Raw genomic sequence first — 142,956 nt, 5'->3', positions numbered from 1 at the left:
CTCAGAACTTGATTCTGCTCCTGTTGATTAAAGCAGCAGAGGGTGAAGGTTTAAAACAGAATTCTCAAAGCAAAACTTTGCACCTAATGTAGGATGAGCTTCAGGAAACACAGATAGAGAGCCAGTAAAATTCTCAGACTAAAGGAAAAAAAACCCACATGCAGTGATCTTGTGGTGTAGAGCTGAACTGGGCTGCAAGAAATAAAGGTTAAAGGCTCTGATTTGGGTAAGACCCACAAGATTTGAACCATGATCCAGTGCCTACCCTAAACACAGGATTATTCTGGGATGATATTTTTAATTTTTCTCCACAAAGACAAAAGCAAGTAAAGATTTTTCCTTCTCAGTGAAGATCACCGACAATTAAGAAATCTCCAAAGGTTTTGTGGGGTCGGAGAAAAAACCAGGGCAGCACTCTGCTGCTTCTCCAACTGCTCTGGCTCTCTCACCTTGCCAAGGCAGACTATTTTGGCAACTCAGGATTTGCTGAAGACTGGGACTGATCTGCTCCAGTTAACTGCCAGGCTACATTCCCAGCACCAGGGAACACAAGGAGGGCTGTGCAGTCCCAAAGCTTAGCAAGGATCTTTCCATGCCAGTATAACTCTCTGGAAATCAGATCCACTGTTTTTGTGTTTTGCACCATCTGTACTTTTTTTTTTTTTTTTTTTTTCTAATAGAGTTGATATTTAAACCACATAGTAGATGAAGCTCAGCCAAAAATAAAATAAAACAAAATATGAGACTTTGGAAAGATATGAGAAAATTTGCAATATGCACTTAGAAACAAAAATCTAGCTTTCCAGTGCCCTGGACTGTTTAGAAATATAAACAGTGCAAAAGGAAAACAGCTTTGTTCTGGTTAAAATAAGCCAAAGATTGAAAAAAAATCCTTTTAGCGACTACAGACCAAAATTACAGCTCTCTTAACGCAGATAAGCATCACCTAATCTTCTGTTTCAGAAAATTGATTAAATTTGGGGAGTATTTCCCTACAGCTGCTCTGAACTCCAGGTTTTATGCATTATCCAGATTTGTCTTCCTCTGAAACTCTGGAGATGCAGTCATGACTCAGCCACTTGAGCAGAAGTGGAGTCCCCAGTTTCCTGCCCCTCTTCCCTCTCAGGTGACCCTCAAGCAGGGAGGGCAGAAGGAGGTAAAATGTGATCAGGAGCTGCAGATTACAGTTCTCAGTTCTAATTTAAGAAGGAAGTTAGTGACAGTTCAGTTTGACCTGCAGGTTGTCCCCTCTGTGGCCCTGCTGCAGGACACAGAGCTGGGGGATGAGCAGGAATCACTGAACCATCCATAAATCCAACATAACATCCCCTCACCAGTCAGAGCCACTGCTAGAGATGGGATTTTTACTCAGCTCTGTTAGCAAGGAAATTAGAGGAAAAATATTATCATAAATAGTCTTTCATAAATGCCTCCTCTGGCTGTTGTTTTGTTTTTATCAGGAGTATGCAGACTAAGATTTTCCACTTGGATTTCTTTACTGCTGAAGACTGAGTATTAGTGTTCACCATGGCAAAACTCACTTTTGCATGAGGATACCTGCAAGCATGGTTTTGTTTATAAGTCCATCTCCTGAAGGTTATTGTGCAAGTGAAGATTTGTGCTGACTTCTTGGCTGGTTCAAATTTCAGAGTGATACACTCCATTAAAGGAACCTGTGGGTTCTGTGCCACCGAGCAGTTTTAGTTTTAAGGTTTTAGTTTTACTTTTTCTCACTTGTTTGCACAATTGAGTGGATGTGTAAATGCCTACATGGATCAGATAGCTGATCCAGTGACAAGTAACACTGTCCAGAAAGCCTCTCCCTCACATCTGCCCATCCTGCTGATGGATTTCCTAGGTAGGCAAACACTAATAATGGCACTGCAGCTGTGGGATATCTTTGGAGGGGGCCTGGGGTGAGAGCTCAGCAGGAAAGAGCTCCAGGAGAAAGGAGGGGAGGCACTAATGCTTCTTCCAACACTTCTCAACTGCTCTTATCAGCGAGCCAGCCTTGAGCAGCCAACTACCCTGCTAAGAAGTGGAGGGGTTGCATTCCTGGCGTGGGCCCAAAGAGCTCTTTGTATGGCTAGGAAATGCTAGCACTTCCAAAGCTGAATTCTCAGGCAGACACTGCTCCAAGGAGAGCCAGAAGGAGCAGAGACTAAAGGACATGCATTTGTTTCTCTTTCCTTTCAGTCTGTTGCCTCCTTTGAGAATCCACTGTGCCAGGGAGAGAGCCAGAGATGCTATCAGCTCTGCATCTGCTTCTTCGATTGAAGGGAATAAAAATATTTGGAAGGGATGATTAGGGACAGAGCACCAATATAATTAAATCCACTGCAGTACCCACAGAAACTGGAGAAATACTTCTGCCTCAACATGTGCCACATTCTGCTCATAAAAGGATCAATTTGCTCATGAAAGAGGGTTTTTAAACTCCCTTTTCAGTTGTTTTTTCCAGACTCTCTATTATGTCTGCTATTGGGCACCATCAGCTCTGGAAATGATTTTGTTTTGGACAAAGATTTGCCAGCAAACTTTGGAAAAATAACCCAGATGTTCCAAAGCACATTTGGTTCATGGCAGCCTGGAGTACAGCAGGGCACATTATCCACTAGGTGGGAGCCTCTCAATTCTAACGGGTGCTGGCCACTGTGGCAATTCAAGCAGACAGCTCAGATTGACTCTCCTTCATCCTCCTGAGTTCTAAGGAAGACACAGTTCTGCTCCCTGGGTAGACCCAGACATCTAAACCAAAGAGTTGCCTCCTTAGGCTTCTGTCTGACTGACACAGGAAGAACAGGGAATGAGCAGCCAATAATGCCTATTTTGGAATTAACAATCTACCCTACATATGCCACTCATGACATACTAAGAGAGTGAGTAGCTCTAAACATTCAAGTTGTCTTCTGCTGCCTACGTTTGGACTTGAATTTTGCTTTTGCTGCATACAGATCACAGAAATTAAAGCTGGTTTTGCCATGTTCACAGCCAGATTTGCTCCCTGACTCATGACAAATTGCGTTCCAGGTGGAAATAAAAAGACAAAAGAAAATAAAAATTGTACTGGAATTAGCCCCCGCAATCTTTTTCAGGTTCAAGAAATCTGAAATTTTGAAATCTGAATATGTACTTTGTGAATGCCCAGCTTTAGTATAGTTGCAGTGTGATTGCAACACATACATTAAAAAGCTTTTCTCCATTTAAACAGTACACTTAGCACTCTATTTTCTTATTAATATTTTGAATTTCTATTAAAGTTCATAGGAAATATATTTATCTATCAAATGACTTGCCTGTTACTGTGACTCCAGTAAGCAGATGGCATGATCAAGCTCTAAGAGCTAAACAATATCTGCACCGTGCCGCAGTCAGAGTGAGATCAGAGCATTTGTGGATGGCTTCATCCACCTACTTCAGCTCTCTACTTCACCATCAGTTACACTAAATTATGTACCAAACACTGGAAATCAGGTCAAAAGTGGTCTGCAGCGTAAATGGCAGATCAGTAGAAGAGTATCAAACATTTTGCATTTTTAGCTTTGTGAAAGGCAGGCCCCAATTGTATCAGTGGCCCAACAAACAATTTCAGGATTCTGAACAAACAATGAAGCCAAACATCTGTCCAGCTCTGGTTATAGTAATTCATAGGTAAGATATTTTTGCTTTTAGCTGAAATGGTTCAAGCACCTGGAGCAGGATATTCAAAATACAAGTAGTGAAGACCTGAGTTATTCAGTAGCCATACTCCAGATTTGGATGAAACATCAAGTGATGGAAATCATGCTGGTCAAATTCACCATGTCTCTTGAATGAGAAGATCAAGAAAGTCTGTGTTTGCTGCATTTATTGACAGTGTTCATATGACTCAGCCTTAAATGCATCCAGCAGAGCACTTGGACTGGAGCCTGCTTTGGAATACAGCACTCGACACGTGCCAGACACAGCACTTAGCCAGGTTCATCAATGACAGCTCTCTGCAATACCTGCTCCAGAGAAAACATTTCAGTTCCCAGTCCTGATTAACAGAGCTTTTCCTGCTTAGGTGACCTGTAAAAGCGCTGCAGGTCCTCAGGAGGTAGAAAGCCAATTTAATCTTACTGCAAGAGGTGTTGTTTCCTGACACACCAGAGATATCTGCTTGATTAATACAGTGAATAACAATTCTATTACAACAGTGCTGCACTGCACAACCTGAGCTAGAGCTGTCCTGCAGCTGGGAGGGAGCTCTGTGCAGCCCATGCTCAAGACAAGGAGACATGGAAGACCCTGTTATCAACTCTGCCTTACTAATTACACAGTTTCTAGTTGCAGTGGAACACCGTAGAGCAAATATTTAGTTTGGTACTCCTGGGCATGGGAAGCACTGTGCAGATAGGAACCTGGACAAGTCAGGAGTGCTGTGTTTGCATTTACATGAAGAACACAAAAAGTAACAAATGCTTCTTGATTGCTTTCCCTTCTGAAATAGAACATACAGACCTTGAGCCTGGAGTCTCATCTGAGATCAGCTAAACACTACAGAGACTCACTTATCCTAATAACAGATTTTCCTGAAGCCAAGATTTTTGCTTGGCAGTATTCCCTACACTAACCTTTTCATAATTCATTCTAATCTGAAGGATGGCTAATGACAATATAAACTAGAAGCCACATTGCCTCAGGGTCACAGCTATGGCCCAGTGACATCCCACTACCAGGGAGCAAACAGTAAATCCCTGCAGACACCCTGTGTAACCTGCCTTGCTGGCAGTCCTTTCACCTGCTCAGGAAACCAGGCTAAATCCCACCTGTCAGGAAAGACAATTTAATTAACAGAAAAAACATGATGTCTTGCCAACTCAATTCAATCACGAAAAGGCTTTTCCTTGTCAGCCCAGACTGTTCTCTCTCCAGCTGGATGCTTGTCGACCCTGCAGCAGCTCAAGTGAATCCTGAATCACTCGCCCATGATAATGTCTGTGAAATGCAGTTCCCTCTGTTTCTTAGCAGGGTATGTCCCCACAAAAATGTCTAACTTTAGTTAGATATCCCTTTGAAATTCCGTTTTTTTTAATTTTTCACCTACTCACTGACCTTATCCATTACCTCTGCTGAGTATATGGTTTGCTGCCAGCTGCAGCAAAACAAAAGACCCCCCATTCTTCATGCCTCTGTTTACATTCTGTCAGCTACAAACCCCATCTGTATCACTTCCTCAACTTACAAGAGTAATTTTCCTGCAGGACCTTTTCAACATCTGTGTCCCCTGTGTCTGAATCAGCTGCTTTTGTTGATTTGGAAGAGACTCTGGCATATGCTGCAGGGAACATATGGTCTAAGTGTGCCTTTCTGTTGCAAAACAGAGTGAAATTCCTCTGCAGATAGAAAGCAGAATAAATCGCTGATATTTTGCCTTTTGAGGCTACTGCTGACATTGTTGAGGCTGAGCAGAGGTTTTATGCCACTGAGAGAGCATGATTGGCAGCAGAGCTAGGAAACCTGTTCAGGGACAGGCACCTGTCCAGAACTGATGTGAGATGAGCAAGGTATGGGATTTGTTGCTTAGAAAATAGGTGAGTCAGAAAAGGCGATGGCAATACAGATATCTGAAAGTAAATGCTCTGGGGAAAAAATGATCCATTTATAATACTTAGGAGTCTAAGGCACACAACAGTGAGGACAGAAAAATGGGTCTGTGATGGAGCAGAGTGTGGTTCTGACAGCGAGGGACATGCAGGATGGAAGAGCTGCAGGAATGAAGGAGCAAATGTCAGCAATTATTTGGTTTGTCAGTGTGATAAACAAAACCCCCTGTCAAAAGACGAATGACTATCAGTGTCAAGCAGGATCTGGAGATCTTTGATCCTGCCGCGAGCAGGAGGAGATCCTGGCTGTGCTCAGGGGTGTGAAGAGGCAGAGGTCTTTTTGAAATAAGAGATACTTCAGTAACGAGCACCTATCTCCGAGGAATTCACGCTTTGAATTCCTTGAAGCAAATAGCTTTGCAGAAGGTAACTTCTGCTTTTGAGGGACACCGTGCATTCACTCTTCTACTTAGAGTAACTATCAACAGGCATCTGTGGCTGCTCCTGTGACTGTCAGATGACTGCAAGTGGTGTAATTGTGAAGCACAGTTACCTCAAACCAAACCCACTGAGTGCATGACATGCTGATAGAGCACCCATGAGAAAGCCACTGTTGGAAACCTCACAGACACACTGTTTGCCTTCAGGTGTATTTCTAAGTGAAACCGACGACTGAGACAGCATTTGCAAAGTGCTGAGAAAGTTCAAGCCAGTTGAATCTGAAGAGCAACGCCTGCCCACACCCTTATTGAGAAGCATTATTTTTGTTGTTTATCAACTCTAACCTCGAATTACCAGTCACGGGGCAGGGAGTTCTGGGGAGGAGCTCTGAGCTTTCTCTCCCTGCACGGGGCAGTCGGTCGGAGTTGCTTTAGCAGAGTGCCGAGGGCTGCGCGCTGCCCAAGGACGGGCTCGGGGTGCGGCAGGGACCGGCCGGGGCAGGAGGCAGCTCGGCTGCTCCACTCGCCCCGCGCTGCCCGTGGCGAGCAGCCCTGCACACAGAGCCGCCCGCGCCGTCCCGGGGACGCCTGCAGCTCCCGGGGCGTTCCCAGCGAGCCCGTCCCGGTGCCCCGGGGGGCTGCCGAGCAGCGCTGGACACAGCCAGAAGTTTCCAGCCGGCGGCTCCTCGACCGTCCCCCGCCCTCCTCCTCCGCGTCCCGCCCCTCGTCCCTCCCCCGCCACCGCCCCCCGCGCCGCCGTTTCCAGACAGTTCCAGCCCCGCGCCCCCGCCCCCCGGCCCCGCGGCGGATAAAGCGCCCGGCGCCGCTCCCCGCCCGCACTGCCCCGCTCTCGGCGCGCCCGGCCCGCCATGAGCGCCGCTGCGCAAACCCCGCCGCCACCGCAGATGGAGGGCAGCGCCGAGCCGCTGCCCCCCGGCTGGGAGATCAAGATCGACCCGCAGACAGGCTGGCCCTTCTTCGTGGATCACAACAGCCGCACCACGACCTGGAGCGACCCGCGGCTGCGGGCCGCGCCGCAGGTAGGGCGGGCGGGCTGCCCGGGCTGAGGGGGGTCGGGGGCCGCGCTCCCCCCGCGCGTGGCGATGCGGTGAGGGCAGGAGCTGCCTTTTGTCTCTGACGCACTGCAGTCCCTTTTTTGTGCATTAAATCATTTGATACCTCGGCCCTGTGATGTTTATTTAAAGTTGGATAAGTCCGCCCGGCCTGCCAGGGGAGAGGCGAACCTGATTTATTTTTCAGCTGTGAACTGTCCAGACGGTGAATGCCTTTAAAAAAGGAGAGATCTAGCCCAGATTCCGACTTTTTTTTTTCTTGCTCTTTTTCCTTTTCCGTGGTCCCAAACTCTCGGGGCAGCTGCCGCTCCGGTTTTGTTCCTTAGCACGCTCGGGAAAAGCCGCATTCAGTCCAAATATGTCCATGGAAGGCGAGGCGCGGCCGGGAGCGTGGCCGGGGTTTCACCGGAGCCCTCAGCAGTGACCCTTTCGGGCCAGCCCGCCGGGGTTTGGGGAATACAGCTCATTCCTTGCGGGAATGCAGCCCTCTGACCCGACAGCGCGGCGGCTGTGGGCAGAAAGTGCTGGAAACTTGAGCGAAGTAGGAGCTGCCTGGTGGGAAAGCGATTCCCCCGGGGTCTCGGCGCGCTTCGCTGCGCGGAGCACCGCGGAACGCCGAGCAAGCCGGGCTGCCCCGAGCTGCCCCGAGCTGCCGGGATGTTCCTCCTGGCCAGGGGCTCGGGCACGTCCCGGGCACGGAGCTCCGCGAGGCTGGACCGGGCACGGAGCTCCGCGGGGCTGGACCGGAGCCCGGAGCCGGGGAGGGGCCGCGCCGGGGAGCAGCGGCTGCTGAGGGGCGGCCTGGGGGAGCCGGGCAGCGGCGGGGACGGAGCCGAGGGAGCTCCGGGGAACTCAGGGACGGCAGGGCTGGAGCCGCGGGAGCTCCGGGGAGCTGAGGGACGGCAGGGATGGAGTCGCGGGAGCTCCGGGATGGAGCCCCGGCTCCGTTTCACTGCGGGAAACGGGATGCGGCTGTAGCAGACCTGTTGGAACTTTTTCTCCCATTGCCTTACGTGCAGCGTAAGGAGCGAAGCGCTCGAGAAGTGTTAATTATTTTAAGAACTTACGGTTTCTTAAAATAGTAGTTGCCCGGTTTGCGAGCGCAGACCGTGACTGAAAGCTCGGTGTCAGAGCAGCTGGCGTTGAAAAGGAAGGGACGAACTTCTCAATCACGAATTAACCCCCTTTGGAGCTCTTTGAGTGCTAGTTCGTTTGATCTCGAAATAAATTCTAGTAACAATACACAGAGGTCTTAGAAAAATGTTATTTGATAATACGAATAGTGAGACTAGCATAGGAAAAAGTGTTTTGTCTCCTTTTTGGAGGCACCTGTTAACAGTGGCTGTGATGGTAGTAAAAATAAGTACTGTGGCTTTTGTAACCATAGGATGTACTTGAGAAGAAAAGTGTGCTGTTTATTTAAAGGCTTTTGTTCCAGGAGTATCACTTGAGACTAACCCATTTAGCAGAACAGTCAGATTCAAGCTGCTTTCAATAATAGTGTGAAGAGAGTTGGAAATTCTCTGATGGATCAGTCCTCTGCTCGACTGAGTGCCTGAAACAAAACAAATTTTCACCCCTACCTCGTGTGAAATCTCTGGTAATGAAAAGTGCTTCTGTGCCGTTTCTGCCAGTTCACAGGGGTTATCACAGGTACAAAAAGTTGCACCTGCTTTTGAACAGCTCTCGTGGGATACACTTTTTTCCAAACAGGAAAATCTGTTACTGTTGGCTGTAAGCAGGAATGTGTGCTTTGGGTTTGTTCACTGAGAGAAATGACTCCAGAGATGAATTGTTGATTTTTTGGGAGTTCCTATCTAAAAAACTGCTCCAGTTTGTGGTGATAAAATTGTGTGTAACTGCTTTCGTAGAGCCATTCGTCAGAGCCTTGAGCTAAGTGTATCTGCTGGAATTCATGGACAGCTGCTGAAATCATCAGTTTGAGTATTTCAACAAAATGTTGTTGTATTTCACAAGGACAGGTACTAGTCAGCAAAATAATCTTAGAATCAGGCCCAAGGAAAATATGTCTCTTCCTAAATAATATTTTTCTTAGCTAGGCAATGCCAAGGAAGGCAAATTAGCCACTGACATTGAATTTCAAATCCAGCAAGGATTTTTGAAGACACCAGACTTCTGTTAATACCTAAACAGGTAGGAAGGACATAATCACACATGAGAGCAGAAAAAGAGACTTGATGGTGAGAGCTTTCTGATTTCCTTCATTCTCAGTCTAGTTCAAAAGAGAACTTGGGATTTTAGAAGTGATCTGAGAATGACAAAAGCTGACTGCATGTGTCAGACTTCATGCATCTTCTCAAGGGTGATTATGCAAAGATCAAACTTGTGCTGACTCCGTCACTTCATTGCTTTTGCTGAATTGTGACAGTGAGATTAGCAATTTTTACCACCTTTAAGGTGGTCTTGCCCTGTATCTGCCAATATTCTCTGTGTGTGTGTTTCCTTTCTGAAGAGATTAGGCAATGAAACAAGGTATTACACTGTAAGTGGACAATGAGTGGAGCACAGATCTAGGGCTGACTGAGCTTTTCTAGCTAAGTAATAATATAGCTGAGACAGTGTCATAGTAAAGTCCTGTTGTTCCCAAGTGCTTGATCTTGGTCTTCTCACTTACCCTGGGCTTAACATCAGTGTAGCCATGCTGACTGCAGTGCTCTGTGCCAGATACATAATCAGGTAAAAGTTGAAGTGGCTCTTCTGAAATTTTAACCCATGACAAAGCCATTTTAAAGCAACAAAACCAGACCTTGATTTTGCATTTTACTCTGTCTTTTAGATGCATTTGTGAATTCAGATGGCTCTCTGTTATTTCCTCATTCTGTCTGGCGTGTTTTTTTTTTTTACCCACATGAAGGATAGGAGTTCTTCCTCTGCATGTTTGTCTCTGGTACGTGTAAAAAATCACTGCAGCATAAGGATGGATTAGAGAGCCCTTCATGAGAATGAGGAGAAAAATCTCTTGTTGTTTCAGTGAGAAATAAGGGATGACTTTGCAAATGACAGAAAAATATTTATTAATGAGACTTCCGGGTAGACTCATGATTTTTTTTCAAGGGTCTGATTAGGTAACAGTAAGACATTCAAGGAGTAAAGTACAGTCAATACTTTGAAGATGTGTATACCTCCTTTTACTAAAAATGTATTTACTAGCAGTGTCACTCTTTTTTTTTTCTTTGGTAGAATTACTCATTTCCAATGCTTATTTATTGTAGTTATTTTCTGTGCTGAAGGCATCACAGCTCCACATACTTCCTGCAGGATTGTCTTATGACATTAAATTGTTAATTTGGCATTCCCCAAAGTGTTGATAAAACCAGATTGCATTTAAAGAAGAAAACAAAGAAGGTATAGGTGTTCATCAATGCCCCTTCTATCTGTTGTTTCCACATGCAGTAAACCCCCTGGGAAATAATGCAGCTAAAAACAAACCAAAGGAATTGGCTGTGCTGGGCTTCACTGAAGGGATATTGAAGTGATCAATAGCTCACTGGTGCCTTGGGTTGGAGCTGAAAGCTGCAGCAGCCAGGCTCGAGTCAGGGAGCAGCCATAAAAGTGATCTATGATAAGTATTGGCTGCAGCAATGACTGCACAGGCCTAAACAAAGGAAGAAGAAGCCATCTCACCCTCCTGCAGATGCTTCTTTGGGGAACAGCTAACTACACCTAAGTTTGCATCCTCTCCCTTCATGACTGGTGCATCTCTTTTCTCTCTGCTTCCCCAAATAAGTCTTAAGTCACTCAATTCGCATCTCTCTAGCAGTGGACTTATTTTTGAGCACTGACTGCTCACGGTCAAGTTGGCTGAAAAATCCTTGGTAGACCAAATTAGAAATGGCACTGAGAGGTCAGAACAGCCTCTCTGAAGCTGCACTTCTCACAGTGGTTCTCCTCAGGGGAAGGGAATGTGAGGTCAGCTTAGCTAACAATTAAGGTCTCTTCCACCTGCAGTGTTTTTACATTCCTAATGCTGATGTGCATTCTGTCAGGCTAATAAGGCAGTTACTGGATTAAAAAGGTACTGCCCAGAGAAGGCATAATAGGTAGGAGTGGTAAAATCATCAGTAGGGGATTTTTGGAAGGTTGTGTCCTGGCTTTGTCCAGATTCCCTGCAGCTGCTTTGTGTAGTTATTTAAAGCCCCCTTTGACAGAACAGGGTGAGCAGGGAGTTAAGTTGAGATATCAATTAACCTGAAAACAAGGGGTGGAGCTAATTGGAAATAAGAGACAGGAGCATGAAGAAGTGATACTGGAGATAAAGCAAGAGGAAAAGCAGAGAAGGTGTTGCAGGGCTCTGTGTAACTCCTGGCGCCATGTACCTCTTATCTAAAGGACAAAGGAGGAATACTTGTGCCAGGTGGCAGCATTCTTACCTAGGAATTGTATTTTTAACACTTGTATGCACAGGCAGAACTTTTCCATGACTACGTGGCAAAAATAGCATTGTTCCCACTTGAGCCATGATAAGGCAGGTAACAATCCAATGTGCTTTGGGGTGTGCAGACAGTATCACTCTCTAGGTAAGATGTGGCCTCTCTTCATGCCAAGGTAAAGGTAAATGTAAATTAGAAATGGCTTGTTCACACAGATCACATTACTTAATTACAGACAAAAAGTGCTGTGTCTTAGATATGTTGTAGAAACTGTTGGTTTGATTTTTATTTTTCTTCTTGGTTTTACAGACAGGAAAATCACGCATGGGGCGGGGAAGCAACTTGTCAGACATCACCCAGTAGGCTGGGTAGCATGAAAATGTGTTTTTGATGGCTGATGGCAAAGCCTTATAATTAATAAATGGGGTGCAATCTAGCAAGTGCTTTTATAGTGTTGGAAAATTGCTCTTTAAGGAAGTGAAGTCAGAAAACTGCTGTATGTAAAATGAAATTTTAGGTGAAAATGTGGAGCCTGACTATAAACAGTGAAATTCACAGCCCACTCTTCAACCATTATCAGCTTATTCTCCTTTTTTTATGAGGCATTGTTTTGCTAATTCTTGAGGCTTGTGCTTTCTGATGTATTTCAGATTCCTGGGTCATAACTAATAGGAAAGCAACAGGTTGACCACCTGCTTCTTAGGTGAACAGGCAGTGAACAGAAATAACTGAATAAAGTTTCATTCTCTTTGCCCTTGACAAGGATATTTCTGTTAGTGCTCTAAAGGGCTTTTCTCTAACTCCATCCCCTAAAGCTGGTGGGGTGGGTGGTGATTCCAGCTCTCCTAAGAGTGCTCTGGTCCTGGTAGCAGTCATTGTTTCTTTCTCCAACATGTTCAGTTTGGCCCATCGGGTGTTTTTGGTGCCAACTTCCACTCATGGGCACACAGGGCAGGTGTTGTCATGTCTGCACCAAGGCATTTTAGCTGAAGAAACATTCCTCTTAGTGATTAAAACAGGACAGGTTTTGTTCTGGAACAAGATGGATCTGCAAGATAACAAATATATCTGTTCCAGTAAGACTCTGTTCTGAAGAGCTTAGGATTAGTTTTCACGTTCAGTTTTTAGTAGTGTTTATTTATTTCTAATGGCATCAGTTAGAGCAAATGTTAATGTAATGCTTGTATAATACAACTTGGTAATTACAAGAGAGAACAAAAGGCCTGTTTGCCTACACATGTGTATGTTGGGAAATAAAACTCAGCACTCAGCAAGGAGAACATCAAAAGCAGCTTGGCCTGTAATTGGGTTACATGATGCGACTGACACGAAGTTCTACTGAGACAGCTCATGCAACTAAGCTTATTCATGGTTTCCTTCAGTCATTAGCTAATGATATCTTGCTAAATGCCTATGTGCTCAGTGCATATATTTAAGCACAAATTGTGAGTAAAAGGGTGAGAATGCAAATGTCTGCAGCAGCTGAGGCAGGGCTGCAAGAAGTTTGGAGTCAGCACTGAGAGTAAATCACTGGGTACCTTCCAACTCGTGTAGTTCTCTGGGAAGTGTTAGTAAAGCCCAGCTCATGCTGATGCTGTGCTATTAATATGTTCAAACACAAAGCACTGGTGAAGAACTTCTTCTTGGAAATACTTGGGATATGCTGATTTATGTTGGTAGCAAAGGTAGTCTACTTTTGTAGTTGATGTAACAGAAGAAAAAAAGGTCTGGCCTAAAGTAAAGTACAAGTGGATGTGGAATCTGGTTCCAGTGGTTAAAGTTTTGCCTTTCTATGACAAAAAATGGTATTTTCTTTAATAAACAGAGTAGTGATTTCATTCTTAGTTTTGAATACTGGCTACCACTTGCTTTTTTGGTTATTCATGGCAATTTCAGATAAAATACGCATGTGTGCGAAGAAACCTTGGTTGTTACATGCCACTCAGTTATATTGCTGTATTTGATTGTGAAAGAACAGAACCATTCTATTCCCTTCTTCCTAAACATAAAGGATCTGGGCTTAAAATCATGGAAGGTATATTCTCAAGTCAGATTTTGTCAGGTACTGGCATTTTCTCAGTCATTTGAGCAACCAGAATAATTCTGTTTGCATGGTGCTCCTTACAGCAGCAGCTTACAAGTTCAGAATGACACTGAAGTTAGTGCAGTGGACCATCTGTTAGCATACAGAAAGATGTTTAATCTCTTGGCAGTGTTGGTAAATTATGTTTTCTCTTTCTAGAGAATATTTACAAAGCAGGTACAATTTAAATACTTGCACTGCTGCTCTGGGAGAGCTACAGAGGTGCTGTAATACGTGCTTTAGAGACCTGAATTGCCTGTACTGCAAATAACATCAGTACAGGTTAAGAAAAATGCAAGAATGCAATGGCAGCAAAGCTGGCTTTTAAACTTTATTCTGTAGAGCATTTTAGTATTTGTGGAATGAAAAATGTATTATGTAAGGAGTCTCTAAAGGGAGATTCTGAGTTTGATACAGCTATTCAAGTCATCTGACATCCATACAGAATATTTTGACAAATTTAATATGAATGGTACAACCATCTGGAAAACTCCAATGGCAATTTGCTGGCATCAGCAGTGACTGAATTTGCAGGTTTCTGTGTTTGAGTCTGGAATAACACTTGAGCACACTTGGGGCACACTAGGAGTTATGCCATTATCCACTCCAGATAGTCCAGCTGTGCTGGGAATCCTGGTGCAAGGTTGTGTTTTTTCTCTTGCTGTTGCTTTTTCCATTCCACCGGCTCATGACTTCAGAACTCACTTAAAATGGGAGCAAGTTGGAGATTTCAGTGTCAGTCCTGACAGTGCCCTTCCCATGGGAAGCCAGAAGTAGGATGTGGGGGTATGAAGTGTTTTTTCCAGTTGCACAACTCGTGCTGGCTGCACCTTTATTTATCCTGGTGATGGCCTCACAACAGAAACGCTCACCCTCATCCCGAGAGGTGTGAGTGCTGTCCCTGCTCCTGAGCAGATCTCCAGGCACAGCTCCACTGTCCCTCCTGCAGCTGGGCCAAAACTCTCATTTGCCTGGATGTCATGGCTTGTCTCAGCACCTCCTGAAATGCTGCATTGGGTTTGAGTTCCTGTGGGTGTTTCAGGCTACCTGAAGTGTAGTCTAGGACTGTTGTCAAAATTTCTGAGCTGCTCTTGAGTTTTTGCGCTCCCTTCTCTTGAGGGTTTCTGGCTCATAAAGGTAAATGGTGTGATCACAGGTGGGGTTGCTGCAGTGCTGAAAGTCAGTCCTGCTACTTACTAAAAATGAATTGATATTCTGCTTGTAGCTGCTCTCAATTTTAAGCAACTTGTTGTTTCTGTCAGTGAGGGCAGGAGAAGTTTGCTTCAGTTTGGTTTAATATGGAAAACTGAGTTGGGTTCCTGTTTTTATACTTAAACCAGGCAGAATGATGAACCAAGACTTGTCATTCATTTGTTGGTCACTTCTCTTTGTGCAGATTTGTGTTAAATGTGAGCTCTGGGCCTTTTCCAGGTAACAGGTTTGTTATATAATGACAATGAACTGTGTGTGATAGAAGGCAAATGAAAACAAAAAACAGCTATTTTTTTGTTGTGCTGGCTGTGCTGTGAAACAGGGAATTAAAGCATTAGGAGGGAATCCAATCCATGAATTTATTCTCTGTAGTGTTACGATGAGAGTTTTCCAGAGTTTGATTCCATTCCTCCCCCTTGCCACAGTGTCCCCAGGCACACCTGAGCCTCTCCTGAAGTCTCCCAGAACCTGTCTGCCCAGGCTGGAAACACAGGCTCCCCTGCACAGAGCTGCTTTGGCCAGAAGTCTGGAGATGGGGACATTGAAATCTGCACGCACTCACTGTTGTGTTGGATTCTCACTAAATACAGACCCAAACCACTGGCAGCATCTCCCTGAACCCAGGACCTCCTTAGTCTTTGGCTGTGGTGTCATTCCCCAGCCATGGGAGTTTCAGAATATGTGGGTTGTCCATGCTTGTGATTGTGGGACAGTGAGAAGAAAAGAAGCAGGAAAGAAAAAAGGTTAGAGATGTGGTGATAGAAACTGGCTAATGTAAGCAACTGTGTGTGGAGTTAAGTATTAATTAGTGTTGAGGGGAACAGTGTAGATCAGGAAGTGCAGTTGTGATGAGAGCACCTTTCCTAAACCTGATCTCTGCCTCGGAGGCATTGATGGTGGGAAAAACAAGGACGCTGCGTTTGTTCTTTTACCGAAGGCTGTTCCAGTATGACTGCACAGTTCAGAGGCCTCTGTGGTTAGACCTGACTACAGGGGAAAAAAGCCTGCAACAAAGGACCAACTTGAAATAGTAACTTTCCACAGGAGCAGCACAGGTTGTCTGAAGCTGTAAGAATACGTGAGAAATCATGGGAGTATAGTCTATTAAAAAAACCAAACAGAAAACAACAAAACAAAAACCCCCAAAGTATTGACAGAAGCTTTACTTCATTTATGAACTGGATGGTTTGAAAAAGCAGTCCAACCTGATTTGGCTTTGGGTTTGGGCTGCTTCTTTTGTATTTCTTAGCAGGGCTTAAGTTGTGGTGGCAGATTTCTCAGATTGCTGAGAAGGTTCAAAACAAGGGCAGCCTCGTGGGTCTGAGCATGATGATGAGGGGAAGCCCAGGGCTGGATTCCCAGGGGGCTCCTGCAGGGTGGGGGCGAGTGGGACACTGTCCATGTTGAATGATTTATAATTGTGGGCTACTCCAGAAGATTGGAGGTCTTATCCCCAAATGGAGGCATTAAAGACAATGCAGACCCCAAAACTATTCCCTTCAGGCAGTTCTGTACACTTGCTTTGTACAGCAAAGCAAGTTTGGCTGATGAGCTCCTCAAGCCAGGGCATCTGTAGGTGCTGCTGTCCCACCCAGCTCCTAAACCCTTCCCAGCACCGACCCTTCCCTCAGAGCCGCTGCAAGTGAGAGAATCTCCTTTTTATAGCGGTGGGAGCTGTGGCTGTAGGTGGGGTGGCCGCTCGGGTTACTCCGGCAGGGACACTGCCGAGCAGCTGGCGCTCACAGAATGGCCCCAGTCAGTCAGCACAGCACCAAGGTGCTCCTTCCCTCTGGGAATCATCACTGCCCTCCCAGCCCGGCTCTGGAGCATGCTTGGCTCCAGCACGGCCCTGCATTGTTGTCAGCTGAGCACACCTCAGGGTTATTTTCCAGCAAATACAGTTTGCTGACGTAAGGCTGCATCCCTGCAGATCCTGGGGGGCCTGTGGGGTCAGGGTTATGGTGGTGGAAGGTGAAAGAGCAAGTGCTGGTTGGTGTGGGGGGTTCTGAAACCCACAGCCAGGCTGCGTGCGGCAGAGGAATATGTGGTTTCCTGGTAGGGTGAATTTCAAGTGACTCATCTGTGGATCCTGGTGCAGACCTTGGCATGAGATCATCCTTGTTCTGCAGCTGGGAAAGCCAACTTCACATTGCTTCTCTCTGCGAACTTTCTAGGCCTGGCTCTCCTCTGTGCCTCTTCCAGAATTCTTCCTTTGTGGAGGTTTTTTTTTTAATGAGTAAAAGGAAATGGAACACTAGGGCTCAGACTTTGAACTTGTTCCTTTCTGTGTGTTTTGTCCTCTTTAGCTTACGTAAATAACAGCCTTTATTCAGTGCAGTTTCATTGTTAAGAGGAATTCTCAAAAATCACTTTTGAGGTTATACTGTCGTATAGGAAGAACACTGATAATCTGGTTGGTAAAACAGTAAATTCCTAATGAATTAGTATGTTAATGTGTACAGGAGCAACATGAAATATTTTTGCAGCTTAAACACCCCTTTAAAAATAGGGTTTCCAACACTTGCACCATATGTCCCCTTATTAAATTCTCCTCTTACTGAATAATGACATTACCCTCTGAATGACAGAGGTGCTTGTTATATGATCTGACTTAGAGATACATCTGGAACTTGGCCCTTGCGGGGTCTCAAAATAGAATGACCGATGCAGGAAGAACTTACTAGAGGACTTGTGAGGGCTCTTAGTACAAACCACTTCCACCCTTGCCAGGGCTTTGACATTGTCCAGGGAAAGTACTCAGACAACGCAGGGATTTTTAAATCTTGATTTTCAGTGTTTTCCTCTTTGTTAAACTATCATGTCTTCCCCTTCCCTCTCCCTCAATATTTACTGAACCAGATCCTCCTTAGCTGGAAGTGAATATATTTTCAGTGTGCAGTGTCAGTATTTCTTCAAATAGCCAGTGGGAAGAACAATACCAACAAAATTTGTGCTTCTACTGGGATTAGTCTTCCTTGCAAGTGTCTTTTCAGATGTAGCACAGATGTGTTCTGCGAGGTGCTGAGAAATGGCTCTTGTCCCATGGGCATTTGTTTGAATTGGATGAGATCCCTCTGAAGAGGGTGGGCTGCTGGCTAAATGCTAGTGATACATGATAAACACTCACTTGTGCTTTGAAATACCTGCCTAAGTCCAACTGAATTTCTTACTTATGAGAAGTGGAGGTAAAAGCCCCACACATAAGCAGATTTTTTAGCTTCCTCCCCTTGCCTGCAGTGTCAGCACCTGCTGTTGGCTGCCCTGCACAGGCCTGAGAGGGTCTGAGCTCCTCACACGCAGCTGATGCTGCTTTTAGGACAGCCCTTTAGGGCAGCTTTCCCCTACCGTGTTTGTTGAGCTACCAACAAGCGCCCTGTGATGTTTTTCCCTTCAGGAAGGCCAGTCCTCAGCCAACGGCCCATCTCGCGACAGCCCCAAGCAGCCGGCGGCCCGAGAAGGACACATGGGCTACCCAAAGCTCCGGGCTGGCTACATCCCCATCCCCGTCATCCACGAGGGCATCGACGGCCGGCAGCAGCACCCCTGCTTCTCTGCCCAGCAGCCAGCGCCGCAGAGGTACAAGACAGAGGCCGTGCCCGGCCCGGGGCAGGCACAGGCACCGCCCAGGGGGGCCTATGGTGGCCCCGAGTCCCCGGGCAGGGGCCCGGCGGAGGCGGCCGCGGCCGACAAGCAATGTGGACAGACACCGGCAGCTGCGGCGGCCCCGGCGCCGGCCACGCTCGGACCCGAGGTGAGTGTCGGCATTGCTGGGCTCTGCTTGCAGTGGGCTCTGCAGCTTTTATGGCCTGAACGTCACACGGGGAGCTTAGCCCTCGGAGAGCCCGGCTCGCCGCAGGATTGCGTTTTCCCAGTGCTCCCAGGGTGTTGGAAGTGCACAGTCATGGCGGTATAAATATGTATGGGTTTATTCTAGCGTCGCCCACTTTGGTTCTGGGATGATTCTGATGAGATAAATGCAGAGCTGAGCAGGCCCTGTGGCAGGGGAGGGTTGTTTTAGGGTTTAGGCAGGTTCCCCCACAAGTGGAGTGTGCAGACAAGCCTCTTGTGTTCTGCACCATGAGTCAAACTGGGTGAGCAAAGTGGGAGAGACAAGTGTCCAGTCAGGTAACAACCCAGGCCACTTCAGAAGTCCTTTGCTTCCTAATTTCATATTTCAGTTGTATAAACTGTATGGATTTACATATGCACAGATCTGAAAGTGAATTGTGAAGTATTTTTGTCCTTCAGTGGCATGTGAAAATATTTTCAGTCTATGAACTTCTTTGGAAAAAAGTCACCCTGCTTGTTTTGTGTTTCAGAAGGTGGGATTTTTGGCCTGCTCTCTGTAGAGAATTAGCAAATTGGTATTTTTATAATATATGGAAAACATAAGCCTCATTTTTATTCAAAGTAAGATGAGCAGGAAATTCAGCTTTCACCAAGCTGAAAACATATCAGGTCTGTAATTCAGCAGTGGTGACATCTTTGAAACCCATTTGGAGCTTGAAGAATGTAATTAAAATCCTGTTGGCAGGTTTCTCAGCTGTCTTGACTAACCATGCCTGTCCATGCAGTACCTGGACAAGAGGCTCAGCTTTTCCTTTTTCCCACTCTACACAGTTTTGCCTTGTTTGCAGAGTGGCTTTAGGAATGTGTCTCCTGAGCCACTTACTTGGAGCTAACCAGGGAGGACCTCAGGACCTGCTGCTGCGCATTTGGGCAGTGTAGGTGCCAAGTGACCAGAGCCTGTGTTGGTGACTCTAAACTCCCTGCCAGCAGTGCCACTGATGCTGCTCTAGTGCAAACCAGCATTTATTTATTCAAGATTGCTGTTCCATGGGCAGTGGAGCAGTTTATCAGCACCAAAAGAGGGATCTTGTTCCCCCTTCTCTGATGCTTTGCCTGCCTTCTCCTCATCCAGCTCCAGTCTGACCTTTCACAGGAGAGGGAGGAAAGGGGAATTGGCTCAATCTGCATTGCCATAGCCTGCTACCAAATTAATGACATGCTCTAAAAAGCTCAACAAAACATACAGACTCTGTTAGTGTGGCCAGGATCAGAAGTCAGTGTTGTGTGCTTTCAGGGTTTTGGGGTTGTCTCCAGCACGTAATTTGTTTGCTTAGCTTCAGTTTACCTCAAATTTAACAGGTTTAGACAGGAACAGCCATGCAAAAGTAGCAAACATTGTGACTGAGCATCCACTCCCTGCTCATTTCAGGGCTGGGAATGCTGTAGCTCAAGTTCCTGCTTGTTATAATGATGCTCTCACAACTTCTGTGGTTTGTCTAGTGAGGCCCTTGGCCAAAAGAACAGAGAAATGGAGTCCTTGCATGCTGGAAACACGAGTTCAGTTTCTGTCATGACTGCCTCCTTTTCTCTTTGGAGATAGAGTACTGTGAGCCCAAAATGGTTAAAATTTAATAATGGATTTTTGTTTTCATGGCAGCCTCAACCTCCTGGAGCATCTGACTCTCCAACAGCTCCCCCTCAGACCTCTGGCAGACCCAACGCAGGGAGCCATCCTCTCCCTCGCGGTTACATCCCAATCCCAGTGATCCACGAGAACATGCCTCGCCAGCCAGCACAAGCCTACCACCAGGCACAGAAGACCCACTACCCTGCCCAGCAGAGCGAGTTCCAAGCCCACCAGCCGGTGTTCCACAAAATCCAGCCTGAGGAGAGGGAGCCCAAGGCGGCGCGGGCGCAGTCTCCGTTCAGAGTGGCTCAGAGAGGCTCCTCCAGTCGGGAGAGCTCCCCGGCCAGAGTCAGCAGCCAGATGCAGCCCCAAACTCCCATCCGAGTGCAGACAGTAGTAGACAGACCCCAGGTATGTAGAGTGGGGAAATGAATCACCTGCCAGGGCCTTGAGTGTGGCTAGAGCTGAAAAATGAGCTTGTACTAACACATACATGAAAGCACTTAAAGCAGTCTCCATTTCTAGATTTAAGCAGACTGGAAGACTCTGAGATAAGCAGCAAGTTGCCTTTCCACCTGTCAGGACTGTGGTGGATCACTGAAATGTGATTTAACACACGATTTGATCTTCTCTTGTCAGAGTATAATTTGGTGTAATTACACTGAGGTCACTGGTGTTGCATTATGTTTATGAGAAGAAAACCAGGTGTGTGGGATTTGTGACATCTATGTAAATATACTTCACTGATGTCTCAGAGCCATTTAGGGATAGCATCAGATGCACAAAGTAATTTTGGCTGTGAAGAAGGAGGATAAGCAAAATCTAGTGCTTTTTCTTCTTCTGACTTGAAGCATGCTCTTGGTCATAGAACCTGCTGCTCATTGAATATTTTTTCCATGTTAAAATTCTTCCTAAAACTGCAATTAAAAGTCTACTGAGAATTAGAGAACTATGATGGAATGGGGTATGTACAGAAACAAACCTTGATTTCCTCTCTGGAGATGTTTCACATTAAAAATGACAGGAGGAGAATTAGGTTAATATTTTTAAAAACCCAGGTGCTAGGAAAAAGCAAGGAAGACTTGCGATTTAATAGCATATTCTAGGTCAGGGCTCATTTATTTTTGTGGGTGAGAGTTTGCACTCCCTAATCAAATTTTGTGTTAAACGGGCAAAGCAGTAACAGATTGTCAGTGCAGGCCATTTACTTTATTTGTTTTAAATAAAATAGAGATATTTTACTCCAGCTATTTATATCCATGAGAGCTGGATTTAGTATCTTTCAAAATCACTCTATATGGGCACAAGTAATTAAAAAGGGTGCCGGGGGAGGAAAATGCAGATATCACAAGTTTCAGTTTTCTTCTAAGATTACAAAACTAATCTCAATTTCAAGAGATTTCTGATTTAATGACAGATCTGGAGTAATCCCAAGGAGAGTCTCTAATCACTACAGTATAATAAGATTGACACAGTAACCTCTGTGTGTAAATAGGTTAAAGATCTAAAATAAGCACTAATAAAAAAAGGAATGTCCTGAAAACAGGAACAGGATGAGAATAGCCCAAAATGTGATTAAAACTCAGCAAAGTAGTTGGATTTTCAGGAAAGATGTGCCTTTAATAAATAACACAGGGGAATGAAATTTTGACTCTGTTGCAGTCAGCTGCAAGAAATCTCACTGTCTTAAGCAGGTGAAGGCTTTGCTCAAAGGTCCTGTCTTAAACTGCTCATGGGGCTGATTGTATTGAGCATGGGCATGATTTGGTGGGTTGAAATTTAATACTGTTTTTTTTATTGAAATTTAATATTGGCTGAAAATAATAGCTGTTCAGCACAGTGCTATTTTTCAGTTTAAAGCAGTAAAAATTCAGCAATGCTCAGGGAAGATAAATCATCTCGTGTGTGTGAAATTGCAGTGCTCAGAGTACAGAAAATTAGATGTTAGATTCCTTGTTCTTTAGAGGAAAATGAGGAGCATTGTGTCTCAACACAAAACTTGCCTTGCTCACCAGGTTTCTCAGCAACAAGTCCCAGCTCAGGAGCCACCAAGACCAGCCCCTCCTCCTGAAGTCAAGCCTGACAACAAGGCAGCCCCGCCGCCCGAAACGGAGGCACCCTCCACATATATCCCAATTCAGGTCACCCACCAAGAGCCAGAGCCTAAAGTACCACCCCAGAAGCCTCCAGCCACGGCAGACAAAGCTGATAAAAAGGCTCCTTCCCCAGCTAAGGTTGCTCCTCCCCAGGAAAAGCCTCCTCCTGAAGAAGTGGCACCGCCGAAGACGATGGAAACAGGAGAGCCTCAAAAGCATCCTGGTGTTTTGAAAGTGGAAGCAATCCTGGAGAAAGTACAAATGCTTGAGCAGGCAGTCAACTCCTTTGAAGGCAAGAAAACTGACAAAAAGTACTTGATGATTGAAGAGTATTTGACCAAAGAGTTGCTAGCCCTAGACTCAGTGGACCCTGAGGGTCGTGCGGATGTGCGCCAGGCCAGGAGAGATGGGGTAAGGAAGGTCCAGACCATTTTGGAAAAACTTGAACAGAAAGCAGAAGATGTCCCAGAACCTGTTCAAGTTGATGGACTTCAGCCAAATTTGCCAGAGCCTAAGCCACCACAGGAAATCATGGAGATTGAACCTGTGGTAGTCAAGAGCAAGGGAGATGCCAGTAATAAAAATGGTAAAGAGGAAAGCAAAATGGAAAGACATCAGCCTGAAACTAAGGAAGAAGTGTTTACCAATCTTGCCACCACGACAAACACATCCAGTAACCCAACTGAACCGTAGCCACGTGCTGAAATTCAAATCTCTCAGACTTTTATAACTTAAAGTGTGTTTAAGTGAATTTTAAGTTGCATGCATTTCCGGAGCTCTTTTCAACTGGTTTTAATCAACATAGCAGCTTGGGACACAGTAAACACTTTGTGGGGAAAGGAGGGATCTAGAAAGAAAGTAATGCATTTATCCTTTATTCTTACACTATGTAAAAGACGTTTCAGAAATAAACCCTGTACATTAATTGCTTTTAGACCAGCTGAGTGGGAAGAAAAAAGACTTCAGGGTTAATATTGATGCGTGTTGTTTAAGGTGTATTCTTTTGCAGGTGATTTTTGTAAAATCATTGGCCTGCATCATCAGAATACCAGTCCTCCTACAAGTATAGCCACTCTTAACAGTAATGTTTTTACTTTTAATGTTCACAGTTGGGCACTTTAATGATGGATAGAAAGTGTGTAAGAAACTGTAGGGATATTTATATGTGTGCAGGACTTCAATGCTATATTTTAAGAGGGAAATAAAATAATATGGAAGCCTAATTTAGTCTTGTGATTTTATAAGCTGGAAATGTAAAGGCAGTAATTAGTTTTAAGTACTCCTGTAAACACAGATTTGTCAGTGCAGCATCATAGTTGAAGTCTTGACAGCTGTTTTCTCATTAAGACCAAAATGTGCCTTTCTCCATTCACATCCTCCCTTCTGATGTTGTTGCTGTGTCACATCCTTGAGAAAGGAATTTGGCTTAGCATTTTCCCTCCCTCACCCTGGGGGAGTCACCATTCAACAGAAATGTTTATAACATTGAGATCTGTGTCTGCTGAGGTTGTCTTACAGGAATTTCCATATCTTAACTTCTGCAAAGTCATTTTTTTTTATTAACAGTTACTGAATTTTGTTTGCAGAAGCACACTTTTTTTTGTATTTAGAAATACATTTTGTATTCGTAGAGTCAGTAGGATTCCTCTCACTTTGTGAACAGATAAGCAATACTTTGTTCTAGGTGATTAGCAATTTACACGTAAACAAGGGACATAAACCATTCCTCAGCTACATCCATGTAAAATGAAAGCAGCAGTCAATGCAGAGTGAGTGCAAGGGAGGAAGGGGTCCTAACTAAGCTCCAGAAGTTAAACTTCACTTGCTAATTTTACAAATGCAAATCTTCTTTTACCTGATAGCACGTTTACAGCATAGAACCCCAAATTTATGAATATTGAAATAAATCTGCTCCAGGCAATTGATCACTTACTGTACTACACTTTGAACCAGGAGTATGGATGGGAGATTGGGTTTAAACCCATCTGAAAATGTGTAGTTTTTTAAGAGGCAGGGTGAGAGTGGTCATTGAGAACTGTCACTCTTCATTCTAAAGGAACAATATAAGAAGTAAATTGTACTGCAGCATGTGTAACATGTGGAGTGTTTTCTTGGTTGTAGGCAGAAGGTTGATGCTTCTTTTAGTTTCATTTTCATAGTCAACAGCACCATGTAAGAATGTACAATGTCTGGTAACCTTTTGGCTCCTCCAGCTTTGGGAGCAGTGTTTTAGGCATTCTGGAAGAAGAGGTGTGAAAGTTCAGCTGCCTGCATAATTCTTGCATGAACTCACTTCAGTGGCACATTGCTCATGCAGGGTTACATTTCAGCTGAGGACACATCTGACATCATGTAACAAAAATACTTAAATTGAAGAAAATCAGCTGTGGATTTTTTGAACTGAACTCTCTTTAAGTGAGGTCTGTGGGAGGTAAAAGGCCCTATCTCTTCATGGTTTCTCTGAGGAGTTCACTAAAATATTCCTGATCAAAACCACCTCATTAACTGAGGTGGCACAAGGGAAATTTAGTCTTAAAATTGTAGCATTTACAGGAAGTTAAACAGGTGCTAGATTTTTAATACATGTCATCTGCTGCTAATGGAGCCTGATTCATGTTACACTCTGCAGTGTTGGTCAGAGGAGGTGGAGTCAAAGCTAATCACAACTGCCAGAGTTCCTTTAAGAAGCAAAGCTGGAGGTAGAGCTGCACTCTGCCCAGTGGTGCTTTAAAAGTTAATTCCTAAAGTCGGTGCTACTACTGCAGAATTAGGTACAACTCAAAACAGAGTGAGGTTTCATGATGTGGCCTAATAAGGGAAAGTACATTTGGCTGCCCTGGAGCTGCCTAGCTGGGAGACTGGTGCTCTGAGTCATAGTCTCTTTGTTTCCTCTCTTGCTCAAGACTAAACTGTGCCCAGTCCAGTTTATACGTCTTGACACATCAGCATAGCTACAAATCCTGCATATGGGCTGGGAGGAGGAGTAGCCAAGGAGGAAGCAGCTGAAGATTCCCACCCATTCCCTGTAAGCTCCTGACCTACTCTTTGCTGAGCCTGTTTGCTGCCTTGCCTTGGTGCCAGTGATGTGTAGAGCTGGCAGAGGAGAGAAGGAGGTTGTTCATTCGCTTGGCTTTCTGCAGGCTGGGGGTACCTGCTCTGTGCCCTGACCATGAGTAACAACTGCAAACTGGGCTTTGAAACTCAGGTAGAAAGGAATTAGGAGCTTAAAACCATAAGAATTACGTTGCATTACTTTTCAAGTACAGCCCTGCACAACAAACAGCAAATGTTTTCCAATAGGCAGTGCGTTTGCAGTAGCCATTTAAAAAAATCGAATAAATGTCAAGCAGTGTAATTTATTCAAAAGCAAAGGATCCCTGTCAGTGCAAGGCACTATGTCAGCTCATTTGAAAGTAGCAGGAGGGATATAAAAAGCCTGTACATGGAACCACAGTAAAAGCTTAGGCTATTTTCTGATTGCACTATCTTGTCCAGCTAGTGCTATTTTAAATGCCATAGTGGCCTGTTCTCTATATTTAAACCCTCACAGCAGCAAGGCATTGTGTTTCCTGTAAATATAGCATTTTGACTATTTATTTACACGTGGCCAATCCCTGAGGAAGGGGCAGCACTTCCACTGCCCCCAGGAGCATGGTGAGACAGGCCTGCTATCCAGTTCCTCCCTGGCTCCAGAGGGAGGGACACAAACCCTTTATCTGGGACATGTTTTACTTTCAGCTTTATTGGCTCAGCTGTGTTTGCAGGCAAGGTGGGAAGGAAAGGGGTGCAAATCACACTCCACCCAGAAGGCAGGAAAGCAGCACAGCAGTTTGTAGAGGCAGGTTGTGCCTCAGGATCAAGGTAAGGCAGCTTAGAAAAGCCCCAGACTGTGTCCTCAGTGAGGGTATTGCTTTTAAAAATTATTATAATAATGAAAAAATAGCTTTTGGTGGCTGGCACATAGCTGCTGAAGAGGTCAAATCTCAGTCAAGGTAGGCTTATGAGAAGGTTTTAATTTGCCAGGTTTTCAGTCTCCCTCCTTAGATGTGCATGTGTTGATCTTTTAAATACTCAGGTAACCAAATTGAAGGCACTACTTCACCATGAACTTAAATAAAATGTACACAAACCTGAGGGGAAAATGGGACTGGTAATGGGTAGTAATTTCTGTACTTTTTTGGTGTCTTGCTTGGTCCAAGAAATAAAATGCAGACATCTTAGAAACAACTTTAAATGCTGTTAAAGTTTAATAGTATGAAATTTCAGGGTTGTTACCAAAGCTATCATTAACAGTTTTATCTGACAGACAAACCCAGCCCTTCTGGGCCACTTGGGTAAAGGAGGCTTTTAGGAGAAACTAATCTGAGCTCAGCACTTGCTGTGGAGTACAGATTGAAGCCAGAAGTTAACCATACAAAATACCATTTCCTGGAGCCTTAATGTAAATATTAAAACCCCAAAGCCAAACTTCTCTGGACAGATACAGTACTGCCATTAATGAAGTATGACCATCATTTTAGCAATGGATACAGTGGTTTTGTTGGCACTTTCACCTATTTATGTGCAATAGTACAGGAGAACCAAATCACACAAATGAACAAGTGTGTTTGAAGTATTTTTTTCTTAAGATAAATCATTTGCTTAAAGATAAAAAGGTGGCACTGGCCTGGTTGCACAAGGAAACAGCCTTTTACAGTGGATAATTTGGGTTCCTGAGCTCTGCCCAAACAACACATTCACAGGATTATGCATGGGATCATCCCTGTGCCTGTGAACCACGAAGGGACCATGGATGGTCTGTCCACGCTGTGTAACACTAGAGACCAATGTAACTGAATGCCAGCCCTGTAATCCAGAGCTGGAGTTATTTTAGGATGGGCAAAAAGCTGGTTACAAAGCAGGGGAACACACCAATTCTCAGTCAAACACCTTGCCAGGATTTATAAATAAGAACTTAAAAAAAAATTAAGAGGGTAATTCAGTTGTTTCCTGCTGGAATTTCCACTGCAGAAGCTGGAAAGCTTAATGACAGGAAGGAACAGGTCCAGCCAGCCTTTAGTTTCCATATGTCCCTGCACCAGCAAGTTGCAGGACAGGCTGAAGTGGTGGATCTTACATTAAATTTCAGGTTATAAGAAGAAAAACACATTTGCCACATGTATTTCAGAAAGTAATTCCAAAGGGCATTGATCTGTAAACATATTTAACGTTTCAGAATTAAACACAGACTCTCAAGTTCTTCACTCCTGGTTCTTTACATTTGACATCTATTCAAGGACGGTGCAATGTTCTCTGACGTGTTCCACAACAAACACAGAAATCACTGATAGGGTTTGCACTAAAGGATAATGTTGGAAGTCTCGATAAAAAGGCTGGAGGTAGAACAGAGATGAAAATAATTAACTCAATGAAATATGGTACCTGTTTTAGTAATGAGGTAGGCAGGTAAGAAAATGTAACAAACCTTGAAGTATTGCTACTTATATCTACTCAGTGGATAGATGATCTGTCTGCTCTTCATCTGACTTCACAAATATAATTTTTAAAAATGGGGCTTATATTGAGTTTTAAAACAGTAAAAGAAATACCCTGAATTTAGCAACAAAGTGGGTATGGAACTTAGCCTGGTTTTACTGCATTTCTACAGCCCCTGACAGTGAACAGGTAAGATTTGAAAAATCATCCACATGGGTTACTTGAAGCCCTGATTTATTGCTTTTCATCATTTGGTGAACTTCGAGTTCTCATCCATTTCTGTCTCGTCAGGAAAGCTCTGCTCCTTCCATTTGCAGAAATGAGCAGTGTCTGGAATAATTCCCTTGTCTGTTTCCCAGAGGGTTGGCAGGCAGATAATGTGGTTTTTTTCTGCAGCCCATACTGATCTGTGGCAAAGAATAGGAGTTGTCAGCACTCTGTCTTGCCACTCCAAGTGCACAATCAGCTCAGACTGTAAAATCTGTTAGTAAGAACCACAATGTTAACCCAGTGTGAGCTTTCCTATTTTACTCAAATCGAGATGAAAGCAAGGCAACCCTAAAGCAGTTTTGCCCAGCGGCCAAACACACTGATTTTTACTTCCAAAGGACTGATGAAATGGTAACACATAGCTGTAGTCAGGCATTTCAGCAGGTGTTGGTGAGTATTTGGTCCCCAGGAGTTTCCCTCAGTGTCACCATTGATGATGAGCTCCTGTCTGGTCTCCATTCCTGCTCTTCCCACCTGCCTTTCCAACAACAATGAAGTACTTCCTTCCCTTGGCCTATTCCCACTTAGAAAAAAAGAGTGAGATAGAGCAGATTTGCATGTGAGGATTTCTCTTAAAAATTTAGAGAGTTGGGTAAAAAAAAAAAGGCTGAGAGTTCAACTCTAACCTATCTCATCAATTAAAGGTGATCTTGACCCTGAGCCAAAGTTTCTGCATGACTGCATAGCTAGTATAAAGCCAGGTCTTAAGATGGAACCTGCCTGGAAGCATGAAAACAAGGATGAAGGTAACTGTATATCAACCCAAATTGGGCTTCTCTCCTCCTAAAAGAGGGAATTCATCTGATTTATTTTAAAACTTGGGAAATTTGTACTGTACACCTATGGCAGATGTAAGCATCTGGTGGTGCTGTAAGTGTGCTGAGGCACTACCAAATTTTAAATGGCCTTTTTTAGTGTTTCATTTAGTTCCTAAGATTGTAACTAGCACCCTGACAAGGATTTAATCTTGTCCATCAAAGGTATATTTTATTCTTTTTACTCTGTGACAAATCAAAAGTGTCAGGACTGAAATTCAGCTGTATGGATAGATTAGATTACACTGAATAAAGGATATAAGGTAGGGTTGGATAACAATATCATAAACAAATATTGCTGCCTAGAAACAGCAGGCATAGACACATTAAAATATTTAAGGTACCTTTAATATTAACTACCTAGCAACAAGTCCCTGATTACTTCAAGGAAAATAGGCACTACTAGAGAAGGCAGGAATCATAGCAATTATTATTGCTATACTTTTTTCCCCCCCAGTAACAATTAGACACATAATTCTTATTATATAACATACCATTACCTGCGTAGGGAATCCCTGCCTTAAATAGTTTGTGCTTGACTACACTAAGAAACACTCTGTGGTTGTGCAATTAGAGGACATGGATTTGATAGAGCTGGGAAATTCACTCTCTGCCTCACTGAATTCTGTTCCTCCTCTGCCTGGGATTGATGGTGTGGCTGCAGCAGCTCCCCTGGGTGTGCACAGCCCTGCTTTGGTGCTTGCAGGGTGTTGGAGGCTTTGGGTTCCTGCAGTTCCAGTTAGAACAAACAACATTGACCTCTCCAGCATTTTAACAGGGGATACTTTCAGGTTTGGCTTCCAAACCATGTTTTGTAGAGCCCTATGTGCACATGACACTCTTGAGCTTCACGTAAAACCAATAAGTATTTCCAGTCTGGGATCCACATGAAGATAATAATCCTCTAGCACAGGCACTAAAGTTCGTTTGACAGTTTATAAACCCCCCAAAAAAAGCCATTGGCTCATTTCTGCACCTCCTTATTCCATAACCACAACTATAATCCTCATTCCAAATCTCAAAATTACCAACCATCCTAATCCATCAACCTCTAAAGGAATACAAGCCTGCAGATTCAGAAAGAGCAAACCCAATTTTTTTCCAGCAGCACTGCTGGACTGAACACAAGCAGCAGCTCTTAATTTCCTGCAGGCTTGAAACTGAGCATAAACCTAAGTGAGGGAAAGGATGGTAAATTGAAGTGGAAAAAACACTGAGGGAAGGTGTGGTTTCAAATACCTTGTTCTCAGTGACACCTACTTTTGAGATTAGTGAGCAGGTCAGCATTGGTGTGCTGGGCCTGGCCTTTCTGTAGGAGAGAATGAATCAGCCAGCTACAAAACCAGGCCCTATATAAATGCTTACCCAGAAAAAGTTCGCAAATTTTACTCATTCACTTGAGTTTGTGCTTTTATCAAATCAGGAATGTAGAATTAAGCCACATCTTTATTATTTGTGAATGTGTATTGAGCTTTTCTATGATAAATCTTATAAAAGTTTTTTATTTCTTTACCATAAGTGATGGTTTTTTGGGTTTAATTACATTAAAATTAAATATGTGTTCTCAGATTTTTACAGAGAGGCTTAAAGCATTTATCTTTATGATTGGTTCACATTTTGTACTGTCCAAGCAACATCATCAAGAGGGTGAAATTGTCCCAGTGTCTCATGGTGGTATTTTTGCTTTCTGTCCATAAGTTTTCCCCTGGGAACTCTGCATGAGTCTCCAGTAGTTGTTGATGAAGCCTGATCCATCAGTGCAATCCCCTCCTGCTGCTTCCTTTCCTGTAACTCTCCTCGCAGGGGCAGGAAATTCAAGGATCTTTTTGTGCTTACAATTTTCCTGTCCTCCCTGATGGATTTTCTCTCTCCAGGACTGCACAGCCAGAGACTTTTGCTCTCAGGAGTTGGAACAGAGCCTGAGTAAATGACAGAAGAAGAACAGACTCAATTTTTGTATTAGTTAAACAGACATTTCAAGTGTGACTCAAGCAGGTCATGTGCAGAAGGTGCATCTTGGCAAAACCAAGCTCTCTGACTCTGTCCAGTTTAAAATCTAAACCCCTGAAGTTTCTTAGGCTTGAGCTGAAAAACTGCTTCCTGACTAACTTGATTTGCTACATGGTGCTCTGATAAAGGCAAAATCCACTCTGTGGAAGAACTTATCGGTGCCAGTGAATGTTAATTTAGCATTCATCATACAGATTCTGAGATGGGGAAATTCAGATTAGATACTAGAAGAAAATTTTTTCCCTGTTTGGGTGCTCAGGCCCTGGACTAGGTTGCCCAGGGAGGCAGTGGGATCACCATCCCTGGAGGTGCTCATGAGGAGCTGGGCAGTGTGGTTTGTGGTTTAGGGATGGACAGTTGGATGCTCTTGAAGGTCTCTTCCAACCTTGACAATTCCGTGGTTCTCCACAGGTGCACCAAGAGAATGGTGCATTACAGCATTAGCATTAACCCCAAAATACTGGAACAGAATTCCCTTCCTCAGGGCCCCTGCAGCAGCCGCAGCTCTGTCTGAGAGCTGCACATCCATCCGGATCTGTCATCCCTGCCGATCGCAGCTGCACATCCATCCGGATCTCTCCTCCCTGCCGATCCATCCGGATCTCCCATCCCTGCCCATCCATCCGGATCTCCCATCCCTGCCCATCCATCCGGATCTCTCCTCCCTGCCCATCCATCCGGATCTCCCATCCCTGCAGGTCCATCCGGATCTCCCATCCCTGCCCATCCATCCGGATCTCCCATCCCTGCCCATCCATCCGGATCTCTCCTCCCTGCCGATCCATCCGGATCTCCCATCCCTGCCGATCCATCCGGATCTCCCATCCCTGCCCATCCATCCGGATCTCCCATCCCTGCCCATCCATCCGGATCTCTCCTCCCTGCCGATCCATCCGGATCTCCCATCCCTGCCGATCCATCCGGATCTCCCATCCCTGCCCATCCATCCGGATCTCCCATCCCTGCACATCCATCCGGATCTCCCATCTCTGCCCATCCATCCGGATCTCCCATCCCTGCAGGTCCATCCGGATCTCCCATCCCTGCACATCCATCCGGATCTCCCATCCCTGCAGGTCCATCCGGATCTCCCATCCCTGCCGATCCATCCGGATCTCCCATCCCTGCCCATCCATCCGGATCTCCCATCCCTGCCCATCGCAGCTCCCGCGCTCACTCTGACACCACAGCCCCGTGGCGCAGCGCGGCCGGCAGAGGGCAGCAGCGCCCCGCGGATGGCAGCCAAATACAGAGATTTTATAGAAAATATCGAAATACAGCAATGAATTGATCACCAATTGACGTGAAAACCCACCTGAGACCGGCACGAAGGGCAGGGACTGTCACTGAGCTCGGCACGTGTGACAGAGAAGGTAGTGCTTATGGCAGTCTTATGGCACATAGGCAACATTTTTGGCTCAGCACTTAAACATCATTTTTGGCTCAGGTGTTGTTCTTAGGGGTGGCTGAACCCTTCAAAACCTCAAAACTAAAAGTAAGAGCGGGATATAAGCAGTTCCAGTACACTGTATCGGTTGTTTTTCATTACAAAGACTGGGAAATGTACCGTGAGGCTTCTGGGGAACAGCAAAATAAAAAAAAAATCAGCCCTGCATTTTAACACAGTGCTGCTTCAAGTGAAAGGTTGGACTAAAAATCTGCAGACGTCCCATCTGACCAGCATTGGTAAAGCTACACTTTGATTTCTGAACGACCCATTTTGAAAGATATCAAAATCACAATCACTTTTTTCAGTAAAACTTTTTTGTTTGTTTGTTTGTTTGTTTTATTTGTTTTGTTGAAGGTGCTCTTGGTCAAAGCCAGGCCAGGCCAGAATTCATATAAACCACTTTTTCCCCGAGAGGAAGTGATTGCATATCCATTCAGGGTGACTTACGTCACCAATAAAAGCTGCCAAGGAGTCACAGCCATCTGACTCAAGGGTTGCTCCAATCTTTATGATGTGATAGCTGAGGCAGCCTGCCCTGGAGCAAACTGGTCTGTAAGAAGAGGACATTTAAAGCACAGAGCAAAAATTGGTCTTTGCATGATGAAGTACTGTCCACAGAAATTAATCCTTTTATCACAGTTTTGGGGGATTGTTTTTCACCTAATTTGCACCTGAGGGAACTTTGAATGCTTCTGTGTGTACTTAGGTAGTCTTTTAATTATCTGATTCCACAGTGCTTTCCAGTCATTGAATGCTCCATGGGCAAAGGTCATGTGCCCATTATTCCAGTTTTCAAGTAGTGAATTATTTGCAATATATTGTTGCATATTGTCACATATAAACTAGTGGTGTTGATTCCCTGTTCTTCCCAAATCCTTTCCCCCCTAGACATTATACTGCTGTGGCAGGGCATAAATTTTTTATTTTATCTTTCATAAATTGAATCCAAATATTTTAAACAAAACAGATATTTAGGATTACATACTCCAACTGAGAATCAAATCTATGACCATGGTTTTGTTAGTATTAAATTGTGTTTGCTTTTGGATGCTGTGTTTGATTAAGAGTAGGGCAGGACCACTTATTTTTAAGATTGTTAGCAAATTTAACTGGAGTCTGTGTTTATTTGCTTCATTGTAATTAACATTGCAGCTCGAGGCAAATCAAATCAGCCAAACAGAACAATTGCTTGTGTGATGCACCAGCTGGTCTCAGAAACCTTGTTTCAAACTGGTTTAGTTGAGCAGCAAAGTTATTTGGGGACTTGCTCTTGTTTGCTTTCTCACTTTTTGGGGTGGTTTCTTTGGGACAAATTCAGAGCTGCTGCTTCTGTAAACAGGTAAGTACGGCTGGGGGGGAAATGGAATGCCAGCCTTTTTTGTCTTTTTTTTCCTTTTTCCTTACATTGCTTACAACAGCTGCTGAGGAAAAACCATAAAAAACATTGGTAAATGTCACAGAAAGAAACAAAATTCTTATGAAGGAGGCTTTCTTTTCTTAATTAAAAACAATAAATTGGGAAGCTGGGGCCCAAACTTTCTCATGAAGTACCTACAGTCTTAGGGAAATGCTAGAATCCACTGTCCCAAAATGTGACAATCCTACCATTTCTCAGATGGATCTGGATGCCTAAGTTCAATTACTATGATATTTATAATTAGGCAGTGTCCAATTAAATGACCTCACAAGAGCTGCCCACAGCACATGACATTGAGACCATCCTTCAGAAGGCTCAGAACCCAACTGGAAGAGGCACAGAGAGCAAAGAGGGTTGAGTAGGATGAATGTTGCAATTTCTTGTAGCTGGCAAGTATTTGCAGTTCTGTGGGGCTGCTGCACCTTGGCAGAAGCGTCTCCTGCTGCTTGACAGATTCATGCATAAGACAAGAAAGACAGAATAGGGAATGGGTAAAAAGAAGGTTAAAGAAATGTAGAAATGGGCAAAGAGACTGAGATTCAAAAAAATTAGGGTGCAGCAAATTGTCGTAGGTTGTGAATAGGAAGAGATCACATTACCTCATTCCTGTCTTGCCTAACCTGTTCTTAAACAACACCAGTGGTGGATATTGCCCAGCCAATGTCACTGAGCAGTCTATTCCCAGGCTTGTTTAGCCAAATGCTTTGTTTCTAACTCATTCTTTGTTTGTCTAACCCATTCTTCCTGCACTTATGCTCAGTACTTATATTTTCTGGGATAAGACTTGGGATTGTTTAGTCTCAAAATGAAAAGACTCAGGGGGGGTCTTTTCAATGTGTATAAATGCCTGATGGGAAGAAGAAAAGAAGATGGGGTCAGACTCTTCTCATGAATATCCTGTGAAGGGACAAAAGGAAATGGTCACAAAATGAAATACAGGAAATTCCACTTAAAAATTAAGATTTTTTTCACTGTGAGTGTGGTCAAACGCTGGCACAGATTGCCCAGAGTGACTGTGGAGTCTTTGGAGATACTCACACCTCACTGGACATGAACCTGGACAACCTTCTCTAGCTGATCCTGCCATGAGCAGAGGGCTTGAACCACAGGTACTTTTCATCCTCAACCATTCTGTGGTTCAGTGGCACTGGGCAAAGGAACCAGTTATTCTTGTCCTCTTTCCAGCAATTCTTGTGTATTTCAAGACTGTTTTCCTGTTACCAGTGAGGAATGCGTGTAAAGAATCCTTATTCTTCAAATCATGAATCACAGCTTTTAAAGCTCAGATTACCCTTGATTTCCTTTGGCCTGTTTTTTATAGATAATTCTTTAAATGGTTGTATCAAACTGAATATAGAATTCCCACTGAGGTCTGACTCAGAGTAGAGTAAAAGGATTACTGCAAAGGTCTTATGTATAATGCTCCTGTGTATTCATTGTAGTATAAATGGATTTGGGTTTTTTTACCTTTTTGTTACTGGTTCCTTTATCAATTTATGATCTAGGATTACCCCAGAACTCCTGATTAACCAACTGTTCCTGAGCTTGTGTTTATATAGATGATGATTGCTCTTGAAAATTTTTCCTCTTTCCAGGGATTTCATTCATTTCAGGTAATTTATTCAACTGGCTACAATAATCTCATAATGGAATCCTGATACACAGTAGGCTTTCTGACCCTTCTAGCCTGAATGATTTAATAACTACACTTGTTATTCTGTTACTTGGTCCATTGGTAAAGGTACAGGATAATATCAAACTCATGCACTAACCATTAGTAACCACTCTCCAGGAGAAAATTCCCAAATGTTGTGGACATGACAGTGGAGGTGTTATAACTGGACCACATTTCCTTACAGAGTGATGAGAAAATCACAAGGAGCAGGATCAAAGGTCATATTAAGTGCAGACACACATTATTGCCCAGGACAGCTAGACTGTCATAAGAAGAAAGGATATTGACTCAATCTCATATTTATTATGTTAAATGTTCAGACTTCATTATCCTGCAGGTACTTGAAAACACACATTTTGATTTTTTTTTTCTGTTCCTTTTTTCATTGAAGAAAAGGGTCTGACATCTAATATTCTGTGAGTCTTCCTTCTTTCCCTTTGTTAAGGTCAGGATGGTAGCACAGATTCCTCAATACAGATGAAGTGTTGACCTCGTAGTGTTTTCACAGACAAACAATAGTGAATTAGAAGCTCAAATATTTTTCCCACTTTCTGTGTCCTCATCCTCTGTTAGTTTGCAAAGATCAGCACTCACATTCCCAGGCTGATCATGTCTCCACCTGGCCTTACCAGACTGATGACATAGTGCACACTCCTGCAACAACAACACATGCTTGTCATTTTCTCTGCAATAATTACTCAGGGATAGTTCTATTTCCTCCTACATTCTATATGGTGCAATGGTGTGTATAGTTTGGGATGCCTTAATAAATGAAAGAGTGCCTTGCAATTCTTTGTGTGTCTCTTCCCCTAAAGAGGCAATCGAGTATTTATAGGCAGTTTCTAGAATATTTAAAAATTTTGTTTAGGAATGCCTTTGACCTTTTCTCAGAAACATCAGGTAAAGCTGAGTCATCTGTGTAGCTCCATTTCTGTCACAGTGTTACAGCCCTCTGATTGATCACACATAGCCACAGAGCTAGGGTGTAAAGCTATTATAGAAATGCAATATATAAATTGTTCAGATAGAGACATAGATAGATGCTGTAATATAATTAAAATACCAAACAAAGTGAAAAGCACATTGCCAAGTTTTTCACGTGGCTCTGATTCTACCTTGCTCCACTCCAATCTTGCTTCTCACTGGCAGTCCCCTCCACAAATGCAGAACCTGACTGACTCCAACAAAAATATATAACTTCCCCAATTTGCCTGAGGTATGATCATACATATATTTCATTTTATTATTATTTTAATAAAAGATAGACCTTGCTTTCATTTATCTGCATATAAATATGAATGTAAACTCTGTTGCCATGGCAGTTTAAAACATTTTACACATTTCAATATAGTCAGGCTATAACACTTGTGCACAGTAGGGAACAAATGTTACCTTTAGTCATAAATGCAAAAGTGTGGTGCAAAGAACCTGCTATGTGTTCAAGGACAAGGACTGACACTTTCTGATTGTCAGCTCTCTGTTTCAGTCTGATGTCTATCTTCTTTCCCTAGGTTTGACAATGACCTACATACCATTGCACAAGAAATGCAAGGCCAGCAATAAACACTTTTAGCCTTTATATAGCAATGATCATCTATCCCAGTTACTCAAGTATAGAATATATAATCTCACAGGAAAATAAAGTTCTTTTAATCTTCTGGTTTAGCCCTTTGAGAGTCATAAGAATTCTAATTACCGGCACAGTACTTAACTGAGCATCAAGAGCTTGAGGATTGCAAGATCTGTGCAGGACTTTTTTATCCACATGCCACAGATGATGGAAAAGCTGATAAGTGTATTTTGACCTAAATTGTTGCTTGGCAGCTAAAGATTCTGCTTTTAGGAGGAGAGGGTTGAGTGTCACTTTTCAAACTTCATACATCCCTACTCCTCTCTTAAACACGGAGGTTTATCTGCAGTGTAAATGCAGCGTTATGTAGAGGCTGAGGTTCTGTAAATATGAGTTCTCTTGGAGGTCTGTGGGTAGGTGTGCCAATGAGGTTTTTTATGGCTCCAAATGTCTGCCAGAATAATTTCACTTACAGTGTTAAAAACAATAATCTCATCTGCGTGTTGGTGATTCTGGCTGAGATTCAGCAAGGCTTCCAGAAGACCATTCTTACTGTTCCAGCTCCTGACATTTGGGAAGGTGATGGTCACTGGAAAACCTCCTTTGGATGACACTGAGACTCATCACAGGGCTCTGCTGCTCTGAGTACGGGTGAACACGTGAACTGAGTTCCTTAAGAGTTCCAAAAACCAGGAGATGCACTGCAGGACTGCCTCTGTCAGGCTCCAGCTGCCAAGGGGTCTGTAAGACAAAACTAGTGACACTAAGGTAAGTCCTGACCCTACTAAATTAGGCTCCTTCTCTTCAGCAAGGCCAGGTAAATTTGTTCTTATTCCATTTATGGTGGTTTAGAGTCCAGTTTCATAAAGCATTTAATAGGTTTTTGTGCATCTGCAAATTCAGTTCACAATATGCTGCACAAGTGCTTGTGGCTATCCAGTGCAGGCAAGGACAGGAATAGAAACACACAGCTGGGAAGGAGGAAAGGATTATTTAAGCTGGCTTTAGCAGTATTCAGCATTGTTGCTGAATGTCACAGCATGTCAGACCTTACTCTGAAAAGTTCCCTCTGGAACAACTTCTGGGGTGAGGAAAGGAGAGTTTGACCCCAAGTTAATTTGTTGCATAGGATTTTGCTGTAGCTGTGCAAGTACAGGTGCTATTTTAAAAGCATGTTAGTCACAATATAGAGACTGAAGTCCACTAGAGTGATATAATGTAAATATTTTGTGTTAAAACTTGATTAACTGAATGGAGTACTAAAGTATGTTTTCCATCACAACTCGGCAATGCTTAAATCCTGGAATGCTGAGACAGGCTTCAGGCTGATGAAAAAAGCCTTATTATCTCATGTTCATTCCTTCAACATCTCATTCTGTCATTGACCTTGTCTTTTGTAGTGGTTCTAAATCCCTGGAATGGGAACAGACCTTGCTGGCTCTGCACAGCACCTCACACAGTGGGGGTCCTTATTCAGAACAGGGCATGACATGAATGTAAACAATGCAAAATAATTCATAACTATTGTATAAAATAATGAGTGCCAGGAGAACAGGGAGCAAGAGGAAAGTGATTCCACACCCCCTCCCCCCCACTTTTCCTGCATTTATTTCCATCACATATGACTGACAGATTTTTGCACTGAATAACTAATACATTTCCTTTTCCCAGGGCAGCCAAAACCTGGGAAAAGTGACAAAAATAAGTGTATAACACTTCAGCACTTGGCAACTACTGCTGTTCTTCAGAAGTCATTTGATGCTTGGCCTCAGCAGTATTCACAGGACATAAAGTTAGTTATGCAAATAATGGAATACATATATTTGGATATTTTTGCTATTTCACTGTCTAATCTACTGAAAAATCCCAAGGAAAAAGCTAGATTCAGTGAACACCAATAACATTATAAAGATAATGATGTTTTTTGCTTCTATAATATTAAAACAAACAAAAAAAACCCAAGCCAAAAATTCAGGAAAATTAAAGCAACTTCCAAGAAAGCTACATACAAAATTGATTCAAACTGGCTAAATGGTATGAGAAAAAAACCCAAACCAAACTCAATTTTTTTTTAAGACATATTAAATTCCTGTGATTCTGAATTTTTTCTTTTCATTCTTTCTAAAGGCGAAAGTCTTTTTCTTTTTTTGTAATATCAGTAATTTTGCTCTTTAAAGACCCCAACCTAAATTAAAAGTAAAGAAAGGGAGATAAGTTGTTCCAAAGGGTAATGAAACCAGTAACTTTCTCAGACTAAACAAAAACAAGTAGAATCTGTTTTAAATGAGATGCAAATTTTATTACAATGACCATGAAGAACAGCCTGCCATTTACTTTGAAAAAATTACAAACTAAATGTAGCCTTGGTATAGCATAAGTAATATTTTAACTGAAGAAGTCAGTCCAACAACACAGTAAGGAATCTTTTTATGTGCACTAGTTTGGTAGTCTGCAAAGTGCAATTTGCAATTCCAGAATAAAGGAATCGTAGGCAATCAAAACACTCTCATTTATTCTTGAAAATGGTGCCATTGATTTGCTCTTAACAGCAAGTGCAACAGAGGGAAATCAATACATTGTCCATAAGCCACAGAGTATACTGCAGATATTAACCACACACACATTGCTTTGAAGGGAAAAGGTTGTTCTTTTCCTAGTGCTCACTGAAGTGGGAATATTCCCATTGCTAGTAAGAAATTTTCATGGGGTAGGAGGAAATACTGGAGTAACTCATCCTTTAGAGATAACTACAGCTGCCACAAAAAGTTACTTCCGTGAAAAGAAAGCTAAAAATAAGTTCAGGCAAAAATTCTTATGCAGAACTGCTTTCCCTGGTTTTTGAGTTTTCATTTTCTTGCCAAAAAGCTAAAGTTCATGCCAGTAGTTTTGTATTTTTCTGTTATAAAACACAACATACAACTATTTTTCAGTAGTACATTTATAGGAACTTCAGAAATGTTCTAGTCCCAAATAAATCTTGTTTATCTGCTTTATTCCCTGTCAGGAGACCCTCTTGTGTAACTCCTGTTCTAAGGAGGTTCCTTCTTGAAGCAGACACATCAGTCTCTGTTTAATGCATAACAGACCCTCTCTAAAAATCAGACAAAATCCTTCTCAAAAACATATTTTGGAAGAGGGAAGTAACCTCACTAAGAGAACCTCCTTAAGTTCTAAAGGAAAACAGAAGCATGTGGAAGGTGTAGGTGGGTAGGGAATGCCAAGGAGGAATACAGATGTATTGCCTTGGACACACAGGGATGAAAATAGAAAGGACAAAGCACAGTTGGGCTAAAAACTGACAAGAAGTATGAAGGGTAACAAGAAAGGCTTCTATAGTTACTTTGGCATCAAAAAAGACGACCCAAGATTTTCCCTGGAAGCTACCAGGAGCATTGAAGCCAAACAAACAACAACAAAAAATCATTCCATAAGTTCTTAATGACCGACATTTAGAAATAAAGTTCCTCATGCTGCTCCAGTGCCGTTTCCAAATCTGGTACTCTTCACCTCAGGAAGAGTTGTATATTTGCCCAATCTCTCCAGTCAATTGTACTTCCAAGTGTGGAGTGGTACTAAATCACATCCCCTTCCGTTAATCAGCATTTAAACTTGAATTGAAGCTGCTGGCAATCAGGTAATACTGAGAGAGTGCATGACTAATTGTCAGCCTACGCATTTCCTTACCATTAGTTAGTGGCAATGAATTGCAAAAATGCAAAATTAATCTTCCAATTTTTTGCCCTATGCTAACTAAAGCTGACAGGCTCATAGAAACAGCACCCAGCTGTGAATCTATGGAAAACACACTGAATGCAAACAGAAAACTACCCACAGAGAGGAAAAAAAACCCTCAGATCAAAGCTTGGAAAAGGGCAAAACAAAAGTCTGTCCTTGAAATCCTTGTAAGCATTTTAATGGCAACCCTATGCATTGTGCTACAACACTGAACTATTTGGGAAATGCAAGCAGAATAGAGATGATATTGCAAGTGATAAATATTTAGTGAATGATAGTGCAGACTAAAGACATGGGAGAAAAAATAATGTTTTGACCCATTGAGAAGTTCAGTTCCTAGTCCTAAAGCAGAAAAGTTCTGAAGCAAGTGCTCATCTTAAAAGATGTTGATGTATGATTAAACCTATTTAAATTATACATCTAAAGTCATGCATGTGCTTAAGTGCTTTTCTAGACTGTCTGCTTAGTACTTTCCAAAACCAAGCTCTTGCCTGGGTCTTGAATGTTCACATTTAATAAGGAGATTTCTCATTTCTTAATGTCCTTGAGTCACATGTTTGGTAGCATCACTTATATCAACAGAGAAACACTGTATGAGAGAAACTGATCTTTTCAAAGAGTAGTTTGAATGTAGTGCTGTTCTCCTACTGTAGGTGATTTAACGACAAGTGGTAAATCTTTTTATTTGCGAATTGAAGAAGCTGAAGTCCCCAGTAGCTCTTCACTGGGACACCAGCTGCCCACCAGAGCTGCTCCATCACTCCCCTCCCTGTTTGCAGGTCAGGATGCTTGTTTGTGTCCATCTCTTCCTCAGTTTCACAGCGAGTGGGATTTCAGCGTCTGTAATAAACAAAAGCTCTGGAAGCCTGTGGGCAAACCCTCAGTAAGGCTGGGAAGGGTCTGTAGCAGTGACAAGTTTGCGGGTACATCTCCATCCCAGGAGACAGAGGGGAATTATTCGTCCTTTTGTCAGGAAGTGCTGCCTTGTGGGTAAATGTTTAAAATAACATGTCCTGTGCTATGGTCCTGAGATTTCCTTATACCACGAGTTGTACCGTGTATCAGCTTCTGAGGGCTGAGGGGAGGGCAGGTGAGAGGAGAGGGAATGAAGAGAAAGGGGCTGAGGGGAGATGGAATGACGGGAAAGGGGCTGAGGGGAGATGGAATGACGGGAAAGGGGCTGGGGGGAGAGGGAATGAAAGGGGCTGGGGGGTGCCGAGCTGAGGGACGCGGGGCTGAGGGGAACGGGCTGAGGCGAACGGGCTTAGGGGAGCCAGACTGAGGGGAGCCGGGCTGAGGGAAGAGGCAGAGGGGAGCCGATCTAAGGAGAGCCGGGCTGAGGGGAGCCGATCTAAGGAGAGCCGGGCTGAGGGGAAAAGCTGAAGGACCACCCGGGGCCGCCGGGCAGGGTCGGGAGCGCGACCCCGCCCATTCCTTGCCCCGCCCCACATGCCCCGCCCCCTCAGACCCCGCCCCTCGACGCTGCCCCTTTAAGCGCTCGCGGGGCGGGGCCGGCGCTGTCACGTGCGGCGGCGGGAGCGGAACTCGAGCTCGCTCCCGCTCCGCCCGCTCGCGCTCCGGCTCCGGGGCAGCGCCCGCGTGCGCGCCCCCGCGCGCGGCGGCCCGGGAGCGCGCGCCCCGTGCCGGCCATTCCCCCTTCCGCCCCGGGGCCGCGCGCGGCGGCGGGAGCGGCGGGAGCGCCCCTTCCTCCGTCCCTCCCTCCCTCCGTCCCTCCGTCCCGCTCTCCCGGCGGCTCCCGGCGTGCGAGCATGGAGCTGTTCCAAGCCAAGGACCACTACATCCTGCAGAGCGGGGAGCGGGCGCTGTGGTGCAGCCGGAGGGACGGCAGCCTGCAGCTGAGAGCCGGTGAGACCCCCGCGGCCGCGCCCGCCGCCTGCGCGGGGAAGGGCGGGCTGGGACCCCCGGGGGCGGGCGGGGGGCGGCGGGCCGGGGCGCGGTGCGGTGCGGGGCGGTGTTCCCGGCGGTACGGCGGGCGGTTCGGTGCGCTGCCCATCGCCCCGCAGCTCCCCCGGGCCGCGGCAGGTCCCGTGTGTCCCGCTGTCCGGCTGTGTCCCCGCTCCGCGCGGTGGTTTTCCCGCAGAACCAGCGCTGCCCCCGCCCGCCCGCTGTGACCCGAACGGTGCGGTGTCGAGAGGCAGCGGGTCATCCCCGGGGAGCATCCCCGGGTTGGTGTCAGCCTTATATAAGGGATGCTCCCCCTGCACGGGCATTGCGTTTTTGGGCAGATGTGCCCGCGGTCGCCTCTTCTAGGAGGCATTGAACAGGTGGCTGCGCTGGGTAGGGAGGTGGTGATCTTTGAGGTCCATTCCAGCCCTTTGACGTTCTGTGATTGTGTGGCTTCTAAAGTGCTTCTAAATTTTTTAGTGGTTACAGGCTGTGTAAGTGAGACTTACACAGAGCTCCCCCGTGTATGAATGTAAGACTGAAGGGAAGGCAGTCTGAACAAAAATTGAGATGGAGTTGTGTAAAAGGGAATTTTGAAACAATGGTTAATTACCCTGTCCTACCTAGGAGGTTAATCAGTAAAGGTGTCTATGAAATAAAATGCCACCCGTGGAAATTAGCTTGCTTTGCATCATATGGGATCCCTGCCCGTGGCACAGCGTTAGAACAAGATGTTATTTAAGGTCCCTTCCAAGCCAAACTATTCTGTCAGTTTTCATAATTCTCTGTGATTCTAATATGTAGCTTTGATGTAAAGGACCATGCTGACCCTGCTTGTATGCTAAAGAAATTCGGAATAGCTGGGTGTTTCACCCAAGATGTGGCAGGCTGCACAGATGTTATTTACACCTTTCTAAAACTAGGGTCTATATTATGCCAAAAGGGTGGCTAAGTGTGCATATGGCCAGGTTGGCTATCTGAGTACAGCTGGCTTTCTGAGCTTCTGTAAAAGGCTGGTCAAACTTGGAACATAAACATCAAATACCATTGTTATCTGTGTTTTTCCAAAGAACTGTTTCTTGTACTGCACTTTCTTGTGTTATGTTTTCATCCTTGAGTTGTGTCTTAGCGCAATTTGTTTGCATCTCTTTGATAAAATTGCAATCTGTCTCTCAAGATAGCATAGCTAATTCTTGTCCATCAACTTCACTAATCCAGCAATACTTTGATTTGCAAGTGATCTTGGAAAATAATTGATGTTAAGATAGCAAACAATACTGCTGGTCAGGGAAATGCATGTTTTCATTGTGAGGAAAATCCCTCAGGTTTAGGTTTGTGATTGTTACAGCTCTCTGCATGGGCATGAAAGCTCCTACTTGACCCACTGTAATTAAAGCACAAACTAGTGAACTGCAGTTCTGGAGATTGGTGTTTGATAACTTTAACTTCTAAAAGCATGGATCCCTTGCGTTCATGCAGCCATTGCTGTGTTTTGTTTTTTCTTGCTGTCCCTTAACTTCCTGGAGGCTTTGCCAGTGCTGCCCAGCAGTTTGTCTGCCTGCTGTTCCAGCAGCATTTTGTCCTTAGCTGCCTCTGCGTTTTCAGCCAGTTTCCATGTGATCCCTATTGTGTGTGACCTGCAGATTAACGAAAGGTAATGTGATATTGAAGTCCCTTGGTCTGCTTGAAACTCTCAATTGTTAGCAATGCTTTCCCTTTTCCACGGGTTTGCAGCTTTGTTTTCTCAGCCCTGCCTGTGGATCATCTTCTTGACAGTGAACTCCAGGGCTCTAAAATGAAATACCTTAGTATGTTGAAAGTAAGCCCAAGAAAGAAACAGTTCTCTTACAGGAAGTGTTTCTTGGATCAATAGCTCTTTCTTGTGCTAAGACAAAACTGCATATGCTCAGGTTTACAATTTTATTACATTTGACCGTTTATAATTGAGGCCACTGCCCGGAAATGAGTAAATGGATTTCTGTGTGATGAGTCACTGCTATGACAAAAAAAAAACCAAAACAAAGTCATAACTTGTGTTCATTGACACGTTTAATAATCTGTCAAAAGGCTGTGATTCAACTATGTGTCTCTACTTGGTTTTGGAGGCCTTGATTTTATTCTGTCTTGCAGAGGCTTCTCTGAATTAATCTTTGCACATTCATGGGTTGAAAGACATAATATGGTAAACCTTGCAAATCATTGCTTGATATGGTAGGTCTGAATCTAAAGAGCTGATGCTAAGCTCTAAAATGCTCTGCTCGCTCAGCTACAAAGGCATGCTCAGAAATTTGCTAATGTTGGAAGCTCTGTTTCTGACCTCTTTGAATCATGGAGATAACAGATTGAATTAAAAAAAAAGGCAAATAATCTTGGTAAATATTTGCCATAAGCAAAGTCTGAGGTTGGCCCTCCTTTGAAGGATGTCAGCCTGTGTTTACAAGATGTTTCTGGGTATTTTTTTATTCTCTAAAGTGAAAGCACTAATGAGTCACCTGCAGGAAATCCATGAATCACTTTGGCATCATAAATTTTTATTTTTATTTTTAAAGAATTTGGCTGTCTAGAGTCTACTTTTTTCAGTGCAGTGAAAAAACATGTGCTGTTCAACCATGCCTTAAATGCCTTACGTCAGGTCTTGGTCAGGATTTCACTCTTGGGTTACTCTGTTTATGCTTTCTGTGGCTTTTCCTGACTGGTAGTTCTACACAGATTACAAACATTGTTTTATTAATGATGTTTGTATATAAATTATATATTTATTTTTGCGTATGTATACATATATGTAAAGGATGAAAAGTATTGAAGCACTGAATCCTTCTCACCAGTTTTTTAGCAGCAGAAAAAAGAACGAGGCTGTTATGGTGTGAAAGCTTCTATTATCATTGTGCTGGCCTTGATAATACTCCAGGCACTAATGTCAAATAAGATTGGGAACAGTTGCTACTAAAAATATTTCTTGTAGTTATGATGATTCCCACCACCCTGGAGAAAAAACCTACCAAATATTTTGGGGGGTGCACAGGTTGGAATTAGTCTAACACAGCTTTTGGGGACATCATGCTTTGAGACTCTGTTGCCTCTGCCTGAAAGACAAGGTTGGTTTAAGCTCTGTTTGACCTCTGGAACTGTAGCTAGAGGCAAATGAACATTTGTTTGTTTCAAACAAACACTTTAGGAATATGTTGTTGCAGTATTCATTTTTATCTGTTGAAAATATTTGTGAATCAGCAACTGATGCAATGCACTTTAAATACTTTTAATGAGGAACATTTTACCAAACAGCATCTTTAGAGTAGCAGGGATAGATTTCAGCTTAGGTGTCCTAGTCTTAGAGTGTGAAATCTCTGAGTCACAAATCATAAGGCCATCTAATAGTCTAGCTGTGCTGCTTTACTCCTCAAAGGCATTGCAGGAGTCATGTAGAAATTACCTGTCAGAATTCCTGAGCTGTTCTTCATGGCTGTAGACTGGAGGAGAAGGAGAGTAGTTTCATTGTTGGAAGTCTGAAAGTGCTCAAGTGAAGGCTTTGAGCTAAAGAATGGTGTAAGGAGGGATAACACTGCTACCAAAACATGTAATGCTAAGTTTAAGTCTACAGAGTAGTCCTAGACATGGCTCTGGGGGGTGACAGCCTGAGTGTTAAGTCATGCTACTGAGTTATTTCATATAAAATTGCCTTCCTGAATTTCAGTAGTATATCTTGGAAAGTGCCTATCTATTCTGGGAAATGAATTCCACAGGAAGCTATAGCTTTAGAAGAATTCTCTCCATATTTCGAGTTACTTCCTAAGGAACCTCAAGCTGTTTTTTGACACCTTTTTAGCTGCAATGGGTACTGCACTGTTTCTCACCCTTGCTTGCTCATTCTGTTCCCTCTTCTCCCTACTCCTTCCTGGTTGTCACCACCATGTACTTGTGGCGTATGTGACAAACCAGATGTCAGAACTGATCTGCATTAGCTGCAACCCAGTGAGAATGTAGGCTGAAAAAATCTTCAGCAGTTGGGTCCCTCTTGCTGCTTTTTGCTTCTTGTAAAAGAGAACAGAGGGGATCAGGGAGGGGACTGGGCTGCTCTATATCCTTCATCTGATTAAATATTACATACATTAGTCACTGTTGTAGCTTCTGACTGTGAGGCAAGATCTTTGTATATATTTGAGATAAATTATTTTCTGCTTTTAATAAGCGAGATCTACCTTGTAATTCCATCCATGATTCTTTTTATAGAACATAGTAAACCTAAAACTGAGACTGAAGTGGGTTGATAGTGTGTTACAGTCTAGCCTGGTGAGAATTAAATAAACCTTGAGGTGAGGTGTTTCTTTAATTTCCTGTTGAGTCTTAGGAGATGATGAGTTGGATATGACAAGGGTGTTCCTGTCTCTTTTATTCCCCTCTTTTCCTTCTGTAAAGAGTTGTGAAAATGTCAAACTTGTCCCAACTCTGTAGTATAGATGTCCTGTAATTCCTGCCTGTGCTGAAATGACCTGAGTTTTTAAATACATGAAAAACTTCTAATGCTTGATATCTTGGTATTCTGGTGTTTCTGGTTCTTTTTTTTTTTTTTTTTTCCCTTCTTTCCCTGGAATTAATATGAACCTGATTCAAGTGGATTTCTGTGGCTTGTATTTTTCTGGCAGAGGTGACTCATCTTTGATCTCATGGGTTCTTATTAACTAAATATTGAATAGGAAATTGCAGACTAACTGCAACTAAAATATTTAGAACAGCAGACACTGACTTCAAGTAAGAAAGGTCTGCAGCTGTATCTGTCCCAAAGGCTTGTGACTTTTTTCCTCTGAGAACACTGTTCTTGTTAGGTTCTTTCACAGTTTAATGGTGTGGGTGATATTTCAGCTGTATGTGTAAGGAAACATTAAAACTTTAGTGATGTTAAGTTTTAAACTCTGAGCTGCAGGAAAAGGCAGCCACTTGTCTGATATGCTGCTTGTATTCTTTCAAAACAACTGTTGTAGATTGGATTTGGATAGAAAACAAAGTCATGGGAATGGAGTATCATGAAGAGGAGAAATTATTGTTGCATTTCTAGATGTAGAATTTGGAAATAGTGCAAAAACTGTTTTTTATTAAAGTTTAGTAAACAGGAATATTAGTACTTAATCATCAGTTGTATTTTCTTGCTCCAAACATCTTCCCCAATAAAAACTGGGAGAGGACTGTTTTCCTGAAAAGGTGAACCCAAATGAATGAAATACCACTTGAACACTGAGGTTTTCCATTTAAGGGAGAAATCCTGAATAGAGCCCTGGAGCAGTGTTTGCTGTGTCTCTGAAAAACTGAAAACAAAGCCCTTGAACATGCTTTGAACTGGAAAACAGAATTCTGAGCCAAATTTAAAAGTATATGACCTTCCCCAAGAGGTAATTGCAAAATGTAAATGGCAAATATGTGGGTCTGGCATTCATTGTTATCTTCCAGCTTTTTTCCTTGTCTGTTTCTCAGTTAAGGAAAAACAGTAACTTTTGTGCATATGGTTGATGGTTAAGCTTTCCCCTATATTTGCATGTCTTCCAGTGACATTTAAATGATATGTTGCTGCTTGTTATCTGACTGAGTAGTCAAATTGTCCCCAACAGTTAAAAAATAAAAATAAAGGGGGGAATATATGGGGGTGTGTGGTGTGAAATCCTGTCTGTTGCCAAAGCACATATGCCAAGTTATTAAGTATAACTCCCTTATTTAGTGTTAGAAATTGCTGTTTCCAATCCATAATTCTTTTTGTGCTTTGAGCCTGATTAGTTGGCCAATCAAAGAGGAAAATTAATTATGGAGTCAGAAGAACAGGTGACAGTGAGGGAAAGCTCTACCTTGCTTAGACTTGGCTCACGCTGTAATTCTCTCATGGCTCTTAAGAAGCATTAGCATCAGTCAGCTCAGTGATTAGTAAAACAAACTAATTTCCATAATTGTGAAATCCTTCTGCTCAGTTAATGTTTATATTTTAATTTTTTTGAGGATGGAGTAGCTTTCTTGTGGTGTTCTTTTGGTGTAGCTGTAACTGAGCAAACTTTAATAGAGAATCTGCAGAATGAGTGAGCACAGTGTTTTAGCTGTCAGTTTTGTAAGTAGGTTGGAATAAAATCTTTCTCCTGCCGGATTGATGATTTCCTTCTTGCTGAGTAAATAGGATTAAAAAAAATGCAGACAACCTACTGCTTTCTTAGCTTTAAGGATATATCCTCAAACAACTTAAACTTTGTTGAAATGCCAGCTAAAAGTGGAAATCAATGTGTGTTGGTGTGGAATAACATTAATTAGTGCAGTGTTGTTGCTTTTGGAAGGATAGACGATATTTTCTCCTTTTCTGAATCACTTCTGAGAAAATATGTATTTGTTAACAGAGTTCAGCAATGTGAAGAATAAAGGGAAGCTCTAAAGTAAAAAAGAAAGCCAAACCAACCAAGCAAAAAACCAACCCTCTGAGCTCCAGTGGCTTGGCACTTATTTGCATTTTAAGAGTCCCTGCTGGGTGGTTTTCTGAATGGTATTTACAGGTTTGTGAAAGGGATGTGAGGAGCTGATTCTTACTTCAAATGGCTGAAATGCACAAAACAGCTTTTTCTATTTATTTAGCCACCTACATCAGTGGTCTCTAAAGTGGGGTTCACACTCCTTGTGGGTGCTCAAGGCAGTCCACTGGGGTGTGGGAAGAAAATATTCTGTACCATTAAGGAAGATAAACACTGTTTTTTAAAACAGTGTTTATTTCCCCCATTAAAAACCTCTTATCTTTTGTATGTTTTGTAATGTATGCAATATAAATTATTTACACGTTCTACTGGACTAATAAATAAATATACGTATTTGGCATACGTGCTAATTTTTATTTTCTTGGTGTGGTACTTGATAAAAAAGGTTTGGAGGCCACTGATGCACAGGGTCAGACTCTGTTTGGAGCAAACACTGGTAGCAGCAGTTTGTTTCCACTTCTAGTACAGGAGTTCCTTGTGCAGCTCCATGTAACATTGGACACTCTCCAGACAACTGAACATTTTCCGTATGTTTTCCAGTTTCCCGAGCAATGCCTGGTGACTCAAGGGATTTTATAACTGTGCCAGAATACAAAGAAGTGTTTCTTTATCACGATGAGTAGTAGGGATTCATTTTTGTTAGGTGCTTTCTCTGGGACTTGCATCCTGCTTTGGCAGCAGTAATACAAATGTGTATTGTGTGCTCCCATCCCCACTGCTTTAAATCTGTCACTAAATTGTGCTTGAGCTGTTTGTGTTCAGTCTGATGCTGAGCTATTGAAGGGAAGTGTCCCAATCAATGAAATAAACTATCTTGTTTTCCTAAGCACAACTTGGCTGTTTATCCTTCCATGAGGGCAGGATAAGCAGGCTCTGAGGTGTAGGAGCAATGAGAAAATTTATTAAAATTTATTACAATTTTTAAAAAATCATCCTCCAGATGTCTCCTACAGCAGGGCCAGACTGGGAAGCAGTGGTGATCCCATTTTTCTTCCAAGGCAAAGCATTTCAGCTCTGAGTGATGAGACCTCTCGAGACTGTAACACCTACAGACAGCACAAGATGTATAAATGACAAATTAAAGATACTTAATCAGGTGATTAGCTGAAGGGATAATTTGTTTGGGGATAAAGTTTGGAGGAGAATATGCAAGCAAATAAAGTTTATGACAATTAAGAGCTTGTAATACTAAATGTCTTAATGCTCCATCTTTTTGTGAGTAGCTTAAATACAGTTTTAGAAATACGTTGAAAGGAAAACTCAATTAGCCTAAGTTTTATGTGCATAAGCAGTGCTTTATTTCCTCCATGAGAAAGAAGTTCAACTTTATACTCTCTAAGTCTTCCCAGTTAATTTGTAATCTCTTAATCCTGGCTACAGTTCCAGAACACTATTAGTGAAGAACTCGAAATTGGGAGCAGACTTGCTTTTGAAAAGCCACAAGAGATCATAAAGGTCAAATAATGCTAATAATAAAGTCCTGAAAATGTTTTTGATATAAAGCAAACATAATTTAAAGAAAAAACCCCATCAAATCTATTTAAAAATAGTATTGAAGCTTCTTCCTGAAAATTAACTCTTAAAAATTTAAGATTTTAATTGTTAAAATTTACATTAGCAAAGCTGAGTGATTTATTTTGGCTGTGTACAGTGAGTTATTCTGCTTTTATTTTTTTCTATAGAAACATCTGTTTCTTGTGTTGAATGGTGAAAATGATTGGGAGTTGGTGCTCTGTCAGACTCTAGGAAGACTCCTGGAGAAATGACACATCAATGTCTGTGCTTATACACTGAGGTGTGACCCGAGGGACATTCAGTGATGAGTGTTTTTATATCAAGTACACTGTCAGGAAGCACTTTCTAGCTGAGGTTCATTCCCAAAGGCCAGCAAAGAGGGAGATAAGAGGTGTGTCTGCACCCTCTGAACTATAGCAGGATTGGAAGATAAATAGTTACAGCTACTCAGTGGATTGAGCCAGGCAGCAGCTCAGCAGTATGGGCTGGATTCAAGTGATTATAAATGAAATATTTTTTTTTTCCTGCCTTCTCCAAAGGAAGCTGCCAGCCTGCCTCCCCAGACTTGCCTGGAGCCATTCTGTGTTGAGCAAGTGGTTTATCCCAAAGCAGCAGTTTTTCTTATCAGAATCTGTGCTTGACCTTGGATCAACTCAGCTGGTGGTAGGCTGCAGAAAGAGCCAGAAAGCAGTTTTGGGTTTTGATGCTCTTCCAAGTTGCTTTTGTATCATCTTTATCAGGGTTATGTTTGTGTAAACACAAAGAATTAAAGAAACTTTATCTGGGGTTGCACAGCTCTGAATCGCTGCTGGTGGTGGTGGAAGTCAATCACATCAAAGCTGGTTTTGTTCTCAATTTGTGACACAAGTTGTGTTTTGCTGCAGCTGCAATGCTGATACAATCACTGTGATAAATGCACTGCCAGTGATCATTAATTTCTGACAGGAATCAGTAAAAAACCCCCAACATTTATTTCAGTAGCTTGAATTTATTTAGTGGGATAAGGGTTGGAATGAGCAATTTTGTACTTCAGGATGGAAACTTGGTGAGCAAGTGTATATATCAGAGTGTTGAGGCCTGTCAAACACTGGCAGTTCTCTCAAATTTAAACACATTGAGGACAGCAGAGAATGCATCAAGTCAGGGAAGATCTTCCATGGGACTCATCTCACTGCTCATAGCAACTTTTTGGACACAGCTTCTGACTTTCTGCTTTGAGGGACAATAGCTATTTTGACACTGCTCTTCTATCATCAGCACAACACTGTGAGAAGTCTGTTTCAACATCACTGTGTTGCAGTTTAAAGTTGATAAGTCTTTATTCCTGGCTCTCTGAGGTTCAAAGGATGATTATTATGACATTTATAGGAAGATAAGTTTGTGTGGGGAAACAGGAGTAACTATTGATAAATTGTGTTTCATATTCTGTCTCAAAACATTTAGTCTGTTTTGTGTGTAAGGAAAGTTCAGTGTTTCCTTTGATAAAGCCTTGTGGTGGTGAATTCTTATTGACAGGCATTTCTTTGAAACAGAAAAAAGAATCAAACTTGTCATGAGTTCTTTCAGCATTCAGCAGTCAGAAATGTGACAAGGTCTCTTATATGTGCTGTCTGAAAACTTCTAACTGAGGGTTTTCAGTTTTGTTTTGTATGGTTCCCTTCTTTTTATGGCTTTAAAAGGATGTGGATACCTCCTGTAACATATATCACTGTCTACCATCTTAGGCTGCCTCTTAAATTCTGTAAAATATTTTACAGTTAGAGACTAATCTCCTACAGGCTTGCGGTTAACGTTCTTGGATCTCTGCATCTTTGCTTATGTAATGATTTTAAATATAGAGCAGTTATAATTTTCAAAGATACAAGATAGTGACTGGAGATTGCTGCTGCCAGATTTGCCAGACAGACCAAATGGCTTCAAGGGAACAATTTTGAATAATTTTAGTATTAGGCAAAAGTTGGAGGCAGCTTCTTGCTATAGAGAGTAAATAGGAGTGCACTCAGAATGATACTTAAACCTTTTAATTTGTTTGGTTCATCCATCTCACATTTCCAGAGTGCACTCTTCAAGAGCAAGAGGTTCATATTGGTAATTACTGTAATGATATTTATTCAGCATGGTTGGGTGTTGGCTCTGAGCTGAGATGTGGTTGTCACACAGGAAACGGGACTCTAACCAATAACAAAGTCCTAATCAAAAGGTTGGAACCAGGTATGTTTTATTTAGTTAAAATAACTTGCTTGCTTCTGTGCTGTCACACATACTTTCCAATAGAAAGTTCTCTAGAAATAGTGTAAGAAAAACAAATTTTGTGATGCTGTTTCCAAAAGGAAACCACTGTGATTCAACATTTCATATTTTGTCACTGCCTCCAGGCATTTCTCCTGTAAGACTTCTTTGCATCTAGGTTTTCTTGGACACTGAAAAAAACCACGTTAATCTCCTTATATATTGCTAAATATGTGTCTTTTTTTGCCCCTATGCCCTGCCTTCCCCATAGAAAATTTTCTCCAAACAGTGTTTACCATTAGTAGCTTGATAATCACACTTATCTCAGGAACCAGTGCTGCCCAGCTGGTGGATCCACATTTGCTGCCTTTAAACACTTAAAATGGAATATGTATTTGATTCCAAAGAGAATTGATTCCAAATACATTCTCCTTCTTTTCTAAAGCTTCTCTGTACCTCAGGTTTAGAGCCATTTCTCATTGTGTCTCTACAGCTGGGCTAGTAGGATTCCTGTAGGAGTCTTGGATTATCTGGTGCTGCCTCTGTCAGAGGAGCCCACAAGAGTACAGAATAGCTGTCTAAGACCAACTTATGTCCTTTTGCAGGCAGGTTTAAAATACTGTTTCTTTATTCCTCCAATTAAAACAAAATCTTGTTTCCTCTTTTTTTTTTTTTTTTTTAGTCTTGTAAACTCCTAGAGGAAGGCTCTGGATAGCAAGTGAGGTTTTCTTATTAATATCTCTTGTCATAGCAGGAAATCAGTATTTTAGAAAGATAGAAGGTCTTCTATATTACTAGGCTTATAGTAGCCATGGTAAAACCTCCACTGATTTGGTTCTTTAAATTCCCTCTATGCCTGGCTTTATTTGCTGCTTGATGCCTCTAGCTGGTTTTCAGCTATCATAGTGGAAATATGAATTTAAAACTAATTACAAAGGCAGCAAGAAGTAGATGAAGTGAGAGACAGTGCAGCTGTAGAAGAGTCCCAGGTTGAAAACAAAAGTGGGATTGTGTGGGTGAATTGGAAAAGAAGGTGGAAGGTTTGGGAGTGAGGAATTGCCTGAATTCCTCTTTGCTGATAGTGCAGATTTTCCACTCAGCACACAGATACTCCTGTGTGTTATTTGGAGTGAAACTGAGCTCAGGCTGTTCTAGAACTTGTTCTTTATGAGCACAAATCTGTCATGAGGATACAGATGTGTTCAGTACTTCAGCAGGGATTGAGGGCAAATCACACTGCTCACTCTGTCAGTCCCACTGTCACTGATTTCCTGATGCTCAACTGTGTTAGTCTCCTTAAGAAGGTCATTTCCTTCTGGCATGATTCTTGCAGGGTTCTGTGCAGCTCAGGTCACTGTCCAGAGCACTCCTGCAGAGAAAGGACAAACCAGGAATTTGGTCCAGCCTGGTTGCACACAGTAATTGCAGCCCTGCACTGCTCCTGCAAACATTGCTTTCAATTCTGCTGCTATGGGCTTTTAGTTCTTGCTTGTCTGTGTCCAGGCACATGTGATCTATCCCATTTAATGAGTTCATTCCAGATCTACCCTGGCTTTAGCTCTTTCTATTGTATCTCATGGAAATGCTTGTGTTTAATGAGGAAACTAGCTGAATCTCATGTGCTGTTAAATGTTGTACTGGAAGCTAGGAAAAGGATGTGTGTTTTTGGAATAGCAAGGCCTAAATTGCAAATGTTTCAAGGAGGATTCAATATTTTAAAACAAGTGTGTAGAAAAGTCATGCATCGTGCAATAGTTGTCACCTCCAGATCTCAGGTTTACAAGAAGAAATTAAGGTATTGTCGATAAAGTGTGTTTAGGTAGATGTTATTCTCTTGCATTGTGTGAATTTGTTCTTCCAAATGTTCATCTACTCACACAATAGCTAAGATGTTTCATTTGTCTGGATGTTAAAACTGGAGAAATTCTTTTACCTTGGAACAAATGTGTTTGGGTAAATAATAACAAGCTTGTCCTTCGTGGTATTGAAAAACCTCCTTTGAGATTTTTCTCTCCTACACAGATATTTGCTTTTAAGTATTTATTTTCACTTTAAAGACTTGAATTCCCACACTTTCAAATCCTTGAACAGGTACTTCACCACTGTTAGAAACTCATTGCCTTCCTTCTTTCTCTTCTACTTCCTGCATGGTTCAGTGGAATTTGTTAGCAGGAGGAGAACTAGAAACCTAAACCTTAACTCTGTGTGCTTTGATATTCCATTGTGGCTGTGGAAAGTGTTTTAACAGAAGAGGAAATGTCTGTGTGCATGTTTATAGAAAGAGGATGTGAAAGTAATGGGAATTGGATACAAATGGGAGGAGCTGGGGGTGAAAGTCAACATCTGCTGGGTTTTGAAGCTGTGTTATTAACTCAGTGACCTCTATTCAATTTCACTACAGCCATGTCAATTTTTGGTTACATTACAAATTCTGATGGATGTTAGAAGAATTAAGCTTCCATTAAACTCAGTTACTGTAGCCCAAAGGTACTTCTTCCCCCTCAAAAATCTGGAAAATATCTGTAGTAGGGCTTTATGTTGGAATCTTAGTCTGTGGTAACAAGCAGAAATGAAAGTGTGCATCATCTCATTATTGCTGGAATTATGGTACATTTCCTCCCCTCTAAGGTGGGGAAAGTGGAGAGGGTGATCATCCCTGGATTAATTGTCCTGTTGAGATAACTGTTTAAAAACAAGAACTTTGTTCTTTTTTGCAGCCACTGATCTTCTTTTGGCTTGGAATCCCATTTGTCTGGGCCTGGTAGAGGGAATCATTGGTAAAGTCCAGCTTCATACAGGTATGTGCTTAGTTCTGTTTTGATATGTTTTGTTTACTGCTGAAGTTCTGTGATATTACAAATAATACTGCGTAGCTCCAGTGGAATGATGTAGTATTCTTTGCCCTGGAGGAATACTCCCCAAATGTGTAATTATATTATAGCTGCAGATGCAAATTCACTCTACTCTCCAGTGTATGTGATTTAACACTGTCTTGTAAAAAATAGAGAACTGCATTCACAAATAGTAGAAACTTGTATGTGAAGTTCTATCTGAGGTTCCATGTGAGATTTATAAAATTCTTAAACCTTCTGGAATAATCCTTTCAAGGAGATTGCTGTTGTTCTCCTATGGTACAGTGGAAAAACTGATAAAGGAAGTTTTCACACAAGTATGAAGCCTGAATTCTCAAAGCTGTATGAAAACCTAAAGAATAATTGCTGCCTTGGTAGAGGAATATTTGAAAGCAAAAGGAACGTGTAAACTTCTTTGCAGTTAAACAACACAGCTATAAAATTCAAGGAGGTGTAGAATTCATTGTTATTTTAATGATAAGCTTGTCTCTAACTGATAGTAGCATTGTTTTCCTTTAAAATAAACTCAATACTCCTTTTGCTTTATCAGCTGCAAATTCCTGTAGCCATAATAAATATTTATTTTCATATATTCCAGCTTTGTCTAGAAAGATACCTCTCTCTGCCAGTGCAGTTCTGGCAGGTTGGAAAGGTAGCCATAAACCCCTGCTGTGTGCCACTATTTTTGTGAGTGCTTAGACCCTGCATTTAAAGTAGTGCCTGGCAATATGATCAATACAGGTAAAGTTTCAAGTGTGTTCCAGGAGAGCAGGATGGATTAAGTGCTGAAATGGATCAGATGTTTGTGGTCCCTTGAATAGAAACTGCCTGGTCAGGGTGGCAGTGTCCTTCTGGCAGTAATGGGATGGGGAACAGGGACTGGGACACACTGGCATGAGTGTAGGGCAGATCAGTTCTGGGAACTGCATGGCTCCATAGGTGCTGTGACCCCTGCTCCTGTTTGAGAGTAATAGGCAAAGCCCATCCCTCCATGAAGTTCATGATCACATCCTATTACCATCAGCATCACTTCATCTTCTCTGAATTTCACCTGGTATTTTTGCCTGTGCTCATTCTACAGATCTGTTCAGCCCCCCTTTTTCAGATCTGATGATGTGAAGTGGCTCAGACTCTGCCATCTCACTTTCTTTTCTCCTCATCCCTGTTGTCTGTGCTGTTCAGCACGTGCTGTCCATGAAAACTCCAGTAATGACGTTTTTCTGCTGTGGGAAAGTGCTCGGTGGTTGGTTTTGACACATGTTTTTTGTGTTTGTGTGGGGTGTGGTGTTTTGTTTTAAAGCCAGGCCCTTGGGTACACAAAAGCCTTCCCCCACTTCTCTCTAGGGAGTCTAGTTATAAAAGCCTTTGAAAGGGGAGACCTCAGATGCTTTCTGGAGGGTTTTTTACAATTTTATGGCAACTGAAGATCCTTGCATGTGTGTTTATTGTGAGCTGCTTCCTCTGCTTATGAAATCCGAGTTGAAACTTTCCCCAGAGTGTGACACTTCAACAGGTGTCAGCTTGCTGTTGTCAGGTGAGTAAGATTATCAGGTAATAAGCCTGATATCTCTTCTTTCCATGTGTCCTATAGAGCTACTGAATCAATTAAGCTCATCCAGCCATTCCATCAGCTGCTGCTTAGGTCAGTGGAGGTGTTTTCTTTTGCTTCTGCCTTGTTCAGATGACACCATCACAAACTGCTCATCCTTTTTGTCGTAGATATTCTGGTGAATAGTGATGCAACTGTCCTGTAAATGGTGTTTTATTTTCTACCATTAAACGTCTGAACAAAGATAGCCTCCAGCTATTTATCCTTGCTTTTCTTCTGAGAGCTACTGCTCCCTTGAATTTGCTGACATTTCCTGATGAGTGTCATCCATCAGGTTGCAGTCACAATGAGAGGGCTGACTGAGATGTCTAACACAGGTTTCTTCAAACCTGCTATTTTCAATGAACTCCTACTTGATCATATTCAATTGTAGCTTGATGTTATCCCGGGGGTGAATCATCCAGCAGTCTGTAACAGTAACCTGTCTTCATTGCTTATTCTTGTATCAATCTTTGTCACCTGGAAACTTTATCAGCAGAAGTTGTATAAATATTTAACATTGCTGGACTATTCTGTGGTCCAGCACAGAGAGCTGGGCTGCAGGAGCTGGGTGGAAATGCTTTCTTCACAGAGCTGACCTGCAACAGGAGGACTTGCTGCTCTGATTTCTTCTCCCCTTTTCCCAGGTTATGAGGATCAGAAAACTTAATTTGAAGCTCACTGGGTGAATTTGGGCTTGTCTTGCTCAGAACATTGGTACCAGCTATTGTTGAAAAGAGGTTTTAAAAATCCTTAGCACACACAAATGCTGGAAACTTCAAATGCCTTTTTAAGTGTTAGAGTTGCTACCAGTGCACTCCAGAGCTGTCACTAAGCCTGAATGCACTTAACTGTCTTGGACATAGATCTTCATATGTTCTTGAAAGATTTGCTTATTGCAAGAATGCTGGAATTGTCTAAAATGACCTTGAAATATCCCTGCAATCAGTCATGGGCTGTCTGTAATTTAGCATTGGAATTGCCAGTATGCTGTAACTAGGAATGGGGTTTAATTTACCCTTAATCCTGCTGGTTTCATTACTTGCCTCATACAGGAGAATTTGTAAGAAAGCTGCTGTGACGGGGAAGCAGTCTCATAGAAACCAGCTAGCCAATATTACATGATTTATTTCTTAATTCTTTAAAGAATTTTTGACATGATGGGGCCAGTTGCACGTCTGAGCATAACTGTACACTCATATTCAGTCAGTTTGAAGTAATGTTTTGTTCTTTCCCAAACTGAATTTTCTTAAACATTCGTATGCATTTTTGTGTGTGAGAGTGTATAGGGAGAATGCAAATCCAAACAATAAAACCCTGGTGAATATCAGAATGTATGAATGTGATCACTTAAAATAATTTGTAAGAAAATGCAGGGTAACAATGGGAATAAAAGGAAAAGGATTTTAGGATGTGTCGTGGAGATGCTACTGAAACAGATCATTGCACATTTTCTTGGTAAGATGCACAATTAAAACTGTCTTTGCATGATCTTCCTATATAGAAGCAAACACATCTCTTGCATAAAGTGTCTCCTTTATAGAATATTAATTTTTTTGTTCAGTATATCTGACTATAACCAAAGCTGGATTTCTTAACTTGTTCCAGCAGCTGCCACTTAACTCACTCATTGCCACCACAAGTTCTTCTGTTCTTGGTCAAAGTACAATATTCATTTGGAGTGTTCTTCCAATGCTGGTTAATTAAGACCCACGTTAAATGCTGCTGGCAAGAGTCCACAGACTCTGTAAACAGGAGGGAAATTGAGTTCTTCCTTCCATACCCCCAGCTTTTTTTGTTAGCATGCCTCTGAATCTTGATAGAAACAACAGACTGCTCAGCATCTGAAATCTCTTTGAGATATGACTGAACTGTATACAACCAACAACATAAAGCATTCTTTTTGCATGCAGCCGATTTTTAAGTTGTTCAAGTAACAAGAAGTATGAAAGTGGTAGCATAGAATTTCTTGGCTAAAGTCAAAATACTTGCAAAAAGCAGCATTTGTAGTAAACTCATGTACAGTTTAAGAAAAGTTACTGCAAATGCATTTGGGGGAAAGTAAATGGTAGATTGTTTGGGAAGTGTTGTGCTGACAGTGTTGAAACAACAGAGGAGCTAAATTTCCATTTTAGTGAGGCATGAGAGGTAATAACTTCCTTTGGATACAGTACTTCAAACTAGTTGTTGCCATCTGCTCTATCACAGTTCATAAAACACTAAAAATGAACATTAGATCCTAAGAGATGACTTGAAACATGCACTTTTCTGGAATGGCATAGAGCTGTCACATTCTTCTGTGCACACCATACCTCACACATTGAGTAGTTAATAACTTTGATTTTTTTTTTTTTTTGTTTGTTGCAGAAGCACATGCTCTGTGTTTAGGAATTCAGTTATTTAGATATTGCTGGCTATTATAATATGCAGCTTTTATGGCTATTGTTGAAGCTTTTACTTCAGGGCATACTTTATCTGCATAATTACTTCCTGACTGTTTGCTTTTGATGTGCTGGGGAATTCCTGTTTTCTTTCAATGTTCTGTGGCTCTGGCTTTAATACAAAGAGTTTTGCAATGTACACCAAGATGACATTTGAGTGCATTTTAAAAAATGACAAAAGGATACAGAACTCACTTGTCTGTATTAAACCCTTAAGTTCTTGTTTACTGCAGCCAGGGTCTGTTAATATAGGTAAAGGGAAGACTGGGCAGAGATTTTTTTTTTCCAGTTTTTAAGAAATGCCTTTACCCTATACTTATCTCCAGCAGAACCCTACTGATGAATTCACTGGAGCTCTAGATGGTTGCCTTTCTTGAGAGTATCTGTTTTGTTCATTGACATACCCTGGTGATCTGCTAGGAGCAGATTGTGTGGCCAACTTTCTGTAGGTGGGAATAGATGAGATTATGCCCAGCAGGAATATCTGTCTGGATGCCCTGCTGGACTTCCCTTCTGTTAAAAGCTTGGATTGTCCTGGCTTGCCAGAGACTGCTGGGTTTGCCTGCTAGAAAGCAACTTAAAAAGGCAGACCTTTTCAAGTGAACTGATAGGCATCTTTATCTGTTGCTGGTGGGTTTGGCAGCATTTCAATTTCTCCTTTTCAAAAGGATTTTCTTACCTATTCATTGGGCTTCTCACTGGTACATAAAATCTGTCATTTTCCTCAGCTTCCTTTTTCCCATGGCTGCTGGATGGAGTGCTGGGGCAAAGGCAGGTGTTTTCCAAGGCACATTCCCTACACCTGTACAGAAAACCTGCTCCAGCACCTGCTTGTCTGTGAGGATCACTGTCTGAGTGGCATTTGCTGTCACTCTCTTGTCCTGATTCATTATCCTTTGACTAGTTTTAGGAGACTGTGCTCCTGTGACAGCTGTGAGTAACCTGCTCCAGCCTCAGGGCTCACTCTGCTCGATCAGGGTGACACCCTGAGATCCCCTCTGACCTCATGTGTCTCTGATCCTGCAGAGATTGTTTTGCTGGTGCTCAGGAGCAGCACAGGACTCCCTTTACAGCATCATGGATATTGAAGAAGTGCTGCATGTCTTCATTCTCCTTCCCCTCCCTGCTTTTTGGGAGGCACCCTCTGGCTCTCACAGCACGTTTGCAGTTATGAGGATTTGAGATTTTTAAAGGCTTCTTAATACCTAACATAAACATGTCTTTTTTCTAAAGGCAGCAATACAGAATCAAAGTGAGGAGAGTGGAATGTCACAGCACACAGTTGTCTGTTGGCAGTGACTGTTCCTGTCCTTTAGATAAAAGACACTGCTGGGGGTTTCTGTGTTTTTCTTAAGCACTCAGAGGATAAAAAACCGTTTAGAATTTACTGAGCAAGGAGAACAGACTTTGTATTTGCTATAAAGCTGCTAAATAGGCTTTTCAAAGGCTGTATATCGTATTCAGAGGCATAATACATGACACAATCTGCCATCATTCGTGTGGGAGCATATTTAAATCTACCCCAGCAGGCTTTTTATGTCTTTATATCACCTTTTCACTTGAACTCAGTTGGCTGCTTCTCAGCCAGGAGAAGTAGTGAGTGTGTTTGTTTGCCTCTCAGATTTCTGTGCCTCTTCCATCTCCCTTAACCAAACTTTTGCTTTTGACTCCTAAAAGCCCAGCATACAACTGCTCTAACCAAGGGATTGAAATCTAGGAATATCCAGGCACTCTTCAGCAGTCAGTGGGAATGTTTGCTCTGTTTCTCTGTCTCACTAAAGAGTGGATACTATAACTTCAAGTGCTGTAGGCTGGATGTGTGCATGGAATGCACCTGTCACCAATATCTTCATTAACTTTTATCTCATTAATTTCTCCACCACTTTATGCACTGCAGGAACAACTTCATGAGCCTTTAAATACATGTAAATTGCTTTATGGTGCAGTCCACGTTTGCTCACCAGATTTCTTCACTCATCAATCTTACAATCAGATATTACCTGTGTCTGTCTTGTTTGCTGTTTGACACATGACAGAAGCACAAAGGGAAACCCTTAGCTTGCTGTCTGAGCTCCAGCTGCTCTCAGACTGTGCTGCTTTTAGTGGGAATGTGCATCATCCTAGGACTGCTAAGTGCTGTAGGTGAAGCAGGGGTAACTTTAATGTAAGTCTGTGAAACAGTTTATTTCCTTTTGATATTAGAGTCTGAATAAATATTTTAAAGTTGGGGTTTCCTCCTTGATTTTATTTTATTTTATTGCAATGCATAATAACACAACAGTAACAAATCATCATTCACTGGATTCTTCTACTCAAATGGTTCCTGGCAGGTATTTTACACTGGGGAGAAGTTTCTGGCAAACTAATCAAAATTAATGCCTGGCAAGACAGATAAAAGCATCTACTGATCTTTTTCCCCCAGATTTACCATGGTGGCTCCTTTTAATTCGTCAGAAAGCATTGATTGGCAAACTTCCAGGAGATCATGAGGTTTGCAAAATAACAAAGATTGCAGTGATTCCACTTTCTGAGACAGAACCTCAGGATCTGGAATTGGAGGTATGGCTATCCTCAATAAATCCTGACTTTCCTCCTCTTGCTTCAGTGAAATAAAAGTCAAATGCCTCTTAGCTCTTTCTCGTGGTATAAACAGACATCTTGAACATTTTGTGCTTTTTTTAAATACTGTTTTTTTGATTAAAAGTATTTTTTAAGCAGAAATCACAAGTTCTTCTAGGGAGGGAAATAGCAACAAAATAATACCTAAATTTTATAAAGACCACTGAGAATATCACAAAAGAATAAGGCATAGTGAACCAGGAAAAAAGTATATTTTTTAATGGATGCTCTTACTTTCATTCCATTTTGAAATCTTAATTCTATAACCTGGCTTGAAGGGAAATACTTCAAATTTTGCAATTTTTCCCCTAAAAGAGAATGGATAAAGAAACAAAAGTACAAGTGAGTAGTGCTAATTTAATGTGGGTGGAAAGTTGAGGTGGCTCTGGATACTCAGGTCATGCCAATTTGAGGCAGAGATTCTCACAATCACAGGAGAAAATGTCATGTATAAAAGAGTGAGAATTACTCTATAGATGGAAACCTGCATGTTCCCCCTCTATTTCAGTGTTTCCCCTAAGTTTGGGGACATCAAAATCTTGCTTGTGTAGACTTTTACATTTTCTTTGAGATTTTTAAAGAGTATTTAAATGTTGGCTTTAATTCAATGTCATTATTTTAGCTTTGTAAAAAGCACCATTTTGGGATAAACAAGCCAGAGAAGATAACACAGTCCCCAGATGATACAAAATTCCTGCTGAAGACTCTTACTCAAATTAAATCTAATGTGTCTGCTCCAAATAAAAAGAAGGTAAAGTTTTGTACTGTTTTCTTGGTTTATTTTTTTCCCCCAAATGTTTAGTTTGTAATTCCAACTTTGTGATGGATGATCAAATGGAATATTAAGACCTTAAAAAAATGCAGTGGAAAAACTGCAGAATGTAGAACTACTGTCCTGGTTCCCAGTTTAATTTTTTTGATTATATAACTGTGTCTCTTCTGTAATTTTTCATTCTGTAATTACAAAATATTGGCAGAATTGCTAAGAGTTCTTTTTTTACCAGGATTAGCTTCTAGTGAGGTTCTAAACTTCTAGAAACTGCTTTGCATAAGGATCTCTTATCATATAGAATTGGACACAAATTTTGGTGCCTGGTTCCTCAGAGAACACCATACAATCTGCACAAAATGCTTTTAACATCATAAAGGCTTGAATAAGGAAGTCAAAACAATAGTTGTTAAAATTAAAATTGTATTTCTGAGCCTGCTATCTCGTGTGATTATCTGGGCTAGGAATTTTAAGGTCCTGCTCATCACTGGGAAAGTGTTTGTCCTCCAAGGTTAGAAATAGAAAATATGTTTGGAGTCTTTTTCACTCACAGAGGGAGACATGAGAGCAATTTGTTTTCTTTCAGATTAGAGAAAGCAAAGAGAAAGAGAGGCTGGAGAAGAGATTATTGGAGGAGTTGTTCAAAATGTTCATGGATTCAGACTCCTTTTACTACAGCCTGAGCTATGACCTGACAAATTCCGTGCAGAGGCAGAGTGTGTGTGAGAAAAGCAACTTACCCCTGTGGCGAAAAGTGAGTTGTTTTTATTTGTTTTTCCACCTGGGAGATAAGCTGTTCAATAATGTCCAAACCTGGCTGGTCACATTCTACAGCTGAATATCTTGTCCTGTCACCAGGTCAGGTGCAAGGAAACAAAAATCTCCAGCAGCATGACTTGAGCTGTTTTGTTAAAAGCCCTGACTTTCTGTACAGCTGTAGTGAATAAACTGATGGACATTGGTCTCCTTCCTGCAGATACAGCCAAAGCTAACTTACAATATTGCAAAACCTGCCCTTTTGTGTTTCAAACAGGTGGATGACAGATTCTTTTGGAACAAGCACATGATTGAGGATCTCATCAGTATCGATGTGAGTCTTATTTCTAACGTGTGTATTGTGAGCCTAAATGTAAACATTTAGTTGAAATGTTTACTTAAGGCCTCATGGGAGTTTGGTTAAAAACCTGCTTGGCAGACAGGTCAGGATCAGGGCTGTGCCTTCTTTAGCTGGGCAGCTGGCACTGCCTTCTTCCCCCAGCCAGCCTTCCAGTCAGCTGTGATCCTTGCTAAGGAGTGAACTTCAGGTGAATTTGAGAATTTATTACAATAAGGCAATGTAGAATAACTTGGTGTGATATGTTTGTGCTGATTTCTGAAGGTAAATTTGAGTTATGTTCTTATGTGAAATGGATTATCCCTGATCAGAGCTGAACTTGATAATGAAGAGGAGCCAGAAAAGAAATAACCTCTGAATTCCAAAGTTTCCTTGAGATAAGATTTTGGTCCTCCATAGTGGACAATAATATTTTTTTTCTGCTTGAACAGAGTAGCTGATCAGTGTAAAAACAGCGTAGAACAAGTTGTTCTGAACAGCTATTCAGAGTAAATAAAACACTTTCCTGGCTAATGAGCCCATAAAGAAACAGAGAACCACCACTCTTTGTCTTGTGAGTGATCTTCCTTCATTTTAAATTAACCTTGTAGATCAAGGACTGAATTACTAAGTACTATATGCCAGTTTAGGCTTAGTCTTATTTTCTTTAAAGATGACAGGAGATGCCTTACCTTATGCCCTGCATCTCTTTCATTAATAATTATACATAATCAAATGGCTGTGGAGTCACAGCAGGGCAAACCTGTGTCCTCTGTGAAAAGCTGTGTATAATGCAGGAGTTCAATGAGTTATAGTTTCCATATTATAAGATATAAATAGATAACCTTGAATTAATGGGGAATTGGGATCTTGAGTGTTTCAGAAATCCATGTTTTAGAGTGCAGAGCCCTGAACCAGTTGTCTTGGGGACTGAGTTAGCCCATATGAAGCTTTATGCTGGTATATTTTGCTGAAAACAGGCTAACATCTACCTTCCTGCATAAATGTGATACAGTATAGGTCCACACAGAGGTTTGAAAACTGCCTTAAAGCAGAAATTTTAGGTAAAAAAGTTGCTTTCTTTCTTTGTCCTGATTTAAAAGCTCCAAAACTGATGGAGGAAGAATGCTGGTACCTCTTACAGAGATAAGGATGTGGCAAAAATTAAAACATGAAAAACATGTCAAGCAACTGTTTATATAAACATGAGAAACAGCAGCAATAATTGTTGGTAACATCACACCAACAGGAAAATAAATGTTTTTTGTAACCTTCAGAATGCCGAGGTGGACTTCTGGATTATACCCATCATTCAAGGATTTGTGCAAATTGAAGAGCTTGTAGTGAACTATAACGAATCTTCTGATGATGACAAGAGCAGCCCTGAAACTCCTCCTCAGGAATCATCCTGTGTAGATGACATTCATCCAACATTCCTGGTGGCACTGATCTCCCGCCGGAGTCGGCACAGAGCTGGTAGGCAAACACAGCTCGGGGTGTTGGGGTTGTTCCTGAGCACTGGGGAGGGATGCAGATGGTGAAACTGGAGAGTGCTGGGTTGCTGAGCAGATGGTCAACCCCTGCTGGAGTTTGCATGCAGCTTTCCCCGCTGGGAGGAGGGACAGGAGAGGCTGCAGTGCCTGCAGGCTGCTAAGTGAGCTTCACCGAGCTCAGGAGCACTGAATGCATCCCTGCAGGTCACAGTCCTGAGGTGAAATTCCAGTTTTGCAGCGATCCCCTTGATTAGGACCTTGCTTACAGCTCTGTCCTGATGTATTTCAGCAGGCTTGGGTGGGAGTTAAATTTTTAAAGGTCTTCCTTTGAAGGCTTTGACAGCAGCTGAGGAGACTTGGAAAGCCATGTGTGTGCATGCCTGTGTCCCAGGAGATGTTTGTTAGGGGCAAGGTGTGAAACAAGAACCATGCTTTGGTCTTGTACCTTATTTGACTCAGAGTAGCAGAAACAGAAATTATTCCCTGCCCTTAGGATCACAGAAAAATAGAGTGAAGCACTTCACTGCTTAATAGGTCCTGTTCAGCTCTAGGCCTTTTTAGCCTGATTTTTATGAAGACACTCGCCAATGTCTCCAAGTCCTTTCTTACACAGTCAGGTTTTTAACATGTCAAAAAGCCAAGTAAAAGGCCTGGTGAGCTTACCCTGATATAGGATGTACCTTTGTACCACAGCTCACTTTGATGCATTTAATTCAGTTCCAAGGCAAATGGTTTGTCAGAACAACTTGGAGTAAATACTTGAGGGTTTGAGAGTAATATCTTAGTTTGCAGTCTGCCTTTTTAATAGTGAATTGTTACACAAATACAGCAACTGAATTGCAGATGGAAAATTTCTCATTGATTCCTTCTTGCTGTTAATACCACTTTGCTCATCTGATTGCTAGATCAGAGCATAAACTGTGTGGGATTTTCTCCCTGTCTGATTAAAGGCTGTAATGCTGCTTTGACAATTTCTCTATAAAGGTCCCTATTATAGATATTTTACATTCCTTTCCTTTCCCTACTTCTAACCTCTTCTCTTCTGTGCTGTCAAGGTTCAGATCAAAAGTTTGGTTCAGCTCTGCTTCAGGACTTATAACTGAATTTTCATGACCTTGAGTATTTTTCCAACCCTATTATTCCTTTCCTGTGCTTTGCTATCACCTGCATCCTTTCTGAAATAATGCTGTACTCTCCTTTGAGTCAAGGATATGCAAACACTTCTCTGTTTAATGAGCAGTTCAGAGGTGGGTAGGAATAAAACTGTGGTCAGAGGAGCATTATCTCTTCTTAATGTACAGAATTAGTTACACAGGTTAAAACAAGGGCGGTAAACCTGCTTTGTGAAACATGCAAATATTTTTGGGGTGCTTGTGGGATCTCCATGAGAAGTGGAGCCTCTGTCAGTAAAAGTGGCCTTTGGGTTCATGGAAAATGCTGAGAAATAAAGTAAAACTTTCTGCTAAATGTGACAAAACAGGAAAAAAAAGTGTCTTTTAAGGTGGACCAGAGGTATTTCTGACTTTAAACTGCCTTACTCTGTCAGCTTACTTTCTGCTGCTCATAGTGTATCGGGAAATAAACTTTATCCATATAATCAAATAACTTTTGGGGGATAAACTAGGATAGGAGTGACTTCTACCATTGATTATGGATTTTGGCCAGAACTGTTGTCTTGTTTTAGCATTTTCAAAACCAGCAACCTAAATTATTAATGTTTAAGACAAATACTTAAGGATGACTTGGCCATTCTCATTCCCCCTAGGAATGCGGTATAAGCGAAGAGGTGTTGATAAAAATGGAAATGTGGCAAATTATGTTGAGACAGAGCAACTGATCCATGTCCATAATCACACCCTTTCCTACATCCAAACACGAGGCTCTGTGCCTGTTTTCTGGAGCCAAGTTGGATACAGATACAACCCACGGCCCCGGCTGGACAAGAGTAAGTATTTGGGTGGAAAACCTGAAAATCAGAGTTCCCTTGGAACTCTTCTTTTGGAAGAGATGTTTACGAGGGTGTGTGGTGCATATGTAGAAGCATTAAGCAGGTTTATTAAAAGTTAAATTTTTGTTCCCTCTCCTCTTCACAAAATGCAGAACACAGCAAAATTCAAGAATGTTTTTGCTGCTGCACACTGGAGTGTAAGAGCAATGTTGAAGTGAGCAGATTAATGAGAGACTTCTAAAATAATCTTGTACAATGTGTTATTATCTTTAAACTAAGCTATTTTGGTTTTTTTAGAGTACAGACTTGGGCACGATTTAGTACATTAAACAGGACTTACTGGTGAACAGACTGTTTCTGTCTAACACTGCTCTGCCTTGTAGGTGAAAATGAAACTGTGGCCTGTTTTCGTGCACACTTTGAAGAGCAGCTGAAAAATTACAAAAAGCAGGTGAGTGTACATGACACAATAGTAATCTCATGAAATGCAGGGGATGAAGGTTATTGTTTTTAGTTGGTTTTTCTTGGTGATGTGCTGTGGGTTGTTTTAGAAGCTCGTTGACAATTGGAAGGATGATACATAAGTAGAAGTTTACTTTAGGTTTTTCAAATATCCTTGTAAGTAACCAGTAAAACCCAGAAATAACTTATGGAAATGTGTAAACCCTATTTCAGTGTACCTGTCCTGTGCATTCAGAGCTTCTCTGTATTGAAATTTGTGAACTATTGGGGCTTATTTGTCTTAGGTGCAATCTAGCAAAGATGGTAACTTCACCAAGATTGCTACAAATCTTTAACTCTTGAGCTATTTGTTATTGCATGGTCTGTGTCTAAGCAAGTTGTGTAGCAGATGATGAGTGTTAAATAATTAAACTTTTGGACAGGTTATTATTAACTTGGTGGATCAGACAGGCAGAGAGAAGATTATTGGAGATGCTTACCTTAAACAAGTTCTTCTCTACAACAATGCAAATCTGACTTATGTTTCATTTGACTTCCATGAGCACTGGTAAGAAACCTTTTAAAAATGTCACTTTGCATCTTTTTTATTAACATGAAAGGCGAATATAAGGGAAAACTCATTGTTATTTCTCCTTCTGCATGAAACACTTCTCTTTTAAAAAAGAATACATTTTTTAAACTGAAGCACTATAAAGCTTTAAGTTTGGGTAACCAACCACTGCTGGTTGTGATCTTGTGTCCCTGACCTGTTAAATATGCAGTTACTTCTTGGGCAAAGCTTAATTGTGACACATTTTAAGAGTTTCCTTAAACATGCCATGAATGTAAAGCTGTGGCTGACCTGCTTTTTCAAGCTATGTAGCATTTTGCTTTTAATTACTCTCTACTTCTGTTTCTTTCTATCTTCTCTTGTTGCTATAAAAACATTATGGGTTCTTTCAGGACCCTGATGCTGTTATTTCAATATATAAAATACACTGGATTTAATCTTAATCCAGTGTGAGTAGTTGCTGTTTTCATGGCTCCCCTCTGATGCTGCCATGCTCTAGAGCAGTGCTCACATGCCCAAGCATTCATCTGTCTCAGGCATGGATTTCTCCTGCTCCCCTCAAGCTGCATTTCTGTGTGAGTCCACACAGGCTCTAAACTGGTTTAATCTTCATTTCCAAACTTAATCTAGGGATTGCAGCTGGCCTGGGAGAGCATTACTGACTGAATAAATATGGCTTTAGTAGATATTGTCAGAGGGGGAGGTGGGAAGGGAAACACCCCTTGGATAGAAATGGCCTTTGAGAATTCTATAGGACTGTTGGCAGCCTGGATTATTTGATAGTTAATCTTTTGTTCAGAGGAATTTCCATTTTTCTTGGTTCACTTTTCTGCTCTGAACAGCTGTAGTGACCAGGACTGTTTGTTTTTGCATTGTGAGCAGGAGTGAATTGAGAACAATCCTGAAAAATAACCTGATAGGCTAGGGGAAGGAGGGGGTGATGTGCCTGAGGTGTTATTTTTCTGTGCAATGACTGGCAAAGCAGGACTAATTATCCCAATTTGTAATGTTCAGAAGTTACTTTTCTCAAGACTAAAGTGAGAGCAGAACATTGCACATGCCTGAATAGCTTCACACTTATTCATCCTTATGGAAGCAGCATTAAAAAATGCAAATCCTTGAGAATTTCGTGATCTTTTAACCTCTTGCCTTGGATTTGGACGCTGAACTGTACTGTAAAATAGTTGTGAATATTGGCTCCTGTTTAAAGCTCATTGCAGGAGAGAATGCTTATCTCTCTCATTTAGCCAAAATGCTATCCTTGTTAACATCACAAATAAGATAAAGTTACTAAGTAAAGTCACTGTTCTAGTCCAAGCTAACTTTTGTGAAATTCTGTGTTTTAGCCGAGGAATGAAGTTTGAAAATGTTCAAACCCTGACTGATGCCATTCATGACATTATTCTTGACATGAAGTGGTGCTGGTAGGTACTTCACTCTTCTTAGACTAGTAGGGAACATTTGTAGAGGAAAACCCCAACAAAGAGTAGATATTCAGAGGCTTTAATTTTCTCCTAGCTTTAATTTTCTTCTTTTCTCTTTTGGTGTCCAACTTGTGTGTCAGATTTTATGTTCTCAAGTGTTGGTGTTCTACCAATGTAACAGCAAAAATTCTCAGGTTCTGTTTCCTGCCCGAGGTTTGCTGCATTTAACACTTTTAGGGTCACTCACATTTAATGTGAAACACTTTGCATTTGACCCACAAACCCTACAGTGGCAGCCTTGCTGTTGACACCAAGCAGGCACGTTTGACCTTTGGTTTGAACTGATTGAAGTTCATACCTTTGGGTAAAAAGTGTAGCTGCAGCCTCAAGCAATCTCTCTATATTGTTCTGTGTTGCTGTCATTATTGGCTTCTCTGTTCTTGAAATTAAAACCTTTTCTCTTGAAAGCTTGTATTATGTATGCATGAGTTGAACTCAGCATCTGATTGCATCTCAAGTTTGGGGCCCTAGTAGGATTTGTCTGCTATCCAGCCTGGATTGAGGAGGAGGATAAATTGGAATAAGAGGAGTTAATTCAGAGTGGGGTGTAGCTGAGGTGGGGAGTGCAACCATAAATAGTGCTCTGTGTGTAAAATGCTCTGCTGTTTATAGAAGCTGATGAATTACACTGGATTTTAAGTGTCTCACTGTGCTTTTGTTCTCTTCCTGTCCAAAGGGTTGACCAAGCTGGGGTGATCTGCAAACAGGAAGGAATTTTCCGGGTTAACTGCATGGACTGCCTGGATAGAACCAACGTTGTGCAGGCTGCCATTGCCAGAGTGGTCATGGAGCAGCAGGCATGTATCACTGGGGGGCTGTGACAAGTACTGAGTGCCTCAGAACTTCATTGTTGTTCACAGAGAAACCTGTGTGCTTGAAAAATGCTAAATTAACCTCTGCCGAAAGGAATCTGTAAAATACTTGAAAAGCCATGAAGCTGAGAGGAATAATACATAAAAATGCAAGAATTTAAGTCATTATAGAACAGTGATGCCTCCTTCTGTCCTCCTTCAGAAAGGACTGACTGTCCACATCAGTCTTGTTTGGATTTAGTAATTTAAGTTATGTAGGAATACAGAGTTTAAAAACAAAACACCACCCCTCCATGTCTGTCCCTGAAATGGTATGTCAAAGGACTAAAATCTAACTAGAGGTTGGATGCTATTTTAGGTGCTTTGAAGTGAAATACTGTGATGCAGCAAGTAGGGAGATTAGTTGTCCCTTCTGTGTGTAGAGGAATAATTAATTCATGATGTAAATTGCCCTGATGGCTGTGGCTGTTGTGCTGTGGAGTTCTCCCTGTACAGGGAAGGGATTTCCAAGCAGACTGAGAGTACTTTCCTTTAATTTTCCTCTTTGCTGTGGCCCTCATTTGGTTTTTGCTCTAGAAGCTCAGTGGTGAATCTCTTCCCTTGTGGAGACTTCACTGACATGGTGCTGCTCCAGACCTAGTGCAGACTTAATATCCTGTAACTCAAACTTCAGAGCCCCAGAATGAGCAATCTGATTATGTTGAAAGTGAAGGAGAAAGGATGAAATGGGTCCTTCATTAGGGTGAAAAGTGAATGGCTCTGACCATTGCATCTGGCAGCTCCCCTTTGTCACTGCTGTTAGGAGCTCCTGACATAGGAGGAGTATTGAGGACAAGGGGAGGGAGCAGCAATCCCACAGGCATTATTTTAGAACAGGATTTCTATCCAGGATAACTCTTGAGTTAAAAAGCAATTCTTTCAAGATCAAGAGTGTTACAGATTGTTGTGATGAGGTTTCAGTAATCATTGCTGAAGTATTGGCTTGTGATGTGCTGCATCATTCTCGTGTTGTAGCTGAAGCTCTTGGGAGGCAATTCATGGCTGAGAAATGCCCTGAGCATTGCAGGGTGAGTGACATGGAGAGAAGGACTGAGAGTTACAGGAACCTTACACTCCTTGGAACCCCAGGACTTGCTTTCTCTCCTCTGGAAACCTGATAGGGCTTTCAGAGTTAATGAGCAGCTTTGTGTTAATTTTCAGCTAACTTGCATAGAGTGCTTGACCATTTGGTTTTGGTTGTAAATTGCAATTTGCCTATGATTTATTCCAAGTTCTCCCTGTCATTTAGTGACTGCATTGCAGTTATGTATGTGCTGCTCTACCAGCTCAGTGTGTACAAAGCCCAACATTGGGATTGTTCCCTAGGCTTACCTGGGGAAAACTGAAGGTCTGGTTGTTCTAAGAGGGAGATATCTTACTTTAGTGTCAGTGTCAAACAGTAACTGTTCAAAATGTGCAAGCACTAATAATAAACCAACATAAGAAGTTGTTTTTCTTTGTTTTCAGACCCTTGAGGTCATGAATGCCTTTGCAGGAGAAGACATATTAACTTGTTTATTTTAAAATTCTGTGATGTCTTTTCTTTTTTTATGATTCTCTGTTTAAAAAATTCCTGTATCTTGAGAGTCTACAGTAACTTGTTTTCCTTCAGCTAATTTCTTTTTATGATTGACTTAACATCCATAATTAATGTTACTGCTGTCTCCAGTGACATTATGTTTAGCAATAAGACACCAATTAATTATTTTAATCTGACAAATTATCACAACAGCTTCCTTTTCCCGATCATACAAAATCTAACAATTAAACTCTTGGCAAGCATCTCCCCTTTCTTTACCAGTCTCTGATATCGAGAATGACTTTCATCTCGGGCATTGAATTAAATTCCATCTATCAAATTCCAGCTCAAAAAACTGGGTGTGATGCCACCAGAGCAGCCTCTGCCAGTGAAATGCAACAGGATCTACCAGATCATGTGGGCCAACAATGGTGATGCCATAAGCCGGCAGTATGCAGGCACAGCAGCCCTGAAGGTAAGGGGGAGAGCCTCAGCAGTGTCCTGTGTAACTCTGCAGAACCCTGGGAGATGGAGAAGTTCACCAAATATTCTGCATGGTTTTGTTTTGGAGAGATGAGGTTTTGCAATAGAATATTTTGTGTGAATAGGAGAAGAGCTAAATGCTCTCTCCTTTTTAACCTCATGCTGTTCCCTTCAGCTCTGGGTACAAAGCAGAGCTAAGGGTTTGAGGGATATATTAAATATTATGTCCATTCATATTTTTGGCATGGTTATAGTACTTCTAAGCAGTTACATTGCTTTAAAAATACTCTGAAGATCAGACTATATAGCCAGTAGGGTGATATTAATTATTTACCTTAATTAGATGTAATGCATTCTGTGTACCAAGATCAAGCATGAAACTCCTTGTTCTGTACTTCTGCTGCTTTGAAAAGTCATAGAATTTGAGGTACTTGCTGTGTGTAACTGGGGGAACAAATTTCAGTGTTCTTTGTATTTGGGATAAGAAAAATCGTTATGGTTGAAATACTTAACATTTAAATCTCTCTTTAGATATCTCTACTGAGCTTCGATTAGCTGATTTTAATAATATTAAAAAGAAATTATAAAAACCAGCCTGAAATGCTTGTTTCCATTGAGTATATTTAAGTTTAAACCTGAAACAGACCCCAACCTATAGATCTAAATTTTCAGGCCTTCTGCTTGAAGATCTCTCTACTTGCTATTGAGCTTCAGATGAAATTAATTTTCATTGTGGTATTTTTTTTAATTTGAAAGTGAAACACACTTGAAATGTTCTTCACAGGAGTTGATGTGGCTTTTAGAACTGCTGTGTGCCAGTGTTGAGAGTGTCTCTGAAAATAGAATCCTCTAATGAAGTGCAACCACCAAAACAGCTTTTTATTCCAATTCTAAGCCTTCCATGGCCTAGAAACATTCTTTTGTTTCTGAGGTTGTGAGGATATGTGCTGCTTTCCTTCAGTATGTTATGCTTGTCTTGTTTTGGTAGCAAAAGTAGCGAAGATGAAAACCATTTTCCACTAAGCCTCAGTCTTTTCTATTGTTCCAGTAGTGTTCTATTACATTAAAGGCTGGAAAATAAAGGGATTTTTTTGTTTTGAGGTATTGAAGCATCACAGTGACTGATGTCTTGAAAGTCCTGCTTCACTGTTAGCTGGCTTATATATCCAGATTTATTTTCTCTTAGAATTTCATACTAAAATTGTAAGTCTGTCAAAAACATAGGATTCTCTGTGGAGTCAAACAGTGCCAGAAGATGCTCTTTGAAAAATCAGTATTTCCAGCTCCTATATGAAGTAGTTACTTGAAGATAATTCCTGAGCTGCCCTTTATTCAGTTCTGAGTTTCAGAATGCCAATCCTTTGAGCTGAGCCTGCTGCTGCCCAGCTGGATGTGTGCATGACCTGCATGTTCTGTGTGACAGGGTGACTTCACCAGGACTGGGGAGAGGAAGCTGGCAGGGGTGATGAAAGATGGGGTGAACTCTGCAAACAGATACTACTTGAATCGCTTCAGGGATGCTTACAGGCAAGCAGTCATAGGTAAGAGCACATTTTCAACCAAACTGAACTATGCTGTTTAGAAAAGATTATTAAATCCTTGCTTTCTGTTTCTCACTGATTTTTTTCCTATTGCTTAAAGGCACCTTGAGGGTGTACAATGTCTCTGTAACAGACACTATAAGGAACAGTCTTACTTTGGAATTTAAGCAAAGCTCAATTTAGAGGGTTTGCATGCACTGTGACTCATTGGAAGCTTTGCCCCAACTTAGAGCATTAAATGTCTCATAGCATCTCTTAGACATAAATTTGTGTGGCAAGGATCTCTTAAAATTTTGAGGTAACTCTTGGTTTTCACTGAAAGTAGAGTTATACCCTCTCAGTTTGCACTTTCAGGCAACATTCTATTCAGAAAGACTATCGAGAGCCTCATTAAAATGCAACATTTGGAAGGAATTTGCAAACCATTGCCATGCATCACTTCTAACTGTTTCTTTGTTGTTTGCTGTTTTCTGGGGTTTATTTAGATTTGATGCAGGGTATCCCTGTGACAGAGGACCTGTACTCCATATTTACAAAAGAGAAGGAGCACGAAGCCCTGCACAAGGAGAACCTCAGGAGCCACCAGGAATTGATCAGCCAGCTGCTGCAGAGCTACATGAAGCTGCTCTTACCAGATGATGAAAAATTCCATGGAGGTTGGGCACTTATTGACTGTGATCCAAGGTTTGTTCAACAAAGTTAAAATTGATCAGCTGCTACTCTGACACGTCTATTAATTACTCCTGGTGTTAAAAGGTTTTGATAGCTGATGTGTGAACAGAAAGCAAGGGAACAAGAATCCTTGAAGGGTTTGAATACTTGTTTAGAGGACCTTTCCTTTTACAATTACATGTGCTTTTCCCAAAGTGCCATAAAAATGGTTCATCCTGGAATTATCTTTGAGACATCATTTGGATTAATATTTGGTTAATTTTAATTAAAATTTGGTTAATATTGCCAAAATGTAGCAGGTACAATGAAGAGAACTTGCAGAACTAAGGGGGGTTAAAAGGGACTGTTTGACCCTTTTAAAAGCTGTAGTTCCTTATGACTTTATAGGGAAAGTGTAACTTGTCTGATCAGGTGAAATCCTTGGGGAATGAGTCAGCAGTAGGAAAGTGTGGATTTCTCTTCATGGAAAGTAGTGTGCATAAACTCTGAACTTCACTCCCTGTCAAGTTCAGAGTTCACTGTAAGAGAAAAAACAGTGGTTAGATCTCCTGCAGGTTAAACTTCAGCACCTAAAAATAGCAGAGCAGGTTGTTCTGACGCTATTCAGGGCACAGACTCATCACCCTCGCTGAGTCTGAGGTATTTTTCCATTTCTCTGGTAGCATTTTTAATAGCTTGTGGGCTTTCTATTTATTTTTGGACCTTCTGCTGACGTATTTGAGCTGTTAGGTTACTTCAGGTTTGAGAGAAGCTGTTGGTTACATGGATCCATTTGATAACACACCGTGATTGAAACTTGTTGTAATTTGTGTTCAGCTGTAAAAGTGTCCCCAAAATACAGTGGGCATGAAGTACAGCTCTGCAAATAAAACCTTCTACCCTGTATTTATTTTTTTTCCCTTCAGTCTCATTGATGCCACTCATAAGGATGTGGATGTGCTGCTGTTACTTTCAAATTCTGCCTACTATGTGGCCTAGTAAGTTACCACTTTCCCTTACTATGTGTAGTTTATTTTAGTGGCTTTGGTTTAGATTAGTAGGAAGCAGTAAATTCTGTTTCTTTTTTCTAGTTACGATGATGAAATCGACAAAGTGAATCAGTACCAAAGGTTAAGTCTTGAAGCTCTGGAAAAAATAGAAATAGGTAAGAAAACAGTCACTCTGTGTCTTTTTTTTTTGAATGCTCTTAACAACAGGTTGAGCTCTTATCAAAGCATTCTACAAATGAATTGAGGTAGCAGTCCTTGATGTGTGGCACAAACCCTGGGCAGCCCACCTCAAAATGGCCTTTCTGGCTGAAAATAGATGCTTCTGCTGCTGGAAATGGAAGCTTTCATCACTGGAAGGGTTCTAAAGTTTTCCCACTTTCAAACTCTTAAAAGAACCACCCAGAGTCATCCAAAGAAATTTCATTATTTGTCAAATGGCAGCAACAACTTGATCAACTCCTGTAGTGAGTCATGGGTTTGTGCATTCAGTGATCTCTTCCTTTGAAACAAATGCAGCAGTTGGCTCAGAATTGTTCTTTAGATCTGTTTCATAGCTTTGTAGAACTTCTTTCTCCAGGGCTGATAATAAACAAAATCACCTTGTTATGCTGATTTAACTTACTGGCTATGGAATGTAACATCTGCAGGCTAAATCCAGCATTTTCTGCTGGAAGCATTAAAGATGTGATGCCTTTGAATCATGAAAAAGGTGATCCAGTTGGAGAGAAGGGAGTGTGTGGCCCCCTGATGGTGTTTAATCCTCCATTACACAAAACAGTGATTTCATCATCTCCTGACTGTAACTTCACTGTGTCTGTGCAATTTCCGGCAGTTCAGTGGGAAGGTCAAACATTCACATCTACACCTCATTTAATGCTATAAATGATGCAGTGCACTGAAGAGTTGGTCTAAATTTTGAAACTTAAATTACATCCTCTTGGTAACAGTGTATTAGCTTTCCCTCTAATCCTTGCAGGAACATTCCCTAAAAACCCCGCAGGATGTAAAAAGTGCAAAAGTTCTTTTTCCCTTCTGTTTGAAAGGCTGATCTGTAAGAAACAATCAGGCTGGATTGTAATAGACATACAGAGTGTCTAATAGCTTTTTGTAAGTTATTGATTGTTTAGTTAGTGTGAAAATCTTTCATTTAAGTTGTCTATCCTGCTGTAATGAAAACATGAAGCCTTTTAAGCTGACAAGGACTGTCAGTACTTACATACTTTTAGATGAAGTCTCTGCAGTATCTCTTTCAGAGTTTGGTTAAAGATTTCTAATCTGGTTTCTCTCTCAGGGCCTGAGCCTACTCTCTTTGGCAAACCCAAGTTCTCCTGCATGAGGCTGCATTACAAATACAAAGAGATGAGTGGATATTTTCACACCCTCAGAGCTGTGGCTCGCAGCCCAGAAGAAGATGGAAAAGGTTTGTTTTCCATGTAAAAGTTTTAGACATAAAAGTGTATTCAGTGGATCAGTGTTTCTCTGAAAAACACTTATTCCATTGCTCTTGAAATTTATCCTTCTTTAGAAGTTATTCTCATATAATCCAGTTGTGTGAAGTGGGAAAACAATTTTAAAAAACCACTCAGATGTTACTGTTTTAATAGAAAAATAAGTTTCAGATACAGCTTTAAAGCAACACTGCTCTCCAGAACCAGAGTAATTTCCCTGTCCAGGTCTTTACTGCTCCAAAAACTTATAAAATGAAGTTAAAATTAGCTCCTAAAGAGGTAAAGAAATTGATTTCTTTAGTGAAATCAATGTCTGGAAATGTTCTTGCTTGTTGTTTGACTAGATTAAATGAACACTAGCAAGGGAAAAAATATCACTTCATACCTGGAGCACTGAGTTTGTCAATAAGGATTGGAATAAATAAAATTCCTTCTCTTCTTTCCCCAAATGAAGCAGCGTGGCAGTGATTCACTTAATGCTGAGTATTTAGAGCTGAAGGAGAGTTTATTCTTTAGCCTTGTTTTGTAAGCTTTAAATCAGAATTTCAACTTGTAGGGCACAACTGTTCTGTGGGGTGAAAGAAAAGAAAACAATAGAACCAAACAAACTTAATTATGTTAAAATTAGACCAGTTTCTTTGTAGATTATGGAACATGGGCTTTTAAGGGTGTTTTTAAGGATCTGACAAGCTGCTGCTTGAATTTCAGACACTCTTCAGTGCATTGCAGAAATGCTGAGAATCACAAAGCAAGCAATGGGAATGGATGTGCCCATTATTGAGAAGAAGCTGGAGAGGTGAGTACCTAAATGATGTGAACCTTCTGTATCCCACTTTTGCTCTCAACTCAGCTGCTTTCCCCAGCTGAGTACAAAGTGTAGCAAAAAAATCTTGTTCTTTTTTACAGGTATTGCAGACTGAATATTTGCAGTGTTGAGTACAGCACACACAAAGTCAGGGTTACAAAAATGGAGAATTCAAATCCTTGCTCATCTAAAATGAAAGTGCCTGCAGAAACTGCCTGTTCCCCTTGTTTGGCTGCTGTTCTGTATCAACCCTCCTTTGTTTTTGTTGGTTTGAGTTTGATTAGCTTATGTGGGTACAATATTATTATGTAAGGGAAGGATTAAATTTATTATTCATGTAGGGAGAGGGTAACTTAGTAACTAAAATGTCCATCTCTCTTACGGAAATGGACTGGAAGACAGTGAATGCTTGGTGCTTATAAAAAAGACTGCTTTGATTGTACATTAAAGATATTTTTTCCTCTTGTAGGAGGAGCAGCAAACCTCATGAAGACATCATTGGCATTCGGTCTCAGAACAGAGGGTCCCTGGCCCAGGGCAAGAATTATTTACTGAGCAAGTTCTCCTCTCTCAATCAAAAGGTGAAACAAACCAAATCCAATGTAAACATGAGCAACCTTCGGAAGTTGGGCAACTTTGCCAAAACTGAAGTGAAAGTCAATTTTTTAAAGCCAAATTTGAAAGTGAATCTTTGGAAATCAGACAGCAGCCTTGAAACCCTGGAGAATCCAGGGGTGGATTCTAAAGCCGCCAGTGAATCTGACACAGAAGGCTCAGATAACGACTCGTTCCACTCAGATGACTTCCTGACTAACTCCAAATCGGACGAGGACAACCAGCTGGCAGATTCCCTGGAGAACATTGGCCCCACAGACTACGTGCTGCCCAGCTGTGGCATCATTGCCTCGGCCCCAAGGCTGGGCAGTCGCTCGCAGTCCATCAGCAGCACAGACATGAGCATCAGCATTCCCGTGCCGGCCGAGGGTCAGGACTGCCCAGCCGACTGCGAGGACACTGCCATGCCTTCTGCTGATAGCACAGAGCTGCAGTTTGCTAAGCCCGTGGATGTGTACTGCCAGAGGTTCGTGCAGGATGCCCAGAGCAAGGTGGCTGATGGTTTGGAGCCTGAGGCTGGTTCTCAAGAGCTCCATCACACACCCACCCGAACCAGCAGTGACGCAGCCAGGAAGGCAGAACCTAAGGCTGGAGCTGTTGCAGACATTCCTTCCAGGCCCTCTAAGCTGGATGTTCAATCTGCTGAGCCAAATCCTCAGCTCTTGGCTGTCGGTGGGCCTGACTTCAATAAATCCCACAGAAGCCCAGGATCTCTATCTGGGAACCACGAGCCAGGACTCCACACCACTCCTTCCCCTGCTGACGGCAGCAGCAGCAGAGCTGTGTCTCCCTTTGCTAAAATCCGTAGCTCCATGGTCCAGGTTGCCAACATCACCCAGGCTGGATTGACTCAAGGGATTAATTTTGCTGTGGCAAAGGTCCAGAAGAGCCCTGCAGAACCAGAAGCTTTAAATGAAATCAAACAAAAAGAACTGAGAGAAATGTTTACGCAATGCCAGACACGAATAATTCAGATCTAGTTGCTAATTCGGGAAGTGTTCTTCTAGCTGTGGCTTCTAATAAAATAATGCAGTGACATCATGACTATTGTGGCATGAACTGCTGCTGGATGCTGGGATTGATAGAGGTAACTTGTTTACAGGCAGTGAGAGATGCAAATGAATTTGGTTCTGACCAAGCTTCAGAATTCCCTCAGGCAGGTGAGACAGAACCTGTATAAAAACCATATTTAAACAGGTAGCTTAGACACTGGGATTCAATAAGCATGCTGTCTATCTTAGATGTGTTGCACAGTTATTTTTTTGAGACTAATTTTGTAGCTCTTCAGAATTATGTAGAAAGTATTTATACTCAAAAGGTGATACTGCACTTCTCTGACCTTACTTACCTTGCACTACACCAGCAAAAATAAAGTACCGGTAAATGACATTTTATTTATTTTTGGACTAGTATTTTTACTTGTTTTCATTGAAGTTCTAGATGCAGCTCTCTATGAATTGTGCCTCTACAATGGGAACCAATGTGTTTTTGTTGAATTTAAGTACGTTAATCAGAAAGTAAGATTTCTTTGCTATCCTTTTCTTTCCAGACATCCTGGGACACTTCCATTATAAGTAAAGCTTAAAGACCCAATCTGAAATAGCCACGATCCTGCAGTGCAAATTTCTTCTTTTTCCTCACTTGTTTTGAGTGAGGGGAAATGAAGCAAGTGTCTTTGAATTATTTTGCCTATGTTAAAGCAATTCCTTTTTTTTTTTTTTAATTCCAAACTGCCAATTTGCTCTAATTTTTGTCTCTGTGTAAAGCAAGACCAGCCAGATTCCTGCCCATCAGGCACTGTGTCCCTCTGTGCTAGGATTCTTTTGAAATGAATCCTAACTGCCCAGATGCAAAATCCCAACCAACATCTCGAGCAGAAGGCCAGTGCACTGCTTTGTAAGATCAGTGTTGCATTAGAGCATAGCTGTCAGCATCTATTCAAGACCAAATTCATGACCAACTCCAGCTTTGCAACTCGCAGGATAAAGCATCTGCTCATGCTGGGAACTGGATAAAAAATAACCCTTCTGTGTGTGTGTCAAAGGATTCCATCTATCAAATACTCCTTCCCAGGAATGCCTTGCCATGCCATGCTAGTCTAGGACATTGTCCAAAAGCTGCTGTGAAGCAGGACCTTGCTGTGCTGTGGTTTGTGACTCTAACCACCCTGACAGACCCAGTGCCTCTGTCCTTGTCCCTGTACTGTAGATAGGCTGCACGTGGTGTCCCCACATAGTGTCCTGGGGTAGGGTAGCTCTGTGTCTTAGGACTTGTACTGTTGTCTGAAATCGTCTATCACCTAACCCTGATGGTCTGAAACTTTGATAAACAAATTTGGTTTATTTATTTTATTACAGTGATGTGGGTTTGGGTGGTTTTTTTTTTTGAGTGTCTATACTTGTGGCTATATTTAAAATTAAACTACTGCTGTATTTTAATGTGAGCAATATACATGAGATATTTTAATAAAAAAAAGTGGAATCAAAAGATGGGTTTGGTATGTGATGTTAAGGGATTCAAGGTCTGTGGGGGTTTGTTTCAAAGTTGAGTGGGTGGGGTAGCTACAGATATTGAGATCCCTTGGCAGTCAGGGAGCATAGGTATGACTTCAGGTCTTTATCCTTTTAGAGTGGTGCTGCTACAACTCTAAAAATCTTCTATGGGCAGCTTGTACCTGGGCTTCACCACTCTCACAGGGAAGAATTTCTTCATATTTAATCTCAATCTACCCTCTGTTAATTTGAAGTTATCACTCCTTCTGTCCCTTTCCAGCTCAATGTGCTTCCAGGTTCTGAGCTATTCCCTCCTTGCCTGTGAAATATTGGAGATCCCAAAGTGTACAAAACCATCCTCTGAGGCAATCTTAAACTCTCAACCCTGCATTGCAGCCCAGCTGCTTTTTGAAGAGAGACTTCATTTCCTTCCTCTATTTGTTCTGTTGCTTCACTTCAGAGTAATGCAGCAAAAGGCAGATGAAACCATGAATATTCATTTTTAGTGTTCAAAAAAAAAAAAAAAGAAATAAGCTCTAAGTGATTTGAAACAGCATCAAACTTGGCTCGAGTTTAGGATACACAAAAAATGTTTCTCATAGTAAGTACTCATTATTGGTGTGCAGAGACAAAATATCCAGATTGGCTGCAGAGCAAAACCCCTCCTGTTTAGAACAGGAAAATGCAGTAAAAAAGGAGGTTCTTGTCTATGCTATTTCAATCAGGAGACAGCACTGAGTAAAGGGGGTCTGAGCTTAATGAAAATCTTATTCAGAACAGGATTAATTGAAGCAAACTCTAGAAGTGGCTTTGCAGGCTGTCTCCCCACAGCCACCCTCCCTGGATTACTCCCAGCATTTCACCATTTAAAGCACCCTTGGTAAACAAGTTCTGCAAGTCCCAGTAGGGGCAGCATGTCCTCTGAGTACCAACTCAAACTGTACAGCAGCAAGCAGGGAGGGAGAGACCATTCTTAGTGCTTCAATGATGTTATTCAAAGCATTCTAAACACCCTGCAGTACTGCTAAGGTAGAAAGGAAAGACACATTTTGTATTAGCACATGAATATCACTAATCTAGTCCATGTGGGGTTTTTTAAAGAAGCTGTACCAGAATAAAGCTCATTGGAGAAATCTGAGAAGTCATGGTCTGCTCTAAGCACAAGGAAATGTATTTCATGCCCAAGCTGGTCATGGGTAAAATCAAATCACTGCTTGATGCCACTCTGAGCACAATGATGGTGCTGCTCTGAGTGTGATGTGCCTGAGCTCACAGAACAGCACAGAGCTCCTCCAGCTGCAGCTGCTGGCCAGCTGAGAGTTCTGATCCTCACCATTCAGCCATGCAGAAATTAGAGCACAAATGTGTTCCAGAACAGAGCCTACCACTGCTGTGTATGAAGGGCTCTGGGTTAAATTTTCTTCTTATTAAAGGAAAGAAGGTTATGCAACCTCAGTATTAAAGTTTAATATCAAACAATTTGCTCAATGTTACCAATTTTCAATTACAAAACAGGGTCCAAAAAAATTCCATAAAATATGTTTAGGTGGCTGAACAGAGTTAAGTGTGTTCAGACTGCAAGGGTAAATATCCATAACTTTTTGGTATAAATTATCTACAAAAACTGGTATAAACAAAATTCCAATCTTAGTCTGGGCTCCACCTAGGATTAGAGAATTTTTCAGGTGTTAAAGTTCATTGCCATTGACACATTTCTGCTGCTGCAGCCTGGCTTTCCGCAGCGCCTCGAGTTGCTTCGCTCTCAGCCACCTCTCCCTCGACAGCGTCGTCTGCCCCGCGCTGAGCGACAGGAACCTGGGGGAGCACAAAGAGCCAGTCAGGAGCAGCTCCTGCAGGGACTGAGAAACCAGCACAGCTCCAAACCAGCTGCTGTTCAGTATCCTGGGAGTTAGGAAGCATGGCATCAAAGTAGGGAGGGAACACTTTGCCTAACTGGGAAGCTGTGGCAAGAGGAACAAAGGGAGAGGAAATTCCACCTGGCTAGGCTGGCACAACTCAATTCAGCTGCAGAGAAAGTCCTGACTCAATTTGCAGCTTGCTGGGGATCCTTGAGAGGTGACAAGGTGACACCCACCTGGCCACGAGCAGCATTTTGTGCAGATCATCAGCTGTGACACTCTCGGGGTCATTCTTGCGCATTTCCACAAAGTCTTCTTCTACTGCCTGTGAAAACACAGTGTGGAATTATGGAGCAAAACACAATCTCCACTCCAAGATAGGTTTTTAAGGAGTTAAACACTATAACCACCTTGAGATTACAGGAGCACAGTTCAACTTTCTGTCCAGAAGCGAGCCTGAGCAAAACCAGGCAACTTTCTCATCTTTGATAAGAACTCATTTTCAAAATGAGTGTTAAAGAGCAGGTTACATGGACTGTTTCTTATTTGTACTAAATTCAGTACATACTTTACAAATCCTTGAAGGCACATTCAGGACGTAAAAACACTTCTGTTTGAGTTTTGTTAAAGGAGAGTTACTGACAGGGAAAGTACAGTAATGTCTCCTAAGGTGCTTTCCAAATACAGAGTTGAAAACATATTAGTGAAGTCTCCCTACCTTGGTCACCTCATCAGATATACTGTAGTCCAGTAGCCTCAATAAACTCAGGTAAATTCGGAATTTGTTCAGCAGTGAGGGCAGCACTGCTGTGAGCAGGCTGCTCATGTACTCTTCCATGTTTGGGGGAATTATCTGTGGCTGTAAATGGACTTGGCAATCTGACTGAAAAAGAAAATTACATTTCATCTTTTTCCACATCCCACTGTTTTCTATTCCAAGACTTATTTACTCTCAAAACCAGCAGAAGTCACTATTTCCCAAAATTAAGGTAAGACAATTCTTCAAACATTCCCCAGCTCCCATTCTGAACAGCTCCTGATTCAACCAGGAGCTGGCTTCACTCAGAGCCAGGAGAGCAAAGGCTCAGCAGACAAAGCTGGAATGTCAGAGATCAGACGTTTGCCAGCTCAGGCTACTCCAGGGACAATGCCATACCTGTGCCCATCACCTCAGGAGCCACCATGCCAGAGGGTGGCCTTGAGAGTGGCACATCTCTGCAGGCTTTACCCATCCTGGGTCCTTCACCACCTCCCCATCCCTCTCAGAGAGGAGGAGGGAAGCTCCATCTCCTTGTTTTCCCATGAACAGGTTTCTGGCCCGGCTGCAGCCACGAGGGAGAAGGCAGCAGCTACTGCCAGAGTCACACCCTCCCTGGTCACAAGACATTTCCTGTCCCCACTTGTCCCTGGCAGGGCCTGCTGTGAGCACAGCTGCAGTCCCCCCAAGCCCAAAGCCTTTCCCATACCGGCAGGAGCGAGCGGCCCTCGGAAGTGATCAGAACATTAATGTTGCATGGGAATTCCATCCGGTGGTAATTGAAGTCATAATCCACCTTCTGCCAAGTGATCAGGTTACCCAGTGCTGTCACATTGTGGACACCTGGAAGAGAAAGAACAAACTCCCTGACCACTGGACCTAAACAAGCGTCAGCCCTGATTTTTGTTTGCCATCTGTCTTTAATGAGCAGCCAGCAGGATTCCTTCTTGTGTCTGAGGTGTCTTCCACATAGAGACAACCACTTCTTCATTTGAATCAAAACAAGAATTCTTGATTTCAGGCCTAAAATGTATCTAGCTTAGTACATTAGTACATCTTATTATAGCTCATGTTTTCATCAGCCTTACAAAGCTAGATATCTGTTTACAGAGAAAAGCCAAAAAATAAATCTCTCCTCAAAAGTAGAAAAGTATTACCAATTTAATTTTGCCAAATTTTTTTATACTAGTCACTTGCCTTACCTGGAATTAAGTTGTTTACAATCTAAAAAAATTAAGATAACCAGTTAATTTGTTAAACTCTAGGAATTCTCTTTTTGAAATACCAACATGAACCTGACAAACTGAACTTCTCTTCAGCAACTATTGCATCAAATGACACAACTACTGTTATGGTTGTGCCTTTAATGAATTAGCATTAATTTACTATACTGTAAGTAAATGCAAAGCTACCAAATAAAGGCAGATTTGATATTAGGGTTTACTTCTGGGATATTTTCCATTTGAAATTTCTAAGATGTAACTTCCAAGAGTTCAAAACCAACTACTAGATCTGAAGACACTCTTCTCTAGGATTAAATTTTGTCCCCAATGTTTTTGTAAGAAATTAAAAATTTTTACTTCTTTACTCTAAATTCAAAAAACATCACAGCAGCAAAAATGAAATAAAATAACAAGCCTTTTTTAACTACAACTTATGCCCAAAATATTAATTTTTATCAAATGCTGAGGATTTTTAGACATTACAGACAAACATTTTAGAAAATGTATAAACCAGCACAGCAAGAATTCTCTCTAAATGGGAGACTATTATTTGACTTTTTTTTTTGGAAACAGACAATGCAAAGTTGGTTACTAGTTTTACTATTCTCTTCAGTAAAATTTTGTAACTTTACTAAAGCTGAGAAACAAAAAATACTGAAAACTCAAAAGCAATTGAGTAATTTCTATTAACTTTTATGAGCAGCAATTAAAAAAAAAGCAGCCTTCTCAAGACAGCATTTTTATTTTAAAATTAAGTTACTTCCAGTGATTTCCTGTTATTCTTTCATAGAATTAAACAATCTCCTGGGCTGGAAGGGACCTGCAAGGATCACTGCAAGTCAAAGCCCTGGCCCTGCACAGGACAGCCCCAGGAGTCACAACAAATTCAACTCATCTCTTTTATGTGAGTTAGAATCAAATTAATTTCTAAAGCTCTGCTGAAAGCATGCTACACAGTGCTACATCAGCTTGTAAGATAGGATCACCACTCTCTTTAAGACAGTAATAGCAATCTTTTCTCCAGTTTTTAGCTGGGTTCTCAGGGATGGCTCCCATATATACAGTAAAAGTATAGAGCATAAGGCATCAGCATATGCTTCCCCCACTCCATGCACTATCACAGGAAACTGAAAGGCCACTCTAATGAATCAGAGTTATTTTGGTAATAAAGAATTCTCCCAATTTGTCTTCAGTTGGCTGAGAAGCTTGCAGGCAGGCAGGAAGTTGCTTCAAAGCAATGAAATAAGATACAGAAACCACAAACAGTTTTGCAACAGACCCTCATCACCTGCACACAATCATCACCACCATCTTAAAACACAGCAGCTTTTAACCTTCCAAATGGGATGATAAACCCCCAAATGGGTGTACCTGCTGTGTCCAGCTGTCCTTGCTCGAGCTGGGTCTCATCTATCACCAGGGAGGTGTTGCTGGCCAGCTGCAGCAGCCCACTGAGCAGGCGATTGGCCGTGTAGTCCTTGCGAGGGATGAGGCGCGAGTGGTTCATGCTCTCAATGCTCATGCGGAGATGGTAGGACTGTAATGAGAAACAAACTATCAGCGCTTTCCTCTGCTCCAGCTTCCCTAGGGAATGCTGCTCCTTCAGCTCCAGCTGGGCTGGGAACTGCACAGTGAAACAGAACTTGTCACCGCAACACTTTATCCCAAAGGTCGTGTAATAAAGTAAAAATTTCCCAAAAGAAAATAATGCTGTTAAGAATTCCTGTCACCTGTCCTGCACATCTAGGATGAGTTCAATAACAAACGATTTATTGCAGCAATACTGTTATTGTGACCCCAAACTGAATTACTGTGACTTTTCTGCAGAGCAGTATCCACAAACTTGGGAATAAACCGTAATGACACCATAATTAAATGACCCAAATGTCTAAACACATCAATCCAGAAACACAAAATAAAGCATGCAGCATCTGTCTGTCAGTTCAATACCTCTGAAGAAAGGATTTAGATGATGTACCTCTATGTACCTCCTAGATGACGAAGTACATAGAGAGTTCAACATGCAGGCCAACCACATCTCTATTTTTATCTGCTCTCTAAATGGGTAGCAGGAAAGCATTTAATCAGCTTCCCTTGCCCTAAAGCACTATTTGCTTGGTTGAATGAATGAGCAGCTCTCCCCCACCCCCTGCCCCTTGCAATGCTTACTGCTGGCACCAGCTGCTGGATGATGCGGTACAGGTGCTCTGTGAAGGTGCTGCTCCGCGGACAGCCGCTCAGGTTCACTGCGAACTTCCCCAGAGGAAGCACATCCCGTCTGGCATAACTGCACCAAAACCAGCACAGATTAGGCAAACCTGAATCACACAGGTGTCATGCAGTTTGAGCATTGTGTGGTGTCTGTGACAGCCAGCAGGATTTCAGAACACACACTCTGAAATCAGCCAACTCCCTTCCCTCTCTAGTGCCCGAGGAGCTGAGCCAGGCTGAAGGTGCTCCTCAAGGCTTTGCAGCACCACACAAAAGCAGTAATTTATGGTGCTTGGCATGCTGCAATGGCCTTCCAGACATTCTGTTCTCCTTGTACTCTGTTGTTACTCAGTGAACACACTTCATTCTTTTCCCTTCTCCTGCCCAATCTCAATTTCCCTCCTTATCATGCTTGTTCATCTCCTTTACCTGCCCTCAGCTTTCCTCTCCCTCTTCTCACTGTGTATCTTCCCATTCTTGACAACTCTCAACCTTTCTGTGATACCAGCTAAGAGAGAAAATACATTCTAGTCTAAGTGTTGGAACATTCACAGTCCCCCTAAAAAGAATAAAAACAGAACTCATTTCGATTTTGAAGACTCAAATGACTAACATTAAATTTGGGCCAGACAATTACACTCAGTTTAATCAGAATGTACTGTCTGAAGTTCTACACTTCAGATTTTAATGAGTCAAAGGATGCTGCACTTTCATCCAGTGACAATTTAAATCAACTAAGAGTTAATTTCTATCCCATGTTAAACAGGTCACTTGAACTTACCATTAAGCATGTTTACATTCAATTAAACCAATTCCCAGACTGTACCTTTCAGTACCTTCTAATACCTAAACAATAATTCCTGCAGTCAGTAAATGCTGTCTTTGGGAAGTCAGTGGCATGTCCTACTCATTAGAAGATGCCAGAGGCAGAAATATGTTTTCATACCTCTGTTTAGAAGTGTGTCTTGGAAATTTTGTCAGCTCTCAAAGCAGCACTGAAAAGGTACACTGCCATAAAGCTGGTATTTTATCAATATTTACTGCTATTTCAGACAATGAAATCTGCCTTTGTGTGGATTGTGACAGGACAACTCTAGCTGGACAAAGCACTGCTGAAATAACTATTATTTAAGCTATTTCTGCCATCTATTTACAGACTGGTGAAGAACCCCATTGAAAGAGATTGCTTTTAAATCATAAATTCTCAGCAAACACCTAAATACTTACACTGTAGAGATGAGATGCAGAATCAGGTATTCAGCAGCCAAGCTGTCTCCCAAGAGGGCATGGGTGAGGAATCCCAGCAATTCTGCTCTCACTGGTGACAGCTCAGACATGAAATTAGAAACAACTGACAAAAGAGCAGAAGACAAGTGTCAGAAAACGCACTGTTTCTCACTTTATTCCATCCATATAAATCTGACTCTCCATTACAGTTTGACGAAGAAAAGTATTTATTCCAAAGCAGTCTAGGAAAAATAAACAAACATCCATTGCTTTTTCCAACTGCCTTTGGATAACCTGAATCACTCAACATTTCCTTGGAAATGCTTTCCTTTTTTTAAAATTAGATATTGTGTAATGCATTTGCAGCAGACCATAAAGTTTAGAGCTAGATTTCTAAAATCCACAGCTGATCCATTTTATATTAAAGGCAGAAAAAAACCTCTTACATTTATCTTACAACAAGCAATAAAAGGCACTCAAGGAAGAAAGTTATAAATATCAGAGGTCTGCAAGCAATAATTCAATAAAAAAATAACAGTCAAGCAAGGAATAGCACAATTGCTTAAAAGCAGAATTGCCTTATTTTCTGCATAGTTTTATGATTCTTTATATTATCAGTATGTTTCTTATTTCCACTATCATACTGAATTGGAAATCTAATTTTCCAGCAATTCACAACTCCATTTGAAAATAAATCAAATCTGATGGCTGAACAACTTGGTAAAATCCTTGGGCACGTAGAATGCAAAACCAAGTTCCATGTAAATCACATTCATTTCAGCCAAATAAAAATGTAAACATCACATAAACACAAACACTTGCATCCTGTGCAGCATCAAATGGCTCTTCCATTTAACAAAATTTAAATTCAAACCCTGCTGTTGAGGCTTTTGCCTGTGAGCAAAGCAGGATTTGTTCAGATGTCCTGCAAAGTGCACATTTGGTGTGCCCAGAGCTCAGACACTCACAGGTTTTACTCTCCTCCTCGTTAAGGCAGGCAGGCAGCAAGGGGTTAATGTGCTGCAGCTTCTGTGCCAAAATCACATGGATTCTGGGCACTAGTGAGGCTGGAGGGCTGTGCACTCTCTGCTCCTCTGCTGTGTCCATGCACTCCATAGGATCGAGGGTTGAGCTGTCCCTAGGGAGAAGGAACAGCACAACAGCACTTAGAAACATTCCACAGGAATTTGTCTGCCTCTGACCCAGAGCAGCTGGACCCAGACCAAGAACAGAGGAACAAACATCATCCAGCTCCTGCTAACTCCTCCCATATTCTAACTACCTTCTTTAGGATTTTTATAACCACCATAAATACTGAATCACAATTATATAATGATACATAAATACCAAAGTAGGCTTGACCAAAAATATCTGGATTCTATTATTTTTAGAAAATAATCAAGTCATATTTTTCTGAAGAAAAAAAACCCAACCCAACAAAAAACCATAAAACAAAACCTTCAAAACCAAAACCACATTTATTATTTGCTGCACCATTTAACAGGCTGTAGCTTCAAGTAAAATCTTACACACTGCTCTGTCCAGCCTGTACTGAATGAAGTCTAAACAGCAGCTTTTTTAAAAATAAGGTCATGATTTATTACATTTGTCTCTGCAGGCACAAGTGGGATTTTCATATTCCACCAGGTTCTGAAGTCTGACAAGATCCTCTAGACAGTCATATCACAACTTTATCACTGGTTGAGTAAAAAAAAACTATGAATAAATAAATCCTAATGTACCTCTGATGGAAGTATTACCTCTTAGTTTAAGAGTTCAGATACACAAGCTTTGCTCTCCCTGAAGATGCCTCACAAAATTTATTCCAGGTGGTTTTCGTTTTTCATTTTCATTTTTAGGAAGTGAAATCCCTCAAGTGACTCGATCAGATGATAGTAAAGTTTAGCACAAATTTTACCAACTCCTACTGGTTTTAAAAGCTGTCAGGCTTTATAACTTCAAAGCCACTTCAGCAATTCACCCACACACAATCCTCTCCTTCCATTAAAATAAATTTCTTTTGTTTGCATTCAAAATGTTGCTAAATGCCACCATTTTGCCTTCTTGTTATAGAATGACACACAGGAAAAAAGCCACAAGCACCTGTGACAGAGCAACTGAGCTGTCAGTCTGGGATTAGCTGTCACACAGATGATAACAAAAAGCAGCTGACCAGGCTGGGTTAATTTTTAAGAAGTTGGCACTACAAAGGACTCACATTGCATTCTGGATGTTGTACTTGCCAGAGAGATAAACAAACTCACCAACAGAAACAATTCAGAGTGCAATGATTCTAGTCATCAGCAATATTTGTGTTAGATTTTGGTCAAAAGTTTTATTTTAAGGATTGGCTTCTTGCATCTCAGATTAGTTTATATTTTGTCATGCAAGGAATTGCAGAACAGCAGGTGAAACGGGAAGTTTCTCGCAGTGGTGTAACAAGCTGACATACCTTAATTAACGAAAAATCAACCCAATTTTTTCCTCATTTTAATCACTATCACTCTCCATGCAGACATGCAAACTTTTTTTTTTAATATTCTTCAGAAACGTTTCCATTTCTGGTAACAACTTTCATGGACTTAGAAATTACTTCAAAAGGACATTTTGTAATTTCAAAGTTTCTTTGGAAGCTTTGTTCACTATTCACTCATTCACTGGAAGTTTAGTAGACATGAAAGAGTACAGAACATTTAGCTACAGAAGCAATTTCTGCTTTCTGGACTGTACAACAACCTAAAAAAAGATGCACTGAGTATCCAAGGATATGGATGTACCAGAGCTCATTGGACTTCAGTTTACAGGATGCTGAATAAAACACTTTCCTCATCAAGCTATTTTTAAGCAACAAAATTCACCTCTTAAGCATAATTATGCTATATTTACACATTTCCTGGTCTGCATTTCAGGGCAGCCTGCTCATTGCAATAAAACCCTCCTGCATTTCAGGGCAGCCTTACCTCTCTTCACTATTCACTATGCTCAGCACTGGATCCACAGAGAGAACACCAAACACCTCCAGCACATCATTGACTTTGAAGCTCTCCCAGCTCTCATAGACCTGCCCCAAACAGAAAATAAAATGCAGAGGCACATGGGGCCAGATGCAGGACAGCAGAAAAACACAGACAAAAAGAAACTCATGAGACTCAGCTGTGGACTGAGAACAGTCTGAGTGAAAAGGTCTCCTCTAGCCCTTGGTGTCAGCAAGCTTACAATGGAAAAGGGAGTTTTTCTGATTCCACACTTTTTCTATTGGCATTCTTTGCCATATAAATGTAAACAATTGCATTCTAATCTGATTTATCAACATTTGCTGAATAAGAGAGAATTTAATATGGCAACAGCAGAGAAATTTTGTATTAAAGTTTCATAGCAATACAGCGTAGTAGTGAATCAATGACTATTTCAAATACAATATACTAATGTGCAGTTTATTGTTTTTTCAGTTGGGTTTTTCACAGCTGTTTTTCAATTAGAGGAGATATCCTAAAAGCAAAATACTAGGACTCAGTACCAGCTACACCCTCAAGCATCTGGTACTGGATTCTTTTCTTTTTAAACTAAGTGTGGTGAGAAGGTGCAAGCTCTCTAATAAACGCTGCTGAAGGATTTCAGCAACTCAAATGCAGCACTTAGGAAACAATGTGTCAGTGAAGAGAAAGAATGTAATTATCTCTAGAAACAAAATTCTGGACTCGAGAGACAATTTCTGTGCCTAGGAACCACTTCTGTCTGCCTCACTGAGAGCACAGCCCTGCTCAGCATCTCTCCACTTCTCTTACCTTTACAAGACATGCTGGTCCCTTCTCTCCAGGCAATGGAAAATTTAGGTCAAGTGGAGGGGAGCAATTGGGAGAAATGACATGATGACCTGCAGAAGCTTCTGTTTCTAATCTCTTTGGCTCCACACATCCATGGATATTACCTCCACTGTCTGAAAAATACAGCATTTGTAGGGTCTTTAAACAGAAATGCAAAAGTGATTAACTTTCTTCAGTGAGCAACACAGAATTAAACTAATTTAACAAGACATCTGAGACAAAAATATTTAATAATGTAATATACTTCAGAAAATATACTCTTAATATGAGAAATCTTACAAGTGCATATTTTATGTAATCAAGTTAAGTGTGAGAAAGAGTGCTGGAAAGATCTACATGTCTTGGAAACCCAAACATGGCCAGAAATCTGATTTTCAAAAAGCAATGTTTAAACCAGGGCAAATGGTTGTTTTTTTCTAGAGTCCATAGGACTGCAAAGGTAGTATTTTTTTGCACTTTGTTTAAAAAAACCCAGTTTTTAAAGGTGATAATATGTATAAAAACCAGTTTATATTAGAAATCTCTTTAGACTGTCAGCAAGTCATACAACACATATATAACACTGCAGGTTATCCCACAACTCCTTCAAATCAAATCACTGACTTCAACAAAGCCCCCAAATCATAAAGGCTACAACACTAATAATCCAAACAGCTGCAAACACCTCAATCTGTAGCAATGAATTGTTGACAAATTCTGGAAAGATATCAGAACAACTGCTCGACAATAGCAACTGTTACCCATGTGTTGCTCCTTCTGTTTGGAGGGATGCAGATCCATGTCCTCATCCTCCTCGTAGCTCCTCTTGTGGCGGCTGGGGGTGTAGGAGGTTGAAGGGCTCACTCGGGCTTGGCTGGCACTGATGTACGCGTGAAATTGAGGTTAAGGAAGCTGCAGCCTGAGCAGGGAAAGCTTCACCACAATCAAGTTTGGTTTTTTGGCTTTTTTTAGACAAAATACTAATCTTAACATGCTCAGCTACAGGTGTTTTATAGGAGACTCTTGCTGTGTGACAGTGTCCTGCTGTAGAAAATGCCAATGGAATGCTGATGGCTCAACTGAAATGTCTCTTTTTCTAAGCATTGGTAAATAGAAATCAACAGAAATTTTCAAGACCCTCCCAAGCACAAATCTCTACTAAATCGAAAAAAAAAAGCTCCTAAATTCATTTGCATCTTCTTTGTGCATATTACACACCACTGATTTCCCTTCTTTTCTTTTTCTACACCTACCACCTTTCCTGATTCACTAAAATAAAAGAAACTTTAAACAAACTTATCTCCTTATATCTAATTAATTAGTTGGTGACAACTGATTGTATTACAATGCACTAGCTCAGTCAAAAAAGATATTTCTTTCACCCATGCTGATTCACCAGGCACTGGAACACAGTAGAAAGTCTGTCTCTCTGAGGTGACAGTTTGTGAAGAGTTCAAATCAATTTCCTGTTGCGGCTGGATACCAGGAGAAATTTTGTTAAAAATCAGTTTGTTTTCTTTTTTCAAACTAATCTCACAGATTCAGTTACTCAGCCAGAAGTTACAACTAACATGCAAGACTAGGTAACTCTGGAAAAAGTGAATATATAATGCTTTGATTCAAATTGCACTTCACTACCAAAAGTAACTGTTTTCCATAGTAGAAACTTTCCAGGTCATGGGCACGCCCCCCCTCCACTCAACCAAAACAAATTTTAAATACAACAGAAACAGCTGTGCTGAAATTAGAATGCTAGTGAGCAATTATGAATACTCTGCTTTCCAAACCAAAGATTAATTTTGCATTTAGAACAGTATCTTCAGGAAACCACCGGCAAGTATCAAAGAAGTTTTATCATATTTTTAAAACTGCAACTTTCCATCTAATATTTTATCTCTAAATTCATATAGTTTATGTAACTTACCCCACATTCTGCCACATCTCTGTATTTTCCAAAATGCAAAACCTGTCACGAAGGAAAAGGCAATGCAATCATTCTGTTTCTGACAGCATCCTGAACATGAATCACACCAGAACCACGGCAGTTCAAAGCCCCTTACATACTGCCAAAGCTTTCCATGTTTTAGTATTCTCTATTCCTCAACAGAAATGTAACAGGTTTTGTTTTACTGATGCCATTTGAGCCAAACAGAGTTACATTACTACCAGTGTCCAGACTTCCTAGGTTTAACTCACAAACTAGAGAAACACAAGGAGCAGAATGAGTAAAATGACAAACATTGGCTAAAATAGTAAATCAGTATGTCACTTACACGTGCATTTGTGTTTGGGTCAACTGTTTCATACACTCCCATGTAGAACTCAGGATCAAACATATCTTGAACCATGCAGCGAAATTTCACTAAACTGTTGGGTTTTAGGTAATGTACAGGAACATCATTCAGTGATGGAACCTGGGAAAAGAGAGATTGTTCTGTACAAATGGTATATACTGAGCAGTGCTCTGAAGTAAGCAAAAACCACCACAAAACCTTACTCTCTGATCATCCAGCACATCCTCCTCCTCAAATCCCTATACATAACACACTTACATTTTCTGAGTGCATCTCCCATCCTAATCTAAGCAGTAACAAAATGTATCTATCCCAACACCTTTCTGCAATGGCTGTTACAGATAATAGTTACAATTATCAAGCACTTAACAGTTCCCAAATTCTTCCAGTCCCAAAGCCACCACTCCTGATACTGGACTATGAAAGAAGTGGTTATAAGTCACAGGAACTGTATAAAAGCTGACCAGTATTTGAAACCAACTCCTGAACTTTGATTTATTGCAGCTGCACAATTAAACAGAATTTATTACTTATTTCTACTAAGCAGCACTTCCACCATGTGCTATGTACCAGCAGTACTAGAACTATTTGCATGCACAATTTCTTATAACAAAAAGTCCTGGAAAACCTGTATGTTAATTTCCAAGTCCACATTGAGGGAGTCTTTTTCACATAGTTTTACATGACAATAGGAAAACAGAAAGAAAAAAAAATAAAAAAAAATCAATGCCTAAGCATGTGGTGTAACTTCAAAGAATGAGACTTGCAATACAAATAGAGTTTTCTAAATTTGAAGATAAACTTTTTGTTGAAAAAGCTCACATCCAACACTAAAATGCAACAAAACCTGTAAGTGGCCCAATAGGAAGCAGCATTTTAACAAAACTGTATTCCCTCATGGGTTTTTTTTTGAGTAATGAAATGTGATTTCAATTTCTTCTGATTTTGTAACTTTTACTCAATTTTGCCATTTACACTTTGATTTAAGCTACTATTGAAATATTAAGTACAGAATACCCTGACAGAGAAAGAAATAATTTCCACCTGTTTTCTCAGCTACAGGTAGAACAGATTTGATATGAAAGTTTCTAATCCCCTTAGCAGTGTTCCATGATGCCATTTCTGCTACAGCCGTTCAGAAAAGTACCAGCTTTTGAACTTAACCGTGTACATTTTATTTTTAATACCTGAAGCACAGCTTCCCTGCTAACCTGCACAAACCAGGCCTGAACCAGCCCAATAAATCACAGGAAAAGCAATTTTCCCTTCAAACCTGAAGGCCCAGGCAGCTGTTTATTCAACCCACACAACAGTTTGCAGCATTGTTATAAAAGCTCCTGAGAGAAGAGGTTTATAACCAGCAGCTGAGAAGATCGTGGCGCAGAGTGAGGACTAACACTTCTCCAAAAATGACAATATTTGTTATCTCCTGCCATCTACTGACTGTGCTACAGAGTGCCAGCAGCAGCAGTGATGGCCCTGGGGAGGGAGGGTGCTGAAAGGGGATGGATGGATGGGCTGCTCCAGCTCCAGATGGGATTTTACAGCCTGCCTTTGCACTCAGGTTAAAGCTACTGAGATGTAATTGACATACCCCAAAGCCTGGGACTGAATTCGGCTGCACTTATCAGGAAAAGGCAGAACTTATCAAAAGCAAGCCACTGCAATAAAATGTAAAAAACCAACGAAACCTAAGAAAAAGTGTAACTCGGAAAGAATAAAACTCTCTTACCCAGTTAGTAGCATTATTTTCTTTTAATTTCTCCTTGAAGTATTCGGTTACCTTCTTCTCCCAGTCCGAGTTTGGAACATTTTGGGCTACGAAAAACCAACACATTTACATTCCTATTAGCACCACCCGAGAGACTTCTATCTAGCATTCTCCCAGCATATCAAACAAATCCAACTTTCACTTCTATCTTAGGGAAGTAAGTGCATCTTAGACTAGTTTACACCCCTAGCAAGTCACTGACTTCCCCTTTTGAACCCTTCCAGGCCAGCCAAGATGCACAGAGCCATTCTCGGAAGCAAAAGCTCCACAACAGCCCAGCGGCAAAGGGCAGCGGCCAAGGCACAATTCTCCGCGCTGTATCGGCTGCGGAAATTGTAATTTTGTTATTCTTTTAGTTAAGATCAAGCCCAGCACGGAAACAGCCGCGGCTGAAGGCACTGGTACCATCAGCACCCATCTGCAGGGCGGGCGGACAGCGCGCGTTGTTGCCGGAACCCAGAAATACGTCAGGAACGCGAAATACACGCGATATACAAGATACACACGATATACGCCAGATATGTAAGACACAGAGCCGGCCTCGCCGCTCTCCCGCCACCACCCCGCCGGGAAAGCCCCGTCCGGTTCCGGGCGCCTCAGGCGCTGCCGCCCAGCGCACTTGGCCGCGCTCACCGAAGATGCCCTGCACGATGCTCAGCGGGCTGTTCAGCCAGTCGCCCACGCACGGCATGGCGGGGCTGCCGGCACCCTGCGGCCGCCGCCTCCCGCTCGCCAGCCCAGCGCGGGGATCGCCGCCACTTCCTCCTCCTCCTCCTCCTCCTCCTCCGCCCTCCTCCTCCTCTTCCTGCGGGAATGGCGGCCGGGCCCGCCTCCTTCCCCTCACGGCTGCGCGCCGCCGCCGCCATCTTGGGTGAGGGCGGAAGGGCCGCGCAGGGACGTGGCCGGGCGCGGCCATGGCGGCGGCGAAGCCCGGGGGAGGCAGCGGCACCAACCTGCTCTTCGCCTCCTCCGCCACCGAGTTCAGCTTCAACGTGCCCTTCATCCCGGTCAGCCAAGCGCCGGCAGCGCCGCCCGGCCCCGCGCTGCTGCCCGCCGGTACGAAACGGGGAGACGGGGAGGGAGATATGAGGGAGGGCAGGCGGGAGCGCGGGGCTGCGGAGTCCCGCCGGGAAGGGGCGGTGGGCCCGGGGAGCCCTCAGAGCCCAGCCGGGGCTGCCCAGGGAGCTGCGGGCCTGGCGAGCCGGGAAAGGTGGACTCGACCCGGCTCTGGGGCTCCCCGAGCGGGCTGTCCCTGCTGCTGCCTCCGCACAGACCCTCAGCGGGATTACATATTTCGTTTTCCTACATTTCGTTTCTTCGGCTCCCCGCTGTTCAATGGCTGTGTGGGTTTGAGTGCTGTGTCTAAGGACTGAGCGCTGATCATCGCGCTCCCAGCTCGCCGATGTGTCAGTGCTTCCATTCAGTGTGTACTGAACGTTTTCGCGTTTTTTAAGCTCCTCTGTCATGTTGTCTTCCGTTTTCCCGGTGTGAAAATAGCACGTTAAGCAGCCACCTTAAATATCCTTGCTAGTTTAATCCTGGTTCTAATATCCTTTTCTCCTGAAGCTTCAATGGTGTTACCAACACATGCTTGTGCGACTTAAAATCTGATGCTCGGGCAGTTTGAAATAAAGAAATGGATTTTTCTGGGAATGTATTCAGTCAGAGATTAACATTAGAAATGCATGTGGAAATCAGATGCTTCAATTTTTTCTGCATTGTACATGTAGGGATTGGACTAATGACCTTTAAAGGTCCCTTTTAACCCAGACTGTTCTGTGTTGAGTCTTCGAGACTTCATTTCAACGCTGTTGTATCTTAGCTAAAATAAATATTGATAGAGCTGGAAATCAGTGCAGTGCATTTCTGTAGGTTAAATAAAATGCTTGCCAACGATGGCTTTGAAACATTTCTTTGGATCGGCTACATTTTTTGGGTAGGAGGGATAAAAGCATCAGAATATCATTCCTACTTACTTGAAGTATCTAGGTAGTTGATACATTTACTAATTCCGTTGTGCAATTCATATAGTTTTACTTTCATGCAAATACGCATTAATTTTTCATTAAGAAAATAATTTAAAGTGCTGATTTGGCCAGTATCTTTACACAAATGACTGTCCTGGCAATTTCCTGAACGTTTTGAAGTCAACCAGGGATAAAATTTGATGGGATTTGATTAATGTGGTGAATCTTATACTCTCCAAGTGACTTGAAATTTGATTGGGTGAGGATTCAAGGTTCTGCAGCGGGAGTGAATTTTGGTGTCAGAAGTTGTGCCACATTCCGTGTCAGTCCCATGTCCTGTTAAATACCCATGTCCTGTTAAATGTTCTGCTTCCATGGTCAAGTGTACTCACCATCTGTTCAGCCAGGTGTTGTTGGGATCTTGCCGAGTGGAATAGTTTGTATTTGGAATCATAATATGAAACAGGAAAGAACAAGCTCTGGAGTTTGAATTTTAAGTTGTGTAAAATGTAATAAGAATCGTAGGAATCCAGGAATCCATCTGACAGCCAGCATTGGGAAGCTGTGTGCAGTCATTCATTTTTTTATCTGTCTTCAAGAGGAATTAGTGGTTTGAGCTCTGCAGTTTGACAATGAGATGCATTCTCTGGCTCAGGTGTGGGTGATGTAACCAACATATTTACTGTGGGTAAGGAGTGTTCCCAGGGAGGACGTGGACTGATGTCACTTGTGGTTGTCTGGTGACAGTCTGTGAATGACAAGATTGTACCTTGTGTAGGGAGGGATGTTTAGGAGGTTGACATAGTCGCAGTTGAAGAAAGACTTTTTATGAGTGGGAAGAACACATTTTAAAGCTGTACACTCGTTTATTTTAAATGTGTGTGACTTGCTTGTATTCCAGGTTGGGCTTACGTTCCAACATAGCTTTTGCAAAATTTGAAAAAAATAAGATAGAGAGTAATGTTTTCTGTTGGAAAACTGTATGTGTGTATATATATACATGGGTTTTTTTTGGCAGAACTTTTTTCAACCTCATTTTGCAAGGAAGGCTACAGTTAGATTAAATCTCCCAAACCTATTTGAAACTTGAGAAGAGTAGGTGTTTTGTGAACATTAATTTGCTGAAGGCCTTGAGATCTCTTGAGCACACTGCTGCCTGTTTATGGTGAACCTGACAAGGTGAGGTGAAGGTGCTCTGCTGCCTCTTGTTTGGGAAAGCTGAGAGTTGACAGTGTGGTTTGCAGTGTGCTTCTCTCTGTCCCACAGTGTTGTGAAATGTGAAAGGAAGGTGGATCTTATTGTTTATTTAGTATAAATAGCTACTCTGCTTGCAGCTGGGAGATAATCCCCAGGCCTGACTTCAGAGTGGTCATTGGTTCTAAGTGGTTTCCCTGTTCTCCACACATAGATTTTGGCTTTACACACATAGATTTTGCCTTTATTCCTCAAAGTGGGATCAAGTGCTGTAAGTGAGAGGAATTGATATGTGCAGGTGATACCTCAAATTGACACCATCTGCAAACACTAAATAAAAGATGGTTAAAATAGTTCTTTTTAATCTTGGCAGCTGCGTCTTTTATGATTAATTAATTAGAGCAGCAGCCTAGGGAGACTTCTCCTTGGATTCCCCTGTGCTCCCTTGATACTCCCTGGTACAGTTATGTTGGCTGTGGATAAAGCCATTTGTTGTTGGCTGCTCATGGCTGCAGAGACTCCTGGTGTCTCTGCCTGGGGACTGAGTAGCAGAGATGCTCTGTGGTGTCTTCTCCACAGCCTGGGATCATTGCAAAGTAGAAAACTGCTTGGTCAGGACCTGTTTTATGGATTTTCTTAATGTGAAAAGGTGTTTGTGGCCTTGCATCTTTTTTAATCCTCTCCTACAGTTGTGCAGAATGGGTACTGCAGTTGTGCAGAATGGGTACTGATTTTTCTGTACCAGAGATGCAGCTTTTATGCAAGTCTAGAGTAGGATTTTTAGGGAGAGCTGGAGTAAGTAATGCTCATGAAGTGACTTGGGATCATGAGTTATGGCCACATTGCAAGTCAAATAAGAAACCTTGAGAGGGCTCTGCTGAAGGAGGAGGCAAGAATGAATGGGTTAACCCGTAGGTTTGGCCTATTTAAGAATTTTTTAAAGCTCAGTCCTAAAAATTAGAGTGTAAAGTCCTATGCTTAGTAGCTGTTCTCATAGTGAAAGGATAGTTCTTGCATGTGAGGGATAAATGAAGCTGGGAGGGATTTTAGTGCCTGCCAGATTGCACTGGGAAGCTCCCAACTCCAGTTACATTTTGGTTTCTTATTTAATATTTCTAATATTTGTTGCTTCTTCTGTGTACACTGAGTGACTTTCGTGGTCCATTTTAAATGTTCTGGAAGACTTGGTATCTTTTGTTTCATTTTATGAATTGCTTAATCAAGGATGTGTAGGCTTTGTAATCCTTCTGGCTTTACGGGGGCCAACAGTTTTGGCAATAGCTGATGATGTTACGGAACATTTTGACCCCATACAGTGGTTTGAAGCTCTCACAAGATCTCTGGTGATCCTTTTGTTTTTGCAGATGATTCAGCAGATGTTGGGGAAGAGGACAGCTTCTTGGGTCAGACTTCTGCCAGCCCCAACCCACCACAGACTTTCAGCTACTTCTCTCAAGTTCCCAGTAGCAGTGATCCCTTTGGAAGTATTGGGCAGCCACCCTTAACAACTGTTTCAGCACCTGTGGGAGCACCAGCCTTCTCCAGACCTCCCACTTCGCTTCCACTCGTGTCTGGCTCACAGGATGGGCAAAATGCCTTTTCACCACATATTCCCAAATCCCAGTCCTACAGTGCCCCACCCACTTCCCAGGTGGGAATGGCACCTTATCAGCCCCCTCCGCAGAGCTGTCCCCCACCCACCAGCGCTGCCCTGCCTGCAGGGACACCCCAGCAGCAGGGCTACAACCCCTACAGGCACACCACGCTGAGCAGCAGGGCCAACCCCTACCTCACCCCACCCCAGCTGCAGCAAAGCCACCCCCCTGCCCACACAGCGTCCCCTGTGCCACCCGTGCAGATGTACCAGACACCCCCGGGGCCACTGACACAGGTATGGGGCTTGTTCCAGGTACCACAGCAAAACCAGTCACTTTCCTCTTTCAACCATGTATTTTATCTTTTGAAGATTTTTCCTCTCTGCAAAAAAAGCCCAGAAGAAATCTTGAACCGTTTATAACAGCAAAATCTTTTCACTTAGAAATAGCTTGGAACTGTTGTTTCGGGAGAACTTCCTGATCTTTGAAGTGAGCATACCCTGAGGCTGTAGCCCTGTGAGCCTCTGGGCATCAGAAATAAAGCCAGGTTGGGAAGTTGTGTTGCTCTTTTCTGTGGGTTTCTGTGTTTGCTGAGTTTCAGCTGTGCTGCTGCATTTTTAGTGCCTCAGCTGTAAATCAGGTCATTCAGCCATCTACGGGATGCAGTCTAAAATCTCTTTTCAAGCTGGTTTTGTTGGTGAAGCCAGAACTTTTTAAAACTAAGTCATATAAAATTTTCTGCAAGCGCTTTGTAATACATTGGTTAAGGATTTTCTGTGATATAAAGCATCTGTCTTCATTCTATTTTACCTGCATAGAAGCATTACTAAAATAATGCAGACGGGTTACTAAAACCTGACACATTTGCTTTGAAAACATCAAAAACTGTTTTTATATTTGCCTGAGCTTTGCTATATTTCTGTTATCATGAATAAAGAATGTAAAGTTTATATAATGACAAAACATAGCAAAGGTAGTAGAACCTAAGTAGACTGGAGTTTTAGATTATATAATTTTACAACTTCTGTTTGTATAATTTTATATGTTGTACAATATCTTTGTGGGTTTTTTTTTCCCCTTTAAATGTTTCATCAACCAAGGCAGTTCCTACTGCTGACATCAGTTGCTTTTAGTTATGCTGGCTGGGATTTTTACAAATTTGTGTGAAATCAGCTTTATGTAGTGTAGATCCTTTCAAAATCAATAACTTATTTCACTCATGCTACATTTGAATTTGAAATCTGCCTGTTCTGGTCCTTTGCAGGAACTGAGCAATTACTGAGGTGTACACTTGTTAAACTTTGCAATCTTTATGCAAAAGCATAATTATGTGTAAATGAACGATGTGAAGAAAGCATTTCTATTTTCATGTCAAATTTTGGCTTAATTCATGTCAAATTTACATGGCTGTTAGAAACAAGCTCAGCTTGAATTTTGAAAATTTAACAGAATATTTGAAATCTTACTAGCTTTAGATAATCATGATGGTAAACCATGGCAATTTTTAACAGTGTTAGTAGGAATGAAATTCACATTCTTTCTCAGTTTGAAAAGGTGTAAGTTTTCAAACACATGATACAGTGGACAGTTTTTTTTAGAATGGAAGGTAATGTTCTCGGGGAGGAAAAAATGTTAGAAATAAAGTTTCAGAGTGTTCCCTGTAGCAAACTATAGCTAAGTTCTGTAAAAACCCTGTGAGACTGAGGTGCTGAGCCCATCTCTTTTCAGTTTCCACAGTCCCAGTCCCAGCTCCAGACTGCCAGGCCTGCAGGGCCCCTGGTCCCAGCCCCTCCTGTGCTGCTGCAGAACCAATATGAGCCAGTTCAGCCCCACTGGTTCTACTGTAAGGAGGTGGAGGACAAGCAGATATGGATGCCATTCAGCATTCTGGATTCTGCAAAACTAGAGGAGGTCTATAATTCTGGTAAGTCCTGTCTTATCCAGAGGTGAGCAGAAGGAATAAAAGAAAAATATTGGAGTAATGCCACTCGTGTGTGGCAGTAATAACTAAGGTTAATAAATGTCTCGAAGATGTATTTTGTCAGTGAAATAAATTAAGTGGTAGATTACCATTGCTTGATGCTTTCAGTGTTGAGATGTACCACCCCAAATGGGTATCAGATTTTCATATAGAACTCCGAGTTATTTGTGTCTTGGGTTGCCTTTTAAACTGCCAGTTCTGGAATAAGTATTCATATCTGGGGCAGTTCTTCCAAGCTTTTTGTTGTGTACAGACCATATAGAAGCATTCTAGAAGCATCCCAATATTACAAAGCTTCTCTGCCATGGTGTAACTATCAGTCCCACTGCCTAATATTGATCCCAGCAGTGACTGGGGTGAGACTGAAGAGAGGTGTGTGTCACCAGAGTGTGGTAACCAGGTGTGGCTGTGTGTCCCAGTCCAGCCTGACCCCGAGAGCGTGGTGCTGAGCACGGATGGAGGTCGCTACGACGTGTTCCTGTACGACCGGGTGAGGAAAGCTGTGTACTGGGATGAGGAGCCTTCCGAAGTGAGGCGCTGCATGTGGTTCTACAAGGGGGACAAGGACAGCCGCTTCATCCCTTACACTGAGGATTTTAGTGACAAGTTGGAGGTTAGTAAGTCACAAAGACTGTGTTAGTTGGTTGTATTAATCACCTCAGAAATATTCCTCTCTGTTTCATTAAGATGATTACCAGAATGCTCTTGGTGGAATATAAGTCCTGGAAAGAGGAGTGGCTACAAGGCCACGTTGTTCATGCATCAGTCCTCCACTGTTGTGATCTAAAATCTACTTGTGTAGCTCTACATGTGACATTTTTATATAAACAAAGTTATGTAAATTTTAACTGTAACATTACAGATGATGCGTGAGGCTAGAAAACACTGAGAAGGTTGCCGTGCTGATTTTGTGTAATTTGTTCACTGTTTCAGGCAGAGTATAAAAGGGCTGTAACTACAAATCAGTGGCATCGGCGACTTGAATTTCCAAACGGGGAGACAATTGTTATGCATAATCCCAAGGTAATAGATTTTGGCAATTGTGTCTCACAGGATTCATTGAGGGTAAATGAGCAAATGGATGGAAGCATAAATTGAATGCAGTCTTAATCTTGCATGAAACATATCAGTTGGTTGTTCTGGATATGTGTGCATTAAAGATGATCAAGTTTACAGAACACTGAACTTCTGCTTGCTTCAATATGCTGTCATGTGGTTAAAAGACAATGCTTTCTGAAACCTAAGGAGAAAAAGGGTTTGCATAGTAAATATTTTGGCTAAGCACAACTGGCAGCAGTTTGAATTAGTTTAACCTCAGACAGTCTGAACAAAATGAAACATAATTAAAACTAAGAGCTTTCATGTGGAGAAGAGCATTAAGCTAACTATAAGGTAAATAGTTTCTTTATTTAAGTCCTGAGAAGGTTTCTGCTGAGATTGTTTTAAGGCCATAACAAAGTATAGCAAGACAAGCTTTAAAAGTTATTCTAAATACTCTGTGAACAGTCTCACGTGATTAAAACATGGACTTCAGCCTTATTGACCGGTGCTCTTAACTGCTCACTTATCACAGATGCAGTAATTAATATACTGAACTATCCAAGAGCCAGAAAAGATCATGGTTGCTCCTATTTTAAATGTTTAATAATGCTGGTTAGAGAATTTTGTCCCGTAAGAACCTAGAGAAGGAGCACTTAAACCACTTGGTGTCATAAAAATGAGTTCAGACTATAAGTGTAAGTCCTATAAACAGCTGTACAACCCAATTCCTCCCTTTCTAGGGTTTCCGGACTGCTTCAAATGTTATTGTCCTTCCCTGAAAAGCACTGCACTTTTTGTTTTTCCATTATCTCCTTGTGATAGAGCTATTGTAAATAAGGTAGTATTCAATTTCCTCACATTAGCAGCAATCTGTTAAGGAAGAGTGGATACTGCAGAGTAGGTTAGAGGAGCTTGAATAATGCTTGACTGAGGAGTTGAAATGGTTCAGAATCAGTGAGCAGGCCCAGCTTATTCAACTAGTGGTTACTTTGAATCATCTGTTTGCTTTTCAACTAATGAGTATTATGTGGAAGAAAACAGTTGAGTTTCAGATGCAAGGTGAAGCAATCAAAACTGTGTTAAACCATGCAGTGCTTTCAGACTAATAATTTGAGCAATGAGAGGTTTTTGTGGTTAGAATTGGACATTGTATTTGTTGCAGGTCATAGTTCAGTTCCAGCCTTCTACCACACCAGATGAATGGGGCACCACTCAAGATGGGCAGGCAAGGCCAAGGGTAGTGAAACGTGGAATTGATGATGACCATGATGAGATTCCTGATGGTAGGTGATGAGACTCCTGCTGTACTTGGGTCTGCACTGGGAGCAGTCACTTTGGATCTGTGCAAAAGCTGGACAATAGTGGGTGGAGTGGCTGTATGCTGTTCGTGCCTGGAGTCCAAAGATTAAAGTTATTCCTTCATCTAAGCTGCTTGAAAGAGGTTATCTGGTTTTTGGGTTTTTTTTAATGAAAGGAGTCCTGTGGGCTCTGTTATATTCTGAACCATGTTATGTAATAGGCTTTATAAAACAAGTGTGTATTACACTTGCTTGACTCTAAACTTCTACAGTACCTATTGCTGCTCTGAATATTTTTTTATTTATTTATTTTTTTTTCCCAGGAGAAATGTCCCAGATTGACCATCTGGTATTTATGGTTCATGGCATAGGTCCTGTATGTGACTTGAGGTTTAGAAGCATTGTTGAGTGTGGTAAGTTTGGATTTGTATAATGAGCAGTTGTATTCTTAACAGTTTAAATGTGGCTCTCTCTAGCTTATTTTTAGATAAGCATGTCTTTATTTATTTTTTTTTTAAGAAAACTCTCTAATGTTAAGAAGTTCAATTTCTGGTAGAATTTTTTCATTATTATTTTCCAGAGGCAGAATCTGTGTTCTGTCAGACTTGAAGCTTTAGCTGTTATTACCACTACTCAATGTCAGACTGGCAGAGTGATTTTGGTTTTGGGATGTATCATCAGGTTTTTTGGTTGATTGGTTTTTTTGCTTTTTCTTTTTGTGGATTGTGAGTGGATGTCTTTGCTTTGTGTGGTTTGTGTGTGTGGTGTGGATTTTGTTTGCTTTTTTTTGAAATACAGTCCAGTACAACTGAGTAAATTAAGAAAGCCCTGTCTGGACATGGAGTGAACATGCAGCCAGTGTGAGATAAATAGAAGCTTGTGAGAAAATCCCCTCTAACAAAAATGGGTACTTTTTTGTTGTTAGAGTAGTAACACTTGAAAAGATTTTTCCAGTTTGCAGTTTTCATCATTTGTATTCTGACAATGTGTGAAATTAAGGGGCAGGAGGCACTATTTGTGTCTTAGTTGTCTACTGCAGCTATCAGATTTTCATTACTCTTTTTCTTTGCAGTTGATGACTTTAGGACTGTTTCTCTGAAGTTGTTGCAGACTCACTTTAAGAAATGTTTAGAGGAACGCAAAGTGAGCAGGGTGGAATTCCTTCCAGTTCACTGGCACAGTTCTCTGCATGGAGATGCAACAGGTGTAGACAGGTGAGTGTGTTGTTTAATGTTGAAAACCTCTTAAAAGTTGCTTTTTAAGGGGTTCTGTAAAGTGGAGAAAAAGAGCAGTTAATATGCTCTGAATGCTACGTGAGGAAATGTATGACTGCATTGCAAGAGAGAATTCCTAATTTTTAAAAGTTAATATTTTGATGAGGAGATATGGAAAGGTATGAGGAATATTTTCTCTTGGTTTTTTTTCATGCACATTATTTTTCACTACTGCGTTTTCATGAAAGTGGCCAGTGCATGATACAGGATGATGAGTGAGTGTGTAGAGATTGTGATCATAAGTATGAGGTGGTGCATATGGAGATGTTTTGTGCAGTACCAGGTGGGGACAATTTAGAGTGGAGAGTTTTCTGTTCATTACCTTCCTTCAGTCTGATTGAGTTTGACCCCAAGAGTTGTTTTTATCCTGTTTCTGAGGAAGGCATTGAGCCCTCTGGACAGTACCTGAATTATGATCAGGCACTTGAGCTAAGGAGGTTCTTTTTGAAACAAAGTATCTATATTTGGGTAGGAGTGTAACAGCGTTTAAAAAGTCTGTTTTAAAATCCCTTCTCTCTGCCTACCCTTCTGCTGTGACTTCACATTTCAAGCTGTTTTCCCTTGCTCAAAGATGGGGAAGTAGAAATTGTGAAGGTGGCAACCTGTGCCATTTAAAACATTGCTGATGTTCTCCAGGCTGTTCTAGCCCAGTCAAATCACACAGCTCTCCTCGAGCCTTGCTCTTTTATTTGCATTTGAACATGGGAAGATATCCTTATTCTGTTAATCAAACCAGGCAGTCTCAAGTCTGTAGCAATTCCACTGCAGCTGTCTTGACTCCAGGCAGGCAGATGGTGATGCCAAGCTTTTTTTCCAAAAAGAGAGTATTACAATTCTATGATTCTAATTTTACATATAAGTTCTTTTTTTCTCTTCCACTTCAATCTGCTCACCAAACTTCCCTGGTACTTTATGAGAGCAGTGTTGGAATGGAGAAGAGGTTATTTCAGGCATCTTGTCAGCCTGGAGAGAAAAAAGGGGAGATGTATCTTTCTCAAATATTACAATCAGCAGGTAGAATTAATTTATGAATATGCAACAAGGCCAGAAGGCTGTATGTTTTTCTAAATTGTCTTTAGAGACCCTTGCTGTAGCATTTACACTGCATTAATTTCAAAAGTGAACAAAGCCCTTACGAGCGTTTCTTTAAAGCCTTTCCTGCTTGTAACGATTCTGTGTTACCAGGAACATAAAGAAAATCACTTTGCCGAGCATCGGTCGCCTGAGGCACTTCACCAACGAAACGCTGCTCGACATCCTGTTCTACAACAGCCCCACCTACTGCCAGACCATCGTGGATAAAGTGGGCATGGAAATGAACCGTCTGTACGCGCTGTTCATGAGCCGCAACCCCGACTTCAAAGGGGGAGTCTCTGTGGCTGGCCACAGCTTAGGTGATTGTCTGAGGAATGCTGGTTTTATCCCAAATCAGTTCCTACTGAAGGGAAATGCACCCTTCATTAAGCTTAATGAAGGCTCAGATTAGCTGTTAGGGCATGGCTGTGTTTCAGAAAATAGCTGACTAAAGGATAAACACCTCTCAACAGCTGAGTTTATCAGGCTTTGAGAGAAAGTTCGTACTTTCCTTCAAGAAAACTTGGTATCTAATCTGTGTTTAAATATTAACAGATTGTCTGGTGTCTTGTTAGGTAGATGATTTCTGTATCTCAGAGCCCCCATTCTGTAAAAGTACAGTAATTTTTTGGAAGACAGAATAAGTGTTAGAGCAGCCTATTGACATATTGGTTTGTACTGGAAACACAGAAAAAACTGGAGACACTTTTCCTCCAGTTCATCAAGCAGTCTCAGGTGTTTTAGGAAAAATAATTTAATCATGGAAACTACATAAAGCATGAACAGGGTAAAAGAAGGGCTTGCTTTAGCTGAGAGTGGTTATGTTCAAGTATATGGGTATTTTAATTCAGCCCTCTTTTTTGATGAATCTATACCATGACATTACTATTGCATGTAAATTTTGCTCAAGGTTTAGGGACAGGAAAACCTGACATTTTTCCCAAGTCATCTTTAATTCCTGTTTGCAGGTTCCTTAATTCTATTTGACATATTGTCTAACCAGAAGGACTTGGCTTCATCAGTAAATTCTGGACCATTCTCTGGTGTTAATGGGACTGTGAAGGATGTGGCTGCTCATGATAAACAGGTAATTTGCATGGTGGTCTTTCCAGGCCAATAAATCTGATATTTTCAGCCATTTTTTCTTAACTTTTCAGAATTTATTAGCTGAAACAAGTTTGTGAGTTTTGATAGCATATTTAAACATGTTAATGGAAAGATGCAATTCTGTAAGTATTGTCAGTTGCCAGGACAAATGGATCTCTCTCAAGTTCCAGACAGGCCAGTAATGAGATTTGATGGTGAACATCAGCTTTAACCTATGTGAACATGCAACTTGGTCTAACAGTACCTATATGGTGGGGGAGATGTATAAGAAGGAAAGAATCTCTCTGTGTTTAGACTAGAAATAGTGACCAGTTGTTTCATGAATAAAAGGAAGCGTTTTTGAGAGCATTTTGTCTTTCACAGTAACTTTAAAATACTTATTTTGCTGGTTTATTATTAGTGTAACAATCTGTATCCTGCTTTAGTAACAATGGATGTATTTTTACAGAGCTTGCAATAACGTTTTTAAGAGAAAATAGTTCAGCTTGGTTTTGTTTACTGCATATTGGCTTTTCACTGTCAGAGGATGTGATTCTGTTTCTGTGCTCTTTTTTAAGATGACTGAAGATACCAGTTCCTTGGGCTCCTCCATTGCTACTTCTGGGGATGACCTTTGTGAGCCTGAAGCAGATGAAGATCTTCCCACTTTGCAGAAGACTCTGGAAATGCTCAGTTTGTCAGAGTATGCAAGCACCTTTGAAAAGGAGCGAATTGACATGGAGTCTCTGGTACAAAAATGTTCCCTTGACTTGTAGGGATTGCCCAGGGCATGGAGGTTTATGTTTGGGTTGTCTTGTTGTTGTTTTGTTTTTCTTTGAGTTCTGTGGCCATGAGATCAGTTGCAAAGATAAGGTAATCAATGCATGACTTGAAGAGTAAATGTTCTGTGACACTTGTTTTTTCTTGATGTGTTGCATCCCCCCAGTTACATTAAGGCACTTTGTGTCATGTCTTTTTAATTTTTATATTTCTTGTAGCTTTATAAATTGAGTTACCAAATTCATGAGTCATGGCTAGTAAGAAATTATAAATTTTACTATCAAAGCTATAAAGTGTGCTTTGATATGTATGTTTGGTGTTTGTTTCTTTAGCTCATGTGTACAGTTGATGACCTGAAGGAAATGGGGATACCTCTTGGACCAAGAAAGAAAATAGCTAACTTTGTAAAAGACAGAGCAGCCAAGCAGGTAATACATTTCTCAGGATTGAAATAAAAAGTTGTTAAGCAAATGGAACTGACCTCCCTGCTGTGGAGTAGCTTCTGTTCTTGAGCACTCTTGTTAACATCCTGGATACATTAAAGGAATTTTGACAACTGTGAAATAAATTTTTTTCTCCCTAACTTCAAAACTTTTCTCAAAAGGAACAGAAGAAAGCAGCAGCAGAAAAGAAAGCAGTGTTGGCTGCCACAATCCAGACTCAAGAAGACACCCAGAAACCAAAAGAGGCAGTTTCTTCTGTTTCCCCTTCAGAGTCTGGCCAGCTGCACTCAAAGAGGAAGCTTCCAGTTGGTGCATCTGTGTCTTCTGTGAACATTGACTATGAGTATTTTGAAGTTGGAACTGGCCAGGTGAGACTACATGGATTTTAATGATTTGTACAATTTAAAGGATTTGAACAATCCTGTCTTTTCAATGTATATATTTTTTAATGTTGATGACTTTTTGCTACTTGCTTTGAAACTGACAGTTCTGAGAGATGATATGTCTGATTTCTGCCTGGTAGGTTTCTGTGGTTTACAATGCACTGGACTTTGAACCAGATATTTTCTTTGCACTTGGTTCCCCTATTGGTGTGTTCCTTACTGTGAGGGGTGTGGAGAAGATTGATGAAAACTACAGGCTCCCTACCTGCAAGGGGTTCTTCAATATCTATCACCCAGTGAGTAAGCAGTGCTTTTGACATTTTAGTTGATGTAGATGACAAAAAAGGCAGAATACTGAGTTTTGGCTTCTGAGCATTACACGTCTTGTTTCCTCATGTACATTTCCCAAAACACTGCCAGATATGGATTGGTTTGGTAATGTTTGCCTTGTTCCTTTTCAGAACTAAGGAAGTTTTTCTGGGGGTTGTTTGGTTTTTTTTTCATTAATTTGAGGCCACTCTTGTAGATTTTTATGGAACGTTTGTATTTGTACATGTGGTGTGTTTGTCCTCTTCTGCCTCATCTTGTTTAACATTTCAACAGTGACATGTTGATGGAAATTAAGTGCAAGGAAATCTTACTGTTGTGTTTCCTCCTTAGAATCTCTTTCTGTAGGAGAACAAGGCCAAAGTAGTTCATGAACTAACTGAATCTTACAATTAACTAAACTGTCATGAACTGAGTTTCTGTAAATTCAAATAGTACAGAATTAAAAATGGTTCTCTATTAATCATAAATAGGGATTTTCTTCACTGAAATATAATAATTAGAATAATTTTAAAGATAACTAAATGTCAATGTGTTGTTTCTTAACAGCTTGATCCAGTAGCTTACAGGTTAGAACCGATGATCATTGAAGACCTGGATTTAAAACCAGTGCTCATTCCACATCATAAAGGCAGAAAAAGACTTCATCTGGGTAAAAAGAAAACTTATTTCATATGGATCTCATTCATTATTTACTCATTTGATACATTAGAATGTTGTAAGATTTTAAGAGACTGGTGAATGTTCCTGGATATCTGACACCATGTTTTTCCTGAACATCAGAGGTGATTCCACCCAGCCCCATAAGTTGGGAATTCACAATTTCATTCAAAAGTAATAATTGTATTGTGGAATAGATAAGCAAGGAACACGCATTCATGCCATAGCAGACCTGTTTCTCTTGGTGATTGGGATGTTTATTGAACAGAGTTTCATCATTCTAGTTTTAGTTTGTAATTTTAAATCCTTCTGTATTAAATTTTTTGTTTTGTTTTTTTTCTTTCTCAGAGCTGAAAGACTCTCTCTCTCGTATGGGATCTGATCTGAAGCAGGGCTTTATTAGCTCTCTGAAGAGTGCATGGCAGACCCTTAATGAATTTGCACGTGCTCATACATCTTCAACTCAGCTGCAAGCAGAACTGGAGAAAGTAGCTAACCAAATTAAAGAGGAGGAAGAAAAACAGGTGGTGGAAGGTATGTGGACACATTACTGGTTTTCCTGTAACTAACTTACCTCAAGTAAGTTGGCACTTGAGTATCTCAGTGACTGTTTGCTACTGATTTTCCTACCCTGTTAAGAAGGCTTCTCTGCTAAATGCTGGGTTCCCACCAAAGCTGCTCTGTCATTCTCCTCCTCAGCCAGGTGGGGGAGAGAAAATACAAAGAAAGCTGTGTGGGTTGAGGTAAGTTCAGGGAGAGATCACTCAGCAGTTACTTCTTAAGAAAACTGTTAAAACTGTTGGAAAATAAAAGCCTATAGTTCAGTAACCTTTCTGAACCGTGTAGTGCTCTGGACAGTTCAGGTTGTTATTATTGTCTTATCACAAGCACTTGGAAATTATAGCAGGGAAAATGAGTAATACTTCTTAATTGTAATCAAGCAGGCTGTACTTGAAAGGAGTTTAAATCTTCAACTCTTTGATTTTAGCTGAGAAGATCACTGAAAGTCCAGACCCTCCAAAAGATGAAGATGTTTCAGTGAAGGTTGGAATGCTAAATGGAGGGCATCGCATTGATTATGTTCTGCAAGAGAAACCAATAGAAAGCTTCAATGAATACCTGTTTGCTTTGCAGAGTCATCTGTGCTACTGGTAAGGGGAAATATTGGTGATGGTATAAATACTGCATAAGGTACACAGTATATGTGATTGTCCAGAAATGTCAGGCTCAGGGTGTTGTGCTTGGATGTCACTATTTGATAATCCAATTTCAAAATAAAATTCTGTGTCAGCACACAGTAAACAAATCTGTTTGCAATGCAGAGATTGCATAATGTTCTCTTGACCTTTGACACTCCAAACACACATTTTTAGCTACTGTCATTTTCCAAACCAGGAGAGTTCTGGAAGCATTTTCACAACTGTCGTTTTTCAAATAAAACTGTTCACGAAGGAATTTGATGAGATTACAAGAAGTAGTAAAACTTTATTGCTTCTTCTGGCAGAGCAAAGGATGTGTGAACTATACTTAACACACCTTTTTTTGTAATAGTCAGCCTTGGATGTCAGCTGTGAGCTGTGCAAAGTGCTGTTGGTGAGGGACAAGTGACTGGTGTCCTGTTTTGAGTTTAGCAGATCCTGGACAAAGAGTGCTCTATATCCTTTCTGAAGGTTTTGATGTTCAGTAGGTAATTTTAGAAACAGGCATTTTTCCCAGAGGTTAAAATACAGCTCTGAAAGCATTACCTGAAGGGTCTCTTTAGAGCCATCATGCCTTCTCCTGTGAAAGCTCAGGAGCTGTCAGAGGGGTTACAGAGGCTGCTGTGAGCACGGAGCTCTCTGCAGGTGACCCGGTGGTGGCAGTGCTGTTCCACAGGCAGGGCTGAAGGGATGCCACTTTCTGTCCACAGGGTGGCAGCTGATCACTGCCAGCTTTTTAAAAACTTTCCAATCATAGCTGGTTTTGTCATTCAAGTAAGGAAGATAAGCATGGTGACTAATGACCCAGATATGAGAGCTTTTTTTTTTTCTAAGGAATGGTGTAAAAAACTATAATTAAATTCTGTGTTCTGAGTGTTGGAGAGATTGGAGCTTCCGTGTTGAACCTTCTGCTTGCTTATTTGCTGCTCATTTAATGCAGAGACCATCAAGAAATGCCTGTGCTTAATTGTGAAAAATACATGTAGTCCCTTAGCTTGCATGTTTAATTGTGTAATGCTGTTCTGCAAATTATGCTCCTCACATTGGGAGGATCACAGTTCTGACAATCTAAATCTCCTTTACTGGCACCCTGTGTCATTTATTTTAAAAAGCACAGGAAGCTGCCCTTACTTAACAACTCCTGCAGCTTTGAAACTTTGTTAAAATTTGCCTGTTTAACTTAATTACTTTTTACAGTGCTCCTTACTTTTTATGTTGGTATTATTTATGTGTGTTTAAATAGCATTGTATAGGTGAATAAGAAAATTAAGTCTATTCATGCTAACTTTAAATTCAGATAGCCTAAAAGTTTTTTGAAAAGAGGAGGGAAAACAGCCACTTGGAAACATGGCACTTGAATTATATTAATTTTAAATTATTGGAAAGCTATCTTACATTTTAGTGATAAGGAAGAGAGGAAGACTGTGGGTATTTAACATAGTCTGTTTACAATTAAGGGCATGCCAGTTAGAGAAGAATTACAATATTGCTGATAAAACTGCATGGCTGAGTTTTGACACTGGGCTAATAGATGGAGTGGGACAAGATGAGTAAAATGAAGTGTGGAATATATTCAGGAGCTCATTGCAGACAAACAGTGATACATCATTTGGGGAGATTAAGAAAGGAAGTAACATCAAAGCATGGATGGAGGAGGGGATCTAGAGTTGCAGTGTAGGAAGTTAGGGAGGACAGAGGAGGAGGAAATGCAGTAGAAAAAAAGGAAATGCTTAGGCTAAGGCTGATAGCAGAACTAATTCAAAACTGGTGAAGAATTGTAGCTTGAAGGAAGTTGGTAGAGGCAAGGCCATGGTCATGAAAAGTTAGTAGGGCAATAGGTTGTGCAAACTTTAGAGAGCTGAATTTAGGGTGAAATGGGACTTAGGAGAATTGGACTGTACATGAACTAACATGGAGTGTACTGAACTAACTTTTTCCTTTTATTTTTGTTTTCTTTATTTCATTTTTTGTAGGGGGTCTGAAGACACTGCCTTGCTGTTTCTCAAAGAAATATACAGAACTATGAATATAAATCCTGAGCAGCCTCAGCATTGATGTATAAAACCATGAATTTGTAAGTTTGCTCTAATGTAACTTCTGTACTCATACCAAATTCAGCTGCAGCTTAGATCTTAGTCTTTACTTTCCCTTTTTCCTCTGAAGTTTAAATTATGAAGCAGACAGCTGTAAAATGTCACTTTGATTGCAAAAACAATTTCTAAACTTGAATGCAGAGGAAGCCTTTGAGTTCTTGCCTTCATTCCCAAAAGATATCTGATGTTAGGGGTTTTGGTGCTGGATAATAATTGCCAGTACAAATACAACCAAAGTGTGATCTCTGTTTATCATGGTTCTCCCTCAGTTCCATTGTTCAGTGATTGTTCAAGAATAAGAAAACTTGATGAAATTGGATATGATGAATCCTCATTTACAGTGCAGTAGATTGAAGAACACTGAGTGTTTCACTGCTGTAATGTCCATATTGGACTGGTTGACCAATGGTGCACATTTGCCAGTAAAAAGCTGTTTGTCTCCCAAGAAAGTGTTAAAAATTGATATTGATAAATTACTGAATGAAACCCTTATGTAGGTCAGTATTTTATTTTCTTTATATAGCTTAAGAATTTCAGTAGAACAAGTGAAATGACATAACATGGAAGTTGGTTCACTTTAAAAAGAAATCAAATACACAATATAATTGAGTATCTTAGATCTGAAATATTCTTGCAGGTATTTTTATTTTAAGATGTATGTTTCCAAACTGAGGATCTGTATTGTACCAGTTTGCATCACTGAATGTTAGAAAATACTTTCTTTTGAGAGGCAAGGATGAAATAATATGCACCTTACCTTTTTGGAATCATACAAGATAGTTTCTGATGTATTTCTCCATTTTCAGAAGAACTGATAATGTCAAGGTACATAAATACCCAGCATGAAGAGAAATGCTTGACATTTCAGAGGAATATTTTAGGTATCTTTTAACTGCTACCATACAGTTTTAGTACTCTTTTGTAACAGAATGCTTCTGATGGTCAGTTGATAGTAGCTTTTTTTAAAATGAAATGTCAAGGCTGATCAAATGCATTTCTTTAAAGCATGGAGAAGTAAAAGGAAAAAGGCACCAGTTGGCTGCACAGCTCTGACAGTGGTGTATCACTCATCACAATGGCTTACGCAGTCTCAAGTCACAGTTGCAGAATTTTTTCTCTACTTCTATTTCTTTATGATGGCTGTGGTTGAAATCATATGAAGCTTATTGCAAAGGAAATGCCTTTAAGTCTCATTGCAGGGGGGGAATGGGATGTGAGAATTCATCAGTGCAAAGTTCAGAGTAGTTTGTTGCTCAGCTGCAGCAGACACTGGGATAATTGTGCTTTTTCCATTGAGAGCTACACAGTTGGGGGACAGTTCAGCAGGGTGTCACACAACAAAGCACAGTCAGGGAAGGCTGTAATTCCATCAGGAATTGCTCAGAATGTCCCTCAGCACTGGCTGGACTGAACAGTGTTTGAGACTCTGGGATTCAGATGCCAGAGGCTTAAATGGGAGGGCAGGATGCACTGAAGTGGTGTCTTGGGAAGGCTGCACACCATGAGACCAGGATCTTTTCACATGAGAAGAAATGTCTTTCCATGTGCTCTGTAAAATATTATCACATCACAAGAAAACTGGAAGTACTGAAGTGGAAAATTCTCCCCCAGTGTTAGGCTTTTTCTCTCTTTTTTTTTTTTTTTTTTTTAATGTTCTTTTAAGACCTTCAAACGTGAAGGGTGGCAGTGTGACGGTAATGGATTATCCAGTAGTGCCTATGACAGCAACATCCATTTTATTTTTGCAAGTGACTTGATTTAGCTCTTCTAGATCATCTTGAAGCTGCTCTGTGTGAAACAGGGTTCCATGTAAACAATGGAATATGCACTAGCATATTAAAGCTTGGATATATTAACTATCACTATCCTCACTAGGATAATTCATTACCAAAAGCTGAAGAATCTAATAGCTGGTTAAAATGTGTAATAATTTATATCCTTTCAGCAGTTGTTGTGAGCTTTTTCTCTTTGCACTTGTAATTGCCAATTTGTGTCCACAGAAAGTACATTTCATACAGTAATCCTCTGAAAAATTTGATTAAAAACGTGGGTGGATTTTTAGATCTTTTTGAGTCCTCTTGAAATTGAATGTTGGCATTTTTAATTTGATTAGTACTACTGCAGGAATAGAAAACATGATACATTTCCTATTTCTGTTTCCTCTACACAGCCATACCTGTTGCTCCAGCAGAGCTGGTGAAAAGCCCTCTGAAGAACATCCGGTATTTTCAGAGCTGCTCATGACAGGATAAGCACCAGAATCTGTTTTCCTGCCAGTCCAGAACTTGATTGGATTCTACCTTCTTGTGTCACTTCAAGCAAACTTAAATTATGTGATGATCAGCACTGTCATTCGGGAGATGGATGGAATGACAGAGTTTTGATCTTAAATCAGTTTAATTGTACTGTTGCCAAATATAAGGTGATTGAAGAAGGTTTTTTTGGCATGCAAATCATAACTTCTCTCCTTCAGCTCTCCTGTCTCAGCTGGCTGCAAGACATGCTTTGCCTACCAAGGCAGCATGTCCTGAGTGAAAAGGACTTGTTGAGAAACAGCAATAATCTACTTTTCTTGACACATTTGTTCATCCACCTTTAGGAAATAAAATGTGAACTGTAGTTAAAACCATCTTTAATACAGATTACACAAACCAGTTCATATTTACTAAAAGCTAGCTACCAGAATCATTTTCTTACTATTGTAAGTGTGATGGAGATTATTTTATAAAGACCTTTTTAAGCCTCTGTTAAGAGTTTTATTGTGGCTTTTTTTAAGTAAAAATGAACCTTTGACTTTGAAAATATTAGAAGTTTGTTACAGCTAGTTCAGTGTTCACATATACTGAAATGAGGAATGATTTAAAATGACATTTTGATCTGATAATTACAGAATCACAGACTACTCTGAGTTAATTAAGGCAACTTCAGTAAAACTAGGCTGCAGTTGTGAGAACTAAAATTCTTACCTTGACCTTGCAGTTTAACATCTCAAACCACTTAAAGTCAATAGGAACCTGAAGTTTATGGGTGCTAGGTAATAATCTAGATGCAAGCCTGCAACCCAGACTGCATTTCCATGTAATGAGGTTGAGGTGAGTTAGGTAGTATGAAATCTTTGGAATTCAAGTTTCTGAATACTGAGCTTCTGTAGCTTTCCTCTGGCTTCAATTTACATGCACATTGTGGCTTTCCTTAATATTAGTGGCTTAACCTTATTCCTGACTATTTGCCTCTGTTATTGCAGTAAACAAATTTTGAAATGCAGTATGGTTTTTTTTTCCTTCCTTGATATATGTAAAATACACATTATTGTGTATATAATTTGATTGCTGTAATTAAAATTACCTTACTTCCAGTGGGTCTTTACAACAAGGTTTTGTATTTCATGACAAAAAATAGGTTGGAAGCCTCTGGAGAGGTTGCTTAGTCCAACTTCCCTTCTCAGGGCCTTATCAAGGCTGCAGATCTTTGCCTCTCAGGCCCTGTTGCAGTGTTTCACTACTAGGATTGCAATTTTTTTGCTAATATACAGTTGAAATTTTGTAGGTGGAGCTCGTTTCTGTGGCCTTTTGTCCTTTCTCTGCATCTCCAAGGATAACATCTTTGTCTTCTCTTGTGCTCTCCCATTTGTTATTGGGGACAGCAGGAAGATTTTCCTGTTTGGCTTCTCAATACCAAACACTTTTCCTTTGCATTTCCTTGCCTGCCATGTGCTGACCCTGTAGTCAGTCTTGGGAATTCCCACTGAACTGGCTTTTCAAAATCCTTCTCCTTCTGGGGAACAAGTTAGCCAAAGGAAACTTTTTATCCCAAACAGACAAATGTCTTTGTATCTTTGTAAATTAAGCTCTCAAACAGAATTTTTTAAGCTTGACGGTGCTCTTTGTTAGTTGGAATACAATTAAAATAACACAAACCTCACAAGCACTGGCCTCATTTTCCTGTTAAATATCACAGTGTGGAGGGTTATATACCCTTGTATTTATCAACTTTGCCACACTGAGTAATCTGAGTTTGCTTAAATAGCATTTTTCAGAAGCTGCTGGGCTGTGCCACATCCCCCTGGGAGGGAACAGCAGCACCAGGGAGCAGTCAAATTTTATGGCTGTGAAGGAATTGTTGCAGGGGCGACCCTGGCTGGCAAGGAGCTGCCTTTGCAATGGAAGGCTGCACAGGATATTGCAGGAAAGGACCATCTGGAGTGCAGAAATTGGTTTGGGAATATGGCATAAAAATTAGTTCTAGTTACATAAACAAAAAATGGACTGCAACTACAGTAACAAGCCATTTTACATCTTAAGAGCAAAGGGAAGTTCAGACAAAGGAAAAATGACAGTGCAACCTGTGGTTATATAAAACAAAGAAAAAAATAGAGTTTATAGGGTGATTTAAAATCTGCTACAGATGAATACATTGCTCCCTCAGCAGGAACCTTCATTCTGTACTGCAACACACACCATACACAGTGCAGCTTCCAGTATATTCTGATGTTTTTATTTTATGTTTGTATTATATTGCTTAATTAAACAGATAGGGCTAATTAAACTTTAATTAGTCAATCCATATACAAAAATTTAAAGTTTTCCCTGCTATGTTTTCATTTCTTCTGAAGTGATTGGAAACATTAAAAAGAAAAATTGTCCAGAAGATTTTTTAAAAAATCAAAATGTCTGCATAACAGGGCATAGTAGGACAGGAAAGGAGATGGAAATTTTTATGAGTGAATTCCAAGCAAAAAAATCAGAGCCTCTAAGAAATCCAGCAGCTTTCCAAGAAATTCTCATTTGGACAAAACTGAATTCTTCATTTAAAACTTTTTCTTTTGGAAAACTTTTTACCCATTGCTTCTCTCCCTCTGTTTCAAGAGTCATTGCTTCTGCCAGTAGGAATGTTCCTGTCCTTTGGGAACTCCTCCTCCCACATCTGTTCATAAAATTGCAGAGTCAAATAATTCCTCCTTGTGCTGGGAGATGTCTTGCATAGCACAGAAAATTTCCAGTAGCTGTGCTGGAGTTGTCCTGGTCCTTCCCCAGTGGATGTTAGATTAATATTTATAACTTTGTGTCTGCAGTATGACAAACGTTTTACAAACTCTTGTCTAAAATGCTATTTCCATAATAATATTCTCACTGATTCCTCCCTGCATGGGATTTTTTTTTAACATGTGATGAATAATAAAATGTAGCATTTCATTTTTCCTACAAAGTGATCAGTGCCAGGATTCTGCCAATGGAGGGTGGATGTTCAAACAGGAGCAGGAATTGGATTATTGGACTATTATTTTTAATCATTCATTTGAATTAGGATATGTTCCCCAGTGTTGAAATAGAAAATCCCATTAATTTCTATTTAATAATGGGAAATATTTTTTCACATGCCTGTTCCTATTTCAATGCTCTTGGCAAATCTGTGTTTAACCCAAATAGTGGAATCACTGACAACTGCTTGGATCTAATAGGAGCAGTCTGGGGTTTTGCTCCCAGCTGAGCTGTTGGGAGGGTAAAGAACCCCATTTAATGCACCCTCTTGAAGGAAAAATGCACTTCCCCGACGTGCAGGATGGCTCTTAAAACACAGGACTCTCAGGCTTCCTTTACATATGGAGGCTGTAAAAGAAACATCTTTTATATGTCAATAAACCAGCTTCAGATCCATATAAATCCAGGCAATCAAAAGTGAAGTGTGTCTATTTAAGAGATGGTAATAGAGAACAAAGGCCTGGGAGGAGAAGAAATCAAACAGTTGACCTTGTAGCTCCCTTTCTGCCAAAAAAGAGTTCAAATAACTTTTAATGTAATCTTGTTAAAATGGCCTCATGAATACAACCAAAGCAATGTTTATGCTCCAGACTGCTCTGAATGCATGAGCAGGACAGGATTTATTCAGAAACCAGAAGGAGCTCACTTGAGTGTAGTCAGAAGCCAAGATTTCCTAAGCCAAGGTTTGTTATGGATATTGTGAAACATTTGGTTATTCATCTGTTTGTAGCTTGGGGGATTCATGGTGTTTTCTGCATTGCAGGATGTTCAGGTATGATTGTCCTGTCCCCAGTTCTTCTGTCTGCACAAAAGACTGAGAGAATAGAGCTCTGAATTTCTAGATAATGAGCTCTAGCAGGCACCAGGGAGGGTCTGAAGTGGTGTGGAACGGAGGTAGAGAAGAGATCTGAGGGAGAAACAGATCTTAGATTGCTGCCAGGGAAAGGGCAGCTTAGCTATATCATGGTGAATACTTTCTCTGTGTTTTGTTTTGTTTTTCTGGTTTTTTTCTCTTAGCTTTTCAGTGGAAGCTCCATGTGGAGAAAATACTGACAATGCTGCTGAGTAAAAAACAGGAATTGCAGCCAGAGAGTAGAAACAAATCACCTTCAAAACTCCTTCATGAAGGTGGCAGCATTTCTGCAAAATATCTTGGCTAAATGATTTGTTAAGGGACCGTTCTTCTTCAGAGCTGAGCTCTGTCAATAAACAAGATTAGTTTCGCTTTTCAGGCCATCCTTTGTACAAATATATGTGGTTTCAGCCACTGGAAGTCCCTTGGTTAATAGGGTCACGACACAAGTTTATTGATTGAGATTTGGTGACATTTCATATTGAGTTATTTGTGAAATCCTCTCAGAAGATGACACACTTAGAAAACAGAGGTGCCTGACAACAGCATCAAAAGAGCTATTAACAGAAACTACAAACTGAGATGGAATTAACAATTAGGTGTAAATGCCTGTATGTATAGGATGTGTTTATGTAATGAAGCAGCTGTTTGAAAATCCTGAGGGAAGAAGAGAGAGAGGGAGATCTCTCCTGTAAGATCAGTGCTTGATTTGTGAAGAGGCTGAGAACTTTTGCACTGGAAACCCTTTAACCTCCAAAGCAGGAGCTCCCTGCAGCCTCAGTGCCTGGGCACAGTGAGCTGCCCAAGCAGCAGCTGCAATAAACTGGTTTTGGCTCTCAAGTCCTCCTGAGCTCAACCATCTGTGCAAAACTGCTCTGTGCACCCAGGTGTTTTATTGCTCAGAAACTGGAAGATGAAATAAAGAAGTGCCAAATACATGTGCAGACTGTGGGCAGCTTCTTCAGCATTTTGTCCTTTGTTTTGATAACAGATTCCAAGTCTAACCTTTCCTCCAGGAGAAATTACACAAGTTATGAATCCTCAGAGATGTATTGAACTGAAGTAACCTTGAGTTATTTTAACATGTCCCCAAAATATTTTTAATATGAACTTGAGGTGGTGCCTTTTTTAAAAATGGCTCTCAGTTCAAAAAGGCAGCTACAGCAGACCATTGACACAGCAAATTAAAGGCAGGGGTGGAAATGCATCTGTGCTGTGTTCAAAGGTCTCATGTCAGGTCCCTTTAATGTGAACTTAGTAATTAATTCTGCAATCATTCAGGCGGTGTTTTGATATATTTTAAGTACTAACATCACCCTTCAAGCCTCTTCCCTTGTTTTGGTCCCTCAGCTGCCAGCTTGGATGTGTCTGTGCAGCTGTGAGGCCACTTGGTGACCTGGATGCAGGTTCAGAGTAGTTCAGAAAAAAAAAAAAACAAACCAAAAAAAAGGAAAAAAAAAAGAAAAAAAAAAAGAAAAATAGAAAAAAACCCCAACAAACCAAAAACCCAACAACTTCTCAGCCACAGCAGAGGCAACAGCTTGGGGATGTGGAACTCAGGCCAACAGCACTGCTGGGAGCAAGTGCTTGTCAAGCTGTTCCTTGGGAGGTTTATGTGGCAACAACTGGTTTTTTGTTATTTTAGGTAAAAACATGTAACAGACTTACTGTCTGCAACAACAGCTCCTCAGGTATCATTTGGTGTCTGTGCAGACTGGACTACTTAACAAATACCTTCTGCATTCTTTAGTCTGCCTCCTTGCTATAATGCATAAAGGCTATTTTGTGCACTAATGTCCACAGGAGGTTTTAGCCAGGCAGTCTCCTGTTGACTACAAGCAAATATCCTTAGCAAAAAATCTGCAGTACCATTAGCACAGAAGTAAAAAAACCCTTTGGACAGCCTGTGTGTGCTGAACTCACAGTGTGCCTAATTTGCTGATAAATGTACCTTGTTAGGTATCATTTTCTCCAGATATGCATTGACCTTTCCTTGGATTTCAGCAGGAGGTTCATAGTTAAAGTACAAGATAATTAATGGCCTAGCTAATCGTATCAGATGTTGTACTGGAAGAACTGAGGGTAAAGCAATTAGGGTTCAGTTCAGTGGAAGTTAAAATAGTCTGTGGGCTGAAAACATTGTGGGTTTGAGCTTGGCCAGCAGTGAAACTTTGGACGTTTGTAGGAAGGACAAATTTTCACAACAGGAATAAATTCAACATGAGCTCAACAGCAGAGCTCTATCAGCCACAGCCCTGAGGAAAGCTTGAGGGATCCTGCACTTTCAGGGGTCAGGATTTTGAAGTTCACCAAATTTATCTGAAATTGAGGCTGATGGTGGTACAGGGAAGGACAGGAAAAGTTTATACAACTTTAACTGCTGAAAATGGCTAAGAGAAACAATGCGAAGAATGGATTTGGGGGTAAAACAGAAAAACCTTTTGCAGAAAACTTGTCTGTGCAAACAGCTGGATCGTCCTGAGGCTGAGCAGCTCCTGCTCTTTGCCTGGCACAGTACCTGGGATGCCCCAGGTGGGAGCAGGACTGGGACTCTGCTGGGCTTCTTACCCCCTTATCCTGCTCAAGGAAAGTGTCTCATTCCAAAAATCCTTCCTTGCCTGGTGCATCTTGTCTAAGCTCCTTTCTTGCCACTCACAGAGTCATTTGTGAGGGCTGAATCTGCAGGAGGAGCTCAGCTCTGCCCACACCCTGCGTCTGCAGAGAAATGAAATAGTATTTTCCTTCTACTGCTCTTCATTCCAGGTGTCTGTGTCTGTAACTCTCCAATGCACCCTTGCTAATCAAAGCAATATTCTGCAACCTTGTTTTTTTTACACTGCCCACATTTATTATAACTGAATTTCCACAGGGAGGGAGAAACCAGTGCAGGAGAACATTACTGTAAATAATCCTGGATCTGAGTGCAACAAGCAGAAGTCGAGAACATGGATTTGGTGATGTTATAATACACCACATTAAATGGAAAGAACAAAGCAATAACCTGCAAGCCATTAGTGCTACAAGGAAGAAATTCCTACCAGCAAAGGGCGATGCAAAAATATTCACTGCTTGTCTTAAACTGGATTTGATCATTACAGATCTACAGTTTACAGCCCAGATTAGGCTTTTAAGTTGAAAACATTATTTCTACCTTAACTTATGGGTGTGGAAGCAGAGAAAACACCAGAAGTAGGGACAGATGGCTTGTCATCTTTGCAAGCAGCTCCCTTAGGAATGTACCAAATTTCAAATACAATGAATATGTGCCACTTGCCAAGATTTGTTACAGAGCTGCACAATCCCTGCCTCCAGAGCTGCTCAGGAAAGATCTCTGTGAGGAGCACAGCTCTGTGGATGGATTGTCTTTTTAGGTACCTAGGAGAGTGATCAGAAAACCCCACTGGAAAATAGAGGGAAAAGAGTCTGTTCTAGATGCCTGATAAACCACAGAAGTCATGCACAGCACGTCTGAGGCCAAACAAAACCAGTACAATTCCTTTTGTGTCCCCTGCAGTTTTTGGTGGTGTGTCTGACCACATCTGGCTCCACAATATGCTGCCAAAATTTTAAAAAGGGCTTGCTACAAATAAAAAGTGTTGCTGTCCAACCTTGCCCATTATCCAGTGGCAAACTTCATGTGCCAGTGGCAACCTGCAAAGCAAAGGTAATAAATGTCTCATTTCTTGCTCTCTCGAGGGCACTTTAAAATAACAATGAACTCCACAATCTTTACCTTTTCGTGCTGAGTTTCAAGAAAGAATTCCCTCAGGAGGGAAAGGAATTTCTTAAATTCTCTGTAGTAAGGGAATTTCAGCACAGATTATTAAGGACTTCACCTGCAGCACAGCGAGTTATGGACTTGGGGCTGAGCTGTGCTCTGATATATATTGCAGAACTCCAACTCTAACAAAGGAGCTCCACAATGCCTGCCAGCAATAAAAGCAAACCTTGAGTTTATCTTGGCAAGACCCCCACTTGCATTCTACCCAAAGCTATAAAACACCACGATTAGCCCTGAACCCATTGCTTCTGAGCAATGAGCTTCAGGATCCAATTAGTGTATCATAATTAATGTACACCAGAGACTAAGTCCCATTCTTAGAGATAATGACAATGCCTTTCACTCAGGCAGGGATTGTGCCCATGAGATGCTCTGTGCTGCAGAAGAGAGACCTTGATGCTGTATGTCCATGGCATGTTCATATCCTGCAAAAATTTGGTTCAACCACAGCCTGGCTGTGTGTTCAGCTCTGTGCTCAAACACTGCCCAGGCTCTGCCCTGCGCTGTGCCAGAGAAATCCTGATATTTCCCTCTGAAGGGGAATTACAGCTTTTAGGAGCTCTGCTACTGTTGGCCATTATATAAATAATGCAGAACTTGTTTTAATTTTATCTTTTTGAGGGTGCTTGAGCAGAAATTAATTAGCTGTTTTTCATGCCCAATGTGGGAAGGACTGTGTAAAATGAGGATTAATCATGTCAGAAATGGAAAGTCAGTTGAAAGAGAATGGAGGTTTGTTAGTGCTTCAGTAGGATTTGGATCTGTCTTGGCATATTTTTGGAGTGCAAGTCCTGCTGACAACCTCCTGCCCTTCTCTCCATGGCCAGTTCAGTTCACACCTCTGCAAAGGCAGTTTAAAAAATGTAGAACAAAAATGTATCTCCAAAAGTCCTGTTTGAATGTGAAAATAACCATGATGGGTCCTTCCTTTCAAGATCCAAGATGTAAAGGGGAATAAATGTTTATTGGCATTAAATAGTCAGATACAGGAGTAAAGGAGGTCTAATAAAATGTAAATAATTTGTCACACAGACTTTTCCTGAGAAGGTGTGTTTAAGAGGTGGGAATTCATTCAAATTTTTATTCAGGAACAGGGAAACAGAGCCGTGGAAATTAATTACAATTTCTTCTTTGACATGGGAAGGAAAGACCAAGAGCACGGAGTTTTTCCAGAGAAAAATGAATAGGTGGGAGAGACTTGTGTTCATGGCAGTCCCCCCACAGCCAGCAGCACCCTCCTGTCCAGAGAGATTCCTTCCCAGGGGAATTTCACCTGGCCTAAGCTGTTTTTTGGGAAGCCAAATTTTCCAGTGGATCCATCCTGCTATTCCTGCACTGGCAGCAGATGGTTTTTTACCCCAAGAAACAGAGAAATAAAAGAAGCAAAGGAAAGAACCATGTCGAAATTCAATCCATTCATCCTTCTTGCCATCCCTGTGCAATCAAAGCTCTCTCATATTTCTTGAGGAGACACAAGGGCCATTTAATCTCTGGGAAGGAAGAGTTGATGAGCCAGAAAATGAATGAATTATCAGCAAGTGCAGACAATCCATGGGAGAACAATACACACAATGTTGACCTTGTGTAAGAGAATTGGTGTGCAAGACATGAAACTAAATGCTGATGAATTTTTTCTTTAGTTTTAACTCTAAGCAGTAAGGAAAGAATGACAGGCTGAGATTCTACCAGCATGGATGGCCTGTGTTAATTATTCTGTCGTGTTGGTCTTGAAAACCAAACTTCAGAAGTTTTCTCTCTCAGGCACTTCAGTTGTATCTATTAATGTTGTCAGATAACTCATGTTTTGTGAGAAGGCAAAATTCATTTTGCAGGATCAAATATTGATCACATTATTTTCTTGTATTTTCATTTTGTTGAAATGAATGGTTTAGCTAGAAACCTCTCTGAGCACTTCACATGTTACAAAACCCTGTTAAAACATGACATTCCAGAAAGCAAAATAATGACAGATGTTTTTATTGCCCAAGACATCTAATGTGTGAGTGGCAAATTACTAAAAAGAAAACCAGATTTCAAAAGGTTCTTTCAGATTTAATAACATGGGATATTATCAGCAGCACAGGTAGGGTTTGGTTTTAATAAGATTTTTCAGCTGTCAATTTAAAAAATCCCCCAAATCAATACTTCATAGGCAGGACAGCTGCCACAAAATACAATGCCAAGAAAAACAAACCCCTGCTTAACATGAGAATGGTTTTGCATTTTCTTCATTTCTGTGCTTAGCAGCATTTAATTCCCAGAACTATTTTGGTCCTGATTACAATTTACAACTAATCACAAAATCACTCCCTTTGGAAACTCTGTCTTTTGGCATGTTGTGTAACTAACATTATTCATGGGGATCCTAGCTCAGTTATATGCCCATCAATCACAGCTTCTTTTGGATTTTTTAAAATTGGTTTTTCCCTTCTTTCTTCTCTTAGTTTATTGGTTTCTTGTCAGAAATGGAATATTGCATGACAGCTCCATTTATATCTAATCCAGAACGTGGAATTATGAGATTTCTATTATCTCATAAGAAGTAATGGTTGCAATGTGTTCTTGCAGAAAGTATAAAATTACAACCAAAACATTTATATAAAATAGATGGAAGTGATCTAATTAACACAGCAAACACAAGATCCATTAAAATTGAACTTCACTCAAAATGCCTCATTAAAATAGAACAAAATAATTAGAATAAAATCCTTAAACACGATCTTTTTTTTTTCCTGCAAGCTCAGTGGCCAAACAAGCCTGGGCTGAGCAGGGAGGTGGGACCAGAAGAACCACTGTGCTCCCTAAAATCCTGTGATTCTGTGGAAATCCTGTGATTCTGTGGAAATCCTCTAGCACTGCAACATATCTCATCATGCTATGAAATTCTGGGAGAAAACAAAGATTTTTCTTAACCTATTTAAGAACTAAGAAGGGATTTCCATCTTCCTTTTCCTGGCACTGTTTTAGCAGCCTTTTCCCATCTCACAAACCATTAGCAAAGCTTCCTTGGGGCTTCAGGGGGAACTGCATCTTCTATGGGACCTTTATAAGCTGCAGCTGCTACTCACTGCTGTGGAAGCAGAAAGATCAAAAAATAACCCCCAGATCAGCTTCTCCTCTCTCTTTTGGTGGCTCTTGCCCTTTCTGTAACTGCTGAGTCCATTCCTCAGTCCCCCCAGGGCTCTCTGAGCCCTGCAGGCACTTTGTTGAGGACATGCAGAGCCTGTCCAGCCTCTTCTCCCTTCCCTCTGCCTTTCACCTCCTGTAAGAACAGATCAAGGAGTGGAGAGTAATTAAAAATGCTGAAGCCTGAACCATTCCTAAATAACACTGGAGTCGGTTGGAACCATCCAAGGGCCTGGCATAGCTGTGTCATCACCCTGGGGACACTAAAAACCTTAGTGACACCAACCAGCCTCACCTGGGACCTCTAACCCCAGAGCTGGGCTCAGGGATTTTATTCAGGGTCAGACTGGATGTAAAGAATGAGGTTACTGTGAATTAAATATAAGACTTTCTCATTCAGGAATAATTTGGGGAAGCTCTCTTATCCCACTGAGCTGCAATGACTTTCAGTCAATTTTTAAGTACTGCAGAAAGCATTGTGTTGCCCCAAAAGCTCAGAAAAATGGAACCTGCCCTAAAGCCAAGACAAAATGAGAGAAAATATTAAATTGAAGTGGTGGCAGCAAAGTACCCTGGATAATTTTGCTGATGTACCTCTGTGTCATTAAAGCTGGGGTGGAGATATTTGGGGAACTGGTGAATTGCTGCAATGAATGTCTGTGACACTCAGAGCAACGCTCATGCCACTTGTGATAGCTCCTTTGAGTTCCCTCTCCGAAATTCTGTCTCTAAACTCATCCCACACTGATGTCCTGCTGCTGACACTCCAACCAGAGCAGCATCCCAATGGATCCAGCAGTGGAGAGAAGTTTGCAGCCATGGATTCCCAGGTGCAGTGGGTTTGGGGGGAGGAAGGCCAGGGAATGAAGGATTGCTGCATCTCCAGCCTGTGCTCACAGGTGACTTTGGCACTTGGCAGAGTGGCAGAGAGGGCTTGGGCTTCAGCTGGAGAATTATGGACTGATGGCTCCTTTCCAAAACCTTTTTGTGTTGCTTTCTTCCACTGCCTGCTTTGCTGGAATTGCAGGGAATTATTGAAGAAGGCAGGGCCAGAGTGTCACCAGGAATCTGCTTCAGCTTATCCTGCTGAAGGCAGGACAGCAATGTGAGCACACACCAGCTCTTTTATCTTAAAAAAAAAATTAAACTCAAAAATCTCTAATTATTCTTGGGATGATTCAGATAAAATATGTTCTAGAAGACTGGTTAAATGTGCTTTTCTTTTTTCTAGGGCTCAGCCTGCTATGTAACATTTCCCAGCGTTCAGCATCTTTTGTTAACATCAGTGGAATTCCTACCAGGAGGATTTTATCCCCACTGTGCTAAGTGCTGATGTGTTTGTTGTGTGTCTTTGGTCTCAGGCTGATGTGACTCAGTGGGAATGATTGCCTTGCTCTTGATGTACTTTGGAACCAAGGAAAGGGATCACTCTCCCCTTTTTTTGTTCTAAACAGATACCACATCAGTATAATTTTGCAAATTCTGTCTTCTGAGTGTACACAGAGAAAAAATTCCTCCAGGAAAAGAACTTCATGAATAGTTCCTGCGAAGTTTTGTTGAAATTAAAAATCATGCCAAATACAGGGATCAGAGCCCCATCACTTGCTTTATTCTTTAAAAACTGCTTTATTTGAACACTGTTTCCCTTGTACCAGCTCATGATAATAAATGGGCTGCCAGCAGCCATCCCAGCACCTGCTGAGCTTCATTCCTCAAACCCTCCTGCCACGAACAGACCCACAGAGATCCAGCAAGCAGCTGAGGGAAGGAAAAAAGGGAAACAAGGCTGCCTGTGTCCAACCCTGCTGGGACTGAAACCACAGCAGAGGAGTGCGCAGGAGCATCAGGGAGCTCTGCACCTCATCCAACCACAGACTCAGCCTGCTCAGGCAAGAAGTGACCTTGGAATGCAGCTGAGTTGAACATTTCCCAGCAGAAGTGCAAGAACATTCCCAACACTCAGCTGTTCGATGGCAGGTTTTCATTCCAAACATCAGCATTTCATTATGAGCCTCCAGAAAAGCAGAGAATCCACTTCATCAAAGCATCAGTGTTCACCAGGCTGCTGGAGCTGGGCTTTGCATGTCACCACTGATGATGGTCTCTGTTCTCAGAATGGAAAATGCTCATCTGGTGTATTCAGCTATTAAAAGGAGTAATTGTTATTACCTGAAGCCAGCTACTAAAATTTGGTTTATTTTTAAATGGAAGGTACATTTTGCTCACAGGAATTCCTGGTCATTGCTTTTCTAGGACAGATGATTAAGGGCCAAAAAATAGAAATATGTATGAGTCACTTTCCTATATCAATATACAGAAGGTCTCTAAGACTGGGTCTACATAACTTACAGCAAAAAAGAGATAAAAGTAGTAAGTGTAACAAACTGAAATATTGATATATATCACTGTGTCATCACTATAGCAAAGAAGGCTAGATGTTCAAGTCCTAAATACTGCTTTTAATGAGTTCACCTTGAAAAAACACAGTATTTTCTTCAGTTTCCCTCTAAATAATAAAAAGCTTGGTTTTGTACAGTTACATAAATGCATAGCTCCAAAGCTGTATGCTGTTATAATTCCAAGCAATCAAGATTTGTTTTCTTTTAGGGAAATCAGTCAAAAGCCCAATATTTTATGTTATTTTCAAACTGCCCATGAAGAACTGCCTGTAGCAGCTTTATTATTGCTGCCTGTCACTGCTGTGATATGAGACTGTTTTAAAAATATGAACATTCTGGGATCTGGGAGTTCCTGTAGGCGTAGGGAGGCTCCACACCATGGGGAGTGTCTGGATCTGATCACTGTGCAGTCGTTTGCTTCTGCAAGCCAAAGTCTTCATCCCAAACCTGCTCCCATTTCCCTGTTAAGACAGTGAACCAAAAAGAACAAATAACCTGCTTTTAGAGTAGGTTTAGATTGGATATTGGGAAGGAATTGTTCCCTATGAGGCTGGGGAGGCACAGGGTGCCCAGAGAAGCTGTGGTGCCCCTGGACCCCTGGCAGTGTCCAAGGCCAGGCTGGACATTGGGGCTTGGAGCAACCTGGGACAGTGGAAGTGTCCCTGCCATGGCAGGGGTGCCACTGGGTGACCTTTAAGGTCCCTTCTTTTTGGTTTTTAACTCAACCTTTTCTGGCCACATCCAGTTCTCATTAGAGCTGGGAAAACTGTTTGGTACTGAGAACTCTATTAAGGTCTGCAGGATTTTGAAGGGAAGAGAGAGGTTGTTATCATATAGCACTTAATTCAGAGCCCAATAAAGAATTCAGGAGTACAAAAATTCACCTGAGGGAACACAGATGGTGATTACAGTTAAGCAGAACTTTCCTGCTAAGTTAATAGATAATACAGGGATTAAACCCAGAGGATCATTGCTTTAGCTCAGTGATGTAGTATGTACTTATTAAGGAAAGTAGAATCAAACTGCAACTCCTCTTTTGAACCTGGTTGCTTCTTCTGCGATTTTTTCCATCACATGGATGAGATTCAGGGCCCAGTAAAAGATCCTGGAATGAAGGATCCTACATCTGATACTTTCTTTCAAAACAAGAGTGAATTCTGTCCTTCTGATTGACACTGTTCTCTATAAATGTCTGACCACTGGGAGGGGAGGACATCTATGCCCTCTCTGTGGAAAAAGATGGAAGTTCCAATTGCAGAAAAACAGTACTTTGGCTCTTCTCTTGGTATTTCTCTTTCCCCAGATTAGAAATAAACATACAGATATATCCATTTGGGAAAGATGGTCTGGCCTGGAACATCCTCCTGATGTTCCTGGGGAGACCTGGTCAGAATTGGATGACTGGTATTGAATGGTTCCAGGCTGCCTATTAACTGTGAAAAACATCTGTTCTTTGATATCCTTTAATCAGAGACCTAATTAAAGTTCTGAAAGAGAGTGATGCTCACAGAAGCTTTGTTTCCTTTAAAAAAGCCCTTCAATAGCCTGGGCTTTTGTAATTCCTGTGTTTTGATCCCTTCCTGCTTGCTTACATGCTTTAAGACACTGATTCAAGTGGCCTGAAAGTTATTCTGAAAAATGTGAGATAATCTTTCATACTTCTGAATGAAGGAATCACTTGGCACTGCTAAATGAGGGAAGAAGAGAAAAAGATTAAGTTCCTTTCAATGTTTACATTGATTATTTTATGCTGCACCTTTTTGTATTGGCAGCTTGCATTGGATCTTCTAGTGCACTAGCTGGGCAAAAGTTACAATTAATTTATACCAAATATAGCACTAATCATAGAAACAGTGCAGCCCTGAATAAACAACAAAGAGTAAAGTTCCATCAGATTGTTTCTGGGGTGGAAACCACTCTTTTTTTTTTTGTATGTAACTGGTTTATATTGCATTCTTCTATCATGGAGTACAACACTAGCTTCTAACTTTTGCCCAGCTACTGGACTAAGAGGAACAAGAAAAGAAAACTACTGGCAAAAAAAAAAAAAAAAAAGAAAAATGAAAAAGTAAAAGAAGAGAAACCCTGAAAGCAAGTGAAGCATCAGCTGACTGTGACAGAGCCCAGGAATGGTCAGCTGGAGCAAGACTGGAAGAGGAGAAAACTCTGCTCCTTTCAGCCTTCTGCAGCCTTTCAGAGCTGAGAACGGCCCAGAATCAGGGGCAGCCTGTGTAAAAGTGGTTTGTCTTCTAGATTCCAGCTTGTTCTGTTGCCATGGTAATATTTCACTTTCCCCCCCTCAACCTTACTGGGAGGCTGTGAATATTACTTTAGGATTTTATGGAGTGATGCTCCCTTTAGAGCAACAGCAGCCCTAAACTACCTGTTTGGGAAAGATAGAGAAATGGGATCATCAATTTTAAGTTTTCTGTGGCAGCAATTTCTTTGAAGTCAAACAGTTTCTAAAAGATGATGTTATCTTTCTGAGTGTCCTTAGAGCTTTAGAGGCCACCAAGATGATCAAAAACATTTTCTTCAACTCGTTTTATCTTCTGCTGAGCCAGTGTTGGCTTCCTCTTCTGGGTTAGAAATTCCAGAGTGGAAGTTGCTTGGTATTTATGGCAAGGATGAGCTTAAATTATTAAAGCTTATTTCACCATCTAACTTTGAAAAAACACTTCCATATTCTTGTGTCACTTTTCCTCCAAAATAATCAGAAATGAGTGTTTCAAGCTCTACAGAAATCATTTGAAACGCCCTGTCAAACTCTACTAACTCTGTGTCAGGCTCTTAGAAGCCATCCAGTGCTATCACACCAGCTTCAAATCCACTTTAGTGACCTTCTGCACATGAAAGAAAATCAGAATTTTCTTTCAGCTGCTCAAGACTTCAAGGTTTTAATTGCTTCTGCAGTACCTGTCACTAAACTCAGCCAGCAGTGGCTCCATTGGGATTGTTCTCAAGCTTTTTGGGTCTGCAAAAACATGCAAGTACAAAAATCTTTCTGATACTAAAGGAATTAAAAACCATAAATTAAATTTTTAAACCACAAGCATTTCAAGGGATCATCTTTAGCCCATTGAAATTAATGTCAATCCACCCAAAGGGTCTGAGGAACATTAGGCATCAACACTGTTGTCTCCTAGGCACTTTCTGACACAGTAAACAGAAACTAATGTGCTGTAATTAAAATCACATTGTTTACTATGTATTACTTGGCAGAGGTAATTTTTGCTTTCAAGTTAAAGTATGGTTTTGTTCTGGAAAGTCACTCTAAGAGTGGCACTGGGAAATGGCACATTTATGTGTCACTTTACTCTTCCCAGATGAGTTTATTCAGTTCATAAGCAAAAAAAGAACATTTCTTCAGCCTTATTGCTCACCCTGCAAATGGCATTTTGAAAGGGAATTTTAGCCATGTCCTTCACTGCTTATGATTCATCATCTCTGAGTGTGATAAAGCCCAGAGAGATCAGAGCTGAGATAAAAAATGCAAATGAAAGGTACCTGTTGTAACCCTGAATTAAAGATACATCAGTGATTTGGAACACAGATTTCTACATTGACTCCAATTACTTTTCCATCTGGTGTTTGGAAGGTAATTCTGAAAATGTTTATACATCTACTTAATCCTCATGTTGAAAAAAAATCACTGTCAGCAAGTGGAGGCCACATCTAGTCTGATTATGCCAACTTTGTCATTTTCCACTGATTCTGTAAACTTTAGCTGTTGAACTGATGTTGTAGAGAGGAAAAAAGAAAGAAAAAATAAAAGCAAAACATCCCATCTGTTTCTAATTCTGACATTTTCTGTGTCTCAGGTCCTGGAGCTGCTGTGTGCACAAACACCCCCATGGAGTGTCTGATCTCCATCCGCAGAGGTTTTGCTAAAATCTGACAAAAAGCTCACAAAGCATAACCAGGAGCAAGGACATGTCACCGAGTGGATGCATTTGCATTGTGTCCTGCAGGTTTTCAATCAATAAAAATGAAAAGAGAGTGAGAGTCAGCAGTGCCTGGCCCAGGGCTGTGCAGGGTTAGGGATTCTCACAGAACCTGTGAGACAGTGACCAAAGGGGTGGCAGGGATGGAACCAGAAATTATTGATGGATAATTGGAACCAGAGTGGGAATCCAGCGAGTTTGTGGGTGGTCAGTGTGAGCTGAATGCCTGGGCTCTCTGCTCTCCCTGGCTCCTCTCATCACCCTGTTTTTCCTGAAACATGCAGACACAGACCAAGACTGGGAAGGCAGTGAAGAGTGGAAAATGAATTAATTACTGTGAAATAAGTTACACTTAAATATACTGTTGCAGTTCTTTGGATCAAAGGCAGTTCTTTAAAGCATAAATCTAAGTTTTAATCCAAATTGAAAGTTGTTAATCCTTCATTTACATGAGCTCTATGACAGTAAAAGGGTTGCATTGTAGAGAAAGACATAACAAAAATTAAAATAATTTTAATTATCCTCACATATCTGAGCCTCTGGAGCACAGTTTTTTGCTGACAGCTGTCATTGCCATTCTCCCAAGTAAAACTGCTCCCATGTCCCCACAACAGTTTTCAGGATCACTGCTGGAGTCACACAGTAAAAACATTCATTTAGAAAATGTAGAGCTCCCCTCACTCACCAACCCATCACGGTGACACTGTACCTTGGAGTTTACAACTGGCTCTCTGAATGAGAAAAAAGTAAATACAAGGAGGAGAAAGAACCTTTGGCAGCTCTTGCCTGCTCATAAATCCTGAATTTCTGAGTGGTGGTGCAGGAGCAAAGCAGCAAACTGAGGGCAGCAGGGATTATCAACCACCTTGATCCAACTCCACTGTGCTCCCATAGTAGTAGCTTTAGCTTTTAGACTGTGCAGTAAATAACTCTGATTACAATCTTTTGTCTAATCATTTGTAATAATAAATAATTCATTTTATGTAAACATATCTGATTTGCCACCCTTAAATCCTGTGGGACAAAGTTACTTCAACTCTAACAGACTTTGAAGCTCCCACTTCATCTGTTGACAGGAGGGTTTTGCATCCTAGAGCAACAGTTATTTTAGTCCACTGTGGGTGTTAAAACTCTCTTTTCCACTCACATCCACATTATCCCTCCAGGTTCATCTTTAGGAATTCCCTTGAATTGTTCCTTGCTGCTCAGCTGATGTTTCCTTGGACAGAGCAGTGTTTGTGTTTTCTGCAGAGCAAGACTTGAGCTGGAGAATGGTGACATTCCCAAGACCTCAAATTAACTCATTTATTGAGTGCTCAAAGTAACAAACAGCATTGGGGGCACTTTGCAGAAGGATTGAATAGTACTTTATGTAAATTCCTGTGCACATAAAGACAAAAATCCAGGTGAAGCCAAGGCCTGAGCTCTCAGCTGAAAGGACAAGGTGACAACAACTGCAGTGCCTGCCTGGCAGCACAGTCCTGGCAAACACAACCTGACTGGAAATCGATCCCTGTAATTGAAGACAAACACATTCTAACTCCAGTCAGCTGCTGCTTGCCTTCAGGCTGCACCACACTCTCCAGCTAACACTGAATAACTGAGCTTGGCACAGCCAGAGCCCCCAGAGCTACGGGTGGATCAGCTTGTTGCTCAGATGGGGAGAGGAAATCACAAGTGTCACATCCATCCCCACCCAGCTAGGGGCTTCTCTCCCCATCCTGGAAATGTCCCATCCATCCCCACCAGCCTGAGGGCTCCCTGCACCTGCTGGAAGTGCAAGTCTGCTGTGCTTCCATGTCCTGCAAGGCAATGAGGGAGAAGGGAGGAGCTGGAAAAGAGGAAGGAAACACCTGGTTTGTGAGAAATTCCTTACAACCACCTGTGTATCTATTTTGTGAATAATTACTTTGCAGGATGAGTCTTCCAGATGGATGTGTACATCTCTGGGGCAAGCACTATTTTTGGACATAAATCTGATTTTTCTTCAAGTTCCATCCCAATTTTTGTCTGTGCAGAGCAATGCTGCAGTCCCTTTTGCTTTGAGCAGGTGCACCTCTTTAAAACTTCCATTTTCCTTCTCTGAGATAGGAGAGCAAAGGAATGGCAGCAGAGTGCTTGGGGAAGAGCTGGAGATAACTGCAAGGCATCATCTGTTCACTGGCAATGGAAATAGGAAAAAGTGCATGAGGAAAAGCAACTCTTCAGTCATATTTCCTAATCTGGAGGGACAAGTGGGTGTGGGAAGTAATGACTGCCTGTAATAGCCTTGGCTGGCCATCTGGTATGGGCTTTATTTGCTCTCTAAAATAGAGTGAATTTAATACTCAGTTTGGAAAAAAAATTGTGCTGTCTGGAAATTCAGTCAGCAAAACAGACTTCGAGGAGGAGAGATAATTTCTTTCACCCCAAAAAACATTTGTAGGCATGGAAGTTCCGTATATATATGAGTATATATATATATATATATATATGTAAATTCTTTAGAAAATTATCAAAGATCTCCAGAGGATACTTGTTAGATTGTTGGGCTATAGTGAGTTAAAGAACCAGTCACAGAAAAATAGGAAAAGTTTGAATCTTACACACTGAATAAATTGAAAGACGTCGGCAGCAGCTTAAGCACAGTCTTCAGTCAACAGCTTTAAAATAACACTTGAAGAGCTGTGAAATCAAACATTCAAAGTTTCAGGGACGGTGAAGTAGCAAAATTGGCATTTCTAAGGCAGTCAAAGTTGGCTCATCTGCATCTTGGACTGTGTTTTCCTGGAGGCTGAGCTGCAGGAGGCTCATTCTTTCAGCAATACTTGTTGAGATCTCCACTAACCTGCAGCTGTGTCATTTCATCTCAAAGCTGGAATTAACTTCTTCAGGGAATCTTCATGGAGCTGCTTTCACTGGGAAGTGGAATATCCAGCACGTTATGATCCTGTGGTTAGTTGTGCAGAGCACCAACCCAAGGCTTGCCAGCTCTCTGATTGTATTTTGTGATGCAATCCTTGAGGCAGGGCTGGCAAACAGGCTCTGGTGTGTCAGAGTGAGGACAGATCAGTGAGACTGTTAATTCAGAGAGCTGTGGAATGGTTTGGGTTGGAAAGGACCTTAAAGATCATCCCCTTCCACCTCCCACTGGACACAGGTCAGTCTTACCCTGGAATCCTGAGCAAAACCTCTCTGAGAGCAATTACATCTTCAAAGGTGAAGCATTCAAAAAATAACCACTTCCCAAAGATTAGGACAGTGCTCAGGTTTCATAGCGATTCAGTATTTACTGTGCTGTGAATAAAGATTGCAAAGCTAACCTCTGACTGTAAGGAATTTATTATTTGAGAGAAAGAAATCCTCACATGAAGAGCAGACACAGCACACTGTCCACATGCACTGCAAATCATTTTGGCATAATGACTGAACTAAAATATTAACCTGAGCTGAACAGGAATCCTGGATGGTGACTTGACATTAGCTGAAGGTACTGACTGACTGCCTCCAGAAATATAGAATATTCAAGGATACAGAGACAGCATTCATTTAGCCTGCAGGTACCCTCATTTCTTAATTTGGGGTTCTCATATCTCAATGTAAATACTTTGCCAAAATATTTTCTCGTGATATTTGGGTTTTAAACCCGTTTTTGTCAGTAATTGCTAGAGACTCAAGCAACATTTTGTTTGCAATTGTACTGCCTAAATAGTTTTCTTTAGCCAAATGGAAGAGGACCAGCAAAACCCCACCCTGTTTGATATGCTTTGAATAGAAGCCAGCAGGTGACCACTCCAAATGTAGAAAAATTACTTATGAATTTGATATTTACATCAAAGCACTTCTCAGTGTGTTCAGACCACAAGGAGCATCCAAGTTGCTTAATAGGGGATACAATTTAGAAGACATTTTTGGATCATTTAGAATATCAGTGCTAATGTTGGTCCTTATTTTTTGTTCTTGTAACATGGATATTATACTAGAATCCATCTCTTTGCTCATTAACACTCCAAGAGATTAAATAAAAACATGCATCAAGCAACAAATGTGCTTTCAAAGTTTTGATGTTTATGGCGCAGAATCTCATAAACTCAGCCTTAAAGTGTCTTGTCAGTGTTAGACACTATAAAGATTTGGCTTTTATACTTCCATTTCACAGCCTATCATTTGCCCCATTACAGGCTTGTTTTTACTGAATTCCCACTGCATTTCATTTCTTCTTAAAAACATTTTCTTATATGCTGCTCTGAAATGTCTTAATGTCTGCATGCTGGGAACATTCGTATCTCAGCTCTCTTTGATGATGTTCTCTGTGTTTAATTCGGGTGCTTTTCATATTTGGTGCACTAATTGGCTTTTCACAGTCTGGCTTTTCAACTCTGCATGATAGATCTTAGTGCTTTAAACCCATTTTTGCCTTTGTTTCCTCTCCCGTTCTCCAGCTTAGTTTTTTTCCCTTTCATTAGTTCTGTGCCATCATCTTTCCTGTCAGCAATGTGTAATCACATAGATCAAAATTGCTTCAAATTAACATCTTGCCCAACTCTTTCCTTATTCTGTGAGAGCTTATTTAAAGCACTCTGACTGAAGCTGTGGACTAAAACCTAGAGTTTGGACAGAGGTGTGGAGCCAACCAATAAATATATATATTTTGAAAACTATTTGTGCCAAATAAAATCAGCTTCTTACATGACATTTACTTGCAGAAGTTATTTGGATGAAGTATTCCCTTGCATCTGTTTTGCTCTTCACATCAAAAGCCTTACTGGAAGTAAAAGCTTTAAAAAAAAACCCCAAACAACCAAAACACAACCTAAAATGTTTAGTTCCTCACCCCAAATGGGATAAATTCCCAGAACTGGAATTTACACAAACCTTTTATCAGCATTAAAGTTGATATCTGCTACGGAAAAATGCCATATATAAGTTCAGAGAAGCCAAATGAAGTGGTGGAAAACCAAAATAAATAGTTCCACCCATTCCCAAAGGAGTGTCAGTGGAGAGTCACCCATTCCCAGAGTGATGCTAAAAACAAAAATTGTCAACCACTTTCCTTACTTGTAAAAATGGTTCCAAGTTATGGTGATGGCTGACAGCAAAGCAGGGACTCATTGGAGGTTCTGGATGGGGCAGGAGAGAGGGAAAGGAATTCCACTTGTGCACAGGTCACTTCCTTAGAAATTGAGAGGAGGTAGTTTTGAGACAATGCAGCAATGAAATCAGTTCAGTCACATTCTGTGGCAAAACTCCCTCTATGCTCATAAAATGAGACACTGGTGAAAATGAAATGTTCAAAATCCTAAGGCTAAACTGGAATATATTTAATCTCTCAGTATGAATGTTTATTTCTGTCCAATGCCTTATTCTGTTTTTTTTTTCAGCATGCTAAAATTATTTCCAATACAAGCAGCAGAGCCTGGATTTTACAGGGGAAGAAGACTTGGCAGCCTGTATCTGTTTCCTTATAAAACCCTTTGTGATGTGCACCCAGTGAATTAATTAGAAAATAGAATAGAGAAATACAAAGCTTTGCTGTTTATTAGCCTTACTAGACAGACTAATTAATATTGCTAGATACCATATCAGGCTTGGTGGCTAAATGGCCAATTCCAGCTGGCTGGGGAGAAAGTAAAGCAACTGAAACCTCAATCAGCCTGATGGGATGAGGAGCCTGCTGCACTGAGATGGAAAAACTGGAGTGTTGGGTCACAGCATTTGAGTTTAATATCAGAGCTCTGGAAATGTTGGCTCATGTAGTGGGCAGAGGAAGAGCCAAACATGTTCTGGACATCCACCAGCCCTTCCTCCATGCTCCTGCTTCTGTTTCAGCACCAGCTTGGGAGTGCTGGACTCATTTGTAGCTTAGGAGATAAAAATAGGCAGCAGAAAGAAAAATTATTTGCAAAGCAGAGGGGATTGGTTTTATACATAATTTGAAAAAGCTCAGAAGCTTGGAGGAAGAACAAAAACCTTACTGCTGTACTGTGAAACATCTTGAAAAAATGATAAAAAGGGGCCAGAGAGGTGCTCGGAGGGCTGAGGCTGGGAGAGCTGGGGGTGTCCAGCCTGGAGAGAAGGCTCTGGGGATACCTCAGAGCCCTTCCAGGGCCTAAAGGGGCTCCAGGAGAGCTGGAGAGGGATTTGGGACAAGGGATGGAGGGATGGGACAAAGGGGAACGTTTCAACTGGCAGAGAGCTGATCTAGGTTGGATATTAGGAAGAAATTGTTCCCTGGCACAGGGTGCCCAGAGAAGCTGTGGTGCCCCTGGATCCCTGGCAGTGCCCAAGGCCAGGCTGGACAGGGCTTGGAGCAACCTGGGATAGTGGAAGGTGTCCCTGCCATGGCACTGGTGGAAGGACATGTCCTTAAGATCTCTTCCAACCCAAACCCTTCCACATTTCCATGTTCTTGCTCAGGTAGCCTCACAGCTTCTCCAAACCAAGCCCCGCCCTCAGCTCCTGCACAGACCTGCTTCCCCCAAACCCAAATCCCCCTGGCCCCAATCCCTTCCTCCCCCTGGACTGTTCAGGGCACTCCTGTTGCACTCAGGCACTGGTGACCAACACATCCTGGGAAAGGATTTTTATTTGAGCTGCTCCTCCTGAGATCAGAGTTTGGAGGTGAGGGAGAGGTCCTGCAAACCACTGCTGCTTTGGGTGTCAGTAATTAAAAAGCAGCATTTCTCAGGCTGGGTGCTAGCCCAACTGAGCATCACCAGTGGAGCTGCTCCTTGAGCTCTGCTGGATCCACATGGGGCAAACCCCAGGGCTTGCCCCATGTGGGGCTGATGGGATTAAAGACAACTTTCCCCCCCGAAGTAAGCAGAAATGACAGGCTAAATAACACGTAGATTTTAAGGTTACATAGATGGTTCAGCAGATGGAAATTTTTCCCTGTTTGTCTCAAGTCGGAATATTTTCCACTTAAATTAAAATAACTGCTGATTTATGCAATCAAGGCAAAAGCTGGAATAAGTTACATGGTCTTTTAAAGCAATCACTTAAAAATATGTAACATAAATGGAACTGCTTGCTTAAAAGTGATGAAATATAATCTATTCAGAAAAAAACCCAAAACAAACCTTTTGATATCACCATCAGTATTCAAGTGCAAAGCAAGCTGTGCTTTCCACAGCATGATCCATTTGTTCAAATGCAATATGAGATGAGAAAAACACTTCAAGGAGTGGATTTTTCACCATGTTTATTCAGTTTGCCTCTATGTATTTATGACAGCATGGCATACAATTGTTGTTGGAGATTCTTGGAAACCTTTGCACCTTGCATTCTTGAATATTTGATCCAATACTGGAAAAAAGTGATCTGAATTACAAATATAGGCATTAAAATGCGTTGGAAAACTTGTCTTTAATATTTGGATTTTTCCAGGCACTGTGCCAAGCCAAGAAAACACTCAACATATCCCTGTCTGAAAGTGTCATCATTTTACACAGGTATGCCAGGGAAACATCAATGTCCCAAATATATCACCAAATGTTTGAAACCAAAACTGCACACAAATTACCTGAATTTTCTTCTCAATAATGAGGAAAACCAAAAAAATCCTTGTTTAAATGTGAATTCTAGAGAAAGCCTTCAATATGTGAATTTTCACTCAAATATGAATTCTAGAAAAACCCCCATATTACATTATGTGAATAGGTCACAGTGCCACAGGGTTACAGTGATGATCTTGTAAGTATGGATTTCAAACTCAAATATGTCCAAAAAATTCCTACAAATTTTCTGGATGGCAAGGCTGATGGTTTTGTGGTTTTTCTTCTTCTTTTTTTTTTTTTAATGTGTTATTCTAACAATTTTGTACAGAAAAATTATTTTCACAGGGTATCTCACGTAAAGTAATTATAATTTTTTTCTGCTGTCCAACAGAATTGTTAAAAGTTATTTCTAAGCTGGGCAAAAATTATATAGCTGTTTTCTTCAGGACAGACTGCCCTAGCTTGCACCTTGGTAAGTGTGCTCTGGGCTGGCAGTGATATAGTTTCTAACGATTCCAATCCCAGTGATTGACTCTTGGAAAGGCTCACAGCTGATCTCGTGGCAGAAGAAACTGAAACCTAAATACCACCTTTGTTATGAGTTTTGATTCAAGAGAGTACCATCCATTTTATGCCTACTTCATTTTTTAACAGACTCCTTTGTGTGCCTGTCAAACCCAAATTCAAGGGGCAGTGTGTCTGCCATGCCAAATACAGTAATTCTTTTGAAACTTGCTTTCCCTGTAATGATGCTATTCTTTCTCTCCTTTTTTTTAGGAAATGGCTGTTTTAGAAGGCAGTGATGTGTGCTAGCAACAATTTTGTGAATACTTATTATTTTAAGCAATAGGTCTCCTATTTATTGGTCAAAATAGAGAAAAACATTAGAATTTCATGGAGTTATTGGTGCTGCTGCCTCAGTGCAGTGCAGTCACCCTTCAGTTTGTGGCATCAGAGTTTAGCAGATTCTTTCCCACTGTAAAAGCCAATATTTCTGAGAGGAAATGCCATAATAACTTTAACAAAAT

At 41.4% G+C, this 142,956-nt stretch overlaps 4 protein-coding genes across 4 annotated transcripts; 3 read left to right on the top strand and 1 right to left on the bottom strand.

The window, feature by feature from the left end:
* Nucleotides 1-6,819: 6,819 nt before the first annotated feature.
* Nucleotides 6,820-23,501, top strand: BAG3 (BAG cochaperone 3). The gene is made up of 4 exons (XM_085064709.1): nucleotides 6,820-7,047; nucleotides 18,161-18,517; nucleotides 20,213-20,593; nucleotides 22,198-23,501. The coding sequence occupies exons 1-4, from the start codon at nucleotides 6,877-6,879 to the stop codon at nucleotides 22,969-22,971; spliced, it is 1,683 nt and encodes a 560-aa protein (XP_084920835.1). The 5' UTR covers nucleotides 6,820-6,876; the 3' UTR covers nucleotides 22,972-23,501.
* Nucleotides 23,502-42,283: 18,782 nt separating this feature from the next.
* INPP5F (inositol polyphosphate-5-phosphatase F) lies at nucleotides 42,284-81,544 on the top strand. The gene is made up of 20 exons (XM_085064706.1): nucleotides 42,284-42,561; nucleotides 55,553-55,633; nucleotides 62,139-62,275; nucleotides 62,958-63,086; nucleotides 63,691-63,858; nucleotides 64,138-64,194; nucleotides 65,475-65,673; nucleotides 67,456-67,635; nucleotides 68,022-68,089; nucleotides 68,523-68,647; nucleotides 69,997-70,074; nucleotides 70,811-70,931; nucleotides 72,851-72,979; nucleotides 74,411-74,528; nucleotides 75,014-75,212; nucleotides 76,106-76,177; nucleotides 76,271-76,344; nucleotides 77,481-77,609; nucleotides 78,346-78,433; nucleotides 78,912-81,544. Exons 1-20 carry the CDS (start codon nucleotides 42,465-42,467, stop codon nucleotides 80,035-80,037), a joined length of 3,375 nt encoding a protein of 1,124 aa, XP_084920832.1. The 5' UTR covers nucleotides 42,284-42,464; the 3' UTR covers nucleotides 80,038-81,544.
* Nucleotides 81,545-83,001: 1,457 nt separating this feature from the next.
* Nucleotides 83,002-97,485, bottom strand: MCMBP (minichromosome maintenance complex binding protein). The gene is made up of 16 exons (XM_085064708.1): nucleotides 97,328-97,485; nucleotides 96,656-96,741; nucleotides 94,903-95,043; nucleotides 94,554-94,595; nucleotides 94,003-94,104; nucleotides 93,391-93,520; nucleotides 92,612-92,763; nucleotides 91,787-91,887; nucleotides 89,795-89,964; nucleotides 88,827-88,950; nucleotides 87,558-87,675; nucleotides 86,760-86,925; nucleotides 84,875-85,008; nucleotides 84,127-84,291; nucleotides 83,645-83,733; nucleotides 83,002-83,364 (listed from the first exon to the last, which is right to left on the bottom strand). Exons 1-16 carry the CDS (start codon nucleotides 97,383-97,385, stop codon nucleotides 83,238-83,240), a joined length of 1,905 nt encoding a protein of 634 aa, XP_084920834.1. The 5' UTR covers nucleotides 97,386-97,485; the 3' UTR covers nucleotides 83,002-83,237.
* A 54-nt stretch (nucleotides 97,486-97,539) lies between these two features.
* Nucleotides 97,540-118,444, top strand: SEC23IP (SEC23 interacting protein). Its single transcript, XM_085064707.1, has 19 exons — nucleotides 97,540-97,750; nucleotides 101,220-101,746; nucleotides 103,179-103,374; nucleotides 103,851-104,044; nucleotides 104,365-104,454; nucleotides 105,635-105,755; nucleotides 106,094-106,183; nucleotides 106,843-106,984; nucleotides 108,230-108,438; nucleotides 109,087-109,205; nucleotides 109,783-109,953; nucleotides 110,317-110,412; nucleotides 110,589-110,795; nucleotides 110,951-111,106; nucleotides 111,687-111,789; nucleotides 112,146-112,331; nucleotides 112,786-112,948; nucleotides 114,970-115,070; nucleotides 117,260-118,444. The coding sequence occupies exons 1-18, from the start codon at nucleotides 97,609-97,611 to the stop codon at nucleotides 115,049-115,051; spliced, it is 2,994 nt and encodes a 997-aa protein (XP_084920833.1). The 5' UTR covers nucleotides 97,540-97,608; the 3' UTR covers nucleotides 115,052-115,070; nucleotides 117,260-118,444.
* The last annotated feature ends 24,512 nt before the right edge of the window (nucleotides 118,445-142,956 follow it).

Source organism: Lichenostomus cassidix, chromosome 6, assembly GCF_008360975.1.
Source record: "Lichenostomus cassidix isolate B80296 chromosome 6, HeHo_3.0, whole genome shotgun sequence".
Lineage (NCBI taxonomy): Eukaryota > Metazoa > Chordata > Aves > Passeriformes > Meliphagidae > Lichenostomus > Lichenostomus cassidix.
This window is presented reverse-complemented; position numbering and strand designations above follow the sequence as displayed.

Bases quoted from the DNA above. Each gene is read 5' to 3' on its own strand.
- MCMBP (XM_085064708.1), bottom strand. From the start codon at position 97,385: ATGCCGTGCGTGGGCGACTGGCTGAACAGCCCGCTGAGCATCGTGCAG. The intron at 84,292-84,874 runs GTATGGGAAAGG...TTTCTTTTTCAG, and splicing joins AGGGCCGCTCGCTCCTGCCG to TCAGATTGCCAAGTCCATTT. The intron at 83,365-83,644 runs GTGGGTGTCACC...GTGCTCCCCCAG, and splicing joins AAAATGCTGCTCGTGGCCAG to GTTCCTGTCGCTCAGCGCGG.
- BAG3 (XM_085064709.1), top strand. From the start codon at position 6,877: ATGAGCGCCGCTGCGCAAACCCCGCCGCCACCGCAGATGGAGGGCAGC. The intron at 18,518-20,212 runs GTGAGTGTCGGC...TTTTCATGGCAG, and splicing joins CGGCCACGCTCGGACCCGAG to CCTCAACCTCCTGGAGCATC. The intron at 20,594-22,197 runs GTATGTAGAGTG...CTTGCTCACCAG, and splicing joins CAGTAGTAGACAGACCCCAG to GTTTCTCAGCAACAAGTCCC.
- SEC23IP (XM_085064707.1), top strand. From the start codon at position 97,609: ATGGCGGCGGCGAAGCCCGGGGGAGGCAGCGGCACCAACCTGCTCTTC. The intron at 104,045-104,364 runs GTTAGTAAGTCA...TCACTGTTTCAG, and splicing joins ATTTTAGTGACAAGTTGGAG to GCAGAGTATAAAAGGGCTGT. The intron at 110,796-110,950 runs GTGAGACTACAT...TCTGCCTGGTAG, and splicing joins TTGAAGTTGGAACTGGCCAG to GTTTCTGTGGTTTACAATGC.
- INPP5F (XM_085064706.1), top strand. From the start codon at position 42,465: ATGGAGCTGTTCCAAGCCAAGGACCACTACATCCTGCAGAGCGGGGAG. The intron at 63,087-63,690 runs GTAAAGTTTTGT...GTTTTCTTTCAG, and splicing joins CTGCTCCAAATAAAAAGAAG to ATTAGAGAAAGCAAAGAGAA. The intron at 77,610-78,345 runs GTTTGTTTTCCA...CTTGAATTTCAG, and splicing joins CCCAGAAGAAGATGGAAAAG to ACACTCTTCAGTGCATTGCA.